Here is a 144,179-nt window from a genome sequence, read left to right on the forward strand (position 1 = left end):
CGAACAAGCCCGACGCGGCACGACGCTTCTGCCCGCTGCCCCGAGCAGGCGGCGCAGCGGAGGAACCTGCGCCGTGGCCAGACGCCGGCTGGCGGCGTGGGACGACTTCCGCCTCGTCGTCATCCGGCCAGTCGTCGAAGCTGACTCCAAGCCCGGAGCTGCCTGCCTCGCCACCGGCTTGGCCGCCGCCCGCCTCGGTGTTGTCATCCATGGCGGCCGCCCCCAAGTCGGGGTCCTCCAGGTCGTGCTCCGTCCGGTCGGGGACGAATCGGCGCTCCGCCTCCGACCCGCCTGCAGGCCGAAGGAGACGGCTCTGTCGAGACATGCCGACTAGTCAGAGTCGGCCAAAAGGAACTCGGCGACAAAACTAAGAGAAGAAAGGGAAAAAGAGAACATACCGTGGGCGGCGGATGTACTCGGGAATATGGCTCCTTGCCAAACTGCCACTCTGCGGAGAGCTTGCAGTTCGCAAGGTAATTCACCATATGGGCCACCTCGTCATGCGGCATGTCCTTGGTGCACATCCGACTCGGATCGAGCTGGCCGCTCATCTGACAGATCAGATGAGGGCGGCTCTGAAGTGGAAGCACCCGGCGCGTGACGAAGGCGGCCAGCAAGTCGGGCCCAGTCAGGCCCTCCGACTGGATCATCACCCGCAGTCGGGCGACAGCCGCGGCTCCAGCCGGCATCAGCGTCACGGCCCGATAGGACCACTGGGGCCGCCTACCCGCCGGCGGGCCGGCTACATAAGCCGGCAAATTGACGTAGTCGCCTTGCGGGGCGACGTTCTTCACGTAGAAGTATGACTTCTGCCAGAGCTTCACCGACTGGATTAGCGTGATGACGGGGAAGGGGTTGTCGGCTGCCACCCTCCGCATCGCGATGAAGGCGCCACTCTGAGCCGGCACGCCCTACATACGCGTGCCCAGCTTGGACTGGAAGAACTACCGCCAGAGCTCAAGGGTGGGGAGAACGCCGAGGTAGCCTTCGCACATGGTGGCGAAGGCGGACAGCAGCACCACCGTGTTTGGGGTGAGGTGGTGTGGCTGGAGTTGATAGAATTCAAGAAAAGAACGGAAGAAAGCGCTCGCTGGCAAGCCGATGCCGCGCAAGAAATGCGAGCGGAAAACCACCCGCTCGCCTTCCTCCGGCTCCGGCGTGATCTCCTTCTCAGGCGCAAGGCGGACCCGCACCTTATCCGCGCCGGGCAGCCACCGCGTCTTGCGGAGGAAATCGACGTGGTCTTCATGGACGTTGGAGCCATCCCAGTCCCCGCCGTACTGCATAGCGGCGTGAGGCCGGCGAGAATGAGCGCGGCGGCGGGGAAAAGAATGATGGGACGGCGCGGTGGCGAGAAGCTGCTGTGAGGGAAAGCAGGAGGAAGAAGATGGCGGAGAGGAGAGGAGCGTGCGAGCGTCTGCCGCTTCCCCTCCTCCCCCTACTTATAGCCTCGTGCGGCGAAGCCGAGGAGGCGAGGCGTGGGGTGGGAGATGGCATTAACTGCACCCACTCCCCCACGTCCCGCCATTACTGCGCCCTAAAGACGTGCCGAAACCGCCGCAGGAAGACGTGCGGACGGCTTTGGGCCACAGAGAATCCGCGCCTGGGCCCAGGCGTAGGAGTGGGGGCCCCCGACCTGCTGCGACGTCTTGTCACGTGCGTGGGCTGGTAGGCTTTTTCCAGCCGAGGGATGCCACGTGGTTCGCAGGCCGCGAGCGGCCGGCCCGCAGCCCGGCGTGCGCGCCAACAGACTCCCGTCCTCCGACTTTAAAAAAATTTCGCCAAGACGGCCCGCCCAACCGAAGCCGGCTCCCAGCTGCCGGCTCGTCAAGATAAGAAGCTGCCCGAGCTTCTCGACCTCCACTCAACCTCGAAGCCCAACCAGCTTCGGGGACTACTGTCGGAGTAAATGGCCACGGGTAGCCTAACCGACTCCCCCTGGCTCTTCAAAAAAATTATCAGGCCATTCAAGCCTTCAAGCATACAAAGCATAGGGCCGCCTTCCCACGGCCAACTATCCCCAGGGCCGACTCCCAGAAGGCGACCCAGTCTCAGAAACCTTCCCCAAGAAAGCCCCGAGATGGCCGACTCCAGGAAGCCGGCCCCAAGAGGACCGACTCCCAGAAGCCGGCCATGAAAGATGCCGACTCCCAAAAGCCGGCCAAGACCGCACCCACCAAGACTGCATCCACATAACGGTGATAAGACGGGGCGTGGCCAGCCCACTACCCCCGAATCCCGAAACAGGCATGGCCACAGGGCGCCGTACGGGTCAGCCATCCCCCGTCCGGCGCGGCACTGTAGCCATGCTGACCTCGATGTCACCCACGACGGGCGCCGGTACGGCCCGTGGGCAGCGGGCCCCTTTAGCCAAAGAGACGCTCGAAGGCGGCCTGGCCTCCCCTAGTCGGCCAGGGGCGTAGCCGGCTCCCAATACCCGGCTACCTCCCACCCTCGAAACAAGTGCCTCATTAAGGAGACAAGACGAGGTGAGGCTACAGTGAGAGTCCGCAAGACGGCGGCACTGTAGCCATGCTTACCTCGACAAAGCCCTCGTCATCAGAGGCGAGGCAACAGTAACCAGCCGCCGACAAGGCCCCCAAGCGGTGGGGCCGGCCTGTCGGCCAAGAGGCCGGCAGCCGGCGGGACCCACCAGTCGGCGGGCCCCCAATGGCCGGCGGAGAAGCCGGCGAGCACAAACACTGACGCCTGGGACCCGCGCCCAGCCGGATTACCATTGTACCCCCGGGGGGTAGGCCTATATAAACCCCTCGGGGCACCCATGCAAAGGGCTGGTCTCATAGAATTGCACACACCACATAGAGAGAAAAGGAGAGCTAGCCTTGCCCTTCTTCTCCCTCTAACCCGACAGCTCAAGGAGCACTTGTAGCTACTTGTTTTGATCTAGTGATCACGCGGAGACCCCGCGGAGCAGGACTAGGGGTGTTATCTCCACGGAGAGCCCCGAACCTGGGTAAGATTCGCCGGCGTGCATGTCTTCGCCTCATCCCGTTTCCAGGCACCGGCGACGTTCTTACTGGCTCCCACAATGATAAGCCACCCGTTGGCATATGTTGCACCTACCACCCGACACACCTCGTGGCCGAGACAAAATGGCACATCAGGCCGAAGGCCAGCCCGCACCCCGTCGCCAGTTAAACAAAAATACCAAGGCCCGGGGTAACACGCAGGACCTGCGAGACGTATTGGAAAACAAATCAGGACATGCAAGATCGATCTACGGATCACGAGGACGCGCCCCAACGCGTGACGACGACCGTCACGCCAGATATACTAAAAGCAAATCCGGCAAGGCCGAATACAGCAGACAAGACTCGTATGAACTGCGTTGCGACATAGCCCGACACAGAGGCGCCGCACACGCCCTATGCTTCACTGACGAAGTAATGGATCACGAATTCCCAGAAGGGTTTAAACCCGTGAACATTGAATCATATGATGGCACTACAGACCCCGCGGTATGGATAGAGGATTTCTTCCTCCACATCCACATGACCCGCGGGGATGATCTACACACCATCAAGTATCTCCCGCTAAAACTCAAAGGGCCGGCTCGGCATTGGCTGAATAGCTTGCCGGCAAACTCCATCAGAAATTGGGAGAACCTGGCAGACGCATTCCTGGACAACTTCCAGGGCAGTTATGTGCGACCACCGGATGCTGATAATTTAAGCCACATAACTCAACAGACCGGAGAGTCAGCCAGGAAATTGTGGACTCGGTTCCTAACTAAAAAGAACCAAATTGTCGTCTGTCCGGATGCCGAAGCCCTAGCGGCCTTTAAACATAACATCCGTGACGAGTGGCTCGCCTGACATCTCGGCCAAGAGAAGCCAAAATCCATGGCGGCCCTCACGACACTCATGACCCGCTTTTGCGCGGGAGAAGATAGCTAGTAATGGCACACCATCCCACGGTGCGCCATTAGTAACTTGGCCACCACTTCCACCGAATGCACCCCCCCTGTGGACCGCCTTTTCAGTTTAAAAAAATAAAAAAATGATGGAAATGTCGAAAAATAAAAGAAAATAAGTTTCCCATGTGATATGTGGTCTAGTTGTTGTGAAAATTTACGAACATGAATTTCGACTTTTGCATACGAACTCGGATGAAAAAGTTTTTTATATGAAAAATCATCTACTCGAAAAGATACATCCGAATTTAACAGGGGGAATCCCGTTAAACATTTTCAAAATCCTCAAAAACCTAACAGAAAAAAAGATACGGGGCTTTTAAGATCTGGAGAGGCAAAAAAATTCAAAAAAAATTCAAACTTACTAATGGCGCACCTGCCCATGGTGCGCCATTACTATCTTCCCGCCTTCAAAATTCAAAATAAGTCAAAAAAATAAAAAAAAAGTTACTAATGGCGCACCTGCCCGTGGTGCGCCATTAGTATCTTCCCGCCTTCAAAATTCAAAATAAATGAAAAGAATAAAAAGAAAGTTTGTAATGGCGCACCTGCCCGTGGTGCGCCATTAGTATCTTCCCGCCTTCAAAATTCAAAATAAATCAAAAAAATAAAAAAAAAAGTTAGTAATGGCGCACCTGCCCACGGTGCGCCATTACTATGCCGTATATATGGCTGGGCTTGGTCCTCTCCTCCTTACCTCTTCATTCTTCTCCTCCACTCCACCTCTCCTCCACTCCATCTCCTCCTCTCCTCCACTCCATCTTCCCTTCTCTCCTCCACCATACTACCCTCCTCCTCTCCGGCGACCTCCTCCTCCTCTCCTCTCCTGCCCTCCCCTCCCCTCACGGTTTCTCCTCCCTCCTCTCCGGTGAGCTCCTCCTCCCTCCTCTCCTCCCATCCCCTCATGGTTTCTCCTTCCTCCTCTCCGATGCTCCGGTGAACTCTTCTCCGGCGACCTCCTCCTCCTCTCCGGTGATGTAGGCGAGCGCCTCTCCGGTGACCTCCTCGTCCTCCTCTCCGGCGAACTCCTCTCCGGCAAAATAACACGGCAAAAGAACGTACAAGATCCAAAAACAGGAACAAAATTTGAAATAATATCGTGCAAAAAAAGAGGAAAAAAAGAGCAAAAAATGGGCAAAAAATCGCGATCTAGATCCAAATTCAAAATTCAAAAATAGCAATGGCGCACGGTGGGGGTTAGACGGTGCGCCACTACTATTTTCCCGCCTTCAAAATTCAAAAATACTAATGGCGCACCGTGGCCTATACTAACGGCGCACCAGTGGCCTATACTAATGCCGCACCAGTGGTGCGCCATTAGTATACCAGATACTAATGCCGCACCACTGGTGCGCCATTAGTAAAAAATACTAGTGGCGTGGTACTTGTGGCGCACCAGTAGTGCGCCATTAGTAGGCAAAACTGGTGCGCCACTAGTAGGCCTTTTCCTAGTAGTGCGGTGGAGTAGCGCGCGGTGGAGGCTGGATGAACAGGAGCCCGTGGATGAACAGTCGCAGGTCGAGGCTGGAGGAGGTCGGCGGTGGATGAACAGTAGCCTGTGGAGGCTGGAGGGGCTCGACGGTGGAGATGAACAGTATCCCGTGGAGTCTCGTTTTGCGGTATCCCACACCCCTCCCGATGAACAGGACCCTCGTTTCGACCGTAGCGCTCCAACACAAGTCCGTTTCCTCCGTTTTGCGGTATGCCACACCCCTCCCGATCAATAGGACCCCCATTTCGACCGTAGGAGGTCCGTTTCCTCCGTTTTGCGGTACGCCAGACCCCTCCCAATGAACAGGATCCCGTTTCAAAGGTGTCCGGTCGAACACAAGGCCGTTTCCTCCGTTCTGCGTTATGCCAGGCCTTGTTTCCATCGGCTGTTCCGTCCAAGCCCTCCCGATGAACACGACGACGCATTTCGTTCTGACCCAGCCGGTTGGCTCCCCATGAACATGACGACGTTGTTTCTCCGTTCCGACCCAGCCATGTACACGAGCCCTGGTCGTACGTATGCGCGAGTAGGGGTTCGAGACCCTGCCCGTATGTACGCACGTGGCCGTATTTTCTTCCTTGCACACTTGTCGTTGTACGTACGTGTACATGCTACGTGCACGCCTCTACTACGACACGTGCACGCCTCTACATCGACCAGTATGTACGTACACGTTCCTGACCAGAATGACAACGCTACGTACGCTTTGAACAGGTGGGTCCCGACTGTCAGGCACATCCTTGCGTCCGAAGATGTAGCTGGTGGGTCCCAGCAGTCAGGGGGCCGAATCTTTTTTTTTCCCGGACGCAGTTCCTTGCGTGCGAAGATGTAGCTGGTGGGTACCAGTAGTCAGGGGAAACGTTTTTTTCATGAAATACGGTGGCCCGTCCAGTGGGTCTCCGCTGCCAGGTGGAGGAATACTTATTTTGCGCGTAATAAGGAGGCACTTCCTTGCTGCGACCGTGGACCCAGCTGTCAGCCTCTCCACGTACAGTCCACGTCCGATGGAAGCCGTTCCTTGATCACGTTGACCACGCCGCGCCGAGAGCACCAGGGCCATGGACGACGGCGAGGCCTAGGAAGGGGAGGACGTGGAGCCGGGGAAGACGCGGCAGTGGAAGCCCGCGCGGAGAGGAGTACGGGGGTTCACTGGTTCGGCTGCGGTGTGAGGCTACCATCGCTGCAGGGCCTGGCCAGCGGTAGGAATAGTAGGGGGCAGTGAGGCCTCCACGGCAGCACAGCCGGCCACGGGAGGCAGGAGCATGCGGCACGACCGGCGCTGCTTTGGGCGGCTAGAGCAAGAAGACCAGAGGTTGAAGAAGCACTACGGCCGTTGGATGGACATCGTACGGTCACTGGAGCTAGAATCGTTCATATTGACTAAGTTGACAAAGCACTCCGTCCCCGTCAACTTAGTAGGCCCACAAGTCAGCCTCCCACCAAGGTGGGTCCCAACTAGCAGGGGGAGTATTCATTTTTTGTGCGTAATAAGGAGGCACCTCCGGTGGGTCCGAGCTGACAGTGGGGGGAACGTTTTATTCGCGAAATATGTTGGCCCGTCCGGTGGGTCCAACCAGTCAGGGGGGGAAACTTTTTTTGCCAAAGACGGTGGCCCGTCCGGTGGGTCCCTGCTGTCAGGTGGAGGAATAATTATTTTCCGCGTAATAAGGAGGCACTTCCTTGCGGCTGCCGTGGACCCAGCTGTCAGCCTCTCCACGTACAGTACTCTTCCGATGGAAGTCATTCCTTGACCATGTTGACCACGCCGCGCCGAGAGCACCAGGGCGGTGGACGACGGCGAGGCCTAGGAAGGGGACGACGCAGAGCTGGGGAAGACACGGCAGTGGATGCCCACGCGGAGAGGAGTACGAGGGTAACCTAGTTTGCTGCGGTGTGAGGCTGCCGTCGCCGCAGAATAACAGGGGATGTGGGTGAGTAGAGGGATGGCCTGGCCAGCGATGGGAGTAGTAGGGGGCGGTGAGGCCTCCGCCGCATCACAACTGGCACCGGGAGGCAGGAGCACGAGGCACGACCGGCGCTGGTTTGGGTGGCTGGAGCAATGGAAGACCAGAGGTTGAAGAAGCACTACGGCCGTTGGATGGACATTGTACGGTCACTGGAGCTAGAATCGTTTATATTGACTGGGTTGACAAAGCCCTCCATCCCCGTAAACTTAGTAGGCCCAGAAGTCAGCCTGCCACTATACTGGGTCCTAGCTAGCAGGGGGAGTGATACATCTCCAACGTATCTATAACTTATGAAGTATTCATGCTATTATATTATCCATCTTGGATGTTTATGGGCTTTATTAAACACTTTTATATCACTTTTGGGACTAACCTATTAACCCAGAGCCCACTTCCAGTTCCTGTTTTTTCCTTGTTTCAGTGTTTCGAAGTAAAGGAATACCAAATGGAGTCCAAACGGAATGAAACCTTCGGGAGAGTTATTTTGGAAAGAAAGCAATCCGGGAGACTTGGAGTACACGTCAGGGGATCAATGAGGAAGGCACGAGGCAGGGGGGGCGCCCTCCACCCTCGTGGGCCCCTCGTGGCTCCCCTAATGTATTTCTTCCTCCTATATATACCAATATACCCTAAAACCTTCGGGGAACATAATAGATCGGGAGTTCCGCCGCCGCAAGCCTCTGTGGCCACCAAAAACCAATCGGGACCCTGTTCCGGCACCCTGCCGGAGGGGGAACCCTCACCGGTGGCCATCTTCATCATCCCGGCGATCTCCATGACGAGGAGGGAGTAGTTCACCCTCGGGGCTGAGGGTATGTACCAGTAGCTATGTGTTTGATATCTCTCTCTGTCGTGTTCTTGATTTGGTACGATCTTGATGTGTCCTGAGCTTTGCTATTATAGTTGGATCTTATGATGTTTCTCCCCCTCTACTCTCTTGTAATGGATTTGAGTTTTCCCTTTGATGTTATCTTATCGGATTGAGCCTTTAATGATTTGAGAACACTTGATGTATGTCTTGCTTGGGATAACCATGGTGACAATGGGTTATCCTATTGATTCACTTGATGTATGTTTTGGTGATCAACTTGCGAGTTCCGCCCATGAACCTATGCATAGGGGTTGGCACATGTTTTCGTCTTGACTCTCCGGTAGAAACTTTGGGGCACTCTTTGAGGTTCTATGTGTTGGTTGAATAGATGAATTTGAGATTGTGTGATGCATATCGTATAATCATACCCACGGATACTTAAGGTGACATTGGAGTATCTAGGTGACATTAGGGTTTTGGTTGATGTGTGTCTTAAGGTGTTATTTTACTATGAACTCTAGGGCTGTTTGTGACACTTATAGGAATAGCCCAATGGATTGATCGGAAAGAATAACTTTGAGGTGGTTTTGTACCCTACCATAATCTCTTCGTTTGTTCTCCGCTATTAGCGACTTTGGAGTGACTCTTTGTTGCATGTTGAGGGATAGTTATATGATCCAATTATGTTATTATTGTTGAGAGAACTTGCACTAGTGAAAGTATGAACCCTGGGCCTTGTTTCAACGCATTGTAATACCATTTTCGCTCACTTTTATCGCTTGCTACCTTGTTGTTTTTATATTTTCAGATTACAAAAACCTATATCTACCATCCATATTGCACTTGTATCACCATCTCTTCGCCGAACTAGTGCACCTATACAATTTACCATTGTATTGGGTGTGTTGGGGACACCAGAGACTCTTTGTTATTTGGTTGCAGGTTTGCTTCAGAGAGACCATCTTCAACCTATGCCTCCCACGGATTGATAAACCTTAGGTCATCCGCTTGAGGGAAATTTGCTACTGTCCTACAAACCTCTGCACTTGGAGGCCCAACAACGTCTACAAGAAGAAGGTTGCGTAGTAGACATCAAGCTCTTTTCTGGCGCCATTTCCTGGGAGGTGAGTGCTTGAAGGTATATCTTTAGATCTTGCAATCGAATCTTTTAGTTTCTTGTTTTATCACTAGTTTAGTCTATAAAAAGAAAACTACAAAAAAATGGAATTAAGGGTGCCTCATATGCTTCATCTTTTTAATGTCTTTCACTACAAAAAATACACTTCCGTGATGATACGTGTTTGTCATAGTAGGTCGCTTTTTTTGTCATGCATGTACATCCATGACAAATTTATGACAGAATCAAGATAGTCATACCTGTGCTGTCGTAGAAGTGTTCCATGACATTACCAAAATTATCATCACGGAAGTGTCCACTTCCATGACGATAAATCGCGCGTCACAGAAGTGCTTTCGTCAAGGGTGACCGACACATGGCATCCACCGTAACGGAACGCCATTAAGCTATCGGGTCGGGTTTTGGATCTGATAACCCGTTAACAGCCCCGACCAATGGGGATTTTCCACGTGTAAAATCATCATTGGCTAGAGGAAACACGTGTCGGCTCATCGTTGGGACATATGTCATCCACTCACTAGACAGATGGCGCCTATGATACGTCGACACGTGGCACGGCCCAACAGTGGCCCATTCCTGTGAAAAGGCCGGCCTGTTTGACTTCGCCAAAAGCTGGTGGGCCGGCCCATGGAAAGCCTGTTAACGGCATGTTCGCATATAGCCCATTTACAGCCCGCTAACCCAAGGCCCGCTACGCCCTATCCGAATTAGGCCCAGTAGCGTCATTTGGGCCATCCAATATGATTCCAGCCCGTTTTCACTTCTGGCCCATGTATAGCCCATGACGTCTTTCGGCCCATATGAGGCCCTTTGTAACTCTTGGCCCATTAGCGGCCCGTGCTGAAACTGGCCCGTAATGAACAGTGTATTACTTTACACCCATTAATGGCCCGTGGTGAAACTGGCCCGTAATGAACAATGTATCACTTTATACCCATTAACGGCCCGTTATTCCGTTGGGCCGTTTCGAGCCCAAGTTAACTTTCGGCCTTCTGAGGGCCCATTTATTCTTGGGCTCATTTGCAGCATTCGGTTAGTTACGGCACGTTACTGTCATTTTCTGCTTGTGGGCCAAATTCAGCCCGTCGTTACAGTCGGCCCGTTTGTGGACCGTTGGTCTGTTGGGCCATTTTCATAGCATCACCAAATACGGCCTATTAACAATGGCCTGTTATGGTCGGCCCATGAACAGACGATTCCAACTCTAGCCCGTTTACGGCCATAATGCGGTCTGTTTGGCCCATGTTTGGCCAATCGATCATACGGCCCGTAGAAGGCCCATTGATGATATGGCCCGTAGAAGGCCCATTGTTTCTATGGCCCATAGAAGGCCCATTGTTTCTACGGCCCGTAGAAGGCCCACTGTTTCTACGGCCAGTAGGAGGCCCAGTGTCACTACAGTAAATATTAGCCCATGGTTATTGTGGCCTAGTTTTAAAAAATAGGTTATTGCAGCCACTAGCTAACCGCGGAAAAAGAACTGCAATGACTACAAGCAAACAAATAAACAAGACAACAAAGAAATAAAAAAGCAAGCAACTAACGCTAGGCTATCACGGCTATTATACATATTACATCCACTAGGCATCAAAGTTCGCCACCAGTGCAAATATAGGGAACAAAGCAGCATATGATATACACTGGTTGTCAAAGTTGGCGACCAGCGCAAATAAACGCTACAGCAAAACAAATCCAGAACTAAAACCACTTCAGAAGATCTCAAGAAACAATATCCTGGGTACCCATAATGCTGGCAAGATGCTTAGCAAGCTTATTAACTTTCTCTTGTTTGGCGCTTAAATCCTCCAGCGCTTGCTGTTGCACCAGAAAATATGCATCTGAATTCTGCAGGGACTTCCTCGGTCCTGCAGCTTCCTGTCACAGCACATCTGATCGATGTCTTTCAACTTGAAGTTGAGACTCAAGAAGACGAACTGATTCAGGCAGCAAGTTCGAAGAGCTTGTGCCAGCAGTAGTGGCCAGTAACCCGAACACTACATCAAGACAGGACTTTTGGGTTCCCTCACTGTCGTCAAGATAGTTTTTATCAGCTTTCTTGGAGACCAACAGGGATGTCTCACTATCTTGAACCTTATCTACATTACTTCCTTTACCATTGGATAACGCGGTACTGTTCTCCAATATTTTGTCCGCATTCTAAAAGATAAACAAGCAGACACATCACATGTATACCATGTTGTATAAGAAACTCATTTTGGTAAATGAGTTCAGTAGTAAAGTGGACAGGATAACAGCATGAAACAAACATATATCTATGTACCATGGTCACTTTATGGTCTATATCATTCTAGTTTTTGTTGCCAAATCAAGATAGAGACATAGTTCAAATAATATTTGTTCAAGACAAAGCAGAATAGACAGAATATAAGTGTGGGTAACTATAGAGCAATAACAACACTTGTAATGTGCATGACATGAGAACATAACTGTTTATTCAATTGAAACTGAAATCAACATAGAGCAGGTTACAACAACAAACCAGTTAAACAAACAGGTTTAAAACATACCTGTTGCGCCATTGGAGTTTCAATTCCATCCTTCAAATTTGAAAATAGTTGGTATGAGTAAATACAGTAATGCAAGAGCAAAGGAGTATGAACCATAGCTACAGAACCTGACCTAAGAACAAATCTTCTTCTCCTTTAAGCGTTGAGTTGGGATTCGGAGTGGTGGTCCTCGTGCTTTGGGCACTGCAGTTCCCTTACTAACTGCTCATGTTTGGGTGCTCTATGGTGGAGACGGTGATGTGTCAACTGGAACTGGGTTACTATCTGCCGGGGTTGGGGTTAGAAGGGGTGTAGCTGGTTCTCTGTCCAACTGGGTAGGGGTACAATCTGCGAGAGTCTGGGTTATGTGTGGTGGATCTGGTCCTTGGGCAAGTACAACCGTGGTTCTATCTGCATCAACTGGTAGCACTATCTTTTCTGAAGACCGTGTTGTTACTCCCTTAGATACTTCCATCACGCTCTCCAATTCAAATGGCTGATAAACAAGAAAAGTAATTGAAAGTATAGACATTGTATGATAGACAGGTGCAATGGATAGTGGGGAACAAAAGAGGGCATGAAATAATTCATATTTATGTTGTCTAACCAAACAGGATAGCATGACACAATTTCACATATATGATGGCTAACTAAACATGATAGCATGACACAATTTCACATTATGATGGCTAAATAAAAAAGATGGAAAGACATAGTTCAAAATATGAGACTATGTAAACAGAATGACATGACATAACTATATAATGTGTTTATTAAATAGGTTGGCATGCCATAATTCACATACATTCACGGATAGAATGCCATAATTCAAAATATGATGACTGTAAACACTAAACAGGATGAGATGATATAACTATATGATGTCTTTATTAAATGGTTTGCCATGCCATAATTCAGATAGATGATGTGTATGTACTATGTAAACATGATGGCATGATATAATTCAAATATATGATTTATATAGTAAGCAAGTTAGCAGATGGCAATCCATATATGATGTAAAAACTAAGCAATGCAAGACAACATGCATGACATGGGTAATATAACCCTGCCAAGTTTGAGCAAAGACCTCAGGGGGGAAATAGGACTGGCCATCAGTCTCTGAATACTCCTCTGAGGAGCTCTCTGTAACCAGCAAGATGTCTGCTTCAGCAGGTAGCATTGTCTGCTCTGAATACCTTGTTTTCACTCCAGATACTTCCATCACCGCTTCAAATGGCTGATGTACAGGAAGAGTAGTTGAATATACAAACGTTGTCGACAAATGGAACACGTAATACAAAAAAATGATAGCATGACATAATTCACATACATGATGATTGGCTAAACAGCATGGCATTGCATAATTCACATATATAATGCCTTTGCAACAAGATAGCATTGTATAATTCACATATATAATGTCTTTCAACAAGATGGCAATGCATAATTCACATATATGGTAATTAGACACTGAACAGGTGGCATTCACACAAAGCATGTCTAAACTAATCAAATGACATAGCAATGCGAGACACCATACGCACGATATGAGCAACATAACCCTGCCAAGTTAGAGCATACACCTCGGGGGGGGGGAATAGGACTGGTCATCTGTCTCTGAATCCTCCTCTGAGGAGCTATCCGTAACCAGCGAGATATGCGCTTCGTCAGATAGCGTAGTCTGCTCTGAAGACCTTGTTTTCACTCCAGAATTTGCCATCACCGTGTCAAATGGCTGATGCACATGAAGAGCAGTTGAATGTACTAACATTGTTGACAAATGTAATATGTAACGAAAAAAAAGGATGGCCTGATATAATTTACATATAAGATGACTGGCTAAGCAGGATGGCATTGCAAAATTCACATATATGATGCCCGGCTAAACAAGATGGCGTTGCATAATTCACATAAACGATGAATAAACTAAACAAGATGGCGTTGCATAATTCACATAAATGATGAATAAACTAAACAGATGGCATTCACACAAAGGATGTCTGAACTAAGCAGATGACAAATTTGATGTATAAAGTAAGCAATGCAAGACACCATATGCATGATATAACCAACATCAGCATGCCAAGTTAGAGCGAAGACCTCAGGGGGTAAATAGGAGTTGTCTTCTCCTTCTGAATCCCCCTCAGAACAGATATCTTCCTCTCGATTACAATCCGAAATGCGTGGAGGGGGGCTGCCTTTGCGCCTACCATGGAGCGACGTCTGCATGAAATTTTATTGCCACGCAAGGCTCGTCACTTTTGCTCTACATGTTTAGTTCCATTGTTTACAATAACTGTCATGCATAGGAATAAAACATAGTGAGATTATGTAAGGAGTGCATGCACAAATCCAGAGTGATGGTAGCAACCTGTGGATAGACCCAAAACCAATAATAGCAGGCAGATAATGGCTTCAGTTAAAAAATACAGATAATGGCTTCTTTACTGTTTGTTTCCCACCCAACATGAAACTCATAGTAGACACCAGAGATTAACCAGATAGTAGATAGATACTATTGATAGAGGCCCCAATATACCCCACAACCATTTAAAAACTCAAGCTTGACCATTAGTTTGGAGCTGACTCAGAGTCTAATCGGTGAACAGGATGATAAAGTAGCATGTAATATTAAGCGATGCATAACGTAAGCAGACACGAAAGAGTGCGAGCTCTCTTGCGGACCCGTGTAGTCCTCGAGGTCATCTGCTCGGTTGATGATGGTAATGCAGTTTTCATGGCTGCCAGCGGTGGGGAAGAAGATCTGAGGCGGCGAAAGACAGTCTGGAGGCCGGATCCCTGCTGTGCTGGACCCTTCTATCGTTGGAGCAGCTGAGCTGGGGTGGACGACGGCGCAGCAGGAGCGGGACAAACCACGCAAGGTTTTCTTTGAAAACTATCTCTAAGAGAAGTAATTCTGTAAGGGCTCGTTTGAATTGTAGGATTCCAACAATGCAGGGATAGGAAATAGACAGGAATAGGATAGGAATGCACGTGCAGAACAGAGAATTTAAAAACACAGGATTTCTGCCAATCTGGGTGTTTGATTCACAATAATTGGAAGATCACAGGATGCAAAGAAGCATGGTGAGATTAAGTCAAACCACAAGAAAATGTATGGTTATAATGCTATTATGCTACTATCTCTTAGTCTTGTGCTTCATGAATAGAAATTTGAAAAGGAGGACAAGTGAAAATTAAAATTCCTACGTTTTTTCTTTCAAGGAGACACTAAAGGAACAAATCTGTGTGCTCAGTGGACAATATATATAAAATGTAGAGTAAAAAAGAGATGCAACAAGTGTACAACCTCTTTGGCGAAGCCATGTCGATCTCAGTGTGATTGGGTTGGCCGGTGAGGATGCTCCGGCTGACTTTGCTGTCGGAGGAGGGGAAGAAGATCTTAGGCGTCTGGAGTAGGAGCCCGAGGTACTGCTCCGCTGTGATGGAGGGTTTCGTTGTTGGAGCAGCTCCGGTGAGTTGTACGATGCCGAGGCCGAAGCAGGGCAAGAGAGACAACGAACAACGTTAACCTGAGTGGAATTCTAATAGCATCTCCAATACATGACGTAAAATACATAACCACAAAGTGCTAGATGTAAAATACATCAGCCGCTCATCTCTGAACTTAACTGTCGAAACTGAACTTAACTGTTGAAACTGAATTTTGCTGTCGAAACTGAACGCACTAGCAAGGTGAGGCTACACGTCGGTCGACTAACTTTTTCATCTCTGGTCAGTCGATTTTGCAGCCGTTGGACATGAAATCAAGGGCCTGCGGTTCATCTTCAAGCTCCACCCCCCTGAGCCGCCAGCCACCACCGGCCAAACAGCAGCCCCCCGCCACCCGCGGCCGGCGGTGCGCCGCCCCGCCCGCCCCAGAAACACTCCCCACCACCGGTCCGCCGCCGCCCCGGCCATCCCTCTAGGCCCCCCCCATGCCGAGCTTTTTCTCCGGCGATCCCCACGCCACCGCCCCGCCAACGCCCCGCCACCGCCGGTGACCACCGCCCCCATCCTGAACCCTAAGATAGATAGTGGGGTACCTCTCCGGCGAGCCCCCCTCCCCGCTGCGGTTGGTTGTTCCTTCACCCCGGCGAGCCGCCCCCCCCCACACCCCCTGAAAATCGACCGACCCAAAAGTCGATTCAGTCGACTGAAGTGTAGCTAAATCGGAGTAGCATCGCAAGCAAGAGCAAGAGCGAGAGCAGCAGCGCGAGCAAGAGCAGACCAGGCAGGGGACCGAGAGCAAGAGCAGAGCAGCAGCGCGAGCGAGAGCTAAAGCAGCAGCAGCTCCTACTGATGTGGATGTCGCCGCCGAGGGAGCGACACCGTGGAGGAAGTGGCCGACGACGCCGCCGTGGATGGAGCCGCGCCGTGTCGGCTCGGGACCGAGCGCCGGTAGCACTGTGAGATTGAATCAAGAAGAAAATGCAGCGATTAGTGTACAACCTCTTTGGTGGCGCCGATTAGGCCGCAGCTTCATCCGAGGAAACGGTGATGATGATGCTCTTCCGGTGGAGCAGGTGAAGACGGCGGTGTGGGAATGGAGGTGGCGCGAAAGACGAGGGGAGCGTCGGGGCAGCTCCTTGGAGGTGGAGGACGGGGTGGCTGAACCGGAGGGACGATGAGATCGACGACGGATCCTCATCCGGTACGGTGGATGAGGGACGTCGAGGTGTTGCTGTGGACGACGTCGTCGGGGAAGAGGCTCCGGCTGGGTGGCGGACGGAGCAAGGTGTGGGGTTTCGTCGCGGGTTTTCGCGGCCTCGGTGTACGAATGGGTGGGCGGATGGGATGCCAGTGGGGAACCATGGCTTAGAGACGCGCTTGTCCGAAATGTGGGGTAAGTTACGAAAGTACCCCCACCGATTTGAGGCGGTTCTTTCGGTTCAGGGGTACCACGGGCATTTCACGTGTTGGGATTTCACAGGAGTTGGGAGTTTTCGCGCGCGTTGTAATTTCGGAATAGCAAGGCGCGGGTTGAGATGGAGGGAGTTGTCAGAGCACAACGAGACAAAGATAATCTTAAATATTTCGGGCTAACAAGGCGCGGGTTGAAATTTCCGGACAAGCCTAACGTGTACTGTACCAAATCAATGCGCACTACAAATGTCATTCAAAACTTTGAATTCATGTTATGTTCAAATAAAATATTTCGCTACGTGTATAATGCATGCAACCTACTACTCAAATGAACGTTTTAGTGCATTCCAAACGTATATACTACCGCTTCAATATGAACTAAATTTGAATTCGTTTCTCTATTTGAATAAGATCTACAGTAATGATTGTTGTGAAGTCAAAGCATTTGAATTCGTTTTTCTATTTTAATAAGATCTACAATCATCATTATTGTCAAGTTAAACCATCGTTTGTGTATTATCTTCACAGCACACCACATGATTAGTCTCGAGTTACATATGAACTATGTGTACTATATGAACTCGAACTAGATTTTTTGAATCCACTTTATTTTGATTTCAAATCACATTACATTTCTAGCTCTAGCTAGATCTTCATAATCTAAACCATGTCTCATATGTATAATGTGTTTATCACATTATGTATGGTGCCCCGCCCCTACGCCTACAAGTATTTAGATGTGAGTTGCAAACACCACACATTACCACAAATTCAAATAAAATGTGAGAATGTTCGATATATAGTATTGTTTAGATTGTTCGATATTTAGTTGTAAGCTGCAAACGCCACACATTATCACAAATTCAAATAAAATGTGAGATTGTTTGATGTATAGTATGGTTTAGATTGTTCGGCATTTAGCTGTGAGTTGCAAACGCCATGCATTATCACATTATCGTATAACATGTGCACAACACGTGTATCACCGCTATATTCATGCATGCAATGTTTAAAACACTATTATCTCCTATTCAAATATATGAATCCGCTTTCATATCAAATTATGATCTTTGTTAGTCTCTTACACCCACACAATCCTCTAACCTTTGTAGCTACCACTAACTTTCTCTCGTGCATGCACACGCCCTCCTCGCCCTCCCCTCCCTCGGCATTCTATCCACCGGGCACATTCATTTTTTTCTTTAGGTCGTTCTCCCAGAGTCTCCACAACTCCTTTCCGACACACACCGATCGATAAACCTCTCCAGCGATGCCTGCCCACAACATACACACACACCTTCAATCTCCTCCTTTATGTGTCCTTGCCTCGTGTCTCTCATACGGTCAGACACACGTGTAAACTCTTGCCCCTCTTTTCATCGATCTCACAACCGCACACTCCTCCCCCTATCTAGCTAGTAGTTGGGCCTCTCGCACCACATCGTAGCTCCATTCTCTCTGTCTATCCGTCTCGCTGGGCCTTATTTGCCTCTAACAAATGGACGTACACCGACCGATCTCTCGCTATACATATAGCTAGCTAGGTCCTTATAACTCGTTTTTACCCACACGTCAATCGATCTACCTCATTAGTTGTGTCTCTCCCTTCCTCCAACAAACAACAATTGATCTACCGATCTAGTTAGGTTTGCTTACCAAACACATGGTTCCCCTTCAGCATCCATGGATGCGTCCCGGCAGATCTATCACACACAGGCAGACACAGAAACACATCCCCACTCTTATTGATAACATTGCAGTTCCACCCTCAGTTTGTCTAGTAGGCCTCTCCCACCATCTTCGAGAAGCAACTCCATCACCCATCCAGCACTCTACCCCTCTCCCTCCCTCTCCCTCCCTCTCTCTCTCCTCTCTCTCTCTCTCTCTCTGTCCCATCATATTTCCCATCCTTCAGTTATGTATGGATGTCGACCGATCTCCCTCAAGACATAGCTGGGTCTCTCCTTCTCAACACATATACGAGTCGTTCTACCTCTATAGTTAGGCCTCTGCCTACCCCTCCCCCCACACACCGATACATCGAGCGCTCTAGTCATGTCTCCCTGCCACACACAAACTTGACATGTGCCCTCTAACGTTCCGGTAGGCTAGTCGCCCTATCTTTGACTTGCACACACACACAATTTCGATGGCTCTCTTCATCGATCTCGCACCCATCCACTTGATCCTCTCTTCGACTCTATCGATAGCTATGACCGCTCCCTCTCTTCTCGTGGATTGCCCGACCCTCTATGTATGATATGGATAGGCCTCCATTTCACACACATTGCATGCAAAATTTTGTTTGATATGTCATCGACACATATTCCCACAAATAATTCACGAAATCAACCCCCACCCCACCCCCACCCCAAAACAAAAAACACTCACGAACGCGGTTTGTATCTCTCACACACACCCACGTAGGTGGGGGACGTGCACGAAGAGAAGAGGTGCATGCACGGCGCACGTACTCCCGTCTCTTTCCCAACCACACCCGCGCGGGTACACGGTGGAGCTCATTTCTGTACGAAAAGGCAGCCCACGTGGTAATTTGGCACGTGTACTGGTTGTCCACTTGGTGGAGGGAGGATCGTCTACCACGGGTGAACAAACAAATTGCGACTTGATGTGTTATGTTAAAAAAAGAGGCAAACCATGTGGGGCCTACCTTAGAGGCAAGGCTCTATACACTGGAGTACTTTTGATGTGTCCCATCAACTCGCAGAACGAGGAGAAGCCTGCTTAGTACGCCGTCTCCCCGCCCACGGGCGTGGTGGCTCGCAGGATGAGGTGAAGCTTGCTCCGCCTTACGCCCGCTCCCTCGCCCATGCGCGCGGTGGCTCGCAGGACGAGGAGAAAAATTTACTACTCCCTCCGTTTACTCCTCATCCCTACTACCTTGGTTATAGAGATTATATCATATTGTTTGGAATATATATGTCCTTTAGTAGATTTCAATATGAACTACTAGTACATACTCCAAACACTGATGTATATAGACGTATTTTAGAGTGTAGATTCACTCATTTTGCTCCGTATGTAGCACTCTCCCTCGCCCCTCGCCCACGTGGTGGACGTGCAGCAATTCATTCGGTCTCATATAGCCAGAAAGATATATACTGCACTACCATTATTGCTCGACTTCCCGAAGAGGCGAAGAGCCAATCGCAAGGTTAATATTTTGGAGATGCCAAGTGCAAGGTTATAGGAGAACGATTAGTAGGTGCTGCGTCATTTATAAATAAAGTTTTTTTTTCTTCAGTGGCACGTACGCAATATGAAAGGTTCATATGGAGAGAAAAGGAAACCGCTCCACTATATAGATAGTAAGGACGGGCCAGCCTACACGGTTGCTTGCTGGGGTTGCTCTCTTCACACTCTCTCGCACAAAACGACTGTGGCCACATCTCTAACATCCCGGCAGATCACATCCGCTTGGGGAAGGGGTGGATGCTTAGTGTAGATGCGGTGGCCGTTGCCGACGGCGAAAATCCACTATTGGCACGTCCCGATCAGGGGTCCCCGTCGTTCTCTCTCACAAAGCCGGTGAGGTTGCCTTCGTCCCTTGCTCACTGCCGCGGCGTGGGCAGTTGCCGCCTCCCGCCGCCCTCCTCAAGGTTGAGCTACGTCCCTCAGGTACAACTCCCTTTACAGCCGGCTTGCACCACTGCTCCAGCTGCCCACATCACTCCCTGTGGATATTTCTCTTCTTCTTTGCCCCGCACATACCTCTACTGGCTTCTACGTACTGTATTTGTGATGAGTTTATGTCTCATCAACTAGTCCCAGTAATCTTATTCTAATCACGCTTCTTCAATTTCTTTGCCACAGGGATGCTCATCTTGATTTTGGTGAAACTGCACAAAATGATCTGATGGTCGAAAGGTTGGAAACTTCATCTATTGGGAAGCTCGAACGTTGCCAGCAAATTGAAGCCTGGTCAGGGTTCACGGTTCAAGGGCTAGGGACTGCATGGATCATTTTTTTCTTTAGCTGCCTCTGTTCCAAAATAAGTGTCAACTTTAGTAGTAGTACAACTTTGTACTAAAGTTTGCACAAAGTTGACACACTTATTTTGGAACGGAGGGAGTACATATTTGCTATGATCTGTCAATCATTGAGATGCAATAGCATGCATGTTAGTCTCCTTTGTATTTGATGAAATGTTGTAACGGGCAACCTTGGACGCAAGATACATGTAATAGAAGCTGGAAGCTTCATAGCATTGTACAAATTTATCTCACTGATAAATTACAGTACGTACTATACTAGTACTTCCTCCGTTCCTAAATATAAGTCTTTGTAGAGATTTCACCATGAACCACATGCGGATGTATATAGATGCATTTTAAGTGTAGATTCATTCATTTTGTTCCGTATGTAGTGGAATCTCTACAAAGACTAATCTACTAGCAATAGCTAGCCCCCACTACTAGGAATTCTCTATCCTCTCCTTGAGCCACATCATCAAAATTGATGTAGCCGTTAGATGAAGTAAATCAGTCCATAATAGTCGTCTGATCTAGACGTTGAGAGGCTCCGCACTAAGCCACATGCAAGCATGCAGAAATACCATGGCACATGCATGTGAGTGGGTTTTAAATCACATCTACCTGTCTGCATGCAAGCATGCACTAGTAGCATGCATTTAAGTGAGCTTTTAAGTCCCATTAACATGTCAAAAAGAAAAATATAATCCCATTATGCAGTAGGAGTTGGCTGATCTTTTTTCCTTACGTGGGATGATCTAAATGATGATGGGAGTTTATTTAATTTGGCTACCACATTTGTCATGCGGTTATAGAGTTTTTTTTAGTTCTATGAAATCGATAATTTTGCGCAGAGAGATATACCGCTGTTCCGCGGCAACGCGCGGGGACTCATCTAGTAATATTTAGGAACGGAGGGACTACTATGTAAAGAGTTAGGTGTCGCACGGTGATAGTGTGAGGTGGGCCATGTAATCACTGAGCCTGTGTGTTTTCACTGCTCTTGCACGCCTCCTCTGTAAGAATGGAGAAAATTGTAATCTAGTAGTAGTACCTCCTTTCGCCGAAAGCATGGGACATCCGGCAGTCCTACCACCTCAGTAATAAAGACCAATGAGCCGTCAAATCACATAGACCCAGCAGTAAGTTGTACGGACGAAGCAGCCATCACTCTTGCGCCAGTGAGAGGCCGTGTCCGCTCTGCCTGGGCATGAATGCGGCACCGATTCTTTGGAGCGGCGCTGACCGTTTCAGGCGGGAAGCGCGCGCGGGCGATGGAGGGGCTTTGGGTGGGCCAGGCTGGTCAGGAGCGGGCGTGGCAGCTGTCCGCATGTCCCTACCGGACACGCCCGAAAACGAGAGGATGCACCGACTCTCGCGGCTAAAATCGTACACTACACAACATCTCTCTGTAGGAGTAGGTCGATCTGTCGCTCTCTCTAACACACACATGCTGTTAAACACACACACACACACACACACACACACACACACACACACGCACACGCACGCACCTTGGTCCCATTGCACCTTCTAATGTGACTTATTACACCTAGACGGAGGGAGTAGTAAGTATACGAGATACGGTGGCACACTGACTTAAGTCGAATACAAGTGCCCAAAATTTGTGTGCATGTTATAATAAGGATTCACTTAAAATAGTACATGAGCGAACAGAGGGATCAATTGGACAGTGTTCCCGAGCAGTAGCGAGATGTGCGAGGTAAGATACACCGCTGGCGCTTTTAATTTTTCTTATTAATTTGTTTGTTTCACCCTCTGACTGGTGGGACCCAATGTACTATGTGGAGAGAGGTAAGGTGACTAAGGCTGCATTATTTCTGCACCACTGTGGATAGTCTTACCACCAAAGCCACATGACACGATTATGATTGAAATCCCAATGAATCCCACACACACAGAAAAAACACGGCATGCTTGTCACACGAATGCAGGAATGTATAAAAGGTTATTTCCCTCTCATTGAACATAACGGGAGGGTTGTGTAGCTGGTTAGCCTGTTCACTCATCAAACTTGAGGTCTCGGGTTCGATAACTACACTTGAGCATAATTTGTGCCAGGAGGATTCTTTGACTGGTCAAAATGTTTTCTAGGGTTTGCACGCTTCACACTCTCTCTCCAGTATATACATACACGCTGGAGCCTCAGTGCTTGTAGTTGCTCTCTTCACACTCTCTCGCCCTCTCCCGCTCTCCCCTCAGCGCTTGTAGTTGCTCTCTTCACACTCTCTCGCCCTCTCCAGATCTAAACAAGACTTCGTTGGCCTCTCTCTCCCCTCACTGCTGCTCAAAGAGCCGGTAGGATCCGTCCGCCGGGAAGGGAAGGAGGCTTAACGCTGTCGCCGTCGGCGAGGGACTCCCGGCGCAGCTGTTCACTTTCCACCCAGCGGCGGCGCGGGAGGGCCTCCGACCCCTTCTTCTTCGCCGTCGTCCCGTCGCCCACCGAACCATGCCCCAAGAAACTTAAGGTATAATTTACTTACTCCACATGCATTTCTCTAGCTGCATGTATACCATGAATCTAGGACGTGGTTCAAAGAGGAAAGGAGTGGGGGAAAGTAGTGGGAAAAGTTGTATATAGCATGAATCTAGGACGTGGTTCAAAGAGGAAATGAAGGGGGAAAGTTGTATAGCATGAATCTAGGACGTGGTTCAAAGAGGAAAGGAATGGGGGAAAGTAGTGGGGAAAGTTGTACCGCATAAATCTAGGACGTGGTTCAAAGAGCAAAGGAAGGGGCGAAAGTACTAGTTCAAAAAGGAAAGGAAGGGACAAGGCTGTAGAGTTTGAGCAGGACTAGATTTGCTGCACTCACATAGGGAAAGGTGTCTAAAGATAACAAAACTGGGACCAACACAAATATGCTCCTTGGTTGTTTGTTCTTTGTTGCAACAGACTGTGCATGACCACAGTACATCGATAGATGCACATGGTGCTGGTGCGTCCACTGTCCCGTGCAACTCATTAGCTGTTGTTAATCTAAGGCCCTATTTGGTTAAAAACTCCCTAGTCCCTACCTGCTTGGTTCCAGGGACTAAACATGGACTAGAGGTTATTAAATGACATGCTAAAAGACCATGTTACCCCTAGTAATGAACTAATAGAGACAAGGTGCGATGCGTGGAAGGGGCAACTGTTGGAAAAAGTCCCAAAAAGACCCCCTCAAGGTCTTCTTTCTTTAGTCCCAAATGCCGACTTTTAGTCCCTAAAAGTCCCTCCTGTTTGGTTTAGATGGGACTGACACGGAGTTTTTTTAGTCCCTACACCAAAATGTCCCTGTAAACAAACACCCTCTAATAATGCCGCTGGAAAATTGATGCAATGCCACAGTTAAAAGCAAATTACATGTTTAACGAATTTTATTGTTAATATAATCTCTATGTTAATATTAATCAATGCCACCATTTGAGAAATGCTTCTGTCTTGCTTTCTTTCCCATTTAGATAAGGTAGATGCTTCTTTTTGTTGGCTTCTGTGTCATCCACCGTTATTGACCACTAATTGTTTCCTTTGCACCTCTGTGTAAACAGGGTTATCTACTTCACCTTGTTGCCATTGTGACCTTTTGTTGCACTGCACAAAACACTTTTGTTTTAAGAGTGTTTTGTGCAGTTCAACCAAAATGTCACACCGACAACATTGCTTGGTTGCTTGATCTTAGTGGAACTGCACAAGAGGAGATCTTACTTCCTATCTGTTAAGGCGAATTTGGTTCAGATCTTCTTCTTGTGAGTTGTTTGAATTCCGCATCATGAGAGGTCAGTACTAGCCTTCTTTCACATGATTCTGCAGTGTGCTTTCATATGTTGTGCTACTTGTATGATAATGTTGCTTGATTTTAGTGAACTGCACAAATGGAGACAAGACTTCCAATCTGTATGTGCACCATAATATCCCATTGAGGTAAGATAAGGATATTTCACAACTGTTGGCCTGTATTTTGCCACTTTCATCAGAAAATAAAGTTTAGTACTATACTTGTGCTCCCTAATTGACATGCCAAATCTTACATTGAAGGCGAAGCTTGTCTGTTATTGAACCAAGTGATGAAGGGGAAGAACAAGCGGAAGAAAAACAAAAATCAACTCCCGATGCTGTAATGAAGCACTAGAAGTGTGATGACACAAGTAATGATATAGTTTTGCATCTTAATTTATTTCTATGGCTGGAACGAGCAATTGTTTTGCCACTGATTTGATGCCACTCTTAATGTAATATGTAATTATCTCTACTTGTGCAAACAGGGATCTTCTTTGAAGATACCATATATTTTAGTGGAACTGCACAAGAAGATGTTGGAAACATTAAACTAATGGAGGAGTATATAGTAAGCATGGCCACCACCGTAGATAGCAATAGATGGTTCCGGAGAAGTGCTTCATCTGTATGCTCTACACAATAAGCCTCCTGACAAAGGTTGGTACTCGCCCACTGATTTCATCCATATGATTGAGCTTTGTCATCTCTATTGGTGTTGTGCTGCTGTTTAGATACTGTCATGAAAAAGTGGTATTGTCCTTGAGAAGTGCTTCATCTGTGCTGTTTTAAATATTTCCTTTCCTTTTTTCGAGCAAACAGGGATGCTAGCATTTAGTAGTCCTCTTGTCTTTGCACAACAGGATCATCTTCCTCTGAAGAAGAATATGGAGTATGTGAAGTGACTAGTTCCGATTATGCCAGGATGAAGAAGCCCTGTCTATCTTCTCATCAGAAGGAGTAGTTGAAGGATGGTTACATTACTCCCCACAAGACCAAACTAACTTCAGCTCAGAAGGACTGACAAATCTCCATTTTTTTGCTGTGATGCGCGAGTACAATGTTGTTCTAGGATTCTTTCTGGTGAGTTCCATTTTTCTAAAAGTGTGCTCTACATGGACCATGTATGTGCCTATTGAAACTGTCAATTCATAGTACAGTTTGCTTTATACTAATCACTTTTTTGTATTTGTGCAAACAGGGGTGCTCAGCTTGATTTCAATGGGAACTGCACAAAATGTTCATGAGTACATCGAATCATTCATTTCCACCACAAGAAAGGAGGTGCCGATAAGTTCAAGGCGTTGCAACATATAAGGGCGAAATCATACAAGCTACGCGCGAATTTGGTTGATTTTGGTGGAACTGCACAAAAAGAACAGCTGGTTTATTTAGCACGAGGTGCCATGTCAATGTCCGAACTGATGGCAAACCCTGCCCATTCCACAATCGTAGGCATTTGATATTTTGGAATGGGACAACCTTGTCAAATTTTGCTCATTGATTTTAGCAAGACATGTGTTTGATATTTTCGAATGGGACGCCCTTTGCTGTCAGCAGCGTCGATCAATTTTTTCTTTATTCTTTAGTTGTGAAGTAAATATTGCCTCTGACATGTGAGTCGCTGAGATGCATAATCATCGATTGTTTTGAATGTTCTCTATGAATTGCCAATCCTGTGTGTTTGATTGCAATGTATAGAAACGCTAAAAAGCTTCTCAAACTCTTTGTACTCCTTCTGTTCCTTTTTACTTCGCACATTGTGAAAGTGCATACTTTTTTGTATAAGATTGGTCAAAGTAGAGATACTTTGACTGCAGACAAAACTTGTATGCACGACTAGAAAGGACCGGAGGGAGTACATGTGAAACTGCTGCAAACGAGGTGATCACCCTGGGAATAATGCTAGTACGTATTGTTTTGCATGTTCATCCAATGCCAGTGATACAGGAATTCGAACTAATCGAAATAAATTCATTCATACACGGTCGGATTTCATATAAACATGCCGGATTTCATTACATTTCATACATTCTTCAACTAAAAAGGGGTGCGCTGGAGGTATAATTAATTAACCGAAGCTACCCACCTGTGTCCCGCTGAGCCGAACAGAAGCTTCAGTGACTTAATTGCAGGTGCAGTTGCGTAACTGACATGTGGCCTGTTGGGCCCACGTGTCAGTCAGCCAACTGCACCAGCAGTTAAGTAGAAGCAGCGTTCTTCTCCAGCGCAGCTCTCTGACTCCACGTCACCGCCAAGAAGCTAACCGGCCGTCAATGGTCAACCCGCATAGCTTGGCTTCAACCGGAGGGTAGCAGCGGTGGCCTTACTTGGACCCGAGCGGCGGTGACCTACCGTGTTCTAGTCTTCCTCGTTTTTTGTGTGGCGCGGTCTCATTGGCAGCGGGGTGGGGCCTCGGCGGAGCCGGCGATGTCCTCTGTCTCGTTGCCGGCGGGTGGCGCCTCAGCGGAGCGGTGGAAATCCTCCCCCACGTTGCCGGCAGGGTGGGGCCTCGGCTGAGCCGGCGATGTCCTCTGCCTCATTGTTGGCAGGGCGGGGCCTCGGCGGAGCCGGCGTTGTCCTCTACCTCGTTGTTGGCGCCGCAGGGCCTCGGCGGAGCAGGGCCTCGTCGACGCCAGCGGAGCGGGGACTCGTCGGAGTCAGCATTGTCCTCTGCCTCGTCCTCGGTCTCGCCAAACAGCGCCTCGCCCACTTCATCGCCCTCTTTGCTAGCCTCTTTGTAGGCGGTCGTAGCCTCCGCCACCCGCATGCGGTACCGCCAGCTCTCGAGGCGGCCCTTGCGGGCGGAGCGGTACGAGTCGAGCTGCGCCTCCTGCTCCGCCCGCTCCGCGGCGATCTGCTCCTCCGCCTGCAGGTGCTCCTGGAGGAGATGGTGGTTGTAGGCGGCGTCGGCCTGCGCCTCCCGGAACTGCTCCTCACGCATCTGCCTCACCCTGTCCATATATTGGGCACGGGCCTCGCCGATGGTCATGGTGCAATGCACCGACGACGATGGCGCGGAGGAGGGGGTTGACGCCGGATCGTCGACTACCATGTTCTTCATTGGGACGTCGTCGTCCTCCGGCTGCCTGCCGGCCAGCCGGTCGGCAGCAATGGCTGCCATCTCCTTGTGGTCCATCGTCCTCCCGTCCCGAAGAGTGCTGGAGCGCGAGGAAGCCATGGTAGGCAGTAGTGGTGTGGACAGGAGAAAGGGAACGGATGCGGATGACTGCGGCTATGGCTGGCACAACAGTTTATATAGCAATGGTGGGCGGGCAGAGGGACGGACGTGTGGCGCCGGAGTAGCCACCTCGGCAACCGCGTATCATTAATGTGGGCGGCAGATGGACGGACGGACGGCACTTGTGTCATTTGAAGGCGGAGCAATCGCCTGCACCGGGAAGCGGGGCGGGCGGCGCTGACTGTTTCGGGCGGAAAGCGCGCACGGGCGAGGAGATGACTTTACTTGGAGAGGATGACAATGGGGACCCACCAGGTCCATAGCCTCACGTACGCAAGTGCCTCCTTATTATATATATATATATATAATTTATTTTGCTTCCTCCTGGTTTCCTGACATCACGGTCCCACACCATTGTCAACCTATGTAGAAGTCAATAAACGAGAGAATTGCACAAGAAGCGGCCGACAGCTGGGACCAAGCAGCTCGAGCAGTATTTGTGTTTTTGAGGTATGAGCACTGCAGAGTTTTTCGATGTTTAGCCCAGATATTAATTATTCTTCTCTAAACAACAACGAAAACATCGCTACAGGTATTAACTGGGCGGGCTGTGACCCGTCTAGCCCAGGCCAGATATCCAGCCCAGATATTAATTTTTTTCAAGCTGAAAATGGCTAGCCCAGCTATACTTTTTTTAGGAATACCCAGGCAAGGTCAAGTTGTTATTCTCCGCCCCGCTGGGCTGCAAATCTTTCCTAGGAGGGATGCATTAGTCTTAACAAGAAAATGGGCTTTAAGAAATAATAAATGGGATGTAATTATAAAAACTGGGCAGTAACTATAAAAAAATGCACCAAACACGTGATTACTTTATAAAATATTATTTTTGGATATTGAAAATTTTAATTTCATTAATTGTTGCGAGCGCAATGCTTCGTTGGATTTTTATGTAATATAAATTTATATTGAAATTGTATTTAATCTGAATAGAAATTTCGGGATAAAAATATTTCGTATCCCATCAAAATGTGGGAAATTTTATTGAATTCTGTTTTGAATGGTTGGTTGAAATGGGCTGTACTTTTAACAAACTGTAAATGGGCTGTAGTAAATTCCATTAGAATTCAAAAATGGGCTACACATTCTTACAAATCTCAAATGGGCTATAAGTTCTCTGCCACACACTTGAGGCCTTACTAAGTTGACACGTCCCCTAAAAAACAGAGTTGACGCGTATGCAAGGCTTTGTCAACTTATAGTCAACACACGGTTCTAGTAGCAGTGGCCGTTGGATGTCCATCCAACGGATGCCGTGCTTCTTCTTCAATCTCGGATATTCTAACTTCACCCGCCCAAAAAATGATTCCTCCCCCTGACATCTGGGGCGCACCGTTTCGGAAGCTGACCTGTGGGCCTACTAAGTTGACGTACCAAGGGCTTTGTCAACTTAGTCAATATAAACGATTCTAGCTGCAGTGACCGTACGATGTCCATCCAACGGCCATCGTGCTTCTTCAACCTCTGGTCTTCTTGCTCCAGCCGCCCGAAGCAGCACCGGTCGTGCCGCCTGCTCCTGCCTCCCGTGGCCGGCTGTGCTGCCACAGAGGCCTCACCGCCCCCTACAACTCCCACCGCTGGCCAGGCCATCCCTCCACTCACCCACACCCCCTGTTATTCTGCGGCGACGGCAGCGCAGCCGAACCAGTGAACCCTCGTACTCCTCTCCGCGTGTGCATCCACTGTCGCGTCTTCCCCGGCTCCGCGTCGTCTCCTTCCTAGGCCTCGCCGTCGTCCACCGCCCTGGTGCTCTCGGCGCGGCGTGGTCAACGTGGTCAAGGAACAACTTCCATCGGACGTGGACTGTACGTGGAGAGTGAAAGATCGTGGATGTCGCCTAGAGGGGGGGTGAATAGGCGCTTTAAAATAATTACGGTTTAGGCTTGAACAAATGCGGAATAAACCTAGCGGTTAACTTGACAAGCACAAAACCTACAACAACTAGGCTCACCTATGTGCACCAACAACTTATGCTAAGCAAGATAAACAACTAAGTGATAGCAAGATATACGACAAGAAACAATATGGCTATCACAAAGTAAAGTGCATAAGTAAAGGGTTCGGGTAAGAGATAACCGAGACACGCGGAGACGACGATGTATCCCAAAGTTCACACCCTTGCGGATGCTAATCTCCGTTTGGAGCGGTGTGGAGGCACAATGCTCCCCAAGAAGCCACTAGGGCCACCGTAATCTCCTCACGCCCTCGCACAATGCAAGATGCCGTGATTCCACTAAAGGACCCTTGAGGGCGGTCACCGAACCCGTACAAATGGCAACCCTTGGGGGCGGTCACCGAACCCGTACACTTTGGCAACCCTTGGGGGGCGGTCACCGAACCCGTACACTTTGGCAACCCTTGGGGGCGGTCACCGGAACCCGTCAAATTGCTCGGGGCGATCTCCACAACCTAATTGGAGACCCCGACGCTTGCCCGGAGCTTTACACCACAATGATTGAGCTCTGAACACCACCAACCGTCTAGGACGCCCAAGCACCCAAGAGAAACAAGCTCAAGGGCACCAAGCACCCAAGAGTAATAAGCTTCTCAAGTTGTAACTTCCACGTATCACCGTGGAGAACTCAAACCGATGCACCAAATGCAATGGCAAGGGCACACGGAGTGCCCAAGTCCTTCTCTCTCAAATCCCACTAAAGCAACTAATGCTAGGGAGGAAAATGAGAGGAAGAACAAGAAGGAGAACACCAAGAACTCCAAGATCTAGATCCAATGGGTTCCCCTCACATAGAGGAGAAAGTGATTGGTGGAAATGTGGATCTAGATCTCCTCTCTCTTTTCCCTCAAAAACTAGCAAGAATCCATGGAGGGATTGAGAGTTAGCAAGCTCGAAGAAGGTCAACAATGGGGGAAGAACACGAGCTCAAAAGATAAGGATCATTGGGGAAGAAGACCCCCTTTTATAGAAGGGGAAAAATCCAACCGTTATGTGCTCAGCCCGCACATGAGCGGTACTACCGCTCCACGAGCAGTACTACCGCTCTGGCGGAAGAAGCAGGGAAAAGGAGCAACCAAACATGAACCTTGGGGCGGTAGTACCGCTTATAAGCGGTACTACCGCGCACCCCAGCGGTACTACCGCTGGAGGAGCAGAACACGGGACCAAAAATGCAGTAGCGGTACTACCGGCCGACCGGAGCGGTACTACCGCCCATCGGGGCGGTACTACCGCTTATAGGCGGAACTGTCGTGCCTTACTGCCGTGCAACTACTGCAAAACTCGACACGAAAAATGCAAGACCCAAAATCGAGGCGGTACCAGCGCGGAACCGTAGCCGTACTACCGCTTATGGCCATAGGCGGTACTACCGCTTTGGACAGCGGTACTACCACTTGGGGCGATAAGCGGTACTGCCGCTCTGACCGCGGTACTACCGCAGGGAGAAAACCAGAACTGCCATAACTTCTTCATATGAGCTCCGAATTGAGCAAACTCAAGGTTATAGTAAGAAGAGGCAGGGGAGGTATGCCAACAAATAGAGGAGTGAAACCTCCAACCGAGAAGAACCGGCATAACCTCCAACATCGAAAACATCATAGAAGATGCGAGTGAACTCCGTTTTCGATGACCTCGAGCTTGTCATCAAGATGACCATAAGCTCCAAAACTCACAAAGAGAAGAACCAAACAAGAACCAACAAAGATGATGTAAGGATGCAATGGTTTGAGCTCTCTATGAACGATACGATCAAGCTACTCATCGAGAGCCCCCCTTGATAGTACGGCAATCGATCCTATAACCCGGTCTCCCAACTACCATCATGAGACCGGTAAAATAGAAAACCTATCAAGAGCAAACCTTTGCCTTGCACATGGTCCACTTGAGCTAGATGATGACGATCTTGACTCCCTCAAGTTGGACCACCTTTCTTGGTTGTGTTGGCTCGATGAAGACTAGTTGATTGCTCCCCCATACTCCACTATGGGTGAGCCACTCTTCCGCACATCTTCACCAGTCCATTGTCACCACAATGGACGGCAAGCTTCAAGCATTTGATCTCATCATGATGCTTCACTTGAACTTGCACACCGCAACATCTTCACAAGTCCATTGTCGCCACAATGGACGGCAAGCTTCAAGCATTTGATCTCTTCATGATGCTTCACTTGAACTTGCACACCGCAACCTAACCCCACAAAGAACTCTCACGAAGATCATGGGTTAGTACACAAAGCGTAATTGACAATGCTTACCACACCATGGGATCGCTTGATCCCTCTCGGTACATCTTGTGCGCTTTGTGTATTGATCAACTTGATTCACTCTTGACTTAGTCTTGATCAACCTTGACTCTTTCCAACTCTCTTCATTTGGATGATGTCTTGAAGGTAAACATGAATGATCACACAATCTTCTTCTTCAAGACATGCTTGCAATAAGCTCTACTCTCACATGACCAATCTTTGGATAATTCCTTAATAACACCTTGGTCACCACATAAACTCCTTGAAACCAACACATGGACTTCAAGAAAAGCCTATGGACAAATCCTTCAAATATAACTCAAGGCAACCATTAGTCCATAGAGATTGTCATCAATTACCAAAACCAAACATGGGGGCACCGCATGTTCTTTCAGAGAGGCTGACAGCTGGGTCCACGGCAGCCACAAGGAAGTGCCTCCTTATTACGCGCAAAATAATTATTCCTCCACCTGACAGGGGGGACCCACCGGACGGGCCACCGTATTTCGCGAAAAAAATGATTCGCCCCCTGACTGCTGGGACCCACGAGCTACATCTTCGCACGCAAGGAAGTGCGTCCGAAAAAACGATTCGCCCCCCTGACTGCTGGGACCCACCAGCTACATCTTCGCACGCAAGGAAGTGCGTCCGAAAAAACGATTCGCCCCCCGACTGCTGGGACCCACCAGCTACACCTTCGCACGCAAGGAAGTGCGTCCGGGCAAAAAAACGATTCGCCCCCCTGACTGCTGGGACCCAGCAGCTACACCTTCGCACGCAAGGAAGTGCGTCCAGGCAAAAAAAAACGATTCACCCCCTGACTGCTGGGACCCACCAGCTACATCTTCGTAGACAAGCAAGTGCCTGACAGTCGGGACCCACCTGGTCGAAGCATATGTAGCGTTGTCATTCTGGTCGCGAATGTGTACGTACATATTGGTCGATGTAGAGGCGCGCACATGTCGTAGTAGACGCGCGCACGTGTCGTAGTAGAGGCGTGCACGTAGCATGTACACGTACGTACAGCGGCCAGGGTTCAAGAAAGAAAATACGGCCACGTATGTGTACATACGGGCAGGGTCTCGACCGCCTACTCGCGCATACGTATGGCCAGGGCTCGTGTACATGGCTAGGTCGGAACGGAGAAACAGTGTCGTCGTCGTGTTCATGGGGAGGCAACGGAATGCGTCGTGTTCATGGGGAGGCAACGGAATGCGTCGTGTTCATGGGGAGGCAACGGAATGCGTCGTGTTCATCGGGAGGCAACGGAATGCGTCGTGTTCATCGGGAGGCAACGGAACGCGTGGGAGCCAACCGGCTAGGTCGGAACGGAATGCGTGGTCGTGTTCATCGTGAGGGCTTGGACGGAACAGGCGATGGAAATGAGGCCTGGCATACCGCAGAACGGAGGAAATGGACCTCCTACATTCGGAACGGGGTCCTGTTGATAGGGAGGGGTGTGGCGTACCGCAAAACGGAGGAAATGGACCTCCTACGGTCGAAACGGGGGTCCTATTGATCGGGAGGGGTGTGGCGTACCGTAAAACGGTCGAAACGGACCTCCTACGGTCGAAACGGGGGTCCTGTTGATCGGGAGGGGTGTGGCGTACCGCAAAACGGACGAAACGGGCCTCCTACGGTCGAAATGGGGGTCCTGTTGGTCGGGAGGGGTGTGGCGTACCGCAAAACGGACGAAACGGACCTCCTACGGTCGAAACGGGGGTCCTGTATATCGGGAGGGGTGTGGCGTACCGCAAAACGGGACTCCACGGGATACTGTTCATCTCCACCGTCGACCTCCTCCAGCCTCCACGGGCTCCTGTTCATACAGCCTCCACCGCACGCTACTCCACCGGCTACTGTTCAACCACCCCTCCACCGTCTACTGTTCATCCAGCCCTCCACACCACGGTATCCTGTTCAACCACCCCTCCACGGGCAACCCTCCACAGTCTACTGTTCATCCATCCCTCCACCACACCACGGGGTCCTGTTCATCCAGAGGCAACGCCACCGCTCACTGTTTCATCCAACCCCCCCTGCAACGCTCACTGTTGATCCAATCGATCGGCTTCAGTTAGCAGCAGTAGCGAAGGAATCGCTCGATCGGGTTCAGTTAACAGCCATCGATCGATCGCTCGGGTTCAGTTAGAGCCCAACGCCTCGCTCGGGTTCAGATAGAGCCAACGCCTCGCACACACGCGCGTACGTGTACGAGAGAAACGCGCATCGCCCGGCCCCCGACCTCCCACCGTAACCGGGAACTCCCCGAAATTTTCCTCCCCCTCGCTTCTACAACGGTTTTTTCCGTCATGGACGGCCCAAAGAATGTCATGCAGCTGCGTCTCCGGCCCGCCCAGGACGAAAAGCCCATTTTCTGTCATGATTTTTTGTCATAGAAGTAGGAGCCCACCACATCTATGATGATACCGGGTTTTGTCACAATTATCGTCATAGAAGTGTCATATGTATGACAGAAAAAAATTCGTTCGGCCCAAAATTCGTTCGGCCCAAAGTGTCATATGTATGTCCTTTTTTGTAGTGTTTCGTGAAAATGATGGGAAGGAAAATTGTGCCTAAGTACTAGAAGAAGAATTACATAGAATGCTTGGCATAAAATATGTGAATGATGAGCATGATTGCAAAGTTGTTAGTATGAATTCTTTGAATACCCATGATGCTAATGATATGCAAAGCCACAAGCTTGGGGATGCTATGTTTGATGAAGATTATATGTTTAGTCCCAAAAGTTTTGATGAGCAAATTTATTATGATGAAAGCATGGCTCCTATCTATGATGATTATTGTGATGACATGTATGCTATAAAGAATAATGATAACCATGAAACTTGTCATGATTATGATTACCCTTTTTCTGAACATTACTCATTTAATGTGGAAACAATTTATAGTATTCGAGTCTCTTATGATACTCCCACTATTCCGAATGAGAAGAATTTTGCTTATGTAGAGAGTAATAAAAATTCTACGTTTGTATATCATGAAAAGAATGTTTTAGGTGCTGGTTATATTGTTGAATTCATTCATGATGCTACTGAAAATTATTATGAGGGAGGAATATATGCTTGTAGAAATTGCAATAATATCAAGTTTCCTCTCTATGTGCTTAAAGTTTTGAAGTTATGCTTGTTTTGCCTTCCTATGCTAGTTGATTATTGTTCCCATAAGTTGTTTGCTCACAAAATCCCTATGCATAGGAAGTGGGTTAGACTTAAATGTCCTAGTAATATGCCTTATGATGCTCTCTTTACGTTTCAATTCTTATCTTTTATGTGAGCATCATTGAAATCATCATGCCTAGCTAGGGGCGTTAAACGTTAGCGCTTGTTGGGAGGCAACCCTACTTTATTTTTGTTCTTTATTTTTGCTTCTGTTTAGGAATAAATCTTTGATCTAGCCTCTGGTTAGATTTGTTTGTGTGTTTTAATTAGTGTTTGCGCCAAGTTAAACCTATGGGATCTTCTTGGATGATAGTTATTTGATCTTGCTGAAAATTCCAGAAACTTTCTGTTCACGAAAACAATTGTTAAAAATCACCAGAACGTGATAAAATACTGTATCCAATTGCAGTATATCAATAAACAAATTATATAGGTCGTCCTATTTTGGTAGAATTTTTGGAGTTCCAGAAGTTTGCGTTATTTACAGATTACTACAGACTGTTCTGTTTTTGACAGATTCTGTTTTTCGTGTGTTGTTTGCTTATTTTAATGAATCTATGGCTAGTAAAAGAGTTTATAAACCATAGAGAAGTTGTAATACAGTAGGTTTAACACCAATATAAATAAAGAATGAGTTCACAACAGTACCTAAGTGGTGATTTATTTTCTTATACTAACGGAGCTTACGAGTTTTCTGTTAAGTTTTGTGTTGTGAAGTTTTCAAGTTTTGGGTAAAGATTCGATGGACTACGGAATAAGGAGTGGAAAGAGCCTAAGCTTGGGGATGCCCAAGGCACCCCAAGGTAATATTCAAGGATAACCAAGAGCCTAAGCTTGGGGATGCCCCGGAAGGCATCCCCTCTTTCGTCTTTGTTCATCGGTAACTTTACTTGGAGCTATATTTTTATTCACCACATGATATGTGTTTTGCTTGGAGCGTCATTTTACTTTCTTTAGCTTTGCTTGCTGTTTGAATAAAATACCAAGATCTGAAAGTCTTAAATGTTAGAGAGTCTTCGCATAGTTACATAATTATTCGACTACTCATTGATCTTCACTTATATATTTTTGGAGTAGTTTGTCATTTACTCGTGTGCTTCACTTATATCCTATGAGTAAACAGTTGAATGATTTGAATATCATAAATCTGAAATTATATATGTTTCATATGCCTTTCGCATGGGGAGTAATGCCTTCACATATAAGAAGTAGAGTTGGTAAATTTATTGAAGGTTAGCAAACATTGTATTGGTCACTTGAACAATTCATGAAAGAATATTGAAGGAAGAGAGATTTCACATATAAATATACTATCTTGGACATCTTCTATGATTGTGAGCCCATTAATTATTTTCAAACCTGAGCAAATTAGTTGAAGTTGGACAAGGAAGACAACATAATAAGTTATGCTTGGGTATATTTGTATAGAAGTTATATTGTTATGGATCCTCTGACATGTGGTGCTTGCTATTTAGAATCCTTTGCTAGCCAAAATATTTGTACTAAGCGGGAATACTGCTTGTGCATCCAAATTCCTTGAACCAAGTTTCTTCCATGAGTGTCCACCATATCTACCTATATGCGGTATTTATCTGCCGTTCCAAGTAAATTTGCATGTGCCAAACTCTAAACCTTCAAATAATAATCTGTTTTGTATGCCCGAATCGCTCATGTAGCGACTAGGGGCTATCAGTATCTTCCATGCTAGGTGGGTTATTCTCACGATGAGTGGACTCCGCTCATCATTCACGAGAAAATGGCTGGTAACTGGGATGCCCAGTCCTATGATCAAAAGATCAAAAACAAATTCGCAAATAATTTAAACAAAACTCCCCCAGGAATGTTGATAGTTCGACATCACCTGTTGTTTCGGACAAGCCGTGGAGTGTGAATGTTGGTGGAGGGGGAGTAAAAACTTTACCTTTCTGCGTGGGAACCGCCTATAATGTATCTAGTATGGAAGATATCGGGAACTCTTGGTCGTTATGTTCACAATGAAAGCATACCTCTCAAAATTATTTTCATATATGTTTTTGCTTCGAGCTCTGGCACCTCTGCAAATCCCTGCTTCCCTCCGCGAAGGGCCTATCTTTTACTTTTATGCAAGACTCAATAGTATTCCTTCTCATTCCAACCTACTCTTTAGTTGGCAAGCATCATGTGATGGAAAGATCTAAGCATATATGGCCATTCAAATATATTTGAGCATGAATTATTACTGTTGACATTACCCTTGAGGTAAAAGGTTGGGAGGTGAAACATTAAGCCCCTATCTTTCTCTGTGTTCGATGAATACTATTTGTTCTAAAAATATGCTTTGGATGGTAGCAATCATGGAAGACTAAATGATAGTTGAGTATGTGAAGTTTGCTGAATCAAAGCTCTGACATAGAATCTTCCTGAAAATAAGATGAATTGTAATTGTTTGATGACTAAATAACACGGTTTGTTAGTTTTCAAGAAAGTTTATTGTCTATACTTTAACATGTCAATAATTTTTTACTTGATCATGAAAAGTTCTATGAGTTGAGCTACTGTTATGACATATAATGATGCTAGAAAAGGTGATTGAAATTATCATTGATCAAACTTATGCACCTGTTAGCATTCACACTTCATAAATTCTTTCTTTTATCATTTACCTACTCGAGGACGAGCAGGAATTAAGCTTGGGGATGTTGATACGTCTCCAACGTATATATAATTTATGAAGTATCCATGCTATTATATTATCCATCTTGGATGTTTATGGGCTTTATTAAACACTTTTATATCACTTTTGGGACTAACCTATTAATCCAGAGCCCAGTGCCAGTTCCTGTTTTTTCCCTTGTTTCAGTGTTTCGAAGAAAAGGAATATCAAACGGAGTCCAAACGGAATGAAACCTTCCGGAGAGTTATTTTTGGAAAGAAAGCAATCCGGGAGACTTGGAGTGCACGTCAGGGGATCAATGAGGAAGGCACGAGGCAGGGGGCGCGCCCACCCCCCTGGGTGCGCCCTCCACCCTCGTGGGCCCCTCGTGGCTCCCCTAACGTATTTCTTCCTCCTATATATACCAATATACCCTAAATCCTTCGGGGAACAGAATAGATCGGGAGTTCCGCCGCCGCAAGCCTCTGTAGCCACCAAAAACCAATCGGGACCCTATTGCAGCACCCTGCCGGAGGGGGGAACCCTCACCGGTGGCCATCTTCATCATCCCGGCGATCTCCATGACGAGGGGGGAGTACTTCACCCTTGGGGCTGAGGGTATGTACCAGTAGCTATGTGTTTGATCTCTCTCTCTCTCTCTCTCTCGTGTTCTTGATTCGGCACGATCTTGATGTATCGCGAGCTTTGATATTATAGTTGGATCTTATGATATTTCTCCCCCTCTACTCTCTTGTACTGGATTGAGTTTTCCCATTGAAGTTATCTTATCGGATTGAGTCTTTAATGATTTGAGAATACTTGATGTATGTCTTGCGTGGGATAACCGTGGTGACAATAGGTTATTCTGTTGATTCACTTGATGTATGTTTTGGTGATCAACTTGCAGGTTCCGCCCATGAACCTTTGCATAGGGGTTGGCACATGTTTTCGTCTTGACTCTCCGGTAGAAACTTTGGGGCACTCTTTGAGGTTCTATGTGTTGGTTGAATAGATAAATTTGAGATTGTGTGATGCATATCGTATAATCATGCCCACGGATACTTGAGGTGACATTGGAGTATCTAGGTGACATTAGGGTTTTGGTTGATGTGTGTCTTAAGGTGTTATTTTACTATGAACTCTAGGGCTGTTTGTGACACTTATAGGAATAGCCCAATGGATTGATCGGAAAGAATAACTTTGAGGTGGTTTCGTACCCTACCATAATCTCTTCGTTTGTTATCTGCTATTAGTGACTTTGGAGTGACACTTTGTTGCATGTTGAGGGATAGTTATATGATCCAATTATGTTATTATTGTTGAGAGAACTTGCACTAGTGAAAGTATGAACCCTAGGCCTTGTTTCAACGCATTGTAATACCATTTTCGCTCACTTTTATCGCTTGCTACCTTGCTGTTCTTATATTTTCATATTACAAAAACCTATATCTACCATCCATATTGCACTTGTATCACCATCTCTTCGCCGAACTAGTGCACCTATACAATTTACCATTGTATTGGGTGTGTTGGGGACACAAGAGACTCTTTGTTATTTGGTTGCAGGGTTGCTTGAGAAAGACCATCTTCAACCTACGCCTCCCACGGATTGATAAACCTTAGGTCATCCACTTGAGGGAAATTTGCTACTGTCCTACAAACCTCTGCACTTGGAGGCCCAACAACGTCTACAAGAAGAAGGTTGTGTAGTAGACATCAGGGAGTATTCATTTTTTTGTGCGTAATAAGGAGACACTTCCTTGCGTGCGAAGATATAGCTGGTGGGTCCAAGCTGTCAGCGGCGGTAACATTTTTTCGCAAAATACAGAGGCCCTTTCGGTGGGTCCCAGATGTCAGGTGGAGGAATCATTATTTTGCGCGTAATAAGGAGGCATTTCGTTGCGTGCGGCCGTGCACCCAGCTGTCAGCCTCTCCACGTACAGTCCACTTCAGATGCATGTCGGTCGTTGACCACGTTGACCAGACCGCGCCGAGAGCACCTGGGCGGTAGACGACAGCGAGGCCTAGGAAGGGAACGACATGGAGGCAGGGAAGACTCGACAGTTGTTTCCCACGCGAAGGGGAGTACGACTGTACGAGGGTTTACTGGTTCATTTGTCATCGCCGGAGAATAATAGCAGGTGTGGGTGAGTAGAGGGATGGTGAGGCCTGCGCGGCAGCACAACCGGCCGCGGGGAGGAGAGAGCAAGCAGTCCCGCCGGCGCTTGATTGAGCGGCTGGAGCAGGAAGAGCAGAGATTGAAGAAGCACGACGGCCGTTGGATGGACATCCAACAGTCACTGCTTGTGCGTCAACCTTTTTTTAGGAAAGCCTCAAATCTTGGAAAACGTCATACAGCCCATCTGCCATTTTTTCTAATAATTTACAGCCCATTTGCTAATTCTTAAGGTTTTTTTGGAGCCCATATTCTTTTTGTTAGCATTACAGCCCATATTGTGGCCACGGTTAAAAAATTATACGAAATTTTGCATATTTCGGTGCGGTCTGAACTGTTTTTAATCCCGAAATTTCGAGTCACATTCAAACTGATTTTAAAATTAAATATATATCAATATAAAATCCAACAAATTTTCCATGCATAAAAATCAATGCAATTTAAAATCTCGAAATGAAAAAAAAGAAATTTGAAACTAATTGTCGGTTTGATGTGTTTTAAAAATGTAGAGCCCATTTCTCATTACTAATAGGCCATTTTCTCCTCGGCCAGCCGAATGAAGCTCTCCTCGTCTTGAAAGATTTGCAGCCCAACAGGCCTGACAAAGCAACTTACTTGGCAAATCACAAAAAAAACTGGGTTGTGGCCGTGGACCCAGCTGTCAGCCTCTCCCTGTACAGTACTCTTTCGATAGAAGTCGGTCGTTGACCACATTAACCACGCCGCGCCGAGAGCACCAAGGCGATGGATGACGGCGAGGCCTAGGAAGGGGACGACACGGAGCCGGGGAAGACGCGGCAGTAGATTCCCATGCGGAGAGGAGTACGAGGGTTCACTGGTTCGGCTGCGGTGTGAGGCTGCCGTCGCCGCAGAATAATAGGGGGTGTTGGTGAGTAGAGGGATGGCCTGGCGAGCGGTGGGAGTAGTAGGGGGCGGTGAGGCCTCCGCGGCATCACAGCCAGCCACGGGAGGCAGGAGCACGCGGCACGACCGGCGCTGGTTTGGGCGGCTGGAGCAAGAAGACCAGAGGTTGAAGAAGCACTACTGCCGTTGGATGAACATCGTACGGTAACTGGAGCTAGAATCATTCATATTGACTAAGTTGACAAAGCCCTCCGTCCCCGTCAACTTGGTAGGCCCACAAGTCAGCCTCCCCCGATGCTGGGTTCCAGCTGGCAGGGGGAGTATTTATTTTTGTGTGCGTAATAAGGAGGCACTTCCTTGCGTGCGAAGATAGCTGGTGGGTCCGACCTGTCAGCGGGGGGCATGTTTTTTTCGCGAAATACAGAGGCCCTTCCGGTGGGTCCCAGATGTCAGGTGGAGGAATCAAAGACATGAGAAGGCGTACAGAACAAGCTAGTGTACCAGTAAAGAGACATTGCTGAGTTTTAGAAAAAAGAGAGACGTGCTCCTGTAGCTGGTTCGAATCCAAACCTAGACTATGACTATATATGGTGCTATGCTACTCTGCAAGTAATGAAACTAACATATCCAATGTTCGCTTCTCCTCTTCTCTACTTACTCTGCCTAGCATCAGAAGCTCTGGCCGCAGCAACCATGTCCGCTGGCTGCTCGTCACCCTGCTCTTCAGCATGCAACAACCAAATATGCGCCAAGTCGCCACCCGTACCATAGCCTGTGGGTCTCATCACACCCCCGCCGGCACGCGCACCGCAGCCGGTTGCTCACCGCAACCCGCTGCCGTTGGTGTGGTGCCACTGCTGCAAATCACGCAGAGTCATCCGTCGCGTCTCAACCACAATCCTCAACCCTGGCCGAGTCTTCTACAAATGCCCGAATCATGGGGTAATAATATGTTTAAGTGTTGTTCTGCTGCTTTCAGTTGCTGATTTTTTAATAGTTTGGTTGATGATCTTCCAATTTGATTCGTGCAGAAAAGGGAAGATTCGTGTGATTTGTATTTCTGGGAAGTTGCTGATGTGGGGGAGTGCAACTACGTTGATTATTTGGTTAGCCGAGGAATCCCAATACCAGCAGGTTGGGGTGTTGGACAAGTAACTGAAGGAACGGCAGAAGAGGAAGATGCAGAGCAGAAGGTTAAAGATGCAGTTCCTTTGATTATGGCCAAGCAACAGCTGCTGAACGACCTTGACAGCAATGAGGAGATGAAAGAGCTTGTGAAGATAATGGGCAAAATCAATGTGCTTTGTAGGATGTTTGTCTCTTTATTTGCAGTGTATGTAGCACTCGTGATGTATTCAGTGGCTATGACATGAGCACTTTGCTGAAACTAGTAATGAATGAAACCTGTGTAGCAGGCTGGGCGTAGTGTTGTGAACATCTAATGATTTCTATTAACGGAAATCAGGGGGTAACCCCTTTTGCTCATAAATAAATAAATAGCAGAGGCCCTTTTGGTAATAAATAAATAAATTAGCAGAGGACCTGTCGGGTCAGCTTTGTTCTCATTCAAAGACGTGGAGCAAATTGCAGTCCAACAGCAAACTATGTCATCAAATTCAAGTTTCACAGCCAAACATGAGTACAACTAAACAACAATGTCATCATGTTTTAGTCGTCATACAATCACCAAACACAAATCAGCATACATAACAAGTGATGTTCTCACAGGAAAATACTAAACAACATGTTCATCAGGTTTCAGTTGTCATAGCAAACACAATTTCACATAGTAGATAAAAAACGTCTTCTGACAGGCAAATACGACAAAACCAATGTAATCATCATCCGCAGCAGCAGCGTCAACATCTTCGCCATGTGTATCAGTCTGAATCGTAATTCCCCACGGTCATCTTCTTCTTCGTCCTCAAAGTCCTCAAACGTTGGCTTCTTCTTGATCAACTCATGTATGTCCACAGCACGACAGGCAATCTTTTCGCCTGTGTCATTGACATGATGGTTCTCAAAGATATTAGGAACATCTGTGTTATCTTGTACATCAGGAGATGTGTAAGCATCATCTTGTTGTGCAACTTCAGTAAACGAATTCCTCTGCTCAAACCTTTGCACTACTCTCTAGTCATCGCTACGTGCAAATGTGTCTTCCAAGAAAAATATATGTGTTGCTTGATTTGCCAAAATAAAAGGCTCGTTGGTCTGGTACGCCGCCTTGACATTGATGGATTTGAAATAATCATCAGCTCTGGGTTTTGCGATCCTAGAAAACAGGTTATGCCAACGATAGCACATTAGAACCACACACCGATGATCCTCGAAACTGGAGATATACTTCAACTGAACAATGTCTGTTATGTTAGCATACGTTTCAGTTGTCTCTTTGTCATACGTATCCGTGCTCATGATGGCACTATTTTGTGTCTTCCTGCCTTCATCTCGTGCAAGGGTGTTGTAGTGCACATCTCCAACAACGCAAGATTCATAATGTCTTACCCAAGTATCAAGACCCATTGCTGGTGAGTAAAGGGCATCATCAACTGCTTGCCCATCCTCCCGCATCTTCTTAACCTATGGTTAGAAAATAGACAAGCTGATCATCTTATGTACTCAATATATTAAAAAAACTGACAGTGCAATTCAAAAGCTTACATGGCTCTTGAACCATTTCGCAAATCCTGCCATAACTAGTTTGTCAATATTTCTTGGATTTTGCGGCAGTAACTCCTTTTTGTAGATGCTGCACAACATAGTGATCGCGTCAAACATCTAAATATATAAGAATGTGTTGCAAGTTTAGTAGATTACGATGTATAAGCTGCAGTACTTAGCACTTACTTGATATAAGGTAGTATCTCAGGACAGTTATTCAACACATACCAAACCATTTTGTCCAAATCTTTAGGTTTGTCCTCTTTTCGACTCTTCCCTGTAACTCGAACAGAATAATCGAAAACATTGAGCTCGGGATTGTCTTCATCCACGTATTTGCTAAGCTGATTAGCTGTTTCAATGTATTTTGAGCAGAATGTCAACGCTTCTGTAGCAATGTAGGCCTCTGCAATGGAACCCTCGGGTCTAGCTCTGTTCCTAACATAGCCCTTGAAAGTGCCTAGCCGCCTTTCAGTAGGGTACATCCAGCCATACTGTATTGGACCTCTAAGTAGTGCTTCATCAGGTAGATGAACAGCCAAATGCACCATCACATCAAAGAAGGCTGGAGGATATATCTTCTCAAGGTCGCAAAGGATAGTTGGTATCTTGTCTGTAAGACGCTCCAAAGCATCTATCCTGATATTTCTACTGCAGAGTTCCGTGAAGAATTATCCCAACTCTACAACTGCTCTGTATAAGTCAGGGCGGCCCAATCCTCTAAGGATAACAGGTAAAACCCTTTGAAGTAGGACGTGGCAGTCATGAGTTTTCAACCCTTGTACCTTGTCTCCATCTGCACTGACTCTCCTTTCAGGGTTGGAAGCAAATCCATGTGGGAATCTCACACGTGACAGGACCTTGCAGAATTCTTTTCTTTTTACCTTGTCCAAGACATACACAGCTGGTGCCATATCCCGTGGTTTACCTTCATCTTGCACCTGCAAATCATGTCTGATACGCAGGTGTGTCAAATCAATCCTAGATTTTAAGGTATCTTTCGTCTTGCCTTCAATATTAAGAAGTGTGTCGATAATGCTGTCAAATATATTTTTCTCGATGTGCATCACATGAAGATTATGCCGCAGATCCAAATCTTTCCAATACTCCAAGACCCACAAAGTGGACCCGCGGGTAAACAATAATCTCTCTTCTGCCCTGCCATGCTTCCTTTCCCGCTACCATTATCAGGATGGTTTCCTGGTGTAATATGCCTGACCTTCTCTAATTCCACTTGCAACTCATCGGCGGTGAGCCTCTTTGGCGCATCACGGTTTTCATGCATTGCATTGAACACATGTCTTTGGTATTTTCTAGGATGCTGCTTGTCCTTGGCAAGGAAACGGCGGTGTCCAATGTAACAGATCTTGCTAAGTATTGCGTATGACAGTGGATTCCTGTCACAGCGAACACATGCATTGTAACCATGTGTCGTTCGCCCTGACATAGTGCCCAAAGCCGGATAATCATGGATGCACCAAATTATAACAGCACGCAGAAAGTAATCAGCTGGTGGGCTGCTATATAGGTCTCGAGTGAGAACACACCTCCATAGCTGTTGAAGTTCCTCCACAAGAGGCTCCATGAACAAATCAAAATCCTTTCCAGGACCTTTTGGACCTGGGATGAGCAAGGCCATCATGTAGTTTGATTCTTTGGTGCAGACATTTGGAGGCATGTTGTAAGGGATAATAAGCACTGGCCACATGCTATATGTGGTGCTCTGGTGGCCAAATGGGTTAAATCCATCTGAAGCTAAGCCAAGTCTAATGTTTCTCGGGTCAGCAACAAACTTTTCGTGCTTTTGATTGAAGCTTTTCCACTCACTACTATGTGATGGATGGCTCATTACATTCTGATCTCTGTACTCCTGGTTCCTAGAATGCCACAGTACATCCTCTCTTGTTTCAGCATCATGAAACAACCTCTGTAATCTTCGTGTAATTGGAAAATGTCTCAGAACATTATGAGGAATCCTCTTCACAGCGTCGCTATCTTTCCATCTTGATGATTTGCATTTCGGGCATTCACTTAAGTTGGCATAATCCTTCCGGAACAGAACACAATTATTCTTACAAACATGGATCGTATCATATCCAATTCCAACTGCACGAAGGAAATTCTTCATTTTACTGTAGGTGTGTGGCAGCTCAGACGCACCTGGGAAAGCTTTGCGGAAAGGAGCCAACATCGCATCGAATGATTTGTTGGTCATCCGCTCAGATGTCTTCACCTGAAGAAAGGTGACCATAGCTGAGAATACTGACAGCTTATTTCCTGGGGTGACAGCCACGTTGCATTGTTCCAAAATGCGGGCCCACCGTTTTTCTTCTGCAGGTGAAAGTTCACGGAATGCACGAGCATTTTGTAGCATTGTTTCAATGTTGGTTAAACTCACTGGCTCCGCCACCACCTCCTCGTCCTCCTCTTCCACCCGAGCATCAGGCAGATCAAGCTGGTGATCTGCTGCTTCCACGTAGTCAATAACATTGACGTTCACAGCTTCACCATGATGAACCCACCTAGTATATGTGACCGACATCCCATACAAGTGTAGATGATTTTGCACAGTTGACTGGGGTCTTGTAACTGAATTCATACAATTGCTACACGGGCAGAGCACATCTGATTTCGGACCACCGTACTCAGCTCTGATAAAGTTCATGAAGTTTTCAACCCCCTCGACATATGCAGCGGAGAATCTTCAAACAGAAGTTATCCAAGTCCTGTCCATCTGTTAGACATACAAATTAGTTCTTCTACTAGATATTACAGGAAAGACATATATGCTTTTTTATGAAGTCCAGAAGAAAATACCTAGGTCGATGCCTAAAGCTATGGCAAGATATTTGGATGAGCAGATCTAAGTAACCAAATATATGTAAAGCTAATTCAGCAAACAGATTTGAGTGCTAAATTATGGCAGGCTGTTTCGACAGTCAATGAGGCCAAGCACACAGCCATCGAACTATCGAAGGCCATCGCAGCAACAAAGATCGAGTATAAAATGGTGTAGAGCTATTTCACCTAACAGATTGGCTACAAGACCATGGCAGGATATTTTAGCAACTAATCGGCCTTGGCATGCCATCTCAGCTAAGCAGATTGAGTGCAGAACAGGGCAAGGAAGCTTCTTAAGCAGAGCATATTGACTGTAAACTACTTCGGCAAACAGTGAGATTAACAGCGTCTATTAGCTAACATTCAGCGCTACACCGACATGCATGGGGCCTCAGTCTAGAATGCGCGTACCGTGGGAGAAGCTGACCGCCGTGCGTCTCCACACGAACGTCGCCAGCGGTGGCGGCGCTGACCGCCGTGCGCCTCCACAAGAACGTCGCCAGCGGTGGCGGCGCGGCTAGAGGACGGCAGTCTACGAGAGCGTACTGTGGGAGCGAGAGGATCGCCGTGCGTCCCCTCGACGAACCGCGGCGCCGACGTATCGGCGTGGCGGGGAGGGCAGCTTTGGCGGAGCGAATGGAGTGGAGGGGGACGGGGGGAGGGGGGTTTGGGGAATATTATTGGCTAGTTGGCCGAAGGGCAGTTGAATCTAGGATTTGGGGGCCCAGTCAAAAAAATCTAGGATTTGGGGGGAATTTTTGGGTGGGGGGAGGATTTTCGCGCGGTGGGCGGGGGGAGTTTGGCGCATGGTCGGTTTCTCCAAGTGCAGTCCCACGTGTCAGTGAAGAGGCAAGCCGAAGCGCGTTCCGTTTGCGTGAGCCGTGTGCAGGACCGAACGTGTGTGGGGTGCAATGCAACCGCGACAGGGGTGCTGTGAGTGTACCGCCTTTTTTTCCTTTTAAACTAGGTGCTTCGCCCCCTCAAAAAAAACTTGTTGCTTTGCGCGATCCATCGATACTACTACTAATAATCCGGTAATCCCGACTAAAACGGCGCGGTCGGGTCTTTTCCCGCACGATATGCTGGGAGGTTGGCTTAGTTGGGTTTTTTAGGATGAGTAATGCTACACCTACGTAGTCCCAGTTACGTCATTAACATAATGTGAAACATGTGAGCTGTTGATTGTAGATTGGGGGGAGGGAGGGGCCCACCACCATGAAAATCAGGCGAGGAGAGAGAGAGAGCAATTTACGTTAACCCTTTCGTAGGTTCCCGTAGATGTAGAAAAATGTGAAATGCGTGAATGTGCATTTGCAGATAAGGCCTTCCCTCGTTCATCCTTTTCTCCCACAAGATCATGATCTTCCGTGCAACGCACGAGCATCTTCCTAGTACTCCTACAATATAGTATATTATTGGGAAAGTTCATATACACCGGCCGAGATTAATGCAAATACAGCAGATTTTCATTACATTTCGAACTTTTATAGGATAGGAAAATAAAAGAAACCCGACCCTAAATCTATTCTACGGCGGCGACCGACGTCCTCCATCTGCGATCTCCATGTACGGGGGCGGGGTTCAAGACTCGTGAAGTGAAGGTGCGGTCTCCGGCAAGGAAAAGTTGAACACGGGAGATGGACCGGCCAGTTGGCACACCATGCCCTGCCGCCTCCCATGCCCTACTCATAGTCCCCGACCTCGGCGGTGCCGGACGTTGGATGGCGGCAAGTAGGACGCGTGGCTGATGGTGCTCCCGTCGTTGGCCGCCAGCGTGGCCACCGCTTGTGCGGCGACTTGAGTGAGGGCAGCGACCTCGAGCTCCATCCCCGAAGACAAGCTCTCCCGCAGAGCGTTCGCGCTTGCGGTCATGGCGGATGTGGTCCCAGGTAGGAGGACGATGCGCTATGGTGTGGAGGTTAGCTGGGCATTGCCGCTTTAAGTAGCGCATTTTGGTGAGGCCAAGCATCCTAGTGCGTCATTAAGTCGCCGGAGTTGGTTCCTCGGGCACCGAGCCTCTTAACGACGGCATACGGACGGACGACATGAATGCGGGCAGCTGGCGCCGGCTGGGAACGCACCATGCGACAGCGCGAGGGATGTGGGTTTTTGGTGTGCCAGGGTAGTCAGCTGCGGTCGTGGCAACGTTGGAGATGCCCTTTGCTCACATGTGATCGACACATGTCGTTGAAAAAAGCAAGACGACCCGGCATGGTCTCAGATCCTGAGGATGCAGTTGGCCGCGCTACACCACTCCGCGAACGCGTCCCAGCGCCCCGTGCATCCTCGACGAGCCGGGTGTTGGGGTGTGTTTGGATTGTGGCCAAAGTGCACCTTACCAAAATTTTGGTCATGACCCAAAGATTGGTCTTTGTTTGGATGGTTGCCATTTTTTTTAGGTTTTGGTCATGACCCAAAAATGGATGGTTGCCATTTTTTTGGCATGCCAATGAACTCTAGCCAACTCTAGTTCATTTTTCTTGCCGATGTCGGCCAAATCATGGGCAAACCAAACCTCAACCAAAATTTTGGCTACCTAATGCTTTGATGGGGCAACCTTGGGCACAAACCAAACATACTATTGGTCGTGCCACAGCACTAACGCCACCGTCGGCACACTGAAACCGACCGTGTCTAGCGACGATCAGCGTGTCTCTCACCACGGTCGCCGTGTCCAGAGGAGGTGCTGGAGCTGCGCCACATTGTTGGCCCCCACGACCCACATGAACGGTTGCCGGTGGCGAGGAGGTCGTGGGCCAGCTCCTCCATTGGACTAGTTTGCGCTACGTCGTCCCGACAGGTGTGCCCCACATGTCGGTTTCCCTGTTTTCCCGGCCATATTCGAGCGTCAGTGCTCCGCGTTGCGCATTAGGCCTTTCACTATGTAGTCCAAGTGAGACAGCTTATTGTTTATTTCAGTCGGTCAAGTATAATCATGTGGCGTTTTCTTATTTCTCATTCCTCTCCAACCCTCTTCTCCATCGATCATGTCGCCCTCTGGTCGAGTCCATCCTCCCGCATGCCTCATTTGAACATTTTGCCGAGTATCATTCGCATGTGGGCCTAGACCATGCTTGTATTTCCAATGTTTATGTGTAATTTATCCGACATGCATACAAACAAACGGTTCGTTTGAAGTTTCACTTTGCCTCCACTACGTGTCGCTTCGCGTCTTAGTTTTTACAACCCATTCGGTTCATGCCCAGACACATGTTGGCGAGATCGATTGATGTTCAGAGATCAATTGCGTGTCGTGCAAGGAGATAAAGGTTTGGTCTGTTTCTATGATAGAAATGACCCGCAGGGGGGGTCTGTTGGATCAGAGGGAGTATATTGTACGTTCATAAGCGAAATGAACGTATTGTACCCACCCTAGTCTTCTTTCAATCGATCTCCGGACCCCGAGATGAAATCGAGAGAGAACGAGTGGGGGCATGTGTGATACCTAAGGCGGATTCAAAATTTCAAACCGGGATCATAGCATCCGCAAATCATATATAAAGGGTATTCAATGTTCGTTTCATTTTTTAACGTACAATATACTCCCTCCTATCCTTTCTAGTTTACATATAAGTTTTATGTGTAGTCAAAGTATCTCTACTTTGATAAAAAAAGTATCAACATTCAACAACGCCCAATCAATATTGTTATATTCGTACATACTCCTAGATTTGTACTCGAGATGGTTTCCAATTTGTTTTCAACCACGTGAACATGCTTGTTCTCACGCATGCTCTTCCTACTAGGATTTCGCCACGTATAGCCAGTCCAATAGTAACTTTTTTTAAGCTCCCTGTCCAATAGTACTAGTGGAGTACTGACAGCATCTGTACTAGAGTATGAAGTGCTCATAGTTGTACTCCCTCCTTCCATTTATATAGGGCCTATGTGGAGGAGAGAGATGTGAAAAAGTAAGGGGAGTGAGCTCTCATGCAAGAGCCTAGCTATATACGCATTCCTAGTTAAATACGTACAATAAATATGAAGAAAGAGATGGAGAGGAGATGGAAAAAGTACTAATACAATAACCAGCCTTATAATTTTTTTTGCGGGAAATAGCCAACCTTATAGCCCACACTACTGTATGAGTGCATATAATAGATGATGGCTATAGATGACATGGCAGTTCCTTATAGCCATCGACTGGCTATATTATTAACCATGCACTAATGCGTTTTTCAAAACCGCATTTGACTATTGACAAGATTAATAGTACATGAGATGTATAATGTGAAAATTATATCATTGGAAGCTCCTTTCACATACGTATCCCTGCCTTACCCTCCCTTTCGGTCACTTACTGGCGGACCCCATGCTTGCTAGGCCCCGCATGTCAGTTACTCAATGGGTTCGGCCATGTCAGGGGATCCTCATCCGTAGTATACTCCCTCTGTTTTTATTTACTCCGCATAAAATGATGCAGGCGGGGGAGGGGGAGGGACGTCGGTTTGCTGTCAACTGCGGTCCCACAAGCGAGCGAAAACGCAAGACGAAGCGCGTTCCATTCGGTGAGCGACATGGAGGGTCCAGCGTGCCGGGCTGCAACGCGAAGGCGACAAGAGCGATGTACAGTCAAAACCAATTGACCGGTCATCACCGGAACCACTATTCACACCAGAACATTCGCTGCTCGGCCTACGCCAGCCACTACCCTAAAACTACACCTAATCTCCAGCCCCTTCCCCACCTTTCGATCCCCTAGCCCGCATCAGGCGTCCCCTACTTCACCGGAAAGCCATGGTGCGCCGCAAGATCACGTAGTACAAGATGCTGACGCCGGAGCGTCGCGTAGAAATCGCGGCGGCGGTCGACGCCAGAGACCTCCGTTCCCAAGCTCGCTTTGCGGCGGGCAAATCCCCGAGTTCTCTGGAGCTAAGCTACGAGGAGGAGGAAGCCGATCCAATGTTCATGGCGGAGGTCATGGTGCAGAAGGCCCCCGATGGGTATGAGACGATGGACATCGACTTCATGCCGGCGTCCGAGTCCCCCATGGTGCAGGCGGACCAGCGGTTCAACCTGGCGATACTAAAGGAGGACCGGGAGGCAGAGGCTCAACTCGACACGGAGCACGCGCATGCCGCTGCCATCGAGGCTCTCCTGCAGGCGGAACTAGATGTCGTGGATGTGAACCAGGCGACGGAGGCTCAACTTGAGGCGGAGCGCGCGGATGCCGCTGCCATCGAGGCCCTCCTGCAGGCGGAACCGGACGTCCTGGACTTGAACCGGGCGGCAGAGGCTCAACTCGACGCGAAGCGCGCGGATGCCACTCTCATCGAGGCCCTCCTGCAGGTGGAACCGGACGTCCTGGACTTGAACCGGGCGGCGGAGGCTCGACTCGACGCGGAGCGCGCGGATGCCGCTGCCATCGAGGCCCTCCTGCAGGCGGAACCGGACGTCCTCGACTTGAACCGGGCGGTGCTCTCATCCGTGCAGAGCGCCCGCACGCTCCGCGTGAACGAGTAGCTGGAGGCCGAGGACAACCACGGTGCGGAGACACACGTCGGCAGCTACAGCTGGTTCGCGCCAGCAGCCAAAGACGACGAGGCTGTCTCGTTCCGCGAGCAGTGATAGTTTTTCTTTATGTTGTTGTTTTTATGGATCTTTTGCTGTGTAAAAACATATATTGTTATGCAAGTCACCTGACTTGGGTCAGTCTACCATTTCAGGCGGTTGGATGAATATCCTACGTCTCCTAACCCTTCTTCCTCACCTCTTCTTCTTCCCCAACAGACCACCGCACGGGCCGTACGGATACTCCCCAACATGCGGTTGGATAAACATACTCTATGAACGAAAATTATGTGTCAGCGGTAGGATGGCTGAGTTTGGTTTGTTCACATGCGACAGCACGTGTCAGTGAGGGTGCGTTCCCTTGGTTGGGTTTGCGTCATGCAGGAGCGACTGTGCATGTGAGGGTGCGGTGCGACCGCGGCGTGCAAGAGCGACCGTGTGAGGGTGCGGTGCGACCGCAACAGCCATGCGCAAGTGTACCTACTTTTCATTTTGAAAACTTTAGGCAAGCTTGGCAAAAATGTGTGGCAAAGTATGGCAATGCAAGTCCTAGACCCAAACTAGGAGTACTGGTGTTAAAAAAGAAAGGCGGGGTTTTCCTTCGCGGGATTAATCGATACAAATCCTCGTTTGACGTGTCAATTAATGCGTATTTTTTTCTCCAAATCCCAAAGAGCTAACCATCTCACTCCTCATCGCTTGATTAATGCAGCGCCATGCAAACCAACCTTCTCACTTCCGCATGCATGCAGGGGATATTAATGTCCTTGGTTGCTAGTACGAGGCAAACCCCATCAATTTTGCCTCGATTAGTGTTAGTGGCCTTTTGCAAATAGTAATTTTGATATACTGGCCTTGTGTACAAAAAAATGGAGGTAGTAACTATATTTGACTTCCTTCCCCATTGCGGTGACGTCGACGATATCTCGAACGTTGTGGTTTGGCGAAGTGCGTTCGACAGAGGACACCATTGAGGGAGACCACGGTAAGTCGTTCGCAAGTGCCGCCTACAAGCCGAGACAACCGCCTTATTTGCATCCAGGAAGTCCGTTGAACCAAAGGATGCGTAAATGTACTAGTACTACTCGTACACAATAGCGTCGTCCGTCCAGCTTAGTGCGGTGAGATGGTTTCTTGAAGAAGACGATGGAGAAGCGGAGTCAGCGAAGAGTGAAATGATGGTTGCTTCGTCCGTGCTTTGTGATTTGATGCCTCACTGCTTTGTGATTTGTGATAGAAGGGACAGGGGAGTAGACTCTGTCCTCTATACTGTACATGCGTCCAAGCACGGGAGAAAGAGGAGAGACGTTGCATTTTTCTATTCCTTCAATCAATCAATCAGGGAGCTTCGGTTCCATCCTTTTGGCTTTGGCAACACCGTCCATAATGGTTCCCACGATGCCAAAAGCTATTTTCACATTTGGCTACACATTGTGGATGCCCTTAACCGTACCACTTGGTTTTGCTCCTGTGTGCTATCTATACAAATCTCAATTATATTGATCTAAAAAATTATAGAATCAAGATTAGTAAAAAGGAGGTGATTTTGCCGCGCGGATGGCGGGGGAGGTTTCTTATTTTTAGAGGACGTTGTCCTGGCGGTTTGCTAACATGCGGTCCCACGTGTCAGTGCTTTACCAAGCCGATCCGCTTCCCACATGAGGCAGAACAACGGCAGAAGCAACACGTGGTTAACTTGAAGAAGATGAGGAAGAAGCGGATTCAGCAACGAGTGAAATGACGGTTGCTTCATCCCTCCAACTTCTTTTTTAGCATTATTACTTCGTCCCTCCAACTTAACTGCGGGAAAGGTGCAGCTTTGTAATTTGACGCCTCAAATCTCATTACTACACCGGCGCCATGACTGGGTGCTTCACCCCGGCTGCTCTGCACTGTATTCCGGTGTGGCACGTGGACCCGGTAGCTTGATGCCCCACATGTCGGCGAAAGGGACTAGAAGATTTATGAAAGCGAGCGCTCCACTCTTATGACGGAGGAGTACATGACACGACGGCCCAGTGAACTGTCACTTGTACTGTATATAGTACTATAGTTTTGATGTTTCGCACGATCCATCGATACAAACCCGATTAAACAGGAAAGGGCGGGATTTTTCCGTGCGGTATATGATACTGGCCATACATTTCAAAGGCAATTTTAATGTATGCAAACTGAATAATTAAGTAACGATATGATATCTAGTAAAACTAAAAACACATGATTTATTGTGTTAGAGTGTAGTAGTAGTGCTGTATTGCATAGTTGTTAGATGTAACATGCGAGAACGTGTAGAGATGTAGTTTTGGAGGGCCTAAAGAGAGAAAAGTGTAATACGTTCACCGAACTTCAGAATAAGCTGATTACGGTCACTATATACGTTTTGCGGTGATTATACGGTCACTTGCTCACGATTCAGCATCGGATTGCACTCTGTTGACCGGCCAAATAGTCTGCGTGGCACCATGTTAACTAGTTAAATTGACCACGTTCCTTGTGGGTCCCACCTATCAGTTCGCATAGGGAAAAGGTCAGATAAACACAAATTTATGCATGCGCGACAAGATTCTACCCCGTGCGCGGGAATCACCTGGTTATGTATGTGTCTGTCAGGGCCTGATGTGTGCGCATGCACGTGTAGGTTGAGCACTTGAGCGTGAGAGTGTGTGTTGGTCGTGTGGTGTACTGGTGTGTGCATGCATGCGTGCGTGTGTGCGTGTGAATGTTGCGTGCGTGCGTGGTTGCGTGTGTACGTGTGAGTGTTGCGTGCGTGCGGTGGTGCATGTGTTCGTGTGAGTGTTGCGTGCATGCAGTTCGTGTGCATGCGTGCGTGTGTGTATAATCACCGCACCAGCTCCTGTGTGTTAAAACAGACGGCCAGCATACCAATACAAGGCCACCTTGTCCGCTGTGCCCGCGGTCATGACTTCGAACCACCGTCCAATATTTTTTTGTCGTTTGTTTTCATTCTTACTAGCAAGATGCCCCTGCGTTGCACGTAACATCAAGATGCATTTGTATGACTAGTTTATCTTGTGAGAGAAAAAGAGAGGTGTGTGGGTACATCTTAGGCAAAATTGTCATAGTTTCTTTCCTATCCGCCAGATATAAATCGGACGGCCTATATTGCAGGATGGCAGGCACACCATCATCACCAACTCTGTTTTTTATAAGAGTGTATTTTATCCCTACTCTTATAAAAAGCATAGTCAGTGGTGATCGTGTGCCTGCCATCCTGCAATATAGGTCGTCCGATCTATATCTGATGGATAGGAAGGAAACTATGGCAATTTTGCAAAAATATACCCACACCCCTCTCCACACTTGCAAATAAGGCCTTCCCTTGTTCATCCTTTTCTCCCACAAGATAAACTACTCATACAAATGCATCTTGATGTTCCGTGCAACGCATAGGCATCTTGCTAGTACTTTATAAGACTGTAGATGTAGAGTAGATACAAGCCGGCAGGTGGGCCCGATGGTAGTGAGATAATGTGATGCAACACTAGAGGTGCCACGTGGAGCGTTTAACTGGTCAACTAGTCATGTCTTGAGCAAATACAGAGTTTTACGCTGAGCCCGTGACTGTATAATAACCACAAAACGTAAATGGTGACCGTAATGAGTGGATTTTGAAGTCCAATGTACGTATCATGATTTCGCTTCAAATACAAAGATCATCACTGTATATATCGCGAGAGAAAGATGAAACATGCGTGAATGTGCTGGGGGCTTACTTTTAGAGGACCTGGAGATAGTTTGTGTGCGTACGTGAAAGGGGCGTAGAGGGGGGTATGCGATGGAGAGAGAGATGCTCTTCGTTTCTCTTTATTATGACTAACTTTATATATAGTATAAAAATATACAAATTCACAGTGCGGAATAAATATCATTGTGGGCACCATGCAATGCAAGCGTTCATACTCCTCCATATAACTTTGTAATGTTGTATATATGTAGAAATTCTAAAACTTTTTTGGCCACACTTTATTCAAAAGGAATGTTGTATGCTAAATAAACGTGAAGAGAGGGCTTTTTAGATCAATGGGGTACGTGATGTAACATGTGTGAATGTGTAGTTGATGCATTTGGCAGGGCCTAGAGAGGTATGTGTGTGTATTACGTATTCGAGAGAGGCATGGATAGAGGGGCCGACAGGGGGGCGTGGGAGAGATAGCACGAGAAATGAGAGTGGTCTAGAGAGAGAGAGAGACGAATATGACATCACGGCGAGAGATTCCCTTGAGTGTGTATATGCAAGGGGGAGTGGATAGAGGCACCAGGAGAATATATTTTTTTGTGTGTGGTGTCTGTGTTGGTATGTGTGGGTGTGAGAAGATAACGAGACATGGGAGCAGAGGGTGTGTCACCGTGTGAGGTCCGGTGGGTCGAGGTGAGGCCCTTCGTTCGGTTCCGTCCTGCGCCACATTGGTCGGCCCGTGACGCATTTAGGGAGACCCGTGGATGACTAGTCATACATGACAAAGATAGCATAATTGTGAAGGACTCTATGTCCACTGACAAAGCCGGCTAGGATTTGTAACCCTAGGTTCTTGGACTAAGGTAACCCCTTTATCTCTGATATTACTATTCATCCAACCTAACTTTAAGGGGCATCCTACAGAATGCTCTGCTAGAATCATACTCGTCGATTAGGAAGAGAGGTGTGAGACAATGCGTGAGAGACAGGCCTAAAGATAATGTGCGTACAGGAGACACGTAGGCAGGTCTATGTATATAGAAAGGGTCGATGGGGATTGTGTGTGTATGCTTGCGAGACGAAGAGTGCTTGTGATAAAGGTTAGTGAAAACAGTCGTAGATGGTTACGAGAGGGAGGGAGGGTTATATCGAGAGCATGTGTGCGAGAAAGACACCTCGGGAGAGAGTGTGTGAGCATGTGTGAGAGACCACCTATGGAGACTGAAACTACACGTACAAGACTGTTGTACACATTGATTAAAGATATAAATTGTATCCAAATATTAGGATGGGATCATGATATTTGCAATTCGCGTAAGGAACGGTCATTGATCCATCAGACATCTAGATTCTATCGAATTTGAGCATGTCTATGTTATTATTCGACACAATTGATCCACATAGTTAGTATTTTGAACTCCAGACAATGCATCGCTTTAGTAATCGAATATAAACGTGAGTATAGTTCATGTTGTGTGTGTAAAGCACATTATACATACGAAAGTTACACAATGAACATTATAAATAGCTACCTATGAACTAGCATACATTTGAATTCAACTTAAGGTGGTTTTAAAAAATCGAATTCAACATGAAGTCCATTCAATTATTTGAATTTGATATCATGGCATTTGTAAATCATACCTAAATAATGGGGCACCAATCTTTGCTCTGATTTTGTACATAATAGCATATGTAGTCGTGTACAAAATAGATTCTAATTTAGCTCCTCCATTCCAAAATAATCGTAGTTATAGGATTTTCAAGTGTCAAAATTTCAAAAAGAAGCGGATAATTTAATGAGGTTTTCAAACATACAAGGTCAAATTTAACGTTGTCTATTTAGGTCAATCCTTAAAGTTCAAGAGTACTCTAAACGTGAATGCTTGTGTTTCAAAATTTTGAACGAAGCGCCAAAAGAGCCTCTACTCGCCCGAAACCGCGTGAGACCAATGTTTGGTAGTACAAGGAAATTACTTTTCTAATAACTCCGACCCGTGAAACCTACCGGCCCGACGTCCAAAGGTCTAAACCGGGGTACGTTTGTAGCTTCATCTAGGCGCCACGCAACCGCCTCCGAAAAACATTCATACACAATGGCCGCCTAAGCACACATGCGCGCGGCCGAAATCGCTCCCGCCCACTATTTGGGACACCTGGGATTACCATCCTACCCCCGGCCCGCAGTAGGTCCGAAATTTAAGAGGGGGGCATAGTTTGTACTTTCCCCAAATTTCAAACAAGTGCGTCCCATCTTCTGTTCAAAAAAGCCAAAAACAAGCGTGTCCCAGACTGAAACATGGTTCTCCCCCTCCCCCCCCCCCCGCCCACCCGTCTGATTCCCCATTCGTACTCCGTGGGCGCAAAAACTACCTCTCCACCAGCCTCGAAACCCCGGCGTCCTCCGTCCGCCACCCCATTCCACCCATCAATCGCCGCCCTCCTCCATCACGCCGGAGCCGATACCCCAACATCGTCGTCCACCGCAACCTCAACCGCAACGCCCTCCACGGCTAGTAGTTGAAGCCGAGGATGAGCCGTCCGTACCCGAGCCTGTTCAACCACGCCGTCCTACGCCTCACCGCTGCCGCTCCAACTTCGCCACCCTCCACCGCATCGGAGTTGTTCCTGCTACGCCGTCCTTCGCCGCCTCGGATCTGCTTCCCCTCCGCCGACATACGGCCACGGCAACACAATCAACAATTTGGCCATGGGTTCGTCCAAGCCTGCACCCTCCAGAACATCGGTTTCCCTGGCAAAAAGAAGAAGATCGGCGCGACATGTGGAGGCGACCACACCGGCAACCGAAAATGGTACTCCTCTTCCCTTATTCGTGCAAATCTTACGTGTCTGCTTGCACGGTATTCATCCCACAGAAGACACTAGTTGACCGCCTCTTCTTGATACTAGATGTTCCTAGTAACTCGCGATGCACAAGGTTTCTCCTCATATACTATTTCACCTTAGCTAGAGGTCCGTCGCCCCCTTGAATTTCAATTCCTAGTCAGTTGATTCCCAATTAACGGAAGCAGTCCCCAGCGTAAGAGGCGCTAGTCCGCCTATTATGCAGGGGAAGCAGCGCCTCGGTGTTTATCTGAGGGGCGTGTGGGGCCTAGAGCTACTGGCGCCCGATCTGGAGGTCGGCCGGGATTAAAGGGATGGCCTGGGGGCGCTGCCAAGCACGGCGGTGGTGTGAGGTCGAGGGGAGGGCGGGGCGGCGGAGGCAGGGGTCTGGGCCGGTGGTCGCTGGCGGTTCGAGAAAGATCATCAACAGTGACTGGCGGGAGGTAGATGAAGGCCATCTGCCCGTTCCTTATAGATCAGACGGTTCATAAAAAAATCGACTGACCTATTTATTTTCAGTCGACTGTTATCTTGATAGGACCACATGTGGTGGTGTGCTGGAGGAGTACCTGCATTTCCTGTGCTCATATATTACAAGATCATACGGAGTAGAATCTAATTTTGTTTGCCATGCAATGTTGTAGAGCTATCATATGTCTCCTGTCATTTATTTTTCAGCCACCTGCTATCTGCTACTTTTACAGTGCACTAGTTCTGCACACACTTCACCCATACTCTCACTATTGTGTTTTTATGCAAGGGTATTTTAGACCCTGCCTTGACAGAAGCAGAAAAGAGAAGAGAGAAGTCACTCCAGCGTGGTACGCGGCTAGGACAGACACAAGGCTTTAAAGGGTGTAGTGTCAGCAGATGGAGACGGTAAACGTAGCTCTGGAGTTGATGACCTCGCTCGCAATGAACCACCATCCCAGGTGCTTGCTTTAACTTCGCGGTGTCATATGTGGTTGCATGTTCCATATGGTGTCTAGCTTGTATTCGAAAGGCCAAAGTCAGTCTTTATTAAGGTAAGGAAAGATATTTTTTACATGAACCACCATCCCGTGAGCACCAGAAGACAAATAGCTAGTCAGGGCACTGGCCGAGCCAGTGACAAGCCCAGCAAAGACAGGCATCACCTGGAAGCCAACTAAAAAGCCGCGATGGTGGCGAAGCAGCCCGCCTCCCACCAGGCTCTCAGGTCCTAGATGATCATGATCACCACTCTAGCCGGATGTCTAGCTTGTATTGCTTCCAATTTGGTTAAATTGCATCTGCTTAGCTTACACATTATACCTTTGAATATGACATGCCTTTCTGTTTTTGGTACATACTAGTACATCTATGTATTAACCATGTTCTTACATCAAACTAATGTTCTTGTGTATCCCTCATCAATCACTTACGATGAGGCAGTCAGGCAAGTGGAATACTCCTCATTTAAAGAATGCAGCGTCAGCCTCCCGACATGATTCTCAAGAAACAGCAAGGCTAGATGAAGATAGTGAGCGTAGCTCTGTAGTTGATTACCACATTTCCCCTACACTAGCATCGCAGGTGCTTGCTCTAACTTGACAGCGTGATATGTGGTTGCATGTTGCATATGGTGTCTAGATTGTAATTCTTCCAATCTGGTTAAACTGCATGTGCTATTCTGCTTAGCTTATACATTATACCTGTTAATGTGACATGCCTTCCTGTATTTAGTACATAGTACATCTGTCTATTAAGCATGTCCTCACATAAAACTATTGTTTTTTGTATACCGCATAAATCAATATGACGAGACACCTTCAGTATATGCAGTGTGATATTAGTTGCATCTTTTATATGATTTATAGCATGCGCTGCTTCTAATTTGTTGAAATGCCATTTATGATGGGACACTTTTAACTTGGCAGAGTCATATTGGTTGCATCTTTCACATGGTGTCTAGCTTGCGTTGCTTCTTATTTGGTGAAATGGTTTCTGCTTAGTTTACACAAATAGTTGTGAATATGCCATGCCGTCCTGTTTTTCGTATTATTCCATCCTAGCATCATGTGTTTGCCTTACATCAAAGTAGTGATTGTCAGTATCATGCACGAATGAGTTCTGAAGAGTGAATTTTATTGCTTTTTCTTATCGATTTTACTTGATAATTCAAAATCAATAAAGCAGAAGGAAGTTAGCAAGGCAGTGGATGAAGGTGCTCCTTCCAAATGGAGGGCCTCTACAGATTCTACTCCTCCATCCCCCCAAGATGATTTCCAAGACAACACATGCATAGACACTCAACGTAGCTATGTTGGTGATGAGCACGTCTCCCCTAGTGCACCATCACAGGTGCTCCCTCTAACTTGGCACTGTTATATGTGGTTGCATGTTATGTATGATGTCTAGCTTGTATGGCTTCTAATTTTGTTGAATTTCATCTGCTTACTTTACACATTATACTTGTGACTAAGACACGTGTTCCTGTTTCTAGAACATACAATATCTGTCTATCACACCATGTTCTTACATCAAAGTACATTTGTTCTGAAGAACTAAATTGTTATTCGTTTTTCTTGTCGGCTTGACTTAACATGGCACAGAGAAAGAAGAAGCAAGACAGAACGATAGGGAAAGGGAAGCGGAACAATCCTGCAGATTCTGCTGGTACTGATGGTGCAATAGAAGGTCAAAGTCCAGCGGAAAATTGTACCGACAGGGTATCCCATGCTACACGAGCTGCAGAACAAGCCAAATAGAAACAAATAGCTGCCACCAAACAAGCAGAGACAACCCTAGTTGTTGCAACACCTTCCACAGTACCACCAGCTGCACGATTTACTCGTTCGTCAACTCAGCTAGCAGCACGTTCCCAAGCTCCCTTGCCACCTGACACTACTTCTGAAGCACTCTTGACACAAGATGAGTTGGCAAGATCAGATGAACTTTGTGAGCTTCAACAGCAAGAAGGTAGTTGCTGGAGTCAAGTTACAGTTGCATGCTTCTTTATATGTAGTCTCACAGTTTGATGTACACTAACACTTCCTATGTTTGTTGTTGGACTAGCACCTAGGCGCAAGAGGAAACAAACATCAGGGATAATGCTCGATAGGTTAACTAAATCTAGAGGAGGAAGAATGGAGATCCGTTTTGAGGCAGGTTTAAAAAGGCCACGCGATGCTACAGAGTCAGCCAAGTTAGTATCAGAGGCAGCGGTTGCTGTTAGGTGTCATGTACGTATCCTCCCAACATGGATTCAGTACAGGAATGACAAAGACGAAACCCAGTTCAACACCTTCCTCGACCATTTATCTGTAAGTATGGTTATGTATGGAAACTAGTAATATCGTCTTGCTTTGTCCAATACTTTCTAGGTTGCTGATAATGAGACTCCCATAATTTTCAACAGATGAGGTTCAAGTTGGATAGCCAAGATGATGCAACCAGACAAGCTTGAACCCATGTTTTCAAGTCTTCTCTGTGACAGTATCGGTATAACTTGAGGAAAACTCACTTTGAAGGCAAGGCTAACAGTGAACTTGCCCAAACATCTCCAGTGGAAAATATATCTGATGAAGACTGGAGAGGCCTCATTAAACACTGGTCCGATCCGAAGTATCAAGTACATTATATATATGTCATCAGATCACATGTTGAAGTCCTATTTACGCATGTGCCACACAAATCTATCTTCTTGTAGGTGAACTGTTCAAAGAATCTCATAGCTATATTGCACACTGCGAGGCTCTTGTAATTAGCTGTCGTTTCACTCTTTTCGATGTACCATATTATCATATCTATATTGACTTGTTCCAAATGCAGAGGAAAGCCCGCAAGGACCAAAAAGTACCTGAACCAAATGCTGTGGAAATCTTCAAGGACTGTCACACCAGCAAGAAGAAGGGCATGACTACACCAGTCAAAGCCACTGTTGTAAGTCCTTAATCCTCATGCCTTTTAACTACTACTTACTCTGACTTGTGCCTTGAACTGCATGGTTTGCAGCCAATGTCTATTACTCTTTTCAATTTTATACACAATTGTCTTAGCGTATCATTGCACCTTACAAGGTTTAAAAGAGAGGAGTGATGTTCCTTTGATCTTGACCTGTAATCTAGTTCCGTGCTGGACTTGCCCACACAACGTTAAAATTGCCTGTTTGTCTGTTCTCAGTTGTTTTGTGATATGAATGATGTCATACTATGCTTACCGTATTATAAACTTCGTCTCTTTATCCTTAGCCCTCAATAAAATGTGAAGAAATAGACAATACATTAGCGATGGTACATGGTCATATGTTTAGAACCTGGTTTTATTACGTACTTTGCAATAAAGTACAACTATTATTTTACATGGGTTCACCAGAATAAGTTCTGTATATAGACCAAAGCTATTTTGTTTGGTTTTGCTGCCTCCTTAATATCTTCTGTTCTAGTACTACTAATGTAAAACCACAGCTTTTCAGTGAGCTATGGAAAAAATGGTGGAACCGCCACCTTCTGAAGGTGGCGAGGCAACTATAACCGCAATGTCAGCTCTTGCTGAAGTGGGTCAGTACATGTCCACTTACAGTACCAAAAGCACATTCCTGCATAATACTGGGTTGGTTGTTAAGGCAATCTTGTCCAAACTTCCTCATGATCAAGAAATGCAAGCTCAAAACAATGTTGTATCTGCGCTCCAGACACAAGTCCATTCCCTAACAGAGACCCTTTGTGAAACAAGGAGAGACATTGTTCGATGTTGTCAAGATATGCATGGTTTTGAAACCAAACTATCAGACATTTGCTATGTTGTTCAGGAGCCTAGGAGAACTGAAGGCGAAGGTTATGGTGCTCCATCGGACAATACAGCATGAAAACATAATAGTCAGGTCAAATGAACAGAGCTTGTGAACTTCTGGTGGTGCATTTATCTGCTAGACTGTTAACTTTTATGCCAACCTTCCTTTTGTTTTATAGTTGTAATTTGTTTTGGTGCGATACAGAATTTGTTCTTAACGTGCAGCCACCGGCTGAAGAAAACAGCAAGCCATTTTTGTATAGTGTAGGGTGTTCCCTATATTTGCACTGGTGGCGAACTTTGATGCCCACCGGCTGTAGTTAACATGGGCCTCCTACGGGCCGTAGAAACAATGGGCCTTCTAAGGGCCGTAGAAACAATGGGCCTTCTACGTGGCATAGAAATAATGGGCCTTATACGGGCCATAGACACAATGGGCCTTCTATGGGCTGTATCATCAATGGGCCTTCTACCGGCTTATGATCGGTTGGCCAAACATGGGTCAATAACAGACCACATTATGGCCGTAAATGGGCTAGAGTTGAAATCGTCCGTTCATGGGCCGACCATAACGGGTCGTCGTTAAGCGGCCGTATTTTGATGACACTATGAAAACGGCCCAATGTATTAACGTGCCACAAACGGGCCGACTGTAACCACGGGCTGAATTTGGCCCACAAGCAGAAAATGACAGTAACGGGCCGTAAGTAAACGAATGTGGAAATGAGCCCAAGAATAAATGGGCCCCGAGAAAGCCGAAAGATAACATGGGATGGAAACGGCCCAATGGAATAATGGGTCGTTAATGGGTATAAAGTGATACACTGTCCATTACGGGCCAGTTTCACCACGTGCCGTTAATGGGTATAAAGTGATACACTGTTCAATGCGGGCCAGTTTTACCACGGGCCGTTAATGGGCCGAGAGTAATAAGGGCCTCATATGGGCCGAAAGACGTCATGGGCCATACATGGGCCGGAAGTAAAAATGGGCTGGAATTATATTGGACGGCCCAGATGACGCTACTGGGCCTAATTCGGTTAGGCCGTAAACGGGCCCTGGGTTAGCGGGCTATAAATGGGCTATATGCGAATAGGCCGTTAACAGGCTTGTCGTGGGCCAGCCCGCCACCTTTTGACCAAGTCAAACGGGCTGGCATTTTCACAGGAACGGGCCTCTTTGGGCCGTGCCACGTGTCGACGTATCATAGGCGCTTTGTGTCCAATGAGTGGATGACATCTGTCCCAACGGTGAGCCGACACGTGTTTCCTCCAGCCAATGATGATTTTACACGTCGAAAATCCCCATTGGTCGGGGCTGTTAACGGGTTATCGGATCCAAAACCGGACCTGATAGCTTAACGACGTTCCGTTACGGTGGATGCCACGTGTCGGCCACCCTTGTCGAAAGCACTTCTGTGACACGCGATTTATCATCATGGAAGTGGACACTTCCGTGATGATAATTTTGGTAATGTCATGGAACACTTCTACGACAGCACAGGTATGACTATCTTGATTCTATCATAAATTTGTCATGGATGTACATGCATGACAGAAAACATGACCTACTGTGACAAACACGTATCATCACGAAAGTGTATTTTTTGTAGTGCTACAAGGTTCACGACAGAGAGCTCTATAAGAAAAGCGCTACCGGATTCCTTCAAAGATGTATCTCCGAGGAAAAGGGCGACAGCTACTGGCTGAGATTCATGCCGGTCTCGGCGGGCACCACGCCGCAGCTCGGGCCCTTGTTAGCAAGGCCTTCCGTACAGGATTCTAATGGCCGACGGCCCGAGCGGACGCACACAGGACCTTGTCCAACGTTGCATTGGATGCCAACTCTTCGCCAACCAAAGCCCTATGCCCCCCACCGCCCTACAAACAATCCCCATCACTTGGCCTTTTGCGGTCTGGGGACTGGATATGGTTGGACCCCTTAAAGGAGGAAGCCATAAGAAAAAATATTTGCTAGTCATGGTGGACAAATTCACCAAGTGGATAGAGGCTAAACCAGTTAAAACGGTCGAGTCCGGGCCAGTAATAGACTTTATATCCGGCATTGTACACCGTTACGGTGTTCCGCACAGCATCAGCACTGATAATGGCTCCAATTTCACAGCCAACGAAGTGAAAACCTGGTGCGCTAATCTAGGCATCAAGCTTGATTACACCTCTGTATATCATCCACAAACAAATGGTCAAGTCGAAAGTGCCAATGGTCTTATTATGAGTGGCATTAAGCCTAGCCTAGTGCGGTCTCTGAAAGAGTCAGACAAGCGCTGGGTTGAGGAGCTCGACTCCGTACTCTGGGGGCTGCGGACCATGCCCAATCGCACTACCGGATTCACACCTTTCTTCATGGTGTACGGCGCAGAGGCAGTACTACCCTGCGACATTATTCATGACTCACCTCGAGTGCGCATGTACAAAGAGAGATAGGTCGAGCTTGATCGGCAGGACAGCTTAGATGCCCTAGAGGAGGAGCGCGACGTCGCAAAAGTCCGTTCCGCATTTTATCAACAGCAGGCTCGCAGGTATCAAAGCAGAGAGGTGTGGGCCAAAACTTACAATGTCGGCGAACTTGTTCTGCGCCTGCCAGAGAAGAAAAAGGACAAACTCAAGCCCAAGTGGGAGGGTCCCTTCATCATCGACGAAGTTCTCACCGGAGGGGCGTACCGCCTGCGTGATGCGTCAGACAATCGATTAGAGCCGAACCCCTGGAACGCGACCAGACTCCGAAGATTCTATGCCTAGCGTGGAAATCTTTGCTCGTCTCCTTCCCCCTATTGTTTCCATTATTTTTTCTCTCTTTTAGTTTTTATTTTTAGCTTTACAAGCTTTTGTGCGGTTAGACCGTACACCCCCAACGCATACGTCTTGAAGTATGTACGTCTCTTATACCTGGGGGCTTCTTGGACATAAGTTTGCTATTGTTCTTTTCTAAGCATCAAGCTCCTCACATATGCGTTTTCTCCCATATGTACCTTTTCTTCGCCATTATATGCATCAATATGACTTAAGTTTTGGCCAAGCTGGGTTGCCTGGCTCCGGTGCTTATGCCCTACGTTCCCGTTAGTTCGGCTAGGGCATAAAGGGAGCACCTCTGCGATTGTTACTGCCGGGTCATCCGGATGTGTACCTCAGACTGGGTGAAGCCGAAAGCTAGCGTTCTTAAGGGAATATTCGATCGGTGAAGTAAAGATGTTTTCGCATTCGTCCCATCATGAACCCCCAGAAGCTGTACAAATTGTGATTTCTTCATCACAGTTCGGACATGCACATCGATGCATGCACACCTAGGAAAAGGAACCCTTAACGGAACTATTCTTTCTAGAAGATGTTTCTTACACTCTTAATGTAATATAACATAACTAGCCGGATAATTGTCTGTTCAAGCAACTATGACCCCTACGCCTGGTTTCCATGCATACCCGGTCTACTCGGCCATTCTGGTATTCGGAAACACTCCGCACATTCGGGTCGAGAGGTTGAAGCGAAAAGGTCTGCCATGACAATCGTTTTTCAGCTAGAGCTACATATGCAAAGGAAAGTACATAGTCACTTGGACTATAAAACTTCCTCCTCTATGCCGTCCAGTAGGCTATCAAACTTACAATCCTACTGGGAATACTTGGCGGCTACTTCTACTTGGTTATATACTAAACTAACGGGAATTTCTTCCCCATTTTACCCTAGCGGTCCGATCCGAGCCATATGATTCGGATCCAGCTCGGTATATCGTGTTTTTACCATGGCCCAGGCCTCTCGCGCACCCTCTCGGCAAGCCGATATCTTCCATAGTCGGATACGCCGCCGCGCTCCCTTGAACAGCTCTACAAGCTTCTCCATACTCCCTGGAGGGGAGTCGGATGGCCATAAGGCCTTGGCTACACTCCGAGTTGCCTGCCAAGCTTGCTCGTGCAACTACGACAGCCCTTGCAGGAGATCACTTGATGATCTCGACACCTCCTCTTCGGGACGGCCCGTCAACATACCTGCAATCACAGCTATATCAGCTACTTTTACCTCCAAACCTGTTCGGGATATTACCACTTGGCGTAAACCGGCTAGGAGAGGCCAGGTTAACTTCGTAAGTAGTTCATCTGTATCTGAAGCCCATGAAGACAGACGGTGACACTTCATGAAGGCCCAGGGCCCAAAGCCGGTTTAAGGAATGTAGACACAAACCGGCATTGAGATGTAAACTTGTGTTGTAAGATATGCGTAGCAGAGACCGAGCCGGACACGATTATGAGCCGGCCTCGGAGTCTGTAAACCGACGGGCCTCAACCCATGTATATAAGGGGACGACCCGGCGGCGGTTCAGGACAACAGACAACAACTCGAGACTCATGCAAAGCGGATTCGCTCCCTGGTCATTGAAACCCCATCAATTCCATCACAACTAGACGTAGGCTTTTACCTTCATCGAAGTCGCCGAACTAGTATAAAACTCTCTTGCATCCCTTGTCCGCTTTAACCCCTTCAAGCTAACCCGTAGCGATGGCTCCACGACTAAGTCCTTTCTCTAGGACATCTGCCGTGACAAAACCACGACAGTTGGCGCCCACCGTGGGGCTATCGCACGATGGTTTCAAGTTCTTGGAGGGCAGCTTCGAAGGACTCAAGGGTTACGCTGTGGGCCGAATGACCAAGAGTCGTCGCGGCAAGATCTACATGGACGATGCAGGCTGGGGCCCCGAGGCCGGCTCAATCCAGTACGGGTACCGGGTCCCCTTTGGTGGCATACACGTTTTCATTGGCAAGATCGGTGAACTGGGCACTGAGCCAGACATCTGCGCTAACCTTGTCGAAACGGCTCAGCGTGCGAGATCTGCCCGGGTCAAGCCTGTCATGAAGCGTGCCTTCGTGGGAGTTATCCATGGAGGTGAATCTGAGGATAGATCGGAATCTGGTGGTGAGACCGTCGTTTATTCCGGCGACGAGTCATCGATTAGAGAGACCGAGTCGTTATATGAGTTACAAGATGGCCGGATTGGGGGCTGTTCCGATGGCGACAGTATTCTGGACCCCTTTGATCTGCCAAACCGGGTGGCGATCTTCATGGCCGGCACGCAACCAGCGCTCCACTCTTCAACCGCAGCGGCGATGATTTCTGGATCAGCAGCGGCGACAGCGGCTGGGGCAGGAGGCCCTGTGCGACCGCCAGCTCAGGTTCTATCTGATTTGTTTGATATGTTGGCAACGCTAATGGCGGAGGTTAACCCGGCGGATCAGGATACACACAATGCGGAAATCGCGAAAGTGAAAGATCAGATCACCCAGGCAAAAGCCAACTTAGCAGGTGAGGATACCAGGATAGCCGTGGAGCGGGCCGCTTTGGATGCACAAGCTTACCGGCTTATGCTAAATCAGAGTGCGTCGAACGAAGTCCTGAAGAGGAGGCACCGATCTCGCTTGCCGCTGGTTTATGACGCTAGAAATCTCTTTAACACCCCAGGGGCAGGAACCAGTAATCCGCCAGTGGTAAACCGGGCAGAGGCACCCGGAGCAGGGCGCCGATTCAGCCACGTTTGGTGGATCCGCCTCGTCAGAACAACGTTGTAGTACCTCATGTCCCCACACCACCGGGTCATTATTCTAACCCAATGTACAACATTGTCGATGCCGCTTCATGGCTGGCGGCCATCCCGATCGAAGGCGATTCTCCAGCAGCGGTCGAGACGCGTCGGGTTAAGGAGCTTCTTCAGACAGCCTTGATTCAACAGGAGGCTTATTCATATAGTCGCGATCGGATTCATTCCACTCCCCGTCCAAGCCGGAGTTATAGCAAGCGTATGGATGAACCGGCAGTGTCAAGCAATGCGCGGAACCGTGATCCGCCCCGTGGCCATAACCCGGTGGGTGGTGCTGGTGATGCTCAGGATGTGGTGGACCAGGCTCGGGCACGCAGAGAGGCCGAGTTAGCGGCGCAGCACAAGGCCCGTCAGCTTACTCCGGTTCGTCCAACCACATCAGTGGAACCAGGAGTTACCTCTAGTTCCTAGGGAGTGCCATGTCTTGTCCCGGCGTTGCGCAATGTGCGCCTGCCCAAAGATTTCAAGGGCCCGCGCAAGGTGCCGAATTACACCGCCGATTTATCCCCTGAAACATAGGTTGAAAGCTATGAGATGGCCATGGAGATGCTGGACGTGGATGATGCGGCATGTGCGAAGTACTTCACCATGATGCTAGAAGGAACGGCCCGCACTTGGCTAAAGAGTTTACCGGCTAATTCTATCAGGTCATGGGCTGAGTTGAGAGCCCGGTTTGTTCAAAATTTCAAGGATACATGCAAGCAGCCCATGTCAATTGTGGACTTAGCTGCCTGTGTCCAGGAGGAAGGAGAGTCAACAACCCATTGGGTACGCCGGGTTTCGGAGATTTTGCATTCATCAGACCGCATCAACGCTGACACCACAGTTTTAACATTGGAAGGCAATTGCCGGTTTCAACCCTTGAAGTTGAAGTTGGGACGGCTCAAACGTCATTGTAATGACATGGGAACCCTCATGGCTGCACTGGTGAAGTATGCCGACTCTAATAGTACCAAGGATCCCGAGTCTGACAATGATAAGACAGGGAAGTGAAAGAAGAGCGGCAACGCCAAGGGACGGCACCACAACCCGGCGGGTCAGGGAAACGGCGGCAAGCGTAAAGCGGACCACGGTTTAGCTTTGTGGCTAACACTAATACGCACGACAAGGACCAGCGGCGTAAGGGTAAACCGCCCCGGCGGAATGGAATGCCGAATCCTAATCTGAACCGTTTGTCGTATTTGTTGAACCAGCCCTGTCCAAAGCATGGGACGAAGGAGGAACCATCTACACACCTCTGGAAAGATTGTTATATCATGCAAGAGTTCAAAAATTATGATTCTTTCCGGTATGATCATGGATCAGGAGGCGGTTCGGGCTCTGTCTCTCATGGGACGGGTTATGGCGGAAGAAATTCCGGTTAGGGATTCCATGGCAATCAGGGTGGACATAACAATCAAAGTAATCAAGGTAACCAAGGTGGCTATAATCATCAGGGCAGTCAGCAGCAGCACCAGCAGCAGTCGGGTTACCAGAGCAACCCAAAGCAGTTGAATAGCGGACAGTATCATGTCTTCACCACTAGCTTGGACAAGCGCGATCAGAAGCTTCATAAAAGGATGGTGAATGCCACTGAACCGGCGGTGCCGCATTATTTGCGCTGGTCCGAGCAGCCCATTGTGTGGAGTAGAGATGATCATCCACCCCGGGTTGACAATCCGGGTCATCTGGCTCTGGTGGTGGCACCTTAGGTGGGAGGTTATAAGTTCACTAAGGTACTCATGGATGGAGGGAGTAGTATCAATATCCTTTATTATGAAACTTTCCGTCGCATGGGGCTAACAGATAAAAATCTTAAACCGTCCAATACGGTGTTCCATGGCGTGGTGCCTGGTAAGTCGGCATATCCTGTTGGTAAGATAGCTCTCGAGGTGGCTTTTGGAGATGAGCATGACTCGAGATCAGAAACCTTGACCTTTGAAGTGGTGAAAATCAGAAGCCCGTATCATGCCCTATTTGGACGGCCAGCTTATGCTAAGTTTATGGCACGGCCTTGTTATGTCTATCTACAGCTCAAGATGCCAGGTCACAAGGGAACTATAACCATGCATGGAAGCCGCAAGATTGCTCTGGAGTGTGAGGAAGGTGATGCGGTTTATGTTGAGTCGGTTTGTGCAACAGAGGAGTTGAAGTTTTACAAAGACAATGTTGATCCGGCAAATATGACTTCGTTGAAGAAACCAACTACGGAGCATGATCCGGCCCTGAAGTTTAAATCGGCTGATGAGACTAAACTTGTTGACTTCGTGACTGGCGATTCGTCCAAGCAGTTTAGCATCAACGCTAACTTGGATCCGAAGTAGGAAAGCGCGCTCATCGAGTTCATCCGTGAGAATCGGGACATCTTTGCATGGAAGCCTTCTGACATGCCTGGTGTACCGAGAGAACTCGCTAAGCACACTCTCAATGTTGATCCTAAGTATAAACCGGTCAAGCAGTTTCTCCGCCGGTTCAATGAAGAAAGACGCAAAGCTATTGGAGAAGAAGTAGCCAGGCTCTTGGCAACTAGATTTATCGTTGAAGTATTCCATCCTGAGTGGTTGGCTAATCCGGTGCTGGTCCTCAAGAAGAATGGCACTTGGCGTATGTGTGTGGACTACACAGATCTCAACAAAGCTTGTCCAGGAGATCCTTTTGCCCTCCCCCGTATTGATCATATTATTGATGCTACAGCGGGTTGTGAGCGGTTAAGTTTTTGGATGCATATTCTGGTTATCATCAGATCAAAATGGCAGTTAAGGACCAGGAGAAAACGGCCTTCATAACGCCCTTTGGAGCCTTCTGCTATGTGTCCATGCCCTTTGGGCTCAAGAGTGCACAGGTAACTTATCAACGGTGTGTGCAGAATTGTCTTCATAAACAGATCGGCCACAATGTTCACGCCTATGTGGATGATATTGTGGTGAAATCAAGGAAAAAGGAGACATTGAATGATGACTTGAAGGAAACCTTTGATAACCTGCGGGTTTATAAAATGATGCTTAATCCGGCCAAGTGCGTCTTTGGTGTACCTGCAGGCAAGCTCTTGGGTTTTTTGGTGTCTAATAGGGGCATTGAAGCTAATCCGGAAAAAATCAAAGCCATCACCTCCTTGGCTAAACCGAAGTGTATCAATGATGTTCAACGCCTGGCAGGCCGGATTGCCGCGTTGAGCCATTTTGTCAGTCGCCTCAGCGAGAAGGCCATCCCTTTGTATCAGATGCTGAGGAAAACGGATAACTTCGTCTGGAGAGATGCCACTAATGAAGCATTTGAGGACTTAAAGCGGCAACTAGCTAATCTGCCGGTTCTCGCTGCTCCGGTTGACAAAGAGCCATTGTTGCTATATGTGGCAGCTAACGCTCGGGCTGTTAGTGTGGCTATTATAGTGGAGCGCAAGGAGGCAGGAAATGAATATCCGGTTCAGCGGCCGGTTTACTATATTAGTGAAGTACTCATTGAATCCAAGCAGAGGTACCCGCATTGGCAAAAATTGGTGTATGGGGTTTTCATGGCAAGCCGGAAGCTTAAGCAGTATTTCCAAGGTCATCCCATCATGGTGGTCAGCTCTGCTCCTTTGGGGGATATAATCCAGAATAGGGAGGCAACTGGTCGGATTGCTAAGTGAGCTATCGAGCTCGGGCCTCACGGGTTGAAATACATACCCCGAACGGCGATCAAATCTCAGGCACTTGTGGATTTCATCAATGATTGGACAGAATTACAAGCACCAGAAGAGAAGCCGGATCACACTTATTGGACTATTCATTTTGATGGGTCCAGGCAATTGGAGGGCTCAGGGCTGGAGTTGTGTTAACTTCCCCACGAGGTGATAAGTTTTGTTATGTTCTCCGTTTAATGTTCCCTTGCACTAATAATGCAGCTGAATATGAGGCCTTACTCCATGGTCTTTGGATGGCTAAGGAGATGAATCTCAGCCGAGTTAAATGCTTTGGTGACTCAGATCTGGTGGCTCAACAAGTGTCTGGCACTTGGGATTCCAAGGACCCACTAATGGCAGCATATCGTCGTGAGGTGGATATTGTTGCAGGTCACTTCAAAGGTTATCAGGTGGATCATGTGGACCAGCGGAAGAATGAAGCAGCGGATGCTTTAAGCTACCTGGGCTCCCAACGTAAATCGGTTCCACCTAATGTCTTCCTGGATGTTTTGCATAATCCGTCCGTCAAGCTCCCTGGTGAAGAGGATTTGGCTGTTCCTGATCCGGAGGCTCAGTTGGTGGCGGCTTTACATGTTATCCCGGATTGGACGGTTCCGTATCTGGCGTATATAAACCGGGGCGAGTTACCAGAGAATGAAACTTTGGCCAGGCAGATAACCCGGCGGTCCAAGTCCATGACTATTATCAATGGAGAGTTGCATCATTGCAGTGTGACAGGGGCGTTTCAACACTGTGTATCTCCTAATGAAGGCCATGAAATTTTGCGTGAGATCCACGAAGGAGATTGTGGACACCATGCCGGTTCAAAATCTTTGGTGGCCAAGGCGTTTCGTCACGGTTTCTATTGGTTGACAGCTCATGATGATGCCGAGGACTTGGTTAAAAGATGTGATGGTTGTCAGAAATTCTCACGGCATGCTCATGTACTAGCTCAAGAATTGAGGATGATTCCAATCACCTGGCCGTTTGCAACTTGGGGGCTGGATATGGTTGGGCCTTTCAAGAGGGACAAGGATAAGAATACCCACCTTTTGGTGGCGGTTGATAAGTTCACGAAGTGGGTGGAGGCAGAGCCAGTTAGTAAGTGTGAGGCAGCCACGACAGTTCAATTCATCAAAAAGGTGATCTTCCGGTTTGGCTTTCCACACTGCATTATAACAGACAATGGTACCAATCTGTCAAAGGGTGCCATGAAGGAGTTCTGTCAACGTGAGCACATCCGGCTTGACGTGTCATCAGTGGCTCACCCCCAGTCCAATGGTCAAGCGGAGAGGGCCAATCAAGAGATCTTGAGAGGCATCAAACCCCAGCTTATGGTTCCTTTGCAACGGATGCCGGGTTGTTGGGTTGAGGAGTTACCTTCAGTGTTATGGCGCATCAATACCACACCCAACAGATCGACAGGCTACACGCCGTTCTTCATGGTTTATGGAGCGGAAGCGGTTCTTCCTAGTGACATCCGTCATGACTCGCCTCGTGTAGCGGCGTATGTTGAAGCGGATAACGAGAAGGCACGGCAGGAAGCCCTTGACCTGTTAGATGAGGAGCGTGATATGGCGGCAGCCCGTTCGGCGATTTATCAGCAAGATCTGCGTTGTTATCATAGCCGCCGGGTTAGAACCAGAACCTTTCAAGAAGGAGAATTGGTGCTTCGACTCATCCAGGATCAGACGGATATGCACAAGCTATCCCCCCCTTGGGAAGGGCCTTTTGTGGTCAGCAAGGATTTGCACAATGGGTCGTACTACCTAATCGATGTTCGAGAGCGCAAAGACTCACGTAAATCGGAGGAGGAGACCAACCGGCCGTGGAATATTGCTCATCTTCGGCCCTACTATACTTGAGCTACAGGCTCTGCTTATGTACATATTATGACATTGTATATATTATGATCAATATAATAAACCGGAACCTCAGCTAAAGCAGGGTATCTGTTGTTTTCTTACATCACGTGTGGTTACATGGAGCTTACAAAGCAGCGTCCGGTTTACCCCTTGATTTAGCTTCTTAAAGCTTGATATCAGATCACTTGGGGGCTTGGTCGTATCCGAACCATAGCTACACCTCTTGATCGGCGCAATGCCACAGCATCACTTGGGAGCATGGTCGAACCCGAACCATGGCTACGCCTATTGATCGGCGTAAAGCCACAAAATCACTTGGGGGCTTGGTCGTATCCGAACCATAGCCACGCCTCTTGATCGGCGTAATGCCACAGCATCACTTGGGAGCATGGTCGAACATGAACCATGGCTATGCCTCTTGATCGGCGTAAAGCCACAGAATCACTTGGGGGCTTGGTCGAACCCAAACCATAGCAATGCCTTTTGATCGGCGTAATGCCACAGCATCACTTGGGGGCTTGGTCGAACCCGAACCATAGCAACACCTCTTGATCAAATTTGGGGCCTGGCAGCCCGTGAAAAGCCTCGACTACAACGGTTTTATTTGCCTTTTGCTAAGTTTCTTTTTCTTCTGCTAAGATTTGTGACGTTTTCAAACCAGTGTTTATCAACCCGGTTGGGCTGTCAACTACAAGTTGTCAGTGCATGACCAAGTTATAATCCGGAGACTATCAGCCCGGTCTGGTTTTGACTCATAGTCACCAGTATGGAATAAGCCGGTGTTTATCACAACCCGGAACGGTTTTGTTGTAAACCGGCATTATATAACAGGAGATACTTTTACTCCGGATTAAGGTTATTACCTTCATTACAAGGTTGGTCAGCCAACACTATGCCTAAAGGTCGCAGGTATCATATATTTCCATACTTGGTTATCTTTTACAACCTTGGTTATAAAACTTGGTCATATATATAGTTGGGTATCATGACCCACCCGGTGGTAAACCGCCAAGGCGCTTTAAGCTTTTTATCTGCAGGAACAATTGGAATAAATAGCTATGGATTATGAACATCATATCTCAAAGCATGGCGGATTAACACGCATCAGTTGCAAATAAATATGCACGAAGGCATAACAGACCAAGTGTTTTAACTAGCCTATTACAAGGAGTTTCAGTACCCAAAGAAATAATTGTTTCTCAATAAACATTGCAGTATGGAAGGTTAAACCGGCCCCCGGGTTATGATCACTGAGCAGCTTGACCTGACGGCTGCGGGTCATCTTGCACCGGTTCTTCTTCTTCGTCCCTACCCAGCGGCTGGAAGTCAACAGTTGTCCAGTCGATCCCAGTTAAAGCTTGGAACACAGCTTCGTGGCTTATAAGGGTGGACGGTTCAATATCAGGGGCATAAGTGTGCTTACGGATTGGAGGGGTCAGGCTTTGAGTTTCAGGAGCTGGTGCAGCAACCCGCTTGTTATTGATATCATAACTCGCCTGATAATGTGAAAGATCAACTTCTTCAGCAAGTTGACAAGCCAGTGGACGTACTTCCCGGTTTATGGCGCGGAGATCTTCAGTGCAAAATTTTGATCCGTCTTCTTTCAAGCTTGGGTAGCCTTTAGCCACGTCCGTCGGATCAAGATCAGGCACCCATGCTTTTGCCCGTGTTAGCGCGGTCAGAGCGCCAGCCCTTGCAGCAGACCTCTTCAGCTCTTCTATCCGGGCAGGCAGCATAGATAGCCTGTCTAAGGTATCCTTGATCAACGTCAGGGGTGGCTTATTGTGCGAAGCGGTGCAGATAATCCGTTATGCGCCGGTATACAGTTGCTCTATCAGCGTGTAGGCAGCTTTCAACTTCTTCTGCACATTAGAGCCCAGATGGCTAATACGGGTTCCTGTATCATTACAAACATCAGTAAACTGGCAACGCATGAGAGGATATGTTGAAAGCATAAAGGAAGGATGTTTACCAAACACAGCAGCGGTCATAGCATGCACTTGCCGCTTTACACCAGTCAGCTCGTCAACCACCGGTTTAAGAGCGGCTTCTGCCATTTCAGCCCTTTTTATCAAAGCGGCTTTTTCAGTCTCCCAATCCGCCTGCTCTTTGTTGAAGCCCTCTTTCAGTTTCCCCATAGTGCCTAGAGCGCGGGTCAACTCTTCCTTCGCTTTGGAGGCTTCAGCTTGCTGGGTTTTGATGTTCTCTTGCAGATCAGCGGTTTGGCGTTCCTTCTTGCTCAGCTCCGCCTGTAAAGAGACAGATACCTAATGAGTTGACAGTACATATTTGAAGTACCAAGCACATAACAAATTATGCCCTTAGTACTTGGGGGCTAACTTATATTTGCTTTTACTCAGAAATTTTTACAAGTCCCAAGCACAATACAAGTATTAAGCTTGGCACTTGGGGGCTAATGTGCGTTTGCTCAAAAAGTTGTTGATATGGGAACTCTTCTACAGTCCCGGTTCATCTTTATAAAGTTAAACCGGCCCTTGGGGACTATACCGGCGAAAGAACAGTATGGCAAATTTTAAGGAACTGGTCCATCTTAACAAGGTAATCTGGTCTTTGGAGGCAAAATATGCAAAGATAAGTTGTGACAAAAGTCCCGGTTTAGATCGGTATCATAAACCGTCACTTGGGGGCTACTAGGAATTGATAAACTACAATTGGACAAAAGAGAAAAATGGTAGTTACCTCATATCGCTCCTTCATTAAGTTTACCAAACTAGCTTCATAATCACGGCTGGTATACAGACGGTTCAAGAAGCCAGAGTGAATGTCTTGAGCATTGAGATGGGCGTAGCTTGATAAATCGGCATTCCATTTGCCTTTGCCGATAGCAGAGAGATCATCCTTGGCAGTATGTTTTGACAAAGCTACAGGATTGCCAGGAGTGGTGTGGCTAGTGCCAGTAATCATAATAACGTCATATTCTTCATCAGCAGCCTTCACCGGAGTTGGCGGTTTATCAGTGTCCTTAACTGGACTGACCGGTTTGTCATCAGTTCGGACAAGGCTGGTTGGCCGGTCTGCATGGCTGGTACTGTCAACTTGCACTTGTTCGGCTTGGAAGTCATGGTCTTGAAGCGGCGGATCGTGAAGCATGGCATCAACATCGGTTTCTTCCGTCTCTGGACCTGTTTCCGGTTCAGTAGCTACATTATCATCAGCCGGTTTGTTTAACCGAGCTTCCTTGCTGGGTCTTGGCTTGGCGCTGCAAAAAGATGGACATAAGGATCAGTACAGTATGTAAAACACATCAAGGATAAAGACATGTGCATAACTCACCCAGGAACTGTTTTGAGGGGTGGAAGCTGTGTGGCCGAGGACTCACCAGAGGATGAGTGAGAAGTACCCTGATAATTTGAATCAGACGGGTTAAGAGGCTGGCGAAAACAACCTACTTTTGGGCATGAAGTATCAATGGGATAAGAGACCTCTGATCGGCGTTTCCGAACCGGGTTGTTCGGTAAACCGGCGGAGGTAACTACCTGGCCACTGTGCCGGGTTGTACGGCGAGCTTCGTGCTGCTGCGTCTTCAAAAGAAAGTTTGGGTCCAAGTAAGCAACAGGGTGAGAAAATTTTACTTTCCGGTTTGCTTGACGGATTTTTGATGTTGGCAGAGGATCTGAATCGGAGGAAAGAATAGTTACCTCTACGTCCTCAGCGTGACTGCCTTCAGCGTCGTCCTGATAATAATCATTGTCAATGAGATGTACGAAAAATGAACCAAGAGAGTCAAGTTCTACCTCTGATTCCGGATTAGGCACATTGTCATCAGCTAGTAGATCGGAGGATGCAGTGGTCCTTCTCTTCGCAGGTTTCTTAACAACCTTGGTCTTTGGACAAACTGGCTTGGCCGGTTTGTCTTGCGGTTTTGCCGGTTTATCTTGTGGTGGTTTCTTGTTCCAGAACGGATCATCACCCTGTTAGAAAATAATCACACTCAGAGAATATTTGGACAGAAGCAAATTCAGATACAAAGGATTGTATGATTCTTACAGCTGGTGGTTTGTTGAAGGTGCAGAAAGGGAGTAGTCCGATTTGGGCACAGACGGCCTCCGGTTTGTTCAGTATTTTCTTTACAGCTTCAGTGACTTCTTCGTCTGTAAGCTGAATATCAATGTGCCGCTGAGCATCCTTCAGACTACCCGTGTACTCACACATCAAACCGGGGCGCCGGCTTAAGGGCAGAATGCTCCAGCTTATCCAGCAACGAGCAAGATCAACTCCTGTCAAACCATTCGCCATGAAGGCTCTAAGCTTTGATAGTTGGGGAGCATAGTTGGCCCGTTCTCTTGCTGTCAACCTCTGAGGAAACGGGTGTGTGTTGCTCAGGCGTTCAGGGCGGTAACCCGGCAGGGTGTTTTCGTCAGATGGAGAGGTATACATGCAGTAAAACCAAGTTTGGTTCCACTCTTTGGGGTGACTGTGGAGTTTGGGATGGGAGAAGGTGACTTCTTTCCTCTTCTGAACCGCCATTCCGCCCAGTTCCGTATTGGGTCCATCTGAGAACTCGGTGCGACGGTTTAAATGAAAGAAATCCCTAAACAGTTCGACTGTAGGTTCCTCTTGCAAATAAGCTTCACAGAATACATGGAAGTGGCAGATATTGGTAACAGAGTTGGGACCGATGTCTTGAGGGCGCAGCTGAAAATTGGCTAGCACATCTCGGAAATTTTTTGAACCGGGAGGGCTAAAACCTCGTCCGAGATGATCAGCAAACACGACTACTTCTCCATCCTTGGGTGTAGGAGGATTCTCCGGGCCAGGGACCCTCCAGTGGATGACATCTTTCTTGGCTAAAGCGCCCGTTTTAACAAGGTTGTTTAATTGCTCCTCAGTTCCTCGAGAGGGAGCCCAATTGCACTCATAGACTTGTTTAGCCATGACAAGGAAAATCTGAAACATGAGTATTACCGGTTTAATATTTACAGTGGACAACTATACAGCGGTATGAGGATACTAGCATATTGATAAACCGGATTTGGTTATTCGTAAACCGGAGTCTGGCAATGGAACGGTGTAATGCATTGGCGGTTCAACAGGGGACTAATGGTATCTACCGGGTCATCATTTTTTCTGTGAGGTTAAACCGGCCAATCTGGTATTCAGAGGGTGTAAGAGAAGGAAGAAACAAGTTTCACATCTTGTCATGGTAATTTCAGATCTACCGCGCGTAGGAAAAACAAAATATATTCTGGCTTAAATTCCAGTGTACTGAAGGTTCACCAAGATGAGATTAGTGGGATATCAAACAGGTGCTGAAACTGCTAAAGCGCGAGATCTATGTGGTTTAAACTACTACCGCACGAGACCTATGTGGTTTTTGGATCTAACCCATGGATATAAATAACGGAAAAGAACGGCGGCAACGAACACCGATGAACGACAGAAACCCTAAGTGCAGATCTATGGTAAGAGAAAGGGGAGACTTACGGATGCTGTTGAGCAGCGGCGGCACGCAGAGGAGCTCTGGTACGTTCAGGTCGATGCAGCGGCCAAGGTTGGTGCAGCAGTCGAAGGTTGACGGCGGTGGCCGAGGTCGAAGGTTCGGGCGTCGTGAGGAGGAAGATGAAGCGAAGAGGCATGAGGGGGAAACTGGAAAGACCCCCTGGCCCTATTTATAAGGGGATAAACGACAGATGCGAAAATCGAGGATCCGGATTTTTGGATATAAGGTGATGTTGTCGCCTCGATTGTTGGAGGCTCGTTAATGACAGGTGACGTCATGGCGGTTTACCAAGATTCTAGAAGATGATGTCATGGCGGTTTACAAGATTGTGTGAAGATGTTGAAGAAGAAATTTTCTCAAGTATTGAGGATTGACATGAACCAGTTCAAATCAATCTGGGGCCTAATGTTGAGGATATTACCACTGGGCGTAAACCGGCCAGGAGAGGCCGGGTTAACTTCATAAGTAGTTCATCTGTATCTGAAGCCCATGAAGACAGACGGTGACGCTTCATGAAGGCCCAGGGCCCAAAGCCGGTTTAAGGCATGTAGACACAAACCCGCATTGAGATGTAAACTTGTGTTGTAAGATATGCGTATCAGAGACTGAGCCGGACACGATTATGATCCGGCCTCAGAGTCTGTAAACAGACGGGCGTCAACCCATGTATATAAGGGGACGACCCGGCGGCGGTTCAGGACAACAGACAACAACTTGAGACTCAGGCAAAGCGGATCCACTCCCTGGTCATCTAAACCCCATCAATTCCATCACAACTAGACGTAGGCTTTTACCTTCATCGAAGGGACCGAACTAGTATAAAACTCTCTTGCATCCCTTGTCCGCTTTAACCCCTTCAAGCTAACCCGTAGCGATGGCTCCACGACTAAGTCCTTTCTCTAGGACATCTGCCGTGACAAAATCACGACAAAACCGTTATAAGGTAAGTTTGGCCACGTACTGAATATGCCGACTCGCAGCCTTTTGTTCTCCTTCACGGAGTTGGCTAGCTAGGCTCGTACATCTTTCAGTTCTTCGCCCAGTTTGGTGTTTGAATCTTAGAGTTTGTTTTTCTCCTCTCTGACTCGAACCAGGATACGCTCGCCTGCGGCGTGTAGTCTTTTTGCCTCTTTTTCTCCCGATTGAGCGGTTTTCAACTTCTCTTCCAGTTGACCTGATGATCCTATTATAAGATAAGCAACAGTATTAGCGCCGCTACTATATAATTGCTATTCCTCGATGGAGGGGAACCTTACCAGAAGATGCCTTCTTGGACTCTTTCAGTTCGGCGATAGAAGCATTTAGCTGTGTCCGACACTGCTCCAGCTCTTGAGCTAGTAGGTTGTTCCTCTCCGTCAGAACCTGGTTATACATCGATCCTTAAATCACTTGTGCCAACTGCTTTCAGTCTCAGGGGCTACTAGCATGTGCTTATCCTTTTTGGACAAAATAAATCTTACCCGCACATCCGTTAAATGCTGCTTGGTGGCTCTGCTAAGCCCATCTCGAGCAGCTCGGATGTATGCGTCAGCCGAGCTGAAGGCATCAACCGCCTCTTTCGAACAGTAGGGGTCTCATAAAATGGCCCTCCAGCGCCGATGATTCATGGCGCTCTCCACTTCCGAGTTGGTGACGCACGTATTTTCCGAGCCCTCGGCCAAAGGACAGTCCATCGTCACTCCCATATCAGCCCCCACCCCCTCGGCTGGGGCTGGATCCTGGCTGCTGGGAGTATTACTGCCCGGACCCCCGGACACAGTCTGGCGCACTCTTTTCCTGATACGGGATGAACGTGAAAGTCACAGTTGGATGTGACTATTAAAAAACATATTTGCAAACCCATACCTCTTTAACGAGGGCCCGATCGGGTCTTCGCCTACCTTCCTCTTCGAAGGCTTGCCCGGTGCGGGAGCCGCTCTCTTTGGAGTCGCTCCTGGAGTAGCACGGTATGTCGAACGCCTCCCCTTCGACGCACGAGACAGTGCGGTGGGTGAGGCGGAACGAGGGAATCCTTTCGGGGAAGATGTCTCCTGACTACTTACGTGTGAAGCGGGAGAAGACCAGGGTAATCGGCGATGATGGCCACTTCGATGTCGTCGTAGCTCGCCTGGTAGAACACGCCATTCTCCAGCACCACAAATATATCCGGATCCTCTTCGAATCCGGGGTCAAGGTCCCGATTGTTGCCCTCGGGCTGCGGGGTGGGGATGTAAAGCCCCTCGGAAGTCTTTCGCTAGTGCTGTTGTAAGTGGACGGGTTAATAAAGCTCAGGGAGAAGAATGAGTGGAGCAAAAGGTGGGGGCTCACCCAGCTAGGAGGATTGTACATGGAATATCCTTCTCTGTGCGTGCTGCGCAGGAACTCCTCTTCCTCACCCTTGAACAGTTCGGCCAATATTTTGGCTAGGGCGGCAGGGGTGTCTCAACCTTTCCTGCCGCAGCGGGAGGCGTCATCTTCCCCTTTGTAATTCCACATGGGAAGTCCTCTGTATTGGAGTGGCTGAACTCCCCGTACTATGGAGGTCACCATCACTTCGACTATCGTATACCCGGAATGGGCAAGCGTCTTGATCTTGCTCAGGAGTTGGCGAACTTCCGCACTATCTTCCTCCTCGGGGCTTCGAGGGCGCCAGCTGTGGCGCTTCTTCAGAGGAACACTCGCAAACTCGGGGAGACCTCTCCGTACTGGATCTAGAAGTACGACATCATCTATGTAGAACCACTCGGAGGTCCACTCTTCGGAAGCTTTCTCCGGTGTGCCGGATAGGTATCCGGTCTCAGCAATACGCCATACTTCGGCCCCGCCCACTTTGAATATCGATCCCTCATGGTTGCGCGGGACAAGGCAAAACAACTTTCTCCACAAATCAAAATGGGCCTCACAACCCAGGAATAGTTCGCATAAACGACATAACCTACAATGTGCAGGATGGAGGCTGGGGTAAAATTGTGCAGCTGGAGGCCATAATACTACAGAAGCCCTCGGAGGAATGGGTGAATGGCAAATCGCACGCCCCTCAGCAGGTAGGGGACGAAGCACACTCGTTCCCCCACGGACGGATTAGGAAAATCCTCCGCCTGGGTCTTGACGTTGAAGGAAGCCAACCCTGCCCGAACAGGGACCAGATCTGCAGGAGGGAGAAACCCCTGCGTTTGCAGCTTCTCCAGCTGGCCATGAGATACGGAACACCTCTCCCACTAGCCTTTCTCTGGGCCGGAACGGGAGGAAGAGCGGGGGATGCTAGCCATGTTGGAATGGCCTTTCCTAGCAATCTCTGAGGATTTTCTCCGCGTGGTGCCGAACGGGTCTGAGATCCAATCCCTTTAAATAGACGCTCTTCCTTGCATGGCCAGGGTGTTATTTGCAAAAATACCCTGACCGTCCGCATTCGCCCGACGCGTGGAAGCTGAAGACATAGATGCACAGAAGCCAAGGGGAGTGGCATTGAATTATAAGTCGAATACATTAATTGGAAGTCGTCAGAGGAGGAACCCGCCTTGCAATGCCGAAAACAATCTGTGCGCCAAACACCTCATCATTGAAGCCTGGTTCGGGGGCTACTGAGGGAGTCCTGGACTAAGGGGTCCTCGGGCGTCCGGCCTGTTAGCCATGGGCTGGACTGATGGGCTGCGAAGATACGAAGACCGAAGAATGCACCCGTGTCCGGATGGGACTCTCCTTGGCGTTGAAGGCAAGCTTGGCGACCAAATATGTAGATTCTTTTCCTTTGTAACCGACCTTGTGTAACCCTAGATCCTCCCGGTGCCTATATAAACCGCAGGACCTAGTCCGGAAAGGGGAGATACTCATTACCATATTCATACAGGCTAGACTTCTAGGGTTTAGCTATTACGATCTCGTGGTAGACCAACTCTTGTAATACTCATATTCATCAAGATCAATCAAGCAGGAAGTAGGGTATTACTTCCATAGAGAGGGCCCGAACCTGGGTAAACATCGTGCCCCCTGTCTCTTGTTACCATCGACCTCAGACGCACAGTTCGGGACCCCCTACCCGAGATCCGCCGGTTTTGACACTGACAGTTACCGGAACCTTCCCCCCCCCCCCCGGGAGTTAATGGGCCTTCATGGGCCCTAGTGGAGAGAGGAGGCAGCGGCCAGGTGGTGGCACGCGCCCCGCAAGCCCAAACCAAATTGGACTAGGGTTGGGGGGCGGCCCCCTTTCCTTCTCTTCTCCTCCTCCTTCCCTCCTTCTCCTTGTGGGAATAGGAAAGGGGGGAATCCTACTTGGACCGGGAGTCCAAGTAGGACTCCCCCCATGGCCCGCCCCCCCCTTGGGCCGGCCACCTCTCCTCCCCCCTTTATATACATGGGAGGGTGTGTCGGTGTCAAAACCGGCGGATCTCGGGTAGGGGGTCCCGTACTGTGCGTCTAGGATCAATGGTAACAGGAGACGGGGGACACGATGTTTACCCAGGTTCGGGCCCTCTGTATGGAGGTAATACCCTACTTCCTACTTGATTGATCTTGATGAATATGAGTATTACAAGAGTTGATCTACCACGAGATCGTAACGGCTAAACCCTAGAAGTCTAGCCTGTATGACTATGGTAATGAATGTATCCTTTCCGGACTAGCCCCACCGGTTTATATAGACACCGGGGGGATCTAGGGTTTACATAGAGTCGGTTACATAAGAAGGAATCTTCATAATCGGTCTCCTAGCTTGCCTTCCACGCCCAGGAGAGTCCAATCCGGACACGGGTACAGTCTTCGGCCTTCATGTCTTCACAGCCCACCAGTCCGGCCCATGGATAACGGGTCGGACGCCCGAGGACCCCTTAGTCCAGGACTCCCTCTGTAGCCCCTGAACCTGGCTTCAATGATGAGGAGTTCGGCGCGTAGATTGTCTTCGGCATTGCAAGGGGGGTTCCCCTTTCCGAACTCCAAGATAGTATTCAGATGTAATGATTGTATCCGGACTTGTATACACAACTGCAGAGGATATAATATTTCACGGGCTCAATCCGCTAATAATTTTTGGTAATATGACATCACGCCTGCTCGGCCATTATTTTCGAGCCTTTAGCTGGCCCATCGTCCCACGTCTCGAGATGTGGTTTTATTGGCATGTCTTATCCAAGCGGAGATTGTGTCTTCCCTTCTTTAGGGGATTCTTGCCAACCCAGACGTGGGTAATCCAACCGTCGCTTGGGTACAACTCCTTGGGAATAGGCAAGTTTCGAGGCCCAGGAGGAGACGTTGGATATTCGCAGCCTTTATATAGGGGTATAGACCCGTCTTTTTCTTTCACGCTGGCTTCTTCTTCGACCCCTGCTACCCCGAGTTCCAACACCCGGGTTTCGGTTTCCTCAAGCCCCAATCATGTTCGGATCCAGCCGTCAAGGCCGGTGGGTAGCTTCTTCTGTCATAGAGGGAGATATTGCCAAGCTTCGGTCGGCGAGGTACCTGACCGCAGAAATCCATCATCGGCTTCCTGTCGAGGGGCAGGTTATTCCCACCCCCCGATCCGGCGAGAGGGTCGTGTTCGTATCCCACTTCCTTCGTGGTTTAGGGTTTGCACTTAACCCCTTTGTCCGAGGGCTCATGTTCTATTACAGGCTAGATTTTCATGATCTGGCCCTGGACTCTATTCTTCTTATCTCGGTGTTTATCGTCACATGCGAAGCCTTTCTCCGAACTCCTCCGCACTTCGGTTTGTGGCTCAAGAATTTGATGTGAAGCCGCAAGCGATAGAAGGGGAGCAAGCTGAGTGCGGTGGCGCTACTATTTGCAAGCTTGCTAGCGCTGTTTGGCTGAAAGGATCCTTCTCCAAATCTTCCGATTTATGGCAGCAAGGGTGGTTCTATATCACCGAGCCCCGTGGCTCCAAGTGGGCAGCTGCGCCTGCCTTTCGATCTAGCCCACCAATTCAGCTTGCATCGTGGATTAACAAGGGGCTGGATTGGGGATCAACGAATGATGTGCGAGCTCTGCAAAGTTGCATCCGAAGCCTCATTGAGACGGATATCGACATAGCCAACGTCGTTCAAGTAATGCTAGTTCGTCGGACCCTTCCGTGCCAGCGACGGCCTCTCCGCCTATGGGAGTTCAATCCGGAAGGGTCGCGGACTCATCAGCACTTCTTCGGCACAACGCACGAATGAATGTCGAGATTATTCTTCGGGAAACGAAGGCAATGGACGGACACCACTAAAGATGTCGGACTAGACTGTAACCATCCGGATACCCCGGTAAGTACCTGTTTACCGAATACCTTATAGTCAGATACCCAGTGGCAAGATACCAATAGTATCATCCTTTTTTCAGGGCTGGATAAAGAAGGTGGAACGGATTAGGTGTCCGGCTCCCCTTCCCGAAGACTCAGCCACGCCTGTGTTAACAAGGATGCTGGCCTCAGCACCATACCGGGCATCAGCAGGGGAGGGCGAGAAGACCCAAGATGACCTTCTTTTTGGAGGTAAGTCGGACACTGGGTCCGGAGAAATCGACCTTTCCTCGCCCGAAGACGGAGGAGGAATAGGACCCAGTATCCCTTCTCCAAGCAGGAGGAAAAGGGCCGCCTCCGAAGATTGGGAGGGGCGGTCTTCCAAGAAGAGCAAGGTGCCACCATCGAGCGGCTTGGGTTTGGAAAGCGACGCCGTTAAACAGCTCCAACAAGGGAATAAGCCCTCTGCCAAACCATAAGTGAATCCGGAGTACTTTGATAGCGTCCTGCTCCATTGCTGTTACTGAAGATATACGTAACGCGTTCATGCATTTTTACAGGTCGGCACAGAGTTTTTCTGGGCGATCCTCTTCTTCGGGAAGTCTCCTCCCCGAGATGATGGAGAGCGAAACGCCTCCTCCAACCTCTTCGCCCAATAAGGCGGATGACTCCGAAGTGTCATCGCGGAGGGTCCCTTTAGACCAGGGGAAAAAAGAGGCAGTACCCGAAGGTGGACCTCCGACCATCCGGGACTCCGGGGCTGATGATAACAAAGGCCCCAGATTGTCTGGTTCACAGCCGACAGTGATTTTCGAGACGGGTGAACAGATTCCTTCAAAGGATGATAGTGCTTTTGGAGCAGCTTCCAGAGACCTGGAGACTCCGGATATATTGCAGGACATGTTGCGGAGAGCATCTGTCTCAGGGGAGCAGCGTACCTTGATGGGTACAGTGATTGAGAAGGTTTTGTCCGTGAAAAGCGGATTAAATGAAGCCTTCGTGAGCCTACTGAAGGGCTTCGAGGTTTGTGACATAATGTTTTCAGCTATGTTTCATTTGTGAAGATGCGCCAGTGTATAGGTAGTAGCCCCTGAGACTCGGGTTGTCTTCCCTGAGGAAGCAAACGGAGGATCGAAAAGGATCGCTTAAGGACTAACCTGATAAACTTTGAACACAGGCTGCTTCCCCCTTGGCCACTTCCCGGACTATGGAAATTGCCGAGCTGCAGCAGAACATTGATGCGGCAGGGGATGACCTTGCATTAATCAATATGCGTCTTGACAAGTCGCAAGGTATGTATTCGGTGCAATCCACATATATTTTTATGGTATAAGCATGACGCTAAAATCTGTATGCGTGGCTGCAGATGGTGCTGCCGGCGTTGAAGTTCTTCGAGCAGAGCTGGCCTAGGCCAAGGAGCAGGCCCGGCGTAGCAATGCTGCTACCGAAAAGGCATCGGCCGAGCTGAAAGCGGAACAAGCTGCACGGTGCCAGGACGAGGAGAAGATATACATGGTGGCGCTTGAACTGGAGAATGCCACTGGCCGCTGTGAACTTCTGGAGAAGGAGAATAAAGCCTTAACGGCTGAACTGGACAAGGCCTCACAAGAGGCGAGGGAAGCGCGATCGGAATCCAGAGCAATCCGTGAGGAGGTTCGGCAGGCTAGGGAGATTGCGGCTGGAAAGCCATTTCTGCTGCAAACTAAGTTCGGTGACCCGAACTATGCTCAGCTTAACCAAGTGTGGAGTTCTCCGGACGAGTTCTTGGACTTGCCGAAGAGTTCTTCCGATGCGGCGTGGTATTACCAAGCGCGAGATGGGTATGCAATGGAGAAGCTTTTTTGGTCGCAGTTTGGCGCGTCAAAGCGCCCTCTGTTGCTCAATGAACAACTGTCCCAATGGGCCGAACTTCATAGGATATCTGGCGCTGCCATGAAGGATGTCATAATCCTGTTGTGGCCAACCGAGCCTTTTCCGAATAGCTATTTCGGTTTGGTGCAGAGGCTTGTTGACGCGGTGCCGCGTATCGACGCTGTGAAGTGGTCAACGTGCATTGAGGGTGCACGGATGGCTTTTGCCCGAGTCAAGACGTTTTGGGGGAAGATGAAGGCCATCGATGTTGCGATGAAGAGTCCACCCAAAGGCAAGGACCGTCCGGAACCGGAGCATTATTTTGAAGACGTTCTAGAGGGCGCCCGCTTGATAGAGGTCATTGCTCGAAAGACATAATGTTCGAGTGAGATGTACGGGATTGTAAAAGACAATTTTATAGTTAATCTATTTTTATGTTTTGCTCGAAAGCTTGAATTCCTCCTGTGCGGCCGTTTTAATATAATCTGGAAGTTTTCCAGTCGTCGGCTTCAGCCCCCTCGTAGGAAGTACGGGGGTGTTCGGGAAAGCATTTAATCACTCTTTATCCAACGTATTGGTCCATGAAGGAGGTGATAATGCGGCGAACCAGGCAATCGGACTATAGGGCGTTAACACTTTCACTTAGCCATAGGAGTTTTATGGTGGGACTACGACATAGCCCCTGGTGTGTATGCGGCGTATGGTGCCTTACATATTTGTTCTGAAAAAGATCCTTCGTGTGACACAGAGAATCGCTAAAGAATCCAAGAAGTCGTCAAGTGGTTGACCAGCTCACGCCGCATCATGACAGTCAGTTTTCGGCTTTCTCTACTGAGGTGCTCGTCCGGTTTAGACCAGGGCACAATTGCAGTAGTTCTCCCTTTACTACCCTAGCCGATAGAGCGGAACGTAGGGTAGCAAGCACAGGAGCCGGGCAACCCAAATATTGACCCAAGACAATGATTCGGAGCTGATGCATATAAGGCCAAACTTGCGACGCCGAAGTACGCTGTAGAGCTATTCGGGCTTTTGCCGGCAACTCATTTGTTCCCATACCGAGCTCCTGGTAGTTTATGCCAAGGTATATCTGTGAAACAACCATGTGAGCCGTGTTCAGTGGAAAGGCAACACGGACGATTAGTTCGGATATTGTTTACTGGGAACTGAGCGATATGCCAATGATTACTTATGATATATATAAAAGCCATCCTCCCGGCTATTTGACATGCTCGGGGTCGCAGGCGGAGGAACAGGCATAGTACAGGCTCAGAAAATAGAGAGTGCGGTCTACGAAAGTTATTTTGGACCTCCTGTCGCACGTCTGTGCCGCCAATCCTCGGTGCGGGGAATCCTTGATGGAAATAGCCCCTTAGGTGAGTGTACGGATCCGGACACCGATAGAGCCAGTTTCAGATGTTTATCCTGTTCGCCACCTATTTTTAAAGGATAGAGAAGGAGGAAATAAATAGAAACTAAATAATAATAATAATAATAAGTTACTGGAGTGCTTGCAGGCTTGTCCGTATTGTGCTTCCGCCAATGCCCATGGTATCTTGAGTGTGTAATGATGTATGCGCGGTACAAACTTTGTAGGTGTACGGAGTGGGCGGCGGAAGCTGGGTTGCTATTTCCGCTCCGGGAGTGGTCGATCCATGGGTGAGAATTGCTTCTGACCCCCGGTATTTTGTTGATGAACGCCTCTGTTATCCATGTCGCCTGACGGCCTCCTCTCCTTGTGTTCGGCGGTGACCTTGCCGGCATGTTTAAAGACCCAGCAGTTTCTGTTGGTATGATTAGCTGGTTTATCGGGGTGGCCATGAATTTGGCAGGGTCGGTCCAATATCCTGTCTAGGTTGGATGGTTCGTCTCGATTTGCCTTGAATGGCTTTTTTCGTTGACCGGGCTTGGGATTGCTGAATCCGGCGTTGACCGCTGTGTCACGTGATTTTTCATCATTGTTGCGACTATTGTATTTGCTTCGTCGTGGCTTGCCATTGCCGTCTCGGATTTCGGAAGTGCCCGGGTCGCTGGCGCAGTTGCTTCTACGAGCGAGCCAGCTGTCTTCTCTCGCGCAAAAGCGGGTCATCAGAGCAGTGAGGGCTGTCATGGATTTAGGTCCTTCTTGGCCGAGGTGGCCAGCAAGACATTCGTCCCGGACACTGTCTGAAAGCCGCCAGGGCTTCCGCGTCCGGACAGTCAACGATTTGGTTCTTTTTGACTAAGAACCGAGTCCAGAGCTTCCTGGCTGACTCTCCGGGCTGCTGGACAATGTGACTTAGGTCATCGCATCCGGTGGCCGGACATAGGTTCCTCGGAAGTTATCGAGGAAGGCCTCTTCCAAGTCCTCCCAGCTGCCTATGGAATTTTCAGGCAGGCTGTTTAACCAGTGCGGAGCTGGCCCTTTCAGTTTTAGTGGGAGGTATTTAATGGCGTGGAGGTCGTCCCCACGGGCCATATGGATGTGGAGGATGAAATCTTCTATCCATACCACAAGATCGGTTGTCCCGTCGTACGATTCAATATTGACGGGTTTGAATCCTTCGGGGAATTCATGACCCATTACTTCATCAGTGAAGCAAAGCGGGTGTGCGGCGCCTCTATGTTGGGCCACACTACAACGTAACTCCGAAGGAGTCCCTTTGCGGTTTTCGGCTCGGGCGTGGCGAGGTTTGATACGTCCGAATAGGTAGCCATCGTCGCGTGTCGAAGCATGCTTTCGCGATCCATAGATCAGTCTTGCGTAGCCTGCTCTATTGTCCAAGTCCCTCTGCAGGTCGTCTGGGTAATCGTGACCTGCGTTATTCCTGCCTGTACGGCGAGGTGGGGCGGTCTGGTGTTCGGCTTGAGTTGCATCTTTATCCGGACAGAGTTGTCGGTGACCTGCCGCATTGTGACGATGGTACGGGCTCCAACGCCCCGTCGTCGGACTGGTATAGCGATATGTGCTTTGGGTAGCTTTTGGCTAGGCCACTAAGGCCATATTCTTCGGCGACCAGGACTTTGGTCCATCTGTTGTTGAGTAGGTCTTGGTCAGCTTGAAGCTGCTGCTGCTTCTTTTTCAGGCTCCTTGCAGTAGCTATTAGCCTGCGCTTGAAGCGCTCCTGCTCGAGGGGCTCTTCGGGTACGACGAAGTCTTCATCGCCGAGGCTTACCTCATCTTCGGAGAGCGGGAGGTAGTTGTCGTCCTCTGAATTGTCGCTGGGCAGGGCCTGTTCATCGGGGCTGGCTTGCCCGTTTTCCTGTTCCTCCTGTTCGGATCTTGCTCCAACAGGGTCTTCACTCATTTCGGCGTCGTCCAGAGTACTATTTTCTCCGGTGCCAGTGTTGTTGCGATGTGACTTGGAGCGGTGTTTAGGGCGCCGGTACTTAGACTGTGTCCCAGGAGGTTTATTCTCAACTGGATCTCCTTTGTTATCGTCGCGAGCTTTTTTAGGTGTATCAACCATGTACATGTTGTACGAAGGGGTGGTCGTCCCACGTCCAATGACTGGCGGGTCTTGACCTTGCTCCTTGTCGGCATTGTCGTCTATACCGTCAATGTCTTCGGAGCCATAACCAGGCATGTCGGTTGAGTCCTCGACAGTGCCTATGAAGTGGGTGGTGGGTGGGAAGCGAAATTCTCCATTATCAGCCTCTAGCTCGAACTGGACATAGTTCGGCCACGAGTTCTCCGCTAGGGACAGGTTTTTCAATGAATTCAGCACATCGCCGAAGGGCGAGTGTTGGAAGATATCTGCGGCGCCGAACTCGAAGATTGATAACCGATCCAACTCGGTGACCGGGGCGTGCGTGGTTCGGAACTTATAGCCGGAGACGAGTCCGGAATTCCGTTGTTGCTGATATTGCCTGGTGTTGAGTCTGTGTGCGGCTCCAACGCCGCGGACTCTATGGCTTCGGATAGTGCAATCTGCTCCGGATCTAAGGCCGTAGCAGTTATAGGAACCATCTCCTGAATCTGGTCCGATGACAGATTTAAGTCATGTTCATCGGAGCGAGGGGGAGCGACCGTCGTGGTCTCAAATCCATTGAAGATCAAGTCTCCACAGATATCCGCAACATAGTTCAAGTTTCCAAATCTGACCTGGTGGCCGGGGGCGTAGCTATCACTCTGCTCTAGATGGCCAAGCGAGTTGGCCCCCAGTACGAAGCCGCCGAATATGAAAAATCTGTCCGGGGAGGAAGGTTTCTCCTTGGACAGCGTCGCTATCAACGATTGAAGGGGCCATCGAACCTTTCGGCGACGGCACAGTGGAACTCTCAATGAAATCACCAATGTCGGTGTCAAAACCGGCGGATCTCGGGTAGGGGGTCCCGAACTGTGCGTCTAGGATCGATGGTAATAGGAGACGGGAGACACGATGTTTACCCAGGTTCGGGCCCTCTCTATGGACGTAATACCCTACTTCCTGCTTGATTGATCTTGATGAATATGAGTATTACAAGAGTTGATCTACCACGAGATCGTAACGGCTAAACCCTAGAAGTCTAGCATGTCTGACTATGGCAATGAATGTATCCTTTCCGGACTAACCCCTCCGGTTTATATAGACACCGGGGGGATCTAGGGTTTACATAGAGTCGGTTACATAAGAAGGAATCTTCATAATCGGTCGCCTAGCTTGCCTTCCACACCCAGGAGAGTCCAATCCGGACACGGGTACAGTCTTCGGCCTTCATGTCTTCACAGCCCACCAGTCCGGCCCATGGATAACGGGCCGGACGCCCGAGGACCCCTTAGTCTAGGACTCCCTTAGGGGGCACCCCAAAGGCACACCAAGTCTTCTTTTAGCCGTGTGCGGTGCCCACCTCCAAAGTTACACACCTCGGTCATATCATCGTAGTGCTTAGGCGAAGCCCTGCGCCGGTAACTTCATCATCACCATCGCCACGCCGTCGTGCTAACGAAACTCTCCCTCGGCCTCAACTGGATCAAGAGTTCGAGGCACATCATCGAGCTGAACGTGTGCTGAATGCGGAGGTGGCGTACGTTCGGTGCTTGGATCGGTTGGATCGCGAAGACGTTCGACTACATCAACCGCGTTACTAAACGCTTCCGCTTTCAGTCTACGAGGGTACGTGGACACACTCTCCCCGCTCATTGCTATGCATCTCCTAGATAGATCTTGCGTGATCGTAGGTAAAATTTTTGAAATACTGCATTCCCCAACATTGGCATCCGAGCCAGGTCTATGCGTAGATGTTATATGCACGAGTAGAACACAATGAGTTGTGGGCGATAATAGTCATACTGCTTACCAGCAACGTCTTACTTTGATTCGGCGGTATTGTTGGATGAAGCGGCCCGGATGGACATTACATGACCGCGTTCATGAGACTGGTTCTACCGACGTGCTTCGTACACAGGTGGCTAGCGGGTGTCTGTTTCTCCAACTTTAGTTGAATCGAGTTTGACTATGCCTAGTCCTTCTTGAAGGTTAAAACAGCACACTTGACGAAAAATCATTGTGGTTTTGATGCGTAGGTAAGAACGGTTCTTGCTAGAAGCCCGTAGCAGCCACGTAAAACTTGCAACAACAAAGTAGAGGACGTCTAACTTGTTTTTGCAGGGCTTGTTGTGATGTGATATGGTCAAGACGTGATGATATATAAATTGTTGTATGAGATGATCATGTTTTGTAACAGTTACGGCAACTGGCAGGAGCCATATGGTTGTCGCTTTATTGTATGAAATGCAATCGCCATGTAATTGCTTTACTTTATCACTAAGTGGTAGCGATAGTCGTAGAAGCAATAGTTGGCGAGACGACAACGATGCTACAATGGAGATCAAGGTGTCAAGCCGGTGACGATGGTGATAATGACGGTGCTTTGGAGATGGAGATCAAAGGCACAAGATAATGATGGACATATCATGTCACTTATTTTGATTGCATGTGATGTTTATCCTTTATGCATCTTATTTTGCTTAGTACGGCGGTAGCATTATAAGACGATCCCTCACTAAATTTCAAGGTACAAGTGTTCTCCCTGAGTATGCACCGTTGCTACAGTTCGTTCTGCCGAGACACCACGTGATGTTGGGTGTGATAAGCTCTACGTTCACATACAATGGGTGCAAGACAGTTTTGCACACGCGGAATACCCGGGTTAAACTTGACGAGCCTAGCATATGCAGATATGGCCTCGGAACACTGAGACTGAAAGGTCGAATGTGAATCATATAGTAGATATGATCAACATAGTGATGTTCACCATTGAAAGCTACTCCATCTCACGTGATGATCGGACATTGTTTAGTTGATATGGATCACGTGATCATTTAGATGACTAGAGGGATGTCTATCTAAGTGGGAGTTCTTAAGTAATATGATTAATTGAACTTTAATTCATCATGAACGTAGTACCTGATAGTATTTTGTATGTCTATGTTGTTGTAGATAAATGGCCCGTGCTACTGCTCCTTTGAACTTTAATGCGTTCCTAGAGAAAGCTAAGTTGAAAGATGATGGTAGCAACTACACAGACTGGGTCCATAACTTGAGGATTATCCTCATTGCCGCACAGAAGAATTACGTCCTGGAAGCACCGCTAGCTGCAAGACCCGCTGCAGGAGCAACTCCGGACATTATGAACGTCTGGCAGAGCAAAGCTGATGACTACTCGACAGTTCAGTGTGCCATGCTTTACGGCTTAGAATCGAGACTTCAACGAATTTTGAACATCATGGAGCATATGAGATGTTCCAGGAGTTGAAGTTGATATTTCAAGAAAATGCATGAATTGAGAGATATGAAGTCTCCAATAGGTTCTATAGCTACAAAATGGAGGAGAATAGTTCTGTCAGTGAACATATACTCAGAATGTCTGGGTACCACAACCACTTGACTCAAATGGGAGTTAATATTCCTGATGATAGTGTCATTAACAAAGTTCTTCAATCACTGCCACCAAGCTACAAAAGCTTCGTGATGAACTATAATATGCAAGGGATGGGTAAGACGATTCCCAAGCTCTTCGCGATGCTAAAGGCTGCGGAGGTAGAAATCAAGAAGGAGCATCAAGTGTTGATGGTTAACAAGACCACTAGTTTCACGAAGAAGGGCAAAGGGAAGAAGGGGAACTTCAAGAAGAACGGCAAGCAAGTTGCTGCTCAAGTGAAGAAGCCCAAGTCTGGACCTAAGCCTGAAACTGAGTGCTTCTACTGCAAAGGGACTGGTCACTGGAAGCGGAACTGCCCCAAGTTTTTGGCGGATAAGAAGGTTGGCAAAGTGAAAGGTATATTTGATATACATGTTATTGATGTGTACCTTACTAATGCTCGTAGTAGTGCATGGGTATTTGATACTGGTTCTATTGCTCATATTTGCAACTCAAAATAGGGGCTACGGATTGAGCGAAGATTGGCTAAGGACGAGGTGATGATGTGCGTGGGAAATGGTTCCAAAGTCGATGTGATCGTGGTCGGCACGCTACCTCTACATCTACCTTCGGGATTAGTTTTAGACCTGAATAATTGTTATTTGGTGCCAGCGTTAAGCATGAACATTATATCTGGATCTTGTTTGATGCGAGACGGTTATTCATTCAAATCAGAGAATAATGGTTGTTCTATTTATATGAGTAATATCTTTTATGGTCATGCACCCTTGATGAGTGGTCTATTTTTGTTGAATCTCGATAGTAGTGATACACATATTCATAGTATTGAAGCCAAAAGATACAAGTTTAATAATGATAGTGCAACTTATTTGTGGCACTGCCGTTTAGGTCATATTGTTGTAAAGCACATGAAGAAACTCCATGCTGATGGGCTTTTGGAATCACTTGATTATGAATCACTTGATGCTTGCGAAGCATGCCTCATGGGCAAGATGACTAAGACTCCGTTCTCCGGAACAATGGAGCGAGCAACAGACTTATTGGAAATAATACATACTGATGTGTGCGGTCCGATGAGTGTTGAGGTTCGCGACGGGTATCGTTATTTTTGACCTTCACAGATGATTTGAGCAAATATGGGTATATCTACTTGATAAAACATAAGTCTGAAACATTTGAAAAGTTCAAAGAATTTCAGAGTGAAGTGGAAAATCATCGTAACAAGAAAATAAAATTTCTGCGATCTTATAGTGGAGGTGAATATTTGAGTTATGAGTTTGGTCTTCATTTGAAACAATGTGGAATAGTTTTGCAACTCACACCACCTGGAACACCACAGCGTAATGGTGTGTCCGAACGTCGTACCGCACTTTGTTAGATATGGTGCGATCTATGATGTCTCTTATTGATTTACCGCTATTTTTTGGGGTTATGCTTTAGAGATGACTGCATTCATGTTAAATAGGGCACCATCTAAATCCGTTAAGACGACACCATATGAACTGTGGTTTGGCAAGAAACCCAAGTTGTCGTTTATTAAAGTTTGGGGCTGTGATGCTTATGTGAAAAATCTTCAACCTGATAAGCTTGAACCCAAATAGGAGAAATGTGTCTTCATAGGATACCCAAAGCAAACTGTTGGGTACACCTTCTATCACAGATCCGAAGGCAAGATATTCATTGCTAAGAATGGATCCTTTCTAGAGAAGGAGTTTCTCTTTAAAGAAGTGAGTGGGAGGAAAGTAGAACTTGGTGAGGTAATTGTACTTGCTCCCGAATTGGAAAGTAGTACACCACAGAATTCAGTTCCAGTGATTCCTACACCAATCAATGAGGAAGCTCATGATGATGATCATGAAACTTCGGATCAAGTTACTACTGAACCTCGTAGGTCAACCATAGTAAGATCCGCACCAGAGTGGTACGGTAATCCGGTTCTGGAGGTCATGTTACTTAACCATGATGAACCTACGAACTATGAGGAAGCGATGATGAGCCCAGATTCCGCAAAATGGCTTGAGGCCATGAAATCTAAGATGGGATCCATGTATGAGAACAAAGTATGGACTTTGGTTGACTTGCCCGATGATCGTCAAGCCATAGAGAATAAATGGATCTTCAAGAAGAAGACGGACGTTGATGGTGATGTTAGTGTTTACAAAGCTCGACTTGTTGCGAAAGGTTTTCGACAAGTTCAAGGAGTTGACTACGATGAGACTTTCTCACCCGTAGCGATGCTTAAGTCTGTCCGAATCATGTTAGCAATTGCCGCATTTTATGATTATGAAATTTGGCAAATGGATGTCAAAACTGCATTCCTTAATGGATATCTTAAAGAAGAGTTGTATATGATGCAACCAGAAGGTTTTGTGGATCCTAAAGGTGCTAACAAAGTGTGCAAGCTCCAACGATCCATTTATGGACTGGTGCAAGCCTCTCGGAGTTGGAATATACGCTTTGATAGTGTGATCAAAGCATATGGCTTTATACAAACTTTTAGAGAAGCCTGTATTTACAAGAAAGTGAGTGGGAGCTCTGTAGCATTTCTAATATTATATGTGGATGACATATTGTTGATTGGAAATAATACATAATTTCTGGATAGCATAAAAGGATACTTGAATAAGAATTTTTCAATGAAATACCTCGGTGAAGCTGCTTATATATTGGGCATCAAGATCTATAGAGAGAGATCAAGACGCTTAATTGGACTTTCACAAAGCACATACCTTGATAAAGTTTTGAAGAAGTTCAAAATGGATCTGTCAAAGAAAGGGTTCTTGCCTGTGTTACAAGGTGTGAAGTTGAGTCAGACTCAATTCCTGACCACTTCAGAAGATAGAGAGAAAATGAAAGTCATTCCCTATGCCTCACCCATAGGTTCTATCATGTATGCAATGTTGTGTACCAGACCTGATGTGTGCCCTGCTATTAGTTTAGCAGGGAGGTACCAAAGTAATCCAGGAGTGGATCACTGGACAGCGGTCAAGAACATCCTGAAATACCTGAAAAGGACTAAGGATATGTTTCTTGTTTATGGAGGTGACAAAGAGCTCGTCGTAAATGGTTACGTCGATGCAAGCTTTGACACTGATCCGGATGATTCTAAGTCACAAACCGGATACGTATTTATATTGAATGGTGGAGCTGTCAGTTGGTGCAGTTCCAAGAAGAGCGTCGTGGCGGGATCTACGTGTGAAGCAGAGTACATAGCTGCTTCGGAAGCAGCAAATGAAGGAGTCTGGATGAAGGAGTTCATATCCGATCTAGGTGTCATACCTAGTGCATCGGGTCCAATGAAAATCTTTTGTGACAATACTAGTGCAATTGGCTTGGCAAAGGAATCCAGATTTCACAAGAGAACCAAGCACATCAAGAGGCACTTCAATTCCATCTGCGATCAAGTCAAGGAGGGAGACATAGACATTTGCAACATACATACGGATCTTAATGTTGCAGACCTGTTGACGAAGACTCTCTCACGAGCAAAACATGATCAGCACCAAGACTCCATGGGTGTTAGAATCATTACTATGTAATCTAGATTATTGACTCTAGTGCAAGTGGGAGACTGAAGGAAATATGCCCTAGAGGCAATAATAAAGTTGTTATTTATATTTCCTTGTATCATGATAAATGTTTATTATTCATGCTAGAATTTTATTAACCGGAAACTTAGTACATGTGTGGATACATAGAGAAACAGAGTGTCCCTAGTATGCCTCTACTTGACTAGCTCGTTAATCAAAGATGGTTAAGTTACCTAGCCATAGACATGTGTTGTCATTTGATGAACGGGATCACATCATTAGAGAATGATGCGATGGACAAGACCCATCCTTTGGCTTAGCATAAAGATCGTTTAGTTTTTCTGCTATTGCTTTCTTCATAACTTATAAAAGTTCCTCAGACTATGAGATTATGCATGTCGGGTGGTAGGTGCGACATATGCCAACGGGTGGCTTATCATTGTGGGAGCCAGTAAGACATCGCCGGTGCCTGTAAACGGGATAAGGCGAAGACATGCATGCTGGCGAATCTTACCAAGGTTCGGGGCTCTCCGTGGAGATAACACCCCTAGTCCTGCTCTGCGGGGTCTCCGCATGATCACTAGATCAACACAAGTAGCTACAAGTGCTCCTTGAGCTGTTTGGCTAGGGGAAGAAGAAGGGCAAGGCCAGCTCTCCTTTTCTCTCTATGTGGTGTGTAAAACTCTATCAGCTCAACCCTTTGCATGGGTGTCCCGGGGGATTTATATAGGCCTACCCCCCAGGGGTACAATGGTAATCCGGCTGGGCGCGGGTCCCAGCCGTCAGTGTCTGTGCTCGCCGGCTTCTCTGCCGGCCGTTGGGGCCCGCCGACCGGTGGATCCCGCCGGCTGCCGGCCTCTTGGCCGACAGGCCGGCCCCACCGCCTGGGGGCCTTGTCTGCGGCTGGTTACTATTGCCTCGCCCCTGATGACGAGGGCTTTGTCGAGGTAAGCGTGGCTACAGTGTCGCCGCCTTGCGGGCTCTCACTGTAGCCTCACCTCGTCTTGTCTCCTTAATGACGCACATGTTTCGAGGGAGGGAGGTAGCCGGCTATTGGGAGCCGGCCACGCCCCAGGCCGACTAGGGGAGGCCGGGCCACCTTCGAGCGTCTCTCTGGCTAAAGGGGCCCGCCGCCCGCGGGCCGTACTGGCGCCTGTCGTGGGTGACGTCGAGGTCAACATAGCTACAGTGCCGCGCCGGACGGGGGATGGCTGACCCGTACGGCGCCCTGTGGCCATGCATGTTCCGGGATTCGGGGATGGTAGGCTGTACTGCGGCCACGCCCCGTCTTATCACCGTTATGTGGGTGCAGCCCTGGTGGGTGCAGTCTTGGCTGACTTCTGGGAGTCGGCCTTCTTCATGGCCAGCTTCTGGGAGTCGGCCCTCTTAGGACCGGCTTCCTGGAGTCGGCCATCTCGTAGCTTTCTTCGGGAAGGTTTTTGAGGCCGGGTCGCCTTCTGGTAGTCGGCCCTGGAGATAGATGGCCAGAGGAAGGCGGCCCCATGCTCTGGATGCTTGAAGGCTCGATTGACCTGATAATTTTTCGAAGAGCCAGGGGGAGTCGGTTAGGCTACCCGTGGCCATTTACTCCGACAATAGTCCCCAAAGCTGGTTGGGCTTCGAGGCTGAGAGGAGGTCGAGAAGCTCGGTCAGCTTCTTATCGTGACGAGCCAGCAGCTAGGAGCCGGCTTCCGTTGGGTGCGCCGTCTTGGCGAAACTTCTGAAGTCTGAAGGCGGGAGTCGGTTGGTGCGCACGCCGGGTTGCGGGCCGGCCGCTCGCCGCCCGCGTACCACGTGGCATCCTCCGGCTGAAAAAAGCCTGCCAACCCACGCGCGCAACAGGACGTCGCCGCAGGCCGGGGGCCCACCACTCCTACGCCTAGGCCCAGGCGCGGATTCTCTGTGGCCCAAAGCGGGCCGCACGCCTTCTGGCGGCAGTTTCTGCACGTCGTTAGGGTGCAATAATCGCGGGACGTGGGGGAGTGGGCGCAGTTAATCCCACGTTCCCCCCCCCCATGCCTCGCATCCTCGGCTTCGCCGCATGAGGCTATAAGTAGGGGGAGGAGGGGAAGCGGCAGACGCTCGCACGCTCATCCTCTCTCCGCCATCTTCTTCCTCCTCCTTTCCATCGCAGCAGCATCTTGCCGCCGCGCCGTCCCACCAATCTTCACACCACCCCGCAACTTTGCCGCCGCGGGGCCGTGCTTTCTCCGCCGCTGCACCCTTTCTCGCCAGCTTCTCGCCATCATGCAGTACGGCGGAGACTGCGGCGGCTCCAATGTCCGTACGGACCACATCGACTTCCTCTACAAGACGCGGCGGTTGCCCGGCAAGGACTAGGTGCAGGTCCGTCTCGCGCCGGAGAAGGAGATCGCGCCGGCGCCGGAGGAAGATGAGCGGGTAATCTTTCGCTCGCACTTCCTGCGCGGCCTCGGTCTGCCCGCGAGCGCCTTCTTCCGCTCCTTCCGCGAGTTTTATCAGCTCTAGCCGCACCACCTCACTCCAAACACGGTGGTGCTGTTGTCCGCCTTCGTCACTCTGTGTGAGGGCTTTCTTGGCGTTCTTCCCACCCTCGAGCTCTGGGGGATTCTTCCAAACCAAGCTCGGCACTCGCATGCAGGGCGTGCCGGCTCAGAGCGGCACCTTCATCGCGATGCGGAGGCCGGCAGCCGACAACCCCTTCCCTGTCATCACGCTGATCCAGTCGGTGAAGCTCTGGCAGAAATCGTACTTCTACGTGAAGAACGTCGCCCCGTAAGGCGACTACATCAACTTGCCGGCTTACGTAGCTGGCCCGCCGGCTGGGAGGCGGCCCCAGTGGTCCTATCGGGCCGTGACGCTGTTGCCGGCTGGAGCCACGGCCGTCGCCCGACTCCGGGTAATGATCCAGTCGGAGGGCCTGACTGGGTCCGACCTGCTGGCCGTCTTCGTCATGCGCCGGGTGCTCCCGCTTCAAAGCCGCCCTCATCTGATCTGTCAGATGAGTGGCCAACTCGATCCAAGTCGGATGTGCACCAAGGAGATGCCTCATGACGAGGTGGCTCATATGGTGAATTATCTCGCAAACTACAAGCTCTCCGCAGAGTGGCAGTTTGGCAAGGAGCCGTACTCCCGTGCTCATCCCCCACCTACGGTATGCTTTCTTTATCTTCTCTTCTTTTAGTTTTGTCACCAAGTTTTTCTTGGCCGACTCTGACCAGTCGGCACGTCTTGGCAGAGCCCTCTCCTTCGACCTGCGGCCGGGTCAGCGGGGGCGGATCGCCGATTTCTCCCCGACCGGGCGGAGCATGACTTGGAGGACCCCGACTTGGGGGCGGCCGCCATGGACGACAACACCGAGGCGGGAGGCGGCGACGCAGGCGGCTCCGCTCTTGGAGCCAGCTTTGACGACTGGCCGGATGACGACGAGGCGGAAATCGTCCCACGCCGCCAGCCGACGTCCGACCATGACGCGGGTTCCTCCGCCGCGCCGCCTGCTCGGGGCGGCGCAGAAGCGCCGGGCCGCGTCTTCGGCAGTCGGCCGAAGAAGCCCAAGGGCGGGGCAGCGGCGACCAGACAGGATGAGGCGGCCGCGAAGGCGGCCCGCTTACGCAAGGTGGTGAAGCAGCCGCAAACGGTTTCGGCGTAAGTGTAGATTCTCTTGCATATTCTTTCTTCTTTTCTTTTCGATTTCTGAATCCTTGTCTTGTCTCAAAAATCAGGGCTCCGCTTTCTCTGGAGCGGGTTGCTGCCGCCTCCGTGGTTGGATCGCCGGGAGGATCCGGGAGCACCCGCCGTGTGGACCCCCGCGCCGAGCTTCAAGCGGCGACGGAGCGAAATGCGCGGGAGGCGCGGGAGGAGCGGGAGGCGGAAGAGCTGAGGGCGGCTGCCGCCAAGGCGGCGCAGGAGGAGGCGGAGGAGTCGGCGAAGGCACGAGCCGACACGGCGGCTAAGGCCCAGGCGGAGACTGCACCCGCAGCGACAGCGGAGGGGGCCTTGCTTGTCACCCCCTGCGTGTCGCGGCGCCCGAGATCCCGGAGCCCCCGCCGGAGGAAGCCGGCGGCGACCTGCCGGGGTTGGAGAGGGAGGACGACGTCGTTGTCCAGGAGAGGGAGGCGGCACCGCCCTCGCCGACTGGGGCGGCCCAAGGCAGCCGGCCTAACGCGCCGCCTGCGCAATCGGCTGGAGGCGAGCCGGCTGTGAGGACGGACCTGGTGGTCCGGTCGCCATCGCGCCGTCGCGCGGGGAAGGCTACTTCGGCTCCGGACCCGCAGAAGGCCGCGGGCTCCAGCTCGTCGGCCCAGGACGTGGAGACGGCCAGCGCCAGCTCGGGGTGGACACCGGGTGGTGGGACGGCCGTGGTGAATGTGGCGGCGCAAGAAGTCCGGAACCGGCTTCAGTCCCAGGCCGCAGTGCTGAGGCAGTGTAATGACGAGTTCCTCGTGACACGGGCGGCCATTCGGGTGAGTCTTCCCGTTTTTTGCTTCTTGATCTTGGTTTCTTCTGTGGGGGCGCGTCAGCGCACCCACTGGGTGTAGTCCCCGAGTTCCGAGTCGGCTGCTGAGCAGGCAGCTTGGAACTTCTTAGTAGGCTTTGTTTGCTATCTTGTTCTCATTCGCTTCTCTGTCCGACTTGCAGGACTACCACAACCTCCGTGCGGCTGCCTTCAACTCCGAGGCTCGGGAGCTGACCCAGAAGACTGTTGATCTAACTAAGAGCCGGGGTAAGTGCTTCATCTTTTATCTCACGTGGGGGCGCGTCAGCGCACCCACTGGGTGTAGTCCCCGAGATTCGGGCCGACTGCTGAGCAGTCGGGTCAGATCTTTCTTGACGACTACTTTCTTATTGCTCTTTTCTTCTCTGCCATATCTGCAGCGGCCAACGCCAAACTGAGGGAGCAGCTGGGTGGGACCCAGGCCGCCCTTCGTGCTAAGGAAGCCGAGTTCGACGCCTTGCCTCAGGAGCGTGACCGCCTGGTCAAGAAGCTGGCCGACCAGGAGGAGAGCCACAAGGCGGCCCTGAAGGCGGTGCAGGATAGCGAGGCCACCCTCCAAGCCGAATATGAGACCGAGGCGGCGAGCTGGGCCGAGGCGAGGCAGTTGTTGATCAACGGCTACGGCCAGATCGAAGACTTGGTTGACGGTAGGCCGCCCTCTTCTTCGTTCCTTGCTTGCCGCTTGCCGTTTGGTTCACTCTCTAACTTGGTATTTTTCTCTTCTTTCTCTTTCTTTCTTGTGCAGAGTACTTCCCTGGCTACTCTACTGCCGCCAACAAGGTCGTCGAGGCCCACCGCGAGGCGCAAAGGCAGGCAGGTGCTGAGATCGCGCCGAACGCTCGCCGGTTGCTTGAGGAACAGCTCCTGGCGATTCAAGCCCGCCTCCAGCGGCTCACCGCATGCTCCGCCGGCTTCAGCGTGTTGGGGCGCAGGTGCTGGCCGCTCTCTGGCCCGGCGAGGTGATTCCCCGCACCCCCAGTCAGACTACCGACTGGCTGGAGGTAGCGGTCGGCCGCTTCGAGGCCAGGAAGGCTTCTACGGCTCGGTCAGGCGCCAGGCGGGCGCTGGAGTTCGTCAAAGCCTGGTATCCTGAGCTGAGCTTGGACCAGCTGGCCACCTGGCGGCAGGAGGCCGACATGGAGCTGGAGCCGGCGCGGCCGACTATCATCCAGCGTGCCTCGGCGATCGCCGACTACACCGACACCAGCGCCTTTGCTCCTGAGGTGGATGATAACGGCATTGCCCAGCCGAAGGAGTGGTTCGGGCTGAACCCAGCAGATGGCGAGGACTCGGCGGAGGAGATCGACTCCAGCGACGAGGGCGAGGAGGAGGAGGAGGGTGAAGACGCCGTGCCAGATGGTGGAGCAGCCGGCCAGCCTCAGCTTGACCGTGCCTCCAGCAACAAGGCGCGTGCGAGCGCACCGCCTACAGCCGGCGATGATCAAGCCGAGACTCGCCAGTCGGCCACTCCTCCAGCCGGCGCTGCCGTCTCCACCGACCAGCCCGGCTCCCCTGTTGCGCCCTTAGTCTAATCTGCAGTCTTTACTTTCCTGTTTTATTACTCTTTGAACAATATTTCGTTAAGTTTGCGCAGTTCCACCCACTGGGGGTGTATTCAAACTATATTGACTGCCGGCCTGTTGAAGGCCTTATGTGTAAATATAATCATGCATGTGTTTGGCTTTCCATTGTTCTTTGCTTTTCATCCTTTGGCTGTTTCCTTTGCCGCCCTCCCTTGGTTGCTGCCTTCCCAGCCGGACAGCTGCTCTGCAGTCTGTGGCTGGAGAAGTGCTTGGCCGGTTGGGATGGCAAGTACTCTAGCTTTCTTGGATTGTAGCGAAGTGACTGGGAAACCAGCCAGCCGGCTGTTCTGACAGCCGGTAGGCGTGGTGGGAGGCCGGCTTGTGTTATATAAGTTCGTTAGTCCTTAGCCGTTTTTCGTGTGGGCATCCTTTCCTGCCTTTGGCTCTTGCCAGTCGGACAGTCGGTTCTTCGAGCTGCGACTTACAACAAGAGAGGGCTCGGGTGCTGGTACACTACTTGTCTGACTTTAGGTAGAACTTTTAATATAACTCAAGGCGGCCAGTCCCCGGGCCAACTAGTCGAACCCGGTGCCAGATAGAGAATCAAATGTAATAGTACATTCATGGGAATGACACTCGGCATTCATAGATAAAGGAGGGAAGTCCCCAAGTGCGCCTCGGGGGGCCCGTTTCTTGTACTTAATACAAAAAGGTAGTATGATACATACTGCTTTTAACTGTAAAATCTTCTCAGGAGATTGGCGTTCCATGGTCGTTCCGATTCCTTGCCGGAATCATCCCTCTTGCATGCTCTCGGCTTCTGTGTGTCGATCAGGTAGTAGGAGTCATTACCTAGGGCCTTGCTGATGACGAAAGGGCCTTCCCAAGGGGCCAAGAGCTTGTGATGGCCGGCTGTTCGCTGGATCAGCCGGAGCACAAGATCGCCTTCTTGGAAGGATCTTGGCTTGACCTTCCGGTTGTGGTAATGGTGCAAACCCTGCTGGTAGATGGCGGACCGGCTGAGTGCTAACAGCCGGCCTTCTTCCAGCAGGTCGACACCATCTTCTCGCGCTTCCTTGGCCTCCGCCTCCATGTACATGGTGACCCGAGGTGAGTCGAACTCGATGTCAGTTGGGATGACAGCCTCGGTACCATATACAAGGAAGAAAGGAGTGAAGCCGGTTGACTTGTTCGGGGTAGTACGCAGACTCCAGAGGATAGCCGGCATCTCATCGAGCCAGCAGCCGGCCGAACGCTCCAGTGGTACGACCAATCGGGGCTTGATGCCAGAGAGGATGAGGCCGTTTGCTCGCTCGACCTGTCCGTTTGACTGCGGGTGGGCAACGGACGCTAAGTCCAGTCGGATGCCCTGTATCGCGCGGAAACGTGCCAGTGCTCCCTTCGCAAAATTGGTGCCATTGTCGGTGATGATGCTGTGTGGTATACCATACCGAGTGGTGATGTCTGCGATGAATGTCACGGCAGTCGGCCCATTCAGCTTCTTGATTGGCTTCGCTTCAATCCACTTGGTGAATTTGTCCACGGCGACAAGCAGATGTGTCATGCCGCCGCGGGCTGTCTTGAATGGGCCCACCATGTCCAGCCCCCAAACGGAAAAGGGCCAGGTGAGGGGGATGGTCTTGAGTGCAGAAGCCGGCAGGTGTTGCTTGGAGCTGAAGACTTGGCATCCTTTGCAGCATTTGACTAATTCCTTGCCATCTTCCAAAGCAGTCGGCCAGAAGAAACCATGGCGGAAAGCTTTGGCGACAAGTTATCTTGAGGCCGCGTGGTGGCCGCATTCGCCTTGGTGGATATCCTTGAGGATTGCTATGCCCTTCTCTGGCTTGAGTAGTTTTAACAGAGGAAAAGGTGGAACCAAGTTGGTAATAATATCTTCTAGTTTGCCAATTCTAGTAGAATCTTGATCTATCTTTTCATTAACTACTGGTTCCTTTTCCCTAAGATTCTTCAAGGTAACTCCTACTTTAGACCCATATTGAGTAATCTGATCATGAATCTTTTTATCCAAATTTTCAATCAACTCGACGGTAGCAATTTTATTCTCAATAATATCAAGTCTTTGCATTACATGTTCCAAAGTTAAAACAGTTCCATTAACCAAAAGAGGTGGTGGGCCTAGCAAATCTATCATGGCATTATAGGAATCGGAAGTATGGTTCCCCAAGAAATTTCCCCCAAGTAATGGTATCTAGAACATATCTGTTCCAAGGTGTAACGCCTACATAAAAATTGCGAAGAAGAACAACAGTAGATTGCTTTTGAGTAGATCTATTTTGAGCATTGCAAATTCTATACCAAACATCTTTCAAATTTTGTCCTGCCCTTTGTTTGAAATTGAGAACTTCATTATCAAGAGTGCTCACAATAATGGGAGGACTAGCCATGAGAGCTAACCAAGCATTTAAAACACGAGCACACAAAAAGCAAACGAAGAAGACGAACAGAAGAGGGGCGAAGAAAAGGCGAATCTTTTCGAAAATCATTTTAGAAGTGGGGGAGAGGAAAACGAGAGGCGAATGGCGAATAATGTAATGCGAGGGATGAGAGTTTATGATGGGTACTTGATACGTTCCCAACGTATCTATGATTTTTGATTGTTCCATGCTATTATATTATCCATCTAGGATGTTTCATATGCATTTATATGCTATTTTATATGATTTTTGGACTAACCTATTAACCTAGAGCCTAGTACCAGTTTCTGTTTTTCCTTGTTTTTGAGTTTTACAGAAAAGGAATACCAAACGAAGTCCAATTGACATGCCAATTTTTGATGATTTTTTATGGACCAAAAGAAGCCCCCGGAGTAAAAGAGTTGGGCCACAAGAGTCCCGAGCCATCCACGAGGGTGGAGGGCGCGCCCTACCCCCCTGGGCGCGCCCCCTGCCTTGTGGATGAATCAGAGACCCCCCTGGCATGAGACCAACGCCAAAAATTTCTATAAATATAGAAACCCCCGAAAAGAAACCTAGACCGGGAGTTCCGCCGCCGCAAGCCTTTGTAGCCACTAAAATCCAATCGAGACCCTATTCCGGCACCCTGTCGGAGGGGGGATCCATCACCGGTGGCCATCTTCATCATCCTGGCACTCTCCATGACGAGGAGGGAGTAGTTTACCCTCGGGGCTGAGGGTATGTACCAGTAGCTATGTGTTTGATATCTCTCTCATGTTCTTGATTTGCCACGATCTTGATGTATCACGAGCTTTGCTATTATAGTTGGATCTTATGATGTTTCTCCCCCTCTATATCTTGTAATGGATTGAGTTTTCCCTTTCAAGTTATCTTATCGGATTGAGTCTTTAAGGATTTGAGAACACTTGATGTATGTCTTGCATGTGCTTATCTGTGGTGACAATGGGATATTCACGTGATCCACTTGATGTATGTTTGGTGATCAACTTGCGAGTTCAGTGACCTTGTGAACTTATGCATAGGGGTTGGCACACGTTTTCGTCTTGACTCTCTGGTAGAGACTTTGGGGCACTCTTTGAAGTTCTTTGTGTTGGTTGAATAGATGAATCTGAGATTGTGTGATGCATATCGTATAATCATACCCACGGATACTTGAGGTGACATTGGAGTATCTAGGTGACAATAGGGTTTTGGTTGATTTGTACTTAAGGTGTTATTTTACTACGAACTCTAGGGCTGTTTGTGACACTTATAGGAATAGCCCAACGGATTGATCGGAAAGAATAACTTTGAGGTGGTTTCGTACCCTACAATAATCTCTTCATTTGTTCTCTTCTATTAGTGACTTTGGAGTGACTCTTTGTTGCATGTTGAGGGATAGTTATATGATCCAATTATGTTATTATTGTTGAGAGGACTTGCACTAGTGAAAGTATGAACCCTAGGCCTTGTTTCGAAGCATTGCAATACCGTTTGTGTTCACTTTTATCATTAGTTACCTTGCTGTTTTTATATTTTCAGATTACAAAAACCAATATCTACCATCCATATTGCTCTTGTATCACCATCTCTTCGCCGAACCAGTGCACCTATGCAATTTACCATTGTATTGGGTGTGTTGGGGACACAAGAGACTCTTTGCTATTTGGTTGCAGGGTTGTTTGAGAGAGACCATCTGCATCCTATGCCTCCCACGGATTGATAAACCTTAGGTCATCCACTTCAGGGAAATTTACTACTGTCCTACAAACCTCTGCACTTGGAGGCCCAACAACGTCTACAAGAAGACGGTTGTGTAGTAGACATCAGTACTTGGTAAGTCTTGGCTTGGTGTAGATTTCCCCGGCAACGGCGCCAGAAATCCTTCTTGCTACCTCTTGAGCTTGCGTTGGTTTTTCCCTTGAAGAGGAAAGGGTGATGCAGCAAAGGAGCATATGTATTTCCCTCAGTTTTGAGAACCAAGGTATCAATCCAGTAGGAGACTACGCAACAAGCCACGGAATACCCTGCACAAACAAACACCAACTTGCAACCAACGCGACAAAGGGGTTGTCAATCGCTTCACGATTATTCGCAAAGTGAGATCTCATAGAGATGGATACACGATAAAGTAATATTTTTTTGTATTTTTGGTTTATGGAACGGAAAGTAAAGATTGCAAAATAAGAGAACGGCGACAGAAATTGGAAAGTTGACGGGAAACTAATATGTAAACTAGACCCGGGGGCCATAGGTTTCACTAGAGGCTTCTCTCAAGATAGAAAGTATTACGATGGGTGAACAAATTACTGCTGAGCAATTGATATAAATGCGCAAAGTTATGACGATATCTAAGGCAATGATCATGAATATAAGCATCATGTCCGTATCAAGTAGACCGACTCCTACCTGCATCTACTACTATTACTCCACACATCAACCGACTCCTGCTTGCATCTAGAGTAATAAGTTCATAAGAACAGAGTAACACATTAAGCAAGATGACATGATGTAGCGGGATTAACTCAAGCAATATGATGAAAACCCCATCTTGTTATCCTCGATGGCAACAATACAATACGTGCCTTGCTGCCCCTACTGTCACTAGGAAAGGACACCGCAAGATTGAACCCAAAGCTAAGCACTTCTCCCATTGCAAGAAAACCAATCTAGTTGGCCAAACCAAATCGATAGTTCGAAGAGACTTGCAAAGATATCAAATCATGCATAAACGAATTTAGAGGAGATTCAAATAATATTCATAGATAAGCTGATCACAAATCCACAATTCATCGGATCTCGGCAAACACACCGCAAAAGAGTATTACATCGAATCGATCTCCAAGAACATTGAGGAGAACTTTGTATTGAGAATCAAAGAGAGAAGAAGCCATCAAGCTACTAGCTATGGACCCGTAGGTCTGAAGTAAACTACTCACGCTTCATCTGAGAGGCAATGGTGTTGATGTAGAAGCCCTCCGTGATCGATTCCCCCTCTGGCAGGATGCCGGAAAAGGCCCCGAGATGGGATCTCACGGGTACAGAAGGTTGATATGTCACCATCGTATCTACTTTTCCAAATACTTTTGCCCTTGTTTTGGACTCTAACTTGCATGATTTGAATGGAACTAACCTAGACTGACGCTATTTTCAGCAGAATTGCCATGGTGTTATTTTTGTGCAGAAATAAAAGTTCTCAGAATGACCTGAAACTTCACGGAGAATATTTTTGGAATTAATAAAAAATACTGGCGAAAGAATCAAGGCCAAGGGGCCCACACCCTGTCCACGAGGGTGGGGGCGTGCCAACCCCCCTGGGCGCGCGCCCCTGCCTTGTGGGCCCTCTGGTGCTCCACCGACCTCAACTCCAACTCCATATATTCACGTTCGGGGAGAAAAAAATCAGAGAGAAGGATTCATCGCGTTTTACGATACGAAGCCGCCGCCAAGCCCTAAACTCTCAGGAGGGCTGATCTGGAGTCCGTTCGGGGCTCCGGAGAGGGGAATCCGTCGGCGTCGTCATCATCAACCTTCCTCCATCACCAATTTCATGATGCTCACCGCCGTGCGTGAGTAATTCCATCGTAGGCTTGCTAGACGGTGATGGGTTGGATGATATTTATCATGTAATCGAGTTAGTTTTGTTAGGGTTTGATCCTTAGTATCCACTATGTTCTGATATTGATGTTGCTATGACTTTGCTATGCTTAATGCTTGTCACTAGGGCCCGAGTGCCATTATTTCGGATCTGAACCTATTATGTTTTCATGAATATATGTGAGTTCTTGGTCCTATCTTGCAAGTCAATAGTCACCTACTATGTGTTATGATCCGGCAACCCCGAAGTGACAATAATCGGGACCACTCCCCGGTGATGACCGTAGTTTGAGGAGTTCATGTATTCACTAAGTGTTAATGCTTTGGTCCGGTACTCTATTAAAAGGAGGCCTTAATATCCCTTAGTTTCCAATAGGACCCCGCTGCCACGGGAGGGTAGGACAAAAGATGGCATGCAAGTTCTTTTCCATAAGCACGTATGACTATATTCTGAATACATGCCTACATTACATTGATGAATTGGAGCTAGTTCTGTGTCACCCTATGTTATAACTGTTGAATGAATAAACGCATCTGACATAATTATCGATCACCGATCCAATGCCTACGGGCTTTTCACATATTACTCTTTGCTTAGTTACTTTACTCTTGGCACTGTTACCGTTACTTCCATACTACTTTGCTACTAAATACTTTGCTGCAGATATTAAGTTATCCAGGTGTGGTTGAATTGACAACTCAACTGCTAATACTTCAGAATACTCTTTGGCTCCCCTTGTGTCAAATCAATAAATTTGGGTTGAATACTCTACCGCCGAAAACTGTTGCGATCCCCTATACTTGTGGGTTATCAAGACTATTTTCTGGCGCCGTTTCCGGGGAGCATAGCTCTATTCTTTGAGTCACTTGGGATTTATATCTGCTGGTCACTATGAGGAACTTGAAAGACGAGAAAACCAAAATTTATCCCTCAACTACGAGGGGAGGTAAGGAACTGCCATCTAGCTCTGCACTTGATTCACCTTCTGTTTTGAGTAAGCTTGCGACACCTAAACCTGCTTCTGCTATTAATTCTGATATGTCGCATGTTATTGATGATGCCACTTCTGCTATGCATGATGCTTATGATGAAACTACCTCTATGCTTGATACTACTGTGCCACTAGGTGAATTTCTTGATGCACAACTTGCTAGGGCTAGAGAGAATGAAATTATTGAAACTGATAATATTGATGAAAGCGATGATGAAGATTCTCCCCCTAGATATGAATTGCCTGTTGTGCCTGAGGGTTATGTTATTGATGAAGAAACTGCTAGAGACTTTCTTGCTTGCAATGATAGGAATGATCTTAAGAAATTATTAGCTAAGCTGAAAGAAAAATCTCTGAATGCTAGAATGAAATAAGTCGGATCACAAGTTCTGGAAAAACCCTCAAGGTTCGAACACTGGGGTGCGCACGAAGATCTCTCCTCTCCCAAGCTCTCGCACTCCACGATCTAGCGGACTAACTCGCCGAACCCAAAGAACACGAGGACACAAGATTTATACTGGTTCGGGCCACCGTTGTGGTGTAATACCCTACTCCAGCGTGGTGGTGGTGGTGGATTGCCTCTTGGGCTGGGGATGAATAGTACAAGGGGAAAAACAACCTCCTGAGGTGAGGTGTTCTTGTGCTCGACGAGCTGGAGAAGGGTTTGATCCGTCCCCTCCCTCTGTGGTGGCTAGTCCTATTTATAGAGGCCCGGGTCCTCTTCCCAAATATTGAGCGGGAAGGGATCCCACGGCGGCCAAGTTTGAAGGGGAACAACTAGTACAGCTTATCTTGACAAAAGCGGTCTTCGCCTGCCAAAGGCTCTGGTGGTGACGCCGTCTTGGGCTCCACGGTGACCTCCGTCCTACCGTCCTGCTGGTCTTGGTCTCGTTGCACCGATATGGAAACCTTTGCCTGATGCCTCGGGACTCCATGCCTGTGCTTGCCTCTTTAGCACCAAAGAGGAAACAAGGACACTGCGCGCGCAGGCGCCCGCCTGACGCCTGCCTGGTGTGGTCGTCATGGCTTGCATCATTGGAACCTTGCGAGGTTTGCCTTGCCTTGATCTCTCTGCCCCTCGCAAGCCAGCCTGGTGAGGCCGCTCTTGAGGAGGTCTTGTGTCGTCCGCCTCGCAAGGCTTGGCCCCTCGCGAGGGTCTTGAGTGTTTGTTGGTAAAGACGGGCCGTGCGGGCCCGCTGGTAGAGCCACGCCGTGGGCCGTAGGCAGGCAAGTCTAGGGACCCCCATTCCCAGAACGCCGACAGTAGCTCCGGGCCCAAGGCGTGCTCGGGCTTGGCTTCGAGGCGAAGCCAAAGGGCAAGCACGGAGCGCCGCGGGCCCCAGCAGCCTGCGGCCTTGGTCGACACGTGGCGGTTGATTGGACGTGGGCGTCTCCGCTTCCCCACGCTGGCTCGGCAACTGCCCGATTTGACGAGTCCCTGCTGCATGCAAAAAGGGTTATCATTACCTGCGATCATGGGGGTCGCTGGTTGGCCTTCTCTTGCTATAAATGAGGAGGGGGCGGAGCCCCCGTCGCTCATCCCTTCTCGCTCCGCTCGCTTCTTCTTCCTCGCTCCATTGCTAGTAGCGACAACAATGGCGCCGTCGAAGAGGTTCTCCGCCACGGAGAAGGGGAAGGCCCGTCAGGAGGGGCCCGGCTCTCCGGTGCCCAAGCGTGGACGCGGCCGTCCCCGCAAGCATGCCGCGACTCCCGCCGCGGCGGTGCCACTTCACGTGGTGGGGGTCGCCCCGGTCGTGGCAGCCCTGTCGGTGAAGAGAGACGTGTCGTGGTCGCGCGGCCTCCCCGGCCGCGCTTTCACTCGGCGGAGGTGCTGCCGGAGTTCGTCATCTAGTCGAAGAACCCGGCCGGCAACTGGCTTCAGCTCCCGTGCTTCTTCACCGACGAGCTGCCGGCCGTGGGTCCAGGCAGGCTCTGGCTGCAGGTGGATGGCTACTGCAGCAGGGCTTGCTGGGTTGTGGTTGAGGTCTCCATCGCGGGCAACATAGCCCTGGCCCGCGGCTGGCAGACGTTTGCCCGCGCGCGCGGCCTGGGCAGGCGGTGCACCCTCCATTTCAAGTACGACGTCGACGCGGCCCTCTATGTGAGGGTGTTTGGGGAAGATGGTCGCCGCGCCAGGTGCTGCCCCGAGGTCAACGACGGCGATGAGGTGCTCGGCCTTGGCGAAAGTCGAGATGAGGGCGAGGATGACCTCGCGCCCAGCTACGGCGACTCTCCCTCCGGCGACAGCTCCAGTGGCAGCGGGTACAAACAGCCACCACGCCGTCGCGCCCGCTTCGAAGGTGGCAGCGGGTCATCTCGCCGTCGCGCCTCAGTGAAGCGTGAGGAAGGGTCAGACTGAGCTCAAGAGAGCGCCACGGGTCCGACCTCACGAACCGCTGCAGAGGCACGTGCCGCTTTTGCTTTGTTCTTCCTTTTCTTCCTGCATCAAGAGAGACGAGTATGGGGCCCCGCAGGGGCGCGCAACAAAACTGTGGTTTCTGAGTTGTTATGCTATGTTTATCGTTCCTGTGTCGTGTCGCAGCATAAATATCTTATATAGGCGCGCAGGAATAACTTAGCTTGCCATGTTTGAAGTAGTTTCCGCCTTACGAGGCGCGCATTCCTCAGCACCTGGCCAGGCTTTTTGGGAACTGCAAAAATTTGTTAGTTAGGGAATTCCGAGCCCTGATCGTAGGCGCTGCCAGCCATGACTCAATGCCTCGCATCGCGGTACCCGTGGGGCACGGATTAGGGGAGGAGTGCCAGCTTGCGGCTCGAACGAGGGTACCTCGCGAAAAAACAAGACGCTCACGAGGGCACCTGTCCAGCCCCCTCGCGAGGGACGCGCGAGTGAGTACAGGCCAAACAGAGAAACGAAGGCAGAACAGAGGCAGAAAGCGACAGGACGAGACCAACAAGAGAACACCATAAAGCAAATTTCGATTAAAGAGGGGTGAGCCAACTACGGAAAGCAAATGAAAAGCCGCGTCTGGCGCCTAGTCTAGTCTTCTTGTCTTCTCACCAGCGCGGAGCTAAGTACTACCACTAGGCCATGGGAGGGAGCCCCAGGGGCCCGAGGGCGGCACTCCTGAGACTCCGGGGCGTGTACAGCCCCACTCATTATTACGTGAGAGTGTCACGAGCGGAGACCTTCACAGGCACCGGGCCTTCTTCACAGGCGATGGGCCTTTCTTCATGGGTAGAACTTCCGGAGGTGCTGGATGTTCCAGGCGTTCTGGATGGGTACCCTGTCCTGCGTCTCCAGGCGCGTGGCGCCAGGCCTGGAGATGTGGGCAACCCTAAATGGGCCCTCCTACATGGGTGAGAGCTTATGCAGCCCTTCCCTGGAGAGCACCTGCCTTAGGACGAGGTCACCCACCTCGAGCGTCCTGGAGCGGATGCTGCGGCAATGGTACCGCCGCAGCGCCTACTGATATCTTCCCGCTTGTAGCATGGCTTCACGGCGGCGTTCCTCCCCCAGCACGAGGTCCATCCCCCGCATGGCGTCCTGCTGCGCCTCATCAAACGCCAGGACCCGTGTGGAGTGATGTTTGACCTCGTGAGGGAGAACCTCTTCTGCTCCGTAAATGAGGAAGAATGAGGTCTCACCCGTCGGCTTGGTAGCGGTGGTGCGGATGGACCACAACACGGACTGGAGCTTGTCGTGCCAGCCCCTGCTGCAGGCCTCGAGCTTCTTCTTGAAGTTCCTGGTCTTGAGGCCCCTCGGGACCTCCGTGTTGGCGCGTTCGGCCTGACCATTGCTCCTGGGGTGCGCCACCGAAGCGTAGCAGATCTGCGTTCCAAGGTTAGCACAATATATCTTGAAGAGATTACTAGTGAACTACGAGCCGTTATCGGTGATGATGCGGTTGGGACCCCGAAACGGCTCACGAGACCCTTGATGAACTTGACCGCGGAGCCAGGTGGGACGGTGCGGACGGCTTCTACCTCCGCCTACTTGGTGAACTTGTCGATGGCGACGTAGAGGTAGCGATAGCCCCCAGGCGCTCGAGGGAATGGGCCCAAGATATCCAGCCCCCATACCACGAATGGCCATGAGAGTGGGATGGTCTGGAGGCCCTGAGCTAGCTGATGAATCTGCTTGGCGTGGAACTGGCAGGCCTCGCAGGACCTCACCAACTCAGTCGCGTCGTTGAGCACCGTGGGCCAGTAGAATCCACTGCAAAAGACCTTGCCGGCGAGGGTCCGTGACGACGAGTGGTGCCTGCAGTCCCTGCCGTGTATGTCGGCCAACAGCTCTCTTCCTTGCTCCCTAGAGATGCAACGCAGGGAAACGTCATTTGGCCGCTTCCTGTATAACTCACCGTCCCGGATGCAGTACGCTGTGGCTTGTCGGGCCACACGCTCCATGTCCTCCTCCTCTTCCGGCAGCGTCCCTTTCGTCAGGTATTCCTTGAATTCCTTGATCCAACACCCCTCCTGAGGTTCGAGCGCTAAGAGCAAGCGCGCTCCCGAGATCGGGCCGCAGGCCGGAGCTCCTGAGGCAGGTGGTTGAGGGAGCTCCTCCTGAGGCAGTGCTGTTCTTGAGAGCAGCGGTGTTGCTGATGGTTTGAAGAGCCGCTCCTCAAAGATGCCAGGCTCTTGGGGTAGCCGCTTGGATGCCCTTCTGGCGATGTTGTCGGCTTCCTTGTTGGTGCCACGGGGCACATGCTGCAATTCCAAACCCGAGAACTGTTTTGTCAGGACCCCGATTCCAAGTCACACCGATCTAGCCTGTAACACCTCATATCACTTTGCGGCCTCACGCACGGTACTCCCACGGGTGTCGCCTTACCATGGCCCGGGACCGTTTGCGCCTTTTGGCTCACGTATATGACAATGTCGCTAGCATCCATATGACAGAGAACCCGGGCCGACATGGCTAGTCGTGAACCCAAAGCGGCGCTAACGTATGGGGACAGGCATACATGAATCAACATCGAACGTGTCGGTCAGCAGCGTGCGAATCCGGGCTGTAGCACTGGGCTAACAGGACTCCGGGAACCCGGGCTGTAGCAGGCTAGGCAGGACTCCGGATGTCACCGCGTGACATTTCCCCGAAGGGACAGACACAGGAACGATATGAAACACATGCCGGCCAGTCAAGTGTCCAGAGCAGTAGTGCTGGGCTAGCAGGACTCCGGTGAACCGGGCTGTAGCGGACTACTATGGCTCAAGGAGGCACTAGACTACATTTCCCCATAAGAGAGGCTGCTAAGGATAGACAACTAGATTGTCGGATCCCACACATACCAAGCATTTCAATCATACACACAATATGCTCGATATGTGCAAATACAACATGGCATCACAACAAGACTCTACGACTCAGAGTATTTATTCATTAGGCTCTGAAGAGCCAGATATTACAAACATGGGTCTCATGACCCCACATTCAGAGCATACAAGTCAAAGCACATGCGGAAGCTTAGCATGTCTGAGTATAGACACCTACAAATGAAAAAGGCTGAGAAGCCTGACTATCTACCAGATCCTGCCGAGGGCACAAGATCGTAGCTGAGGTATCAAGCTAAACGTCGAAGTCCACACGGAACTACTAGCGAGACTGACGTCTCTCTGCAAAACATAAAATAAGCAAACATGAGTACAAATGTACCCAGCAAGACTTACATCAGAACTATCTACATATGCATCGGTATCAACAAAGGGGGTGGTGGAGTTTAACTGCAGCAAGCCAGCTTTGACTCGGTGGCTATCCTGAACTACGACTGCAAGTAACTCTTTTGAGGTGGCGCACACGAGTCCACATATTCACCATATCAATACACCACTATGGATCCGCTCCCGTCTCCTACGAGGACGCCATCCATAGCACTCACGCTTATCTTGCGCATTTTAGAGTATCCACTTTCACTTGTCTATGAACTGTACAGGCGACCCAGAAGTCCTTTACCGCGGACTCGGCTATTCGAATAGATCATATTAACCCTGCAGGGGTGTACTTCGTCACACACGCTCTCGCCACATACCACCATGTACACGTTGTGTACCTCGGCAACCTTCAAGCGGAAGCCTGGCGAGGAGTCGGCCACGACCTGACTAACCACACAAGTCTCTAGTCCAGGTTTATCGCCTATTCGGGTTCCATCCGCAAGGAGATCCGGCCGGGGTGTCGCTCACGGCCCCAAACGATGTGTGCAGGGTTCCCGAGCCCACCATCCGGGTGCCACTCGGTACACCAGGCCACGTGTGCCTAGTCTGTGCCAAGCCCACCTGTACCGGGTGCCACTTGGTAGACTACTAACACTACCCACAAACACCAGAGACTAGTTGCAACTCCTGGACAGAGATCGAGGCGGTTAATAAGCCGAGAGGGGTTGAGTTACCGGAACCCAATGTGTGGTAGTAACTGTTCATGGATCACAAACACAGAACTCAGTTCCTGAGGACGGTTTCAATGAGACAACCCACCATGTACTCCTACATGGCCTCTCACCGCTACCTTTACCAAATCGTGTTCACACCCTTAGCTCTCACACAGTAGGACATGTTCACCACTTTCCAATTCATTCCCAATGAATCAGACCTGACACAACTCTAAGCAGTAGCAGGCATGACAAACAAGCATGAATGAGTAGGCACATCAGGGCTCAGACAACTCCTACTCATGCTAGTGGGTTTCATCTATTTACTGTGGCAATGACAGGTCATGCAGAGGAAAGGGGTTCAACTACCGCAGCATGTAACAGATGAATCGTTGTTGTCCTAATGCAATAAAAGAGAGCAGGAGCGAGAGAGTGGGATTGTATCGGAATGAACAAGGGGGTTTTGCTTGCCTGGCAATTCTGAAGATAGCATTGAGTCTTCATTAGTGTCATCGAACTCATCGTCGGAAACACGGCTATCGAGAGGGGACAATACCGGCAACAGAGAGGAAACACAATCAATGCAATGCACAATATGATGCATGATCATGACATGGCAATATGAATGTGTTTTGAGCTAATGCAGCTAGCAACATATTAAATGGAGTTGGTTTGAACCTTAGGTTCAAATTCAAACTCCATATAAGACATTTCAAATGCCATTTATTCAAATTGTCATATACAGTGGCTGTAAGTTGTTTACACATGCATGAGGATGCCATAAACAGATTCTTTGGATTTTTCTGATAATTTTTCATATATAAATCATTTCATTTGGAGCTACGGTTGAATTTCTATGAATTTTAGAAGTTAGGGCATTTTCTGGAATTTCTGAATTATTTTAAATCCAGAAAAGGATTAATTGCGTCATGCCTGTGTCAGCGGTCAACTGGGTTGACCCAGGTCAAACCTGACGTGTGGGGGCCACACGTCAGCGACACAGGGCTAATCCCGGTCAAACCCAGCGCTGACTGAGGTTTGACCAGGCCTGGGGCCCACTGTCAGTGGTTGTGGGCAGTTTAAGGAGCGGGGTTAGCGCCTAATGACGGTGCCACATCATCGGTCGCCGGAGCCTTGCCGGCGGCGACCAAAACGACGGCGGCTCGGCTCGGGTTTGAGCTACGGGTGGTGGTTTGGTGAGCTAAGGGCACCGGGGAGTAGCTCTTGCTCGTCCGCATCCAAAGGACCGGACGGGAGGCAGCGGGGTGGCCGGGAGCAGCGCCGGCGGCGAGCAAGGCGGCGGCCGGAGTTCGGGTCTCGGCGGTTTCGGTGTTGCGAAGCACGGCAGGGGCAGCTGGAGGGGGTTTTGGGCTTCTGGCGTTGCGCTGAGCACGGCTATGTGCTCGGTTGCGGCTCTATGTGATAGTGGCCACGGCGGCGTCATGGCCGGCGGAGCCGGGCTTCGGGCACTTGTGGAACGATGGCTAGAGGACGGGAACGGAGGGGGCGAGCAAAGAGGAGAGATGAGGAGCTCACAGGGAGGCGGCGCAGAAAGTCAGTGGCCTCGGGGACGGACGGAAACCGACGAATCGACGGAGACGATCTCCGGGCGCCGGCGGTGAAGACGAGGACGTTGGCGACGAAGCACAGTCCTCCGGCTCGTTTCCTTCGGCTTGGGGATGTGGTGCCCGATTGCGGAGCTGCTGGGCACGATCACGGGACAAGGGGTGGCCGGTGGTCATGGCTACGGCGAGCGGCGCTCTCAGGTGCGTTCGGTGACGAGAGGAAGGGAGAGCAGAGGAGGAGGAGGGGTCCAGAGAGAGTGAGAGGGTCCGGGGTGTGCGTGGCGTCGTGGGAGGCGCCCAGGGCAACGAGGGGGCAGCCAGGCAGGGTGGAGGTGGCGCGCGCGTGCGGCAAGCACACGCCCTCCTGCCTACTGGCAGGAGGTTGAAGACGGTGGCGGCTGCGGTGGGCTGGGCTGCACAGTGCTGGACCAGCACAGGAGCTGGGCCGGCTCTGGTGGGCTGCACAGGTAAGCACTTCTCTCTCTCTCTCTCATTTGTTTCTGTTTTCTATTTCTGTTATTTTGTTTTGATTTAGTTTATAGCCCAAATCATTTTAATAAATCCTGAAAATAATTGTGGGCATTAAATGAATTATTACAGAGGCCCTTAACTATTTTCAGAATTGTTGGAGCATTAGAAAATATTAATAGTATTTAAATGCCCCAATTCAAATACAATATGGATTAATTCAAAGACCATAAATGGCTTGGAAAAATGTGCATGACCTCTGCTAAAGGTTTTAACCCTTTTCCATAAATAATGAACATTTTTGAAAGGCATTTTGGGTTCATTGAAAATATTTTTATTTTGAACCTAGTTGAATTCTTTTGGTGCTAGGGTTTAACAATCCCCAATTCAACTTTAAATGAAATTTAGACATGATGCAGCAACCAAGCTAGTCCAAGTGCATAGCAAGGCTAGGGACGTGACAACTCACCCCCACTAAACAAAAATCTCGTCCCGAGATTCAAGCGTAGGGTAAGACGAAAGGGGAACGCGAAGTAACATAATCTTCACGATCCAATTGTTCTTCACGAAGATGTTGATTCATTGCATCATCTTGATCTTGACATCTTTTCTTTCGAGAGCTTCATCCAACTATGAAGACGGAAGAGAGGGAAACTCTACAGGATTGATCTTCTCGAAGATCGAGCTATACAAGATCAACTCGCGGAATGAGATGTTGAAACATCTCGAGTTGAGACTCAAAACACATCGAGAGGGATGGAAGAACAAACGACGAGATTTGATTTGGTGGGCAACAATCCCACGCTTAGGTAGGATGGTGCATGGTTTCAAAGTAGCAAGGAGATAATTGCCATGATTCCATAACGGGGCACCTTAGGGAAGGTGGCTCGTAGCAATATTCCCTTAAGTGGCAAAAAGAATTACTTTTGATTCAGAGATCATTGAAACTCTTCATACCAGCCTAAGGCAATTCGCAAACGACCGTTTGAAGGAGTTCGGAGGAACGACACACTCGGGCTAGAATGGACGACGTGGACTACCTTGTTGAAGACAACGCAAGGGATGATTTTGCTTGCGCGTGCACTCAAGAACTTGAGCAATTCCATATTCATCAAGGTTCTACCGACATCCGTGTCAAGGATCCTGGCAACACATCATACTACCATGATGAACGGTGATGGAGGATGCAGGTGCAAAGGAGGACATCACTTTCTCAGATTTTTCCTTAGCAATGCCAAAGAAGCAAATCTGGATGATCGACCGAGAGACATTTAGCACTCCGCTTCTAATGTTCTCCTTGATGCACTAGCATATCCCATTCATAGATATGGTTTGATATCTAGAACATCAAGTAAAAGGTCGGACTTCGGAAAATATAAAAATCCATAAGGAACAACTAGGGAGCAAATCCTACGAAATCCTTATGGGGAGGTGGCCAACTTTATCAATCAAGATACTATAATAATAGGTCTTCCGGTTGGGTGTGTTGGCCACGACATCCACTCTACCGGTTACCGAGAGACCAATATTATAGCTCTTGGGAAATGTTCCAACCATCACATCTGCCCGAGATTCAGATCTGGTTGGTGGTAGGATATTCCAGACTCATCGAGTCTAGGAAGAAAAATGAAGGTTTGCAACACCAACTGACGAGATGACGTTGCGAGATTCTCAGGGGATGAACTACGATAGCAAGCTCCAAAACATGAGCTGGTTCTGCTACAACATGTGAACACGCTGTCCCAGACAAGCATGACCACATAGTAGTCTTACAAGAAAACACTGCCGAGCTCTGGTTGGGAACCATCAACAAGGATGTCGAAGTCCTTACATAAGTCCGGATCCTAAGAAGGAACTTCTTCTCCTTGAACAAATCAATCAGTGGCTTGGTGTCCTAGGGACACATATAGAATGGAGGTAGCGAGCCTATCAAACCATAGCATACTTCGCACATGCATGACTGACTTGGGATGGTTCCGAAGGAAGCAAAAACAATCTTTCTCGAACTCACGGCGACAACTTGCACCAAATGCACATGAATTCGAGGAAGTCACTACTTTCATCCAAACATATACTTCATGAACGGGGCATGAAGAAAATTCTTACACAAGTTTCCAACACTAGCTGGATGTTCAACACGAGTCATGGAGAAGGTAGCAGTGTTGCTGATGGGCTCAACAACAATTCATCCAGGTTTCCATGGAGATGGAATTCCATAATTATGTGAACAAGTGATAGCATTGGTCAGACCCAAAAAAATATAATGGTGTATGCTCGAGGACACCACCACGAGTAAGACAACATTACGAATATCATTGGCTCTGATTTGATTTAAGGATAGCCCACACTCAAATCAAAGTTTGGACAAGATAATAGATCCAACAATTGATCTCGAGGATCAATCAATGAAGATATCATCTTTCTACAACAAACACACACACAAGAGATATCCTTTGGAAAATGAACTAAGTTAGACAAGCTTTTATCTTCCAACTCTCCAAGTTGTTGTTTAGCTTGACCAACTAGCTCAGGGGTATCCAACACAGATTCTTGGAGAAAGAGTGATTTATTGGAAAACCATTTGATCACGAGCTCAACATAGCGGTCAAGTGACAACCTGGTGATACTTCCGAGAAGATATTCGGAAAATCACGTACCACCGATATGTCACTAAGCTCGAGAACAATCTTGCTTTTCAGGCAAGACGATATGATCAAATAAGCAAGGATTGACAAAATCCTAACTCATTGATTGAAGAGTGCACCAAAAATAAGGACTAGGTAGCACAATCATTCTTAGGATGATGATTCAATAACCAGCACGCTAAGAATGAGAGTGTTGTCCATTAACTACCAAGCAACGAGTTGCTCAGAGTATTGATTTCACACATCACGGTTCACTTGTCGGTATTCCGGTTGTGACAACACGGGACCGAGGAATGAATAATGATGGCGAGAAGTATCACTACATCAAGAATTCATAAGAGTTGGTGCAATTCTCATGACATTCCTGACATCAAGAGGGCAATACTTCAGGGTAGAACAGAATCAAAAGCTGGATTGGCATTTTGATCTGCGAAATACAATTGCTTTGACCCGATCCTAGATATGGATGAGGTTCTGGAGTTAGTTTCTCCTAGTCATTCTGGAATAGGATGGCCTGATGGACCACAAGAATAATAAGCATCGATAATACGGATGCATAATTACTCCTGACTATCAATTGACAGACGATGGTCGGAACACCAATGAAGGGGGACAACTCAAGGGGACATATGTTTTTCTGAGTTGTAGATGCATGGATTAGTATGTCGAACAAGTTCAACGTATTTCTTCCGGATAACCCATGCAGAAAGGTAGGACTGGCAGGTTCACAATTCAGAATGGAGGACTCATCAGGAGCACTCTTATTGTGATCTTTTGGTTCAAGAACTTCTGCCATAAGCAGTTCATGGTATTTGGAAGAAGGAAATACCACGGACCTCGAGGACTATCGCAAAGGTTACTAATATCCTAAAGGTACGAGCAAACACTATCAACAGGAGGTAAGTGGAGTGAATCTTGGGCCAAGAACCCAAGGGTAGAATACCTACTACTAAATAGCATCACGAGATGCTTTCGAGAATGGTGGCCAGAATCATCACACCGGGAACACAAAACATGGCTAGATTACTAGGTGACCCCCTAAGACACCTAGGGTCATAATAATAACTCCAACATATATGTCAAGACAACAGAGTGCCTCAATGCGCCGGTAGTGTGCTTAATCTGGCCCAAAGGGACGCAAAACAGAGGGAAAGGATTTTGCAAATGCATCAGATTGTTTAGAAACCTGGGATGACTCGGACAACATAACGGCCGTAAATGCTCAAAAAGAATTGACACATCCTGCAAAATGGTGGCATAACCACTCAACATCACAATATAAACTTCCGGGATCAATGGTCAACATACGGAAGTAGTAGGAACTGAACGGAGGCCTGGAACCAACAATCCTACGAGTCTACGGATTAGTAACACGTGATCCTGATAGAAAGATGAGGAGCCTAGTTCTTAATCCTCGTAGAAAAGAAGAGGCTGACTCAGATCAGAGGCCATAAGGTATAAGGAGTAAAAAGAGCCTTACGTTCCCTTCCACAATCAATTCCCTTATATAACTAAAGCATTTCTAGACTCAACTTCGACCAGTTTGGCTTCGTAAACCTACAGGTAGTCAGGCTCTGATACCAAAGCTGTCAGGACCCCGATTCCAAGTCACACCGATCTAGCCTGTAACACCTCATATCACTTTGAGGCCTCACGCACGGTACTCCCACGGGTGTCGCCTTACCATGGCCCGGGACCGTTTGCGCCTTTTGGCTCACGTATATGACAATGTCGCTAGCATCCATATGACAGAGAACCCGGGCCGACATGGCTAGTCGTGAACCCAAAGCGGCGCTAACGTATGGGGACAGGCATACATGAATCAACATCGAACGTGTCGGTCAGCAGCGTGCGAATCCGGGTTGTAGCACTGGGCTAACAGGACTCCGGGAACCCGGGCTGTAGCAGGCTAGGCAGGACTCCGGATGTCACCGCGTGACATTTCCCCGAAGGGACAGACACAGGAACGATATGAAACACATGCCGGCCAGTCAAGTGTCCAGAGCAGTAGTGCTGGGCTAGCAGGACTCCGGTGAACCAGGCTGTAGCGGACTACTATGGCTCAAGGAGGCACTAGACTACATTTCCCCATAAGAGAGGCTGCTAAGGATAGACAACTAGATTGTCGGATCCCACACATACCAAGCATTTCAATCATACACACAATATGCTCGATATGTGCAAATACAACATGGCATCACAACAAGACTCTACGACTCAGAGTATTTATTCATTAGGCTCTGAAGAGCCAGATATTACAAACATGGGTCTCATGACCCCACATTCAGAGCATACAAGTCAAAGCACATGCGGAAGCTTAGCATGTCTGAGTACAGACACGTACAAATGAAAAAGGCTGAGAAGCCTGACTATCTACCAGATCCTGCCGAGGGCACAAGATCGTAGCTGAGGTATCAAGCTAAACGTCGAAGTCCACACGGAACTACTAGCGAGACTGACGTCTCTCTGCAAAACATAAAATAAGCAAACATGAGTACAAATGTACCCAGCAAGACTTACATCAGAACTATCTACATATGCATCGGTATCAACAAAGGGGGTGGTGGAGTTTAACTGCAGCAAGCCAGCTTTGACTCGGTGGCTATCCTGAACTACGACTGCAAGTAACTCTTTTGAGGTGGCGCACACGAGTCCACATATTCACCATATCAATACACCACTATGGATCCGCTCCCGTCTCCTACGAGGACGCCATCCATAGCACTCACGCTTATCTTGCGCATTTTAGAGTATCCACTTTCACTTGTCTATGAACTGTACAGGCGACCCAGAAGTCCTTTACCACGGACTCGGCTATTCGAATAGATCATATTAACCCTGCAGGGGTGTACTTCGTCACACACGCTCTCGCCACATACCACCATGTACACGTTGTGTACCTCGGCAACCTTCAAGCGGAAGCCTGGCGAGGAGTCGGCCACGACCTGACTAACCACACAAGTCTCTAGTCCAGGTTTATCGCCTATTCGGGTTCCATCCGCAAGGAGATCCGGCCGGGGTGTCGCTCACGGCCCCAAACGATGTGTGCAGGGTTCCCGAGCCCACCATCCGGGTGCCACTCGGTACACCAGGCCACGTGTGCCTAGTCTGTGCCAAGCCCACCTGTACCGGGTGCCACTTGGTAGACTACTAACACTACCCACAAACACCAGAGACTAGTTGCAACTCCTGGACAGAGATCGAGGCGGTTAATAAGCCGAGAGGGGTTGAGTTACCGGAACCCAATGTGTGGTAGTAACTGTTCATGGATCACAAACACAGAACTCAGTTCCTGAGGACGGTTTCAATGAGACAACCCACCATGTACTCCTACATGGCCTCTCACCGCTACCTTTACCAAATCGTGTTCACACCCTTAGCTCTCACACAGTAGGACATGTTCACCACTTTCCAATTCATTCCCAATGAATCAGACCTGACACAACTCTAAGCAGTAGCAGGCATGACAAACAAGCATGAATGAGTAGGCACATCAGGGCTTAGACAACTCCTACTCATGCTAGTGGGTTTCATCTATTTACTGTGGCAATGACAGGTCATGCAGAGGAAAGGGGTTCAACTACCGCAGCATGTAACAGATGAATCGTTGTTGTCCTAATGCAATAAAAGAGAGCAGGAGCGAGAGAGTGGGATTGTATCGGAATGAACAAGGGGGTTTTGCTTGCCTGGCAATTCTGAAGATAGCATTGAGTCTTCATTAGTGTCATCGAACTCATCGTCGGAAACACGGCTATCGAGAGGGGACAATACCGGCAACAGAGAGGAAACACAATCAATGCAATGCACAATATGATGCATGATCATGACATGGCAATATGAATGTGTTTTGAGCTAATGCAGCTAGCAACATATTAAATGGAGTTGGTTTGAACCTTAGGTTCAAATTCAAACTCCATATAAGACATTTCAAATGCCATTTATTCAAATTGTCATATACAGTGGCTGTAAGTTGTTTACACATGCATGAGGATGCCATAAACAGATTCTTTGGATTTTTCTGATAATTTTTCATATATAAATCATTTCATTTGGAGCTACGGTTGAATTTCTATGAATTTTAGAAGTTAGGGCATTTTCTGGAATTTCTGAATTATTTTAAATCCAGAAAAGGATTAATTGCGTCATGCCTGTGTCAGCGGTCAACTGGGTTGACCCAGGTCAAACCTGACGTGTGGGGGCCACACGTCAGCGACACAGGGCTAATCCCGGTCAAACCCAGCGCTGACTGAGGTTTGACCAGGCCTGGGGCCCACTGTCAGTGGTTGTGGGCAGTTTAAGGAGCGGGGTTAGCGCCTAATGACGGTGCCACATCATCGGTCGCCGGAGCCTTGCCGGCGGCGACCAAAACGACGGCGGCTCGGCTCGGGTTTGAGCTACGGGTGGTGGTTTGGTGAGCTAAGGGCACCGGGGAGTAGCTCTTGCTCGTCCGCATCCAAAGGACCGGACGGGAGGCAGCGGGGTGGCCGGGAGCAGCGCCGGCGGCGAGCAAGGCGGCGGCCGGAGTTCGGGTCTCGGCGGTTTCGGTGTTGCGAAGCACGGCAGGGGCAGCTGGAGGGGGTTTTGGGCTTCTGGCGTTGCGCTGAGCACGGCTATGTGCTCGGTTGCGGCTCTATGTGATAGTGGCCACGGCGGCGTCATGGCCGGCGGAGCCGGGCTTCGGGCACTTGTGGAACGATGGCTAGAGGACGGGAACGGAGGGGGCGAGCAAAGAGGAGAGATGAGGAGCTCACAGGGAGGCGGCGCAGAAAGTCAGTGGCCTCGGGGACGGACGGAAACCGACGAATCGACAGAGACGATCTCCGGGCGCCGGCGGTGAAGACGAGGACGTTGGCGACGAAGCACAGTCCTCCGGCTCGTTTCCTTCGGCTTGGGGATGTGGTGCCCGATTGCGGAGCTGCTGGGCACGATCACGGGACAAGGGGTGGCCGGTGGTCATGGCTACGGCGAGCGGCGCTCTCAGGTGCGTTCGGTGACGAGAGGAAGGGAGAGCAGAGGAGGAGGAGGGGTCCAGAGAGAGTGAGAGGGTCCGGGGTGTGCGTGGCGTCGTGGGAGGCGCCCAGGGCAACGAGGGGGCAGCCAGGCAGGGTGGAGGTGGCGCGCGCGTGCGGCAAGCACACGCCCTCCTGCCTACTGGCAGGAGGTTGAAGACGGTGGCGGCTGCGGTGGGCTGGGCTGCACAGTGCTGGACCAGCACAGGAGCTGGGCCGGCTCTGGTGGGCTGCACAGGTAAGCACTTCTCTCTCTCTCTCTCATTTGTTTCTGTTTTCTATTTCTGTTATTTTGTTTTGATTTAGTTTATAGCCCAAATCATTTTAATAAATCCTGAAAATAATTGTGGGCATTAAATGAATTATTACAGAGGCCCTTAACTATTTTCAGAATTGTTGGAGCATTAGAAAATATTAATAGTATTTAAATGCCCCAATTCAAATACAATATGGATTAATTCAAAGACCATAAATGGCTTGGAAAAATGTGCATGACCTCTGCTAAAGGTTTTAACCCTTTTCCATAAATAATGAACATTTTTGAAAGGCATTTTGGGTTCATTGAAAATATTTTTATTTTGAACCTAGTTGAATTCTTTTGGTGCTAGGGTTTAACAATCCCCAATTCAACTTTAAATGAAATTTAGACATGATGCAGCAACCAAGCTAGTCCAAGTGCATAGCAAGGCTAGGGACGTGACAACTCACCCCCACTAAACAAAAATCTCGTCCCGAGATTCAAGCGTAGGGTAAGACGAAAGGGGAACGCGAAGTAACATAATCTTCACGATCCAATTGTTCTTCACGAAGATGTTGATTCATTGCATCATCTTGATCTTGACATCTTTTCTTTCGAGAGCTTCATCCAACTATGAAGACGGAAGAGAGGGAAACTCTACAGGATTGATCTTCTCGAAGATCGAGCTATACAAGATCAACTCGCGGAATGAGATGTTGAAACATCTCGAGTTGAGACTCAAAACACATCGAGAGGGATGGAAGAACAAACGACGAGATTTGATTTGGTGGGCAACAATCCCACGCTTAGGTAGGATGGTGCATGGTTTCAAAGTAGCAAGGAGATAATTGCCATGATTCCATAACGGGGCACCTTAGGGAAGGTGGCTCGTAGCAATATTCCCTTAAGTGGCAAAAAGAATTACTTTTGATTCAGAGATCATTGAAACTCTTCATACCAGCCTAAGGCAATTCGCAAACGACCGTTTGAAGGAGTTCGGAGGAACGACACACTCGGGCTAGAATGGACGACGTGGACTACCTTGTTGAAGACAACGCAAGGGATGATTTTGCTTGCGCGTGCACTCAAGAACTTGAGCAATTCCATATTCATCAAGGTTCTACCGACATCCGTGTCAAGGATCCTGGCAACACATCATACTACCATGATGAACGGTGATGGAGGATGCAGGTGCAAAGGAGGACATCACTTTCTCAGATTTTTCCTTAGCAATGCCAAAGAAGCAAATCTGGATGATCGACCGAGAGACATTTAGCACTCCGCTTCTAATGTTCTCCTTGATGCACTAGCATATCCCATTCATAGATATGGTTTGATATCTAGAACATCAAGTAAAAGGTCGGACTTCGGAAAATATAAAAATCCATAAGGAACAACTAGGGAGCAAATCCTACGAAATCCTTATGGGGAGGTGGCCAACTTTATCAATCAAGATACTATAATAATAGGTCTTCCGGTTGGGTGTGTTGGCCACGACATCCACTCTACCGGTTACCGAGAGACCAATATTATAGCTCTTGGGAAATGTTCCAACCATCACATCTGCCCGAGATTCAGATCTGGTTGGTGGTAGGATATTCCAGACTCATCGAGTCTAGGAAGAAAAATGAAGGTTTGCAACACCAACTGACGAGATGACGTTGCGAGATTCTCAGGGGATGAACTACGATAGCAAGCTCCAAAACATGAGCTGGTTCTGCTACAACATGTGAACACGCTGTCCCAGACAAGCATGACCACATAGTAGTCTTACAAGAAAACACTGCCGAGCTCTGGTTGGGAACCATCAACAAGGATGTCGAAGTCCTTACATAAGTCCGGATCCTAAGAAGGAACTTCTTCTCCTTGAACAAATCAATCAGTGGCTTGGTGTCCTAGGGACACATATAGAATGGAGGTAGCGAGCCTATCAAACCATAGCATACTTCGCACATGCATGACTGACTTGGGATGGTTCCGAAGGAAGCAAAAACAATCTTTCTCGAACTCACGGCGACAACTTGCACCAAATGCACATGAATTCGAGGAAGTCACTACTTTCATCCAAACATATACTTCATGAACGGGGCATGAAGAAAATTCTTACACAAGTTTCCAACACTAGCTGGATGTTCAACACGAGTCATGGAGAAGGTAGCAGTGTTGCTGATGGGCTCAACAACAATTCATCCAGGTTTCCATGGAGATGGAATTCCATAATTATGTGAACAAGTGATAGCATTGGTCAGACCCAAAAAAATATAATGGTGTATGCTCGAGGACACCACCACGAGTAAGACAACATTACGAATATCATTGGCTCTGATTTGATTTAAGGATAGCCCACACTCAAATCAAAGTTTGGACAAGATAATAGATCCAACAATTGATCTCGAGGATCAATCAATGAAGATATCATCTTTCTACAACAAACACACACACAAGAGATATCCTTTGGAAAATGAACTAAGTTAGACAAGCTTTTATCTTCCAACTCTCCAAGTTGTTGTTTAGCTTGACCAACTAGCTCAGGGGTATCCAACACAGATTCTTGGAGAAAGAGTGATTTATTGGAAAACCATTTGATCACGAGCTCAACATAGCGGTCAAGTGACAACCTGGTGATACTTCCGAGAAGATATTCGGAAAATCACGTACCACCGATATGTCACTAAGCTCGAGAACAATCTTGCTTTTCAGGCAAGACGATATGATCAAATAAGCAAGGATTGACAAAATCCTAACTCATTGATTGAAGAGTGCACCAAAAATAAGGACTAGGTAGCACAATCATTCTTAGGATGATGATTCAATAACCAGCACGCTAAGAATGAGAGTGTTGTCCATTAACTACCAAGCAACGAGTTGCTCAGAGTATTGATTTCACACATCACGGTTCACTTGTCGGTATTCCGGTTGTGACAACACGGGACCGAGGAATGAATAATGATGGCGAGAAGTATCACTACATCAAGAATTCATAAGAGTTGGTGCAATTCTCATGACATTCCTGACATCAAGAGGGCAATACTTCAGGGTAGAACAGAATCAAAAGCTGGATTGGCATTTTGATCTGCGAAATACAATTGCTTTGACCCGATCCTAGATATGGATGAGGTTCTGGAGTTAGTTTCTCCTAGTCATTCTGGAATAGGATGGCCTGATGGACCACAAGAATAATAAGCATCGATAATACGGATGCATAATTACTCCTGACTATCAATTGACAGACGATGGTCGGAACACCAATGAAGGGGGACAACTCAAGGGGACATATGTTTTTCTGAGTTGTAGATGCATGGATTAGTATGTCGAACAAGTTCAACGTATTTCTTCCGGATAACCCATGCAGAAAGGTAGGACTGGCAGGTTCACAATTCAGAATGGAGGACTCATCAGGAGCACTCTTATTGTGATCTTTTGGTTCAAGAACTTCTGCCATAAGCAGTTCATGGTATTTGGAAGAAGGAAATACCACGGACCTCGAGGACTATCGCAAAGGTTACTAATATCCTAAAGGTACGAGCAAACACTATCAACAGGAGGTAAGTGGAGTGAATCTTGGGCCAAGAACCCAAGGGTAGAATACCTACTACTAAATAGCATCACGAGATGCTTTCGAGAATGGTGGCCAGAATCATCACACCGGGAACACAAAACATGGCTAGATTACTAGGTGACCCCCTAAGACACCTAGGGTCATAATAATAACTCCAACATATATGTCAAGACAACAGAGTGCCTCAATGCGCCGGTAGTGTGCTTAATCTGGCCCAAAGGGACGCAAAACAGAGGGAAAGGATTTTGCAAATGCATCAGATTGTTTAGAAACCTGGGATGACTCGGACAACATAACGGCCGTAAATGCTCAAAAAGAATTGACACATCCTGCAAAATGGTGGCATAACCACTCAACATCACAATATAAACTTCCGGGATCAATGGTCAACATACGGAAGTAGTAGGAACTGAACGGAGGCCTGGAACCAACAATCCTACGAGTCTACGGATTAGTAACACGTGATCCTGATAGAAAGATGAGGAGCCTAGTTCTTAATCCTCGTAGAAAAGAAGAGGCTGACTCAGATCAGAGGCCATAAGGTATAAGGAGTAAAAAGAGCCTTACGTTCCCTTCCACAATCAATTCCCTTATATAACTAAAGCATTTCTAGACTCAACTTCGACCAGTTTGGCTTCGTAAACCTACAGGTAGTCAGGCTCTGATACCAAAGCTGTCAGGACCCCGATTCCAAGTCACACCGATCTAGCCTGTAACACCTCATATCACTTTGAGGCCTCACGCACGGTACTCCCACGGGTGTCGCCTTACCATGGCCCGGGACCGTTTGCGCCTTTTGGCTCACGTATATGACAATGTCGCTAGCATCCATATGACAGAGAACCCGGGCCGACATGGCTAGTCGTGAACCCAAAGCGGCGCTAACGTATGGGGACAGGCATACATGAATCAACATCGAACGTGTCGGTCAGCAGCGTGCGAATCCGGGCTGTAGCACTGGGCTAACAGGACTCCGGGAACCCGGGCTGTAGCAGGCTAGGCAGGACTCCGGATGTCACCGCGTGACATTTCCCCGAAGGGACAGACACAGGAACGATATGAAACACATGCCGGCCAGTCAAGTGTCCAGAGCAGTAGTGCTGGGCTAGCAGGACTCCGGTGAACCAGGCTGTAGCGGACTACTATGGCTCAAGGAGGCACTAGACTACATTTCCCCATAAGAGAGGCTGCTAAGGATAGACAACTAGATTGTCGGATCCCACACATACCAAGCATTTCAATCATACACACAATATGCTCGATATGTGCAAATACAACATGGCATCACAACAAGACTCTACGACTCAGAGTATTTATTCATTAGGCTCTGAAGAGCCAGATATTACAAACATGGGTCTCATGACCCCACATTCAGAGCATACAAGTCAAAGCACATGCGGAAGCTTAGCATGTCTGAGTACAGACACGTACAAATGAAAAAGGCTGAGAAGCCTGACTATCTACCAGATCCTGCCGAGGGCACAAGATCGTAGCTGAGGTATCAAGCTAAACGTCGAAGTCCACACGGAACTACTAGCGAGACTGACGTCTCTCTGCAAAACATAAAATAAGCAAACATGAGTACAAATGTACCCAGCAAGACTTACATCAGAACTATCTACATATGCATCGGTATCAACAAAGGGGGTGGTGGAGTTTAACTGCAGCAAGCCAGCTTTGACTCGGTGGCTATCCTGAACTACGACTGCAAGTAACTCTTTTGAGGTGGCGCACACGAGTCCACATATTCACCATATCAATACACCACTATGGATCCGCTCCCGTCTCCTACGAGGACGCCATCCATAGCACTCACGCTTATCTTGCGCATTTTAGAGTATCCACTTTCACTTGTCTATGAACTGTACAGGCGACCCAGAAGTCCTTTACCACGGACTCGGCTATTCGAATAGATCATATTAACCCTGCAGGGGTGTACTTCGTCACACACGCTCTCGCCACATACCACCATGTACACGTTGTGTACCTCGGCAACCTTCAAGCGGAAGCCTGGCGAGGAGTCGGCCACGACCTGACTAACCACACAAGTCTCTAGTCCAGGTTTATCGCCTATTCGGGTTCCATCCGCAAGGAGATCCGGCCGGGGTGTCGCTCACGGCCCCAAACGATGTGTGCAGGGTTCCCGAGCCCACCATCCGGGTGCCACTCGGTACACCAGGCCACGTGTGCCTAGTCTGTGCCAAGCCCACCTGTACCGGGTGCCACTTGGTAGACTACTAACACTACCCACAAACACCAGAGACTAGTTGCAACTCCTGGACAGAGATCGAGGCGGTTAATAAGCCGAGAGGGGTTGAGTTACCGGAACCCAATGTGTGGTAGTAACTGTTCATGGATCACAAACACAGAACTCAGTTCCTGAGGACGGTTTCAATGAGACAACCCACCATGTACTCCTACATGGCCTCTCACCGCTACCTTTACCAAATCGTGTTCACACCCTTAGCTCTCACACAGTAGGACATGTTCACCACTTTCCAATTCATTCCCAATGAATCAGACCTGACACAACTCTAAGCAGTAGCAGGCATGACAAACAAGCATGAATGAGTAGGCACATCAGGGCTCAGACAACTCCTACTCATGCTAGTGGGTTTCATCTATTTACTGTGGCAATGACAGGTCATGCAGAGGAAAGGGGTTCAACTACCGCAGCATGTAACAGATGAATCGTTGTTGTCCTAATGCAATAAAAGAGAGCAGGAGCGAGAGAGTGGGATTGTATCGGAATGAACAAGGGGGTTTTGCTTGCCTGGCAATTCTGAAGATAGCATTGAGTCTTCATTAGTGTCATCGAACTCATCGTCGGAAACACGGCTATCGAGAGGGGACAATACCGGCAACAGAGAGGAAACACAATCAATGCAATGCACAATATGATGCATGATCATGACATGGCAATATGAATGTGTTTTGAGCTAATGCAGCTAGCAACATATTAAATGGAGTTGGTTTGAACCTTAGGTTCAAATTCAAACTCCATATAAGACATTTCAAATGCCATTTATTCAAATTGTCATATACAGTGGCTGTAAGTTGTTTACACATGCATGAGGATGCCATAAACAGATTCTTTGGATTTTTCTGATAATTTTTCATATATAAATCATTTCATTTGGAGCTACGGTTGAATTTCTATGAATTTTAGAAGTTAGGGCATTTTCTGGAATTTCTGAATTATTTTAAATCCAGAAAAGGATTAATTGCGTCATGCCTGTGTCAGCGGTCAACTGGGTTGACCCAGGTCAAACCTGACGTGTGGGGGCCACACGTCAGCGACACAGGGCTAATCCCGGTCAAACCCAGCGCTGACTGAGGTTTGACCAGGCCTGGGGCCCACTGTCAGTGGTTGTGGGCAGTTTAAGGAGCGGGGTTAGCGCCTAATGACGGTGCCACATCATCGGTCGCCGGAGCCTTGCCGGCGGCGACCAAAACGACGGCGGCTCGGCTCGGGTTTGAGCTACGGGTGGTGGTTTGGTGAGCTAAGGGCACCGGGGAGTAGCTCTTGCTCGTCCGCATCCAAAGGACCGGACGGGAGGCAGCGGGGTGGCCGGGAGCAGCGCCGGCGGCGAGCAAGGCGGCGGCCGGAGTTCGGGTCTCGGCGGTTTCGGTGTTGCGAAGCACGGCAGGGGCAGCTGGAGGGGGTTTTGGGCTTCTGGCGTTGCGCTGAGCACGGCTATGTGCTCGGTTGCGGCTCTATGTGATAGTGGCCACGGCGGCGTCATGGCCGGCGGAGCCGGGCTTCGGGCACTTGTGGAACGATGGCTAGAGGACGGGAACGGAGGGGGCGAGCAAAGAGGAGAGATGAGGAGCTCACAGGGAGGCGGCGCAGAAAGTCAGTGGCCTCGGGGACGGACGGAAACCGACGAATCGACGGAGACGATCTCCGGGCGCCGGCGGTGAAGACGAGGACGTTGGCGACGAAGCACAGTCCTCCGGCTCGTTTCCTTCGGCTTGGGGATGTGGTGCCCGATTGCGGAGCTGCTGGGCACGATCACGGGACAAGGGGTGGCCGGTGGTCATGGCTACGGCGAGCGGCGCTCTCAGGTGCGTTCGGTGACGAGAGGAAGGGAGAGCAGAGGAGGAGGAGGGGTCCAGAGAGAGTGAGAGGGTCCGGGGTGTGCGTGGCGTCGTGGGAGGCGCCCAGGGCAACGAGGGGGCAGCCAGGCAGGGTGGAGGTGGCGCGCGCGTGCGGCAAGCACACGCCCTCCTGCCTACTGGCAGGAGGTTGAAGACGGTGGCGGCTGCGGTGGGCTGGGCTGCACAGTGCTGGACCAGCACAGGAGCTGGGCCGGCTCTGGTGGGCTGCACAGGTAAGCACTTCTCTCTCTCTCTCTCATTTGTTTCTGTTTTCTATTTCTGTTATTTTGTTTTGATTTAGTTTATAGCCCAAATCATTTTAATAAATCCTGAAAATAATTGTGGGCATTAAATGAATTATTACAGAGGCCCTTAACTATTTTCAGAATTGTTGGAGCATTAGAAAATATTAATAGTATTTAAATGCCCCAATTCAAATACAATATGGATTAATTCAAAGACCATAAATGGCTTGGAAAAATGTGCATGACCTCTGCTAAAGGTTTTAACCCTTTTCCATAAATAATGAACATTTTTGAAAGGCATTTTGGGTTCATTGAAAATATTTTTATTTTGAACCTAGTTGAATTCTTTTGGTGCTAGGGTTTAACAATCCCCAATTCAACTTTAAATGAAATTTAGACATGATGCAGCAACCAAGCTAGTCCAAGTGCATAGCAAGGCTAGGGACGTGACAACTCACCCCCACTAAACAAAAATCTCGTCCCGAGATTCAAGCGTAGGGTAAGACGAAAGGGGAACGCGAAGTAACATAATCTTCACGATCCAATTGTTCTTCACGAAGATGTTGATTCATTGCATCATCTTGATCTTGACATCTTTTCTTTCGAGAGCTTCATCCAACTATGAAGACGGAAGAGAGGGAAACTCTACAGGATTGATCTTCTCGAAGATCGAGCTATACAAGATCAACTCGCGGAATGAGATGTTGAAACATCTCGAGTTGAGACTCAAAACACATCGAGAGGGATGGAAGAACAAACGACGAGATTTGATTTGGTGGGCAACAATCCCACGCTTAGGTAGGATGGTGCATGGTTTCAAAGTAGCAAGGAGATAATTGCCATGATTCCATAACGGGGCACCTTAGGGAAGGTGGCTCGTAGCAATATTCCCTTAAGTGGCAAAAAGAATTACTTTTGATTCAGAGATCATTGAAACTCTTCATACCAGCCTAAGGCAATTCGCAAACGACCGTTTGAAGGAGTTCGGAGGAACGACACACTCGGGCTAGAATGGACGACGTGGACTACCTTGTTGAAGACAACGCAAGGGATGATTTTGCTTGCGCGTGCACTCAAGAACTTGAGCAATTCCATATTCATCAAGGTTCTACCGACATCCGTGTCAAGGATCCTGGCAACACATCATACTACCATGATGAACGGTGATGGAGGATGCAGGTGCAAAGGAGGACATCACTTTCTCAGATTTTTCCTTAGCAATGCCAAAGAAGCAAATCTGGATGATCGACCGAGAGACATTTAGCACTCCGCTTCTAATGTTCTCCTTGATGCACTAGCATATCCCATTCATAGATATGGTTTGATATCTAGAACATCAAGTAAAAGGTCGGACTTCGGAAAATATAAAAATCCATAAGGAACAACTAGGGAGCAAATCCTACGAAATCCTTATGGGGAGGTGGCCAACTTTATCAATCAAGATACTATAATAATAGGTCTTCCGGTTGGGTGTGTTGGCCACGACATCCACTCTACCGGTTACCGAGAGACCAATATTATAGCTCTTGGGAAATGTTCCAACCATCACATCTGCCCGAGATTCAGATCTGGTTGGTGGTAGGATATTCCAGACTCATCGAGTCTAGGAAGAAAAATGAAGGTTTGCAACACCAACTGACGAGATGACGTTGCGAGATTCTCAGGGGATGAACTACGATAGCAAGCTCCAAAACATGAGCTGGTTCTGCTACAACATGTGAACACGCTGTCCCAGACAAGCATGACCACATAGTAGTCTTACAAGAAAACACTGCCGAGCTCTGGTTGGGAACCATCAACAAGGATGTCGAAGTCCTTACATAAGTCCGGATCCTAAGAAGGAACTTCTTCTCCTTGAACAAATCAATCAGTGGCTTGGTGTCCTAGGGACACATATAGAATGGAGGTAGCGAGCCTATCAAACCATAGCATACTTCGCACATGCATGACTGACTTGGGATGGTTCCGAAGGAAGCAAAAACAATCTTTCTCGAACTCACGGCGACAACTTGCACCAAATGCACATGAATTCGAGGAAGTCACTACTTTCATCCAAACATATACTTCATGAACGGGGCATGAAGAAAATTCTTACACAAGTTTCCAACACTAGCTGGATGTTCAACACGAGTCATGGAGAAGGTAGCAGTGTTGCTGATGGGCTCAATAACAATTCATCCAGGTTTCCATGGAGATGGAATTCCATAATTATGTGAACAAGTGATAGCATTGGTCAGACCCAAAAAAATATAATGGTGTATGCTCGAGGACACCACCACGAGTAAGACAACATTACGAATATCATTGGCCGGCGGAGCCGGGCTTCGGGCACTTGTGGAACGATGGCTAGAGGACGGGAACGGAGGGGGCGAGCAAAGAGGAGAGATGAGGAGCTCACAGGGAGGCGGCGCAGAAAGTCAGTGGCCTCGGGGACGGACGGAAACCGACGAATCGACGGAGACGATCTCCGGGCGCCGGCGGTGAAGACGAGGATGTTGGCGACGAAGCACAGTCCTCCGGCTCGTTTCCTTCGGCTTGGGGATGTGGTGCCCGATTGCGGAGCTGCTGGGCACGATCACGGGACAAGGGGTGGCCGGTGGTCATGGCTACGGCGAGCGGCGCTCTCAGGTGCGTTCGGTGACGAGAGGAAGGGAGAGCAGAGGAGGAGGAGGGGTCCAAAGAGAGTGAGAGGGTCCGGGGTGTGCGTGGCGTCGCGGGAGGCGCCCAGGGCAACGAGGGGGCAGCCAGGCAGGGTGGAGGTGGCGCGCGCGTGCGGCAAGCACACGCCCTCCTGCCTACTGGCAGGAGGTTCAAGACGGTGGCGGCTGCGGTGGGCTGGGCCACACAGTGCTGGACCAGCACAGGAGCTGGGCCGGCTCTGGTGGGCTGCACAGGTAAGCACTTCTCTCTCTCTCTCTCATTTGTTTCTGTTTTCTATTTCCGTTATTTTGTTTTGATTTAGTTTATAGCCCAAATCATTTTAATAAATCCTGAAAATAATTGTGGGCATTAAATGAATTATTACAGAGGCCCTTAACTATTTTCAGAATTGTTGGAGCATTAGAAAATATTAATAGTATTTAAATGCCCCAATTCAAATACAATATGGATTAATTCAAAGACCATAAATGGCTTGGAAAAATGTGCATGACCTCTTGTAAAGGTTTTAACCCTTTTCCATAAATAATGAACATTTTTGAAAGGCGTTTTGGGTTCATTGAAAATATTTTTATTTTGAACCTAGTTGAATTCTTTTGGTGCTAGGGTTTAACAATCCCCAATTCAACTTTAAATGAAATTTAGACATGATGCAGCAACCAAGCTAGTCCAAGTGCATAGCAAGGCTAGGGACGTGACATGTTTCTCCATCTTGCGCACCTCCACAAGGTACGCCTCCATGTGCTCGTCCTTCGGCTCATATACTTTGTTGGACAAGTTGACAAGGAGCTGCGAGTCGCCCTTGATGGTGAGACGCCTCACCCCCAGGGCCACCGCAGCCCTGAGGATAGCTATGAGGCCCTCGTACTCTGCTATGTTATTGGAGACCTTCTCGCCCTGCTGGAAGCAGAGCTCCACAGCGTAGCAGAGCTTGTCCTGGGCGGGTGAGATAAGCACCGCTCCAGCCCCCGCGCCCTGGCGTGAGAACGCGTCGTTGAAGTACATGACCCAGTCGTCCGGCGCTTCGCTCCCTGGAGATAGGGATTGGTTCTCGCCTGCTTCGAGCTCTGGGGCGTTGGTCCATTCTGCCACAAAGTCTGCGAGCGCATCCCCCTTGATGACCCTGGTCATGCTGAACTCCAAGTCAAACGCTTGCAGCTCGATGTTCCATTCAGCGACTTGCCCGGCAGCATTGGGGCTCCTGAGCACTCTCTCCAGCAGGTAAGCCGAGACGGCCTTGATGGGGAGACCCTGGAATTAGTGGCGCAGCTTGCGCGAGGCCACCAGGAGCGCGAGTAGGATCTTCTGAGGCATGGGGTATCGTGCCCTCGCATCCCACAGCACTGTGCTGTCGAAGTACACCGGGTGCTCAAAGAGGGCGGGAGAGCTGACGGAGTCTTCGGCTTCCGGGGGTCGAGGTATCTCTTCGGGGTCTTCGGCTTCAGGGGCTTGGTGGTCTGCCGAAGCAGCCGCTGCTTCAGGAGCTTCGCCTTGGTGCCGCGCCGCCTCGTCCGGCCTGGTGGTTCCACTTGGCGGGCCCTTGACCTGGCGCTCTTCTCTGAGGGCCACCAGCGCTGTGCTGGCGGAGTGGGGTGTGGTAGACAGGTAGAGCACTAAGGGCTCGAGAGGTCGAGGCGCCACCATCACTGGCGGGCTGGTCAGGTATCTCTTGAGGTCTTGAAACGCTTGGTCGGCCTCCGGAGTCCACTCGAATGGGCCCTTCTTCTTCATCAGCTTAAAGAACGGTAGGGCACGCTCTCCTAGCTTGGAGATAAAGCGCCCCAACGCAGTCACATGGCTGGCAAGCTTCTGCATCTCCTTGAGGGTCTGTGGTGGACTCATGTCTTCGATTGCCTTGACCTTTTCTGGGTTCGCCTCGATCCCTCTGTGGGACACGAGAAATCCCAGCAGCTTGCCGGAAGGGACACCGAACACGCACTTCTCTGGGTTGAGTCGCAAGTTCACCTGGCGTAGGCTCACGAAGGTCTCCTCCAAGTCTTGGATCAAAGTTCTCGCCTCCCGAGACTTCACCACAATGTCGTCGACGTAGGCCTCCGAGTTTCTCCCGAGCTGCCGCCCTAAGGCAATGTGCATCAGCCGCTGGAAGGTCGCTCCCGCATTTCGCAGTCCGAAAGGCGTGCAAGTATAGCAGTACACCCCACACGGGGTCAGGAAGGCGCTCTTCTCCACATCTTCTACCGCCATCTTGATCTGATGATAGCCTGAGAACGCATTCAGGAAGCACAGCAAATCGCACTCGGCAGTGGAGTCGACGATCTGGTCAATGCGTGGAAGCGGGAATGGATCTTGGGGGTAGGACTTGTTGAGGTTGGTGAAGTCGACACACATGCGCTCCTTCCCGCCTTTCTTCGGCACAACAACGGGGTTCGCTAGCCACTCGGGGTACCGAACCTCGCGAATGGCACCCGCTACCTCCAGCTTGCGGGTTTCTTGGATGATGAAGGCCTGCTTCTCCGTGGACTATTGTCTCGCCCGCTGCTTCACAGGGCATACATTGGGGCAAACCTTTAAGTGATGCTCAATCACCTCTCTTGGTACCCCCACCAGCTGTTTGGGTTCCCATGCGAATATCTCCTTGTTCGCGCAAGAACTTCACCAACGCTTCCTCTTGATCAGGGTCGAGGTCTGCACCTATGGTAAAGGTGGCTCCTGAGGACCCGTCTTCATCGACTGGCACCTGCTTGGTTTCAGCCTTGTCTTGGGTGAACAACTACTTCTTCTTGGTTGGTGCGGCTCTCTTGGCCCTGGAGGCGCCCGTGCCGGCGGGCTGCACCGCTGCAGCGGTCTTGAGGGCAAGCTTGAGCGCCACCAGAGCCTCCTTGGTGTCCCCCTCGACGGTGAGGACGACCTTGCTCCCAGTCATCTTCATGAGGTTGTAAGACGGATGGGTTGCTGCCATAAACTGGGCCAGAGCTGGGTACCCGAGGATGGCGTTGTACGGGAGGCCGATGCGGGCGATGTCGAAGTCGACCAGCTCAGTGCGGTAGTTGTCGCGCGTGCTGAAGGTGACAGGAAGGCGGATCTGCCCCAGGGAGTGGGCGGTGCCGCTGCCAACTCCTGAGAAAGGCTTGCTGAGGCGGAGCCGCTCGAGTGGTACGTGAAGAAGGCTGAAGGCCTCCACGGAGAGCACGTTGAGGCCGGCGCCGCCGTCGATGAGGGTCTTGGTGACGGCCACGTTGCAGATGGTGGGCGTGCAAAGCATTGGGAGCACACCCGAGCCCGTGGTGGTGACGGGGTGGTCCCCTGAGTCGAAGGTGAGGTCAGCCTCGGGCGCCGCCCAGCCCGGGGGAGCCCCCTGGCGCATGGAAGCGGCGCCGACCTGGCGAAGGAAAGGCTTGAGGTGGCGGTCTGAGGGCGGTGCTTGCGAGCCACCGAGGAGGGCCGCTACAGCATGGGGTGCCGGCTCCACGAAGCGCGCGGTGAAGAGGTCGCGCAACTCCTCCCAGGACGCCACGGAAGATCCTGGGAGGGTGAGCAGCCAAGCACGCGGCGCTCCCGTAAGGGCCATGGGAAGCCAGTTGGCCATGACCCTGTTGTTGCCTCCAGCTTTGAGGACGGCCTCCTCGTACACCAGAAGGAAAGACACCAGATCCGCCGCGCCGTCGTAGCGCGGTGGCATCTCCGGCTTGAACTTGGGCAGCCACTGCCCTGTCGTAAGGCGGGGGCCAAGGCTCGGAGCCCCCTGACCCCGCCGCTGGCATCGGTCATCGGAGCGGGAAGCGCTGCGCTTGCCATGGGGCGGAGCGTGGTGGCGGCAAAGCACAGATCGTCGGAAGGAATGCTCCGGCGCACCCGTACCTGGTGCGCCAAATGTCGGATCACGGGTTCCGGCAAAACCCTCAAGGTTCAAACACTGGGGTGCGCATGAAGATCTCTCCTCTCCCAAGCTCTCGCACTCCACGATCTAGTGGACTAACTCGCTGAACCCAAAGAACACGAGGACACAAGATTTATACTGGTTCGGGCCACCGTTGTGGTGTAATACCCTACTCCAGTGTGGTGGTGGTGGATTGCCTCTTGGGCTGGGGATGAACAGTACAAGGGGAAGAACAGCCTCCTGAGGTGAGGTGTTCTTGTGCTCGATGAGCTGGAGAAGGGTTTGATCCGTCCCCTCCCTCTGTGGTGGCTAGTCCTATTTATAGAGGCTCGGGTCCTCTTCCCAAATATTGAGCGGAAGGGATCCCACAGCGGCCAAGTTTGAAGGGGAACAACTAGTACAGCTTATCCTGACAAAAGTGGTCTTCGCCTGCCAAAGGCTCTGGTGGTGACACCGTCTTGGGCTCCATAGTGACCTCCATCCTGCCGTCCTGCTGGTCTTGGCCTCGTTGCACCGATATGGAAACCTTTGCCAGGTGCCTCGAGTCTCCACGCCTGTGCTTGCCTCTTTAGCACCAAAGAGGAAATAAGGACACTGTGCGCGCGGGCGCCCGCCTGGCGCCTGCCTAGTGGGGTCGTCATGGCTTGCATCATTGGAACCTCGCGAGGTTCGCCTTGCCTTGATCTCTCCGCCCCTCGCGAGCCAGCCTGGTGAGGCCGCTCTTGAGGAGGTCTTGTGTCGTCCGCCTCGCGATGCTTGGCCCCTCACGAGGGTCTTGAGTGTGTGTTGGTGAAGACGGGCCATACGGGCCCACTGGTAGAGCCACGTCGTGGGCCGCAGGCAGGCAAGTCTGGGGACCCCCGTTCCCAGAACGCCGACAAAATATGACCTTGCTTTTGCTACTTCACCTATCTGTGTTACTGATAAGGATTATGATTTCTCTGTTGACCCTGAGATAATTACTTTGGTTGAATCTGATCCTTTTTATGGCTATGAATCTGAAACTGTTGTGGCACATCTTACTAAATTAAATGATATAGCCACCCTATTCACTAATGATGAGAAAGCTCTCTACTATTATATCCTTAAATTATTTCCGTTCTCATTAAAGGGTGATGCTAAAACATGGTTTAATTCTCTTGATCCTGGTTGTGTGCGTAGTCCCCAGGATATGATTTATTGCTTCTCTGCTAAATATTTCCCCGCTCATAAGAAACAAGCTGCCTTAAGGGGAATATATAATTTTGTGCAAATTGAAGAAGAGAGTCTCCCACAAGCTTGGGGGAGGCTTCTCCAATTACTTAATGCTTTGCCTGATCATCCTCTCAAGAAAAATGAAATAATTGATATCTTTTATACTAGACTAACTGATGCTTCCAGAGACCACCTGGATAGTTGTGTTGGTTGTGTTTTCGGGGAAAGAATAGTTGATCAAGCTGAATTGCTATTGAATAATATGTTGACTAATGAAAATAATTGGACACTTCCTGAACCAACTCCTAAGCCAACTCCGAAGAAAAGGGGTATTCTATTTCTCAGTCCTGAAGATATGCAAGAGGCAAAGAAATCTATGAAAGAAAAAGGTATTAAAGCATATGATGTTAAGAATTTATCTCCTATTGAAGAAATACATGGTCTTAATTTGCCGCTTGTTGAAGAAATACATGGTCTTGATAACCCGACACGGGAAGTAAAGGTAAATTCTCTCTATAGATTTGATGAAGGTGATATTCCTCGTTATAAGTCTGCTAGCCAATGCTTAGATGAGTTTGATAATTTTAGTGTCAAACAAGAAAACTTCAATGCTTATGTTGGTGGACAATTGAAACGAAATGCTTATATGATTGAACACTTGAGTGATTATATGTCTAGAGTTAAAGGTGAACTTAAACTCATTAGTAAACATGCTTCTATGGTTACCACTCAAGTAGGACAAGTACTTAAGGCTCAAAATGATTTTCTCAATGAATTAAATAGTAAGATAAATGATAATGATGTTAGAGTTATGACTAGAGGGGGTAAAATGACTCAGGAACCTTTGTATCCTGAGGGCCACCCTAAGAGAATTGAGCAAGATTCTCAGAGAAATGTTGATGCACCTAGTCCTTCTAAGAGGAAGAAAAAGAAAAATGATAGGACTTTGCATGCTTCTAGTGAACATGTTGTTGACACACCTGAGAATCCCAATTATATTTCTATTTCTGATGCTGAAACACAATCTGGAGATGAACATTAACCTAGTGATAATGTTAATGATAATGTTCATGTTGATGCTCAACCTAGCAATAACACTGATGTAGAGATTGAACTTGCTGTTGATCTTGATAACCCACAATCAAAGAATCAACGTTATGATAAAAGAGACTTTGTTGCTAGGAAGCACGACAAAGAAAGAGAACCATGGGTTCAGAAACCCATGCCTTTTCCTCCTAAACCATCCAAGAAAAAAGATGATGAGG

The sequence above is a fragment of the Aegilops tauschii genome, chromosome 6 (assembly GCF_002575655.3).
Source record: "Aegilops tauschii subsp. strangulata cultivar AL8/78 chromosome 6, Aet v6.0, whole genome shotgun sequence".
Lineage (NCBI taxonomy): Eukaryota > Viridiplantae > Streptophyta > Magnoliopsida > Poales > Poaceae > Aegilops > Aegilops tauschii.